This window comes from Carcharhinus amblyrhynchos, chromosome 5, assembly GCF_965287045.1.
Source record: "Carcharhinus amblyrhynchos chromosome 5, sCarAmb.v2.hapA, whole genome shotgun sequence".
NCBI classification, from domain to species: domain Eukaryota; kingdom Metazoa; phylum Chordata; class Chondrichthyes; order Carcharhiniformes; family Carcharhinidae; genus Carcharhinus; species Carcharhinus amblyrhynchos.
This window is the reverse complement of record NC_137328.1, coordinates 122587293-122731471: the sequence shown is the minus strand read 5'-3', so window position 1 is coordinate 122731471 and position 144179 is coordinate 122587293. Positions and strand designations below refer to the sequence as shown.

The window sequence follows — 144179 nt, the reverse complement described above, 5'->3', positions numbered from 1 at the left end:
CCAGTTTCCTCCCACACTCCAAAGACATGCAAGTTAGATAGATTGGCCTTGCTAAATTGCCCCTTAGTGTCTAAAGATGTGTAGATTAGGTGGATTAGCTATGTTAAATGTGAATGGTTACAGGGACTGGGGAGGGGGGGTGGGTTTGGGCCTGGATAAGATGCTCTTCGGAGAGTTGGTGCAGACACAGTGAACCGAAAGGCCTTTTTTGGTACTGTAGGGATTCTATGGTTCATCACAACTTAATAATGAATGAAAGCTTTTGTACCATTTAAATTAACTTCAGTTTGGAAATAGTACTGAACATCAAAATGCAGCTTCATTGTCTAATGAAAGACTACTTCAAGCCTTCAGCCACTAACTTATTATGCTGCCTACATCAATCCCTCCAGCAGAGAGAATTTACTGTCATTCTAGTAAACTAGCAATGCTTCAACTCCGGTACATTACATCTTCAAACTACTTTGCATACTTATGATTGCCTAGAGGGCTGACATTTGGAAATAGGAGATAAATAGAAAATATTCCATGGACAAAACACCATATACCCATTTCAATTTTATTGTCATAACTCTTTTTGGTTTAAAGCCATTAAATCCATAACCAAACACTTACTATTGCAATCTGTACTGTGAATGCCCTTCACTGTGCATCAGAGAGGAATGAATGAAACTAATCCTTGATCATGGAGGAATAAGCCATGAGGAATTGCTTTATAAATCAGAGCTTTTGAGCCTCAAAAAGAAATGCATCGGGAGAGGCCTTGCTGAGATTTTTTTATCTATTCTTTCATGGGATGTGGGCATCACTGACAGTATTCATCCTTAATTATGCTTTAAGGGCAGTCAAGAGTCAAACGAATTACTCTGGATCTGGAGTCAGATGTGGGCAGGGCTGCCAACACTCTGAGGATGGCTGGGAGTTTCCTGGCTAACTGGCATCAACCTCATGGTGGCTATCAAAAGCAATCCAGGAGACTTTTAACATTATTTTAAGGAAATAAGTTATAGAATCATAGAATCCTACAGTGCAGAAGGAGACCATTCAGCCCATCTAGCCTGCACTGACCATAATCCCAACCAGGCCCTATCCCCATAACCCTATGTATTTCCCCTGGCTAGTACTCCTGATACTAAGGGGCAATTTAGCATGGTCAATCCACTTAGTCCAAGTTTATATCAGAAGTTACAGGGAATGTAATGGCATCAACATCGCTCTCTTTGCTCTTTGTCGACACCTGGCTGTCAAACACTGGTACCTCAGAGGCAAGCTTGCCAGCTTCTTCCACTTTGGACTGTGGGAGAAAACCCACACAGATATGGGGAGAAAGTGCAAACTCCACACTGACAGTGACCGAAGCCGGGAATTGAACCTGGGTCTCTGGCGTTGTGAGACAGCAATGCTAATCACTGTGCCACCGTGCTGCCCAAGTTACATCTTGCCCCCTCATCCAACCTGTCTGAATTGTCTCTTTCCAGTCCCTCTGCAATCTCCCTCAACTTCCTTGGTAAATATGTACAATAATATACCGAGGCTCATATTTTATTGTAGAAGAGGTCTGATGGCGTACTTGGCAGCATGATGTTAACAATCCATCTCTTATAGAATCATAGAATTCCTACAGTGCAGAAGAGGCCATTCGGTGTTTTGAGTGTGCAACAAATCTCTGACAGAGTAACTTATCCAGGCTGACTCCCCCACTTTACCTCCATAACCCAATTAATTTCCCACTGATAATCCATCTAACCTACACAACTTTGGACACTCAGGGACAATTTAGCATGGCCAATCCACCTAAACTGCACATCTTTGGTCTCTCCAAGAACTATAATTGTTTTCAAAAGTTGGAAGGACATTGGAATATCAGGACACTTCCTTGGGAATTAAGAGCAATTTTTGTTTTAAGAAAACGATCATCTTGGACTGTGAGGAGGTTTTTTTTCTAAGAAATCACATGGCTTCAGTTAAATAACAAGGATGGCATCCGGGCAACAGAAACTATTTATATTTGAACTTTAATTGCTGATAGGGGGGACAAGATGCTGTTTCCAGGCTGTAGGTCTCACTGATAGGCTGAAAAACAACTCACCTGGGAGGAATTCTGTCTGAACATGTTTTTTTTAATTTAGTGTGTGCCTTTGGAGCAACTAAGAAGGAAGATTGTTTCACTCTTCCTCTCCTTTCCTTTATTGCTTGGAGTTTAAAGTAGGTATTCACCTTCAGCCACAAAATTCTCACCTAAGCGTATTTGAAAGCCTGTGAAGCTGTGGCAAGCGTGGATTCCCAAACGGGTTTCACGAAAGACCCTTAGGAAAGGACAATTACTGTGGCCAGTGAGCCATTTTCGCACATAGGACCACCAGATTGGCAGCATCAAATCTCTTCAAACTTTATCATTTTGCATAAAATGTCCCCACTGGGAGAAAGTGGCTGTAATTCTCAGGCACTGTTAGCCACGGGTGTAAATCCTGTTAACTCTCAAGAGAAGCCAAAAACAGGATTTGCGCCAGAGCGATTTCGTATGGAGATGGGTCTGGGTGAGAATGTGGTCGGTGTAGACTCAATGGGCTAAATGGTCTCCTTCTGCACTGTAAAATTCTATGATATCACAGTGTTCCTGGGCCCTTCCTGGTGAAACAATTAGATTCACGTCCAGAAAGGGCAAAAATCTGATTTGAATGAATTTGGTTGCATTTAAATGTCTTTGGCGAGGTTAAAGTCAAATCTTCAAACCTCACTGAATGTTCCCATCCACCAGCGTGATGTGATACAGGTGCGAATTACTACTGCCTTTTCAAAGGCAGGAGCCTGTTACCATGGTATCTGAGCAGGAGGAAGAAAATGAGCGCTCCTCTCCACCTTTGACCAGGCTATGCAAGGGGACAGGGATCTCTGGCCAGCTGTAGAGAGGTTGAGGCTCAATGAAGTTAGGGGTGGGAGCATTGGGAGTGAGAAGGGGTGGTCAAGGGCCTCATCTGACATGGGGGTTGCAGGTGGTTTATGTCATCCTGAAGCCTTCAACCTGTCTGTCTTAAAAAGCCCAGAGATATTCTACAGTGTGTCTCTCTTAAAAAACCAAAATGCCAGAACGAATGTAAAGAGTTTCACAGCTGCTCACTGCTCTGGGTTAATGCACAGAAAGGCTTTCAACTTTTAAACATTTTTCACGGCCATGAATGATACTTCTGCCTGTGTGTCAAAGCAGTCAGAATAAGCACGCAGTTTGAAGCTGTCATTGGCCTGGGATATGGGACATCTAAGAGACCAGGGCTAGTGAGATAGGGGCAGGAAATGATGACACCGAGGGAGGCCAGCCTAAGGGACTGGCTGGAACCTGTGAAACATCAAACTTATCCATTGTCCAGCACTCATTCACATATCAGCTGCTCATCACACTTCCCCGAGGAAGAAGGCTGGTCTGCAATAAGGGGCTGAAGGACGATCAGCTTTTATAGAAAATGCAGTAGCTGCCCAGGAGTATTAAGTGTAAAGACATGACAGTGATTTGATGTTGGGGTTACAAAGGCTGAGCATGAACAGAGATTGTGTTACCTGTCTCAGCTTCAGAATGATTCCAGGAAGTTCAGCTCATATAACTAATTGGTCATCATGAATTAAGCTTTAACAATGTCAGTTGCTCCAGTCAAAGAGGGGAATGAAAACTCATGTGGTCAAGGATTAAAGGTGCACGCAGGGCATCAGAAGGGAAGGTCTATGGCCTCGCAGTTGCAACACACTATTTGCCTGAAGAGTATTCAAAGGCCTTCAAATGTTGACATTAAGGAAGGGACCACAGGGCAGGAGGCCATGGGCGACTCTGAAGCGGCAAGGGCATTGACAGGGACCGCTCAAACAATGAAGTGTGATGAGCAGCTGATATGTGAATGAGTGCTGGACAATGGATAAGATTGATGTTTCACAGGTTCCAGGACCAGCAGACAAGGGATGCTGGGAGGGTGTGAAGATAACAAGGTGGAACACCAACATTACTGTCTACAGGCGAGATGTTCTGGCCAAGTTCACCCCGAAATCAGAAAATCCTGTCTGAAGTCAACGGGCCTTTCTATGGTTCGCCCCTCGCCCATTCCAATTCCTATGACAGATGGGACGATAAAATTCGCCCCTACATCTCTGTCTCTCATCCCTCACAGAGTTCTGAGGTGGAGCCATTAGTTTAGCAATTATTCTACTCACCACACTGCAGGAGCACAGACTCCAGCGATCAAGAGAGGACGCCCATGGAGACTCAGTGCCAGGAGGCCGCTGAGCAGGCTCCAAGGTCAGTCACCCATCAGGCCGAAGAGGGGGTTGAAAGGCTTATATGAAAAAGATGGAGGGGTTATAGGCCCCAGGTGTCTCTCATGAAGCTGTCATCTGCCACTGGAGACACTGCCTCACATGGGAGATAGTGCAGCGTTTGTGTGACATTCTTTTGAACCTTGCCCTTCGTGGAGGAGGTGGGCATCCACTCTCTGTGGTTGTGAAGATCACGACAGCCCTGAACTTTTATGCAACCAGATGGTTCTAAGGGTCAATAGGTGAACTTAACAGGATCCCAAACGTCTTCCACACATAAATGCTTTCATGAGGTGACAGATATTCTCTATGACCAGGCCTCAGATGTCATAAATTTCAATCTTGACTAAGCTCATCAGGACAAGAGCGCTGCAGGATTTGTGTCCATCGCTGGAAGGCCACAGATCCAGGGTGCCATCAATGGGACCCATGTGGCTCTTAGCATCCTGTCTCATCAAGGAGTCCTGTTTATCAACAGAAATGGGTACCACTGTCTAAATGTGCAGCTAGTGTGGACCACCACATGAACATCATGCAGGTCTGTGCTGCTTTCCAGGGAGCGTGCATGACAGTTTTGTTCTTGGGCACTCACAAATCCCAGGTACTTTCAAAGGTCACCCCAGGCTACTGAGATGGCTGATAGGGGACAAGGGATATGCCGAGGTCTTGACTGATGACACCTGTGCAGAGGCCTGACCCCATGGCGGATTCCCAATACAAAGAGGCTCACAGTGCCACCTGGGGCACTTACCAATTCAGATTATAGTTCTTCATTTTTTTTTACAATCTTGAACACCGTCCTCTTCATAAGGCTACTGGCACTGACTCCGGTTGCCACCGCCTTCCAGGCAAGATTGGTCACATTGTGAATGTCCTCCTGCCAATCCTTAAATAAATTGTGGCCCGCCTCTCCTCCACTGCATCCAGTATTCGACTTAGGGAACGCTCTGAAAACCTGGCAGCTGGTTGTCTTGCAGTCAGCCTCCTGGCTTGCATGGACAAGAATGTTGTGGGCCATTTAAATGCTTGACTGAAGTGCTCAGGTGACCCCCCTCGATAGGTGAATCAGACGCTTTGCACCTCAGGCATGGCATTTTTCACATGAGGATAAAACGTTTTCTAAGAGACTCTAGATCGAGTTCCAGATGGTGCTGCCAGTGGGAATCACATTGGTTTTCTTACTGGAAATGATACTTTGTTACTTTGCTGGAAAATTCCACAGGGTGTTTTTTCCCATTACACCAACTCTGTGTGTGTGGGTATGGCTTTAGAAAATAATTTTTGTTTCATAATAAATCAATCACTCTGAGTTTATTGAAAGAAGCCTGATTAAAGTTTCTATTATTCTGGGTAAGCAGCAGCGAAGGTCAACAACTGGCCATTTCGGTGAGTGAATTAAACATTTACATGTATAGTGTAATTCGATTTGACTTGATTTATTATTGTCGTATGTATTAACATACAGTGAAAAATATTCTTTCTTGCACGCTATACAGACAAAGCATACCTGTTGTGGGAAAACGCCACTCGGAGTCAGACTTAAAGGTTCAACATGCAGTTTAGTGGACAAAGCTTTGGGAGAGGTGCTTGGCGCTCCACAGTGCTCGCAGTCAATTTTTCAATTTGGAGCGGCAACTAGCCATTTTTGAAACACTTTAATCATAAAGACATCTGCTTTTATCTCGTCATTAACTTTGGGTGGTTACATGCATTGGCTAATTATGCCCCTAGCAACAACTGACCTTCAATCACATTCCTTCAAAAGCATTAGTTAACAAAATTTATTGTTTTGGTTCCACTTTATCTCTTTTCTTAAGCTAAGTTGATTATCTGGACATCAAAGTCTAGTTTTTTTGTCTGTTTTGTAGTTTCTTATACACTACCAGGATGTTTTTTATTAACCACAGGATAAATGCTGTGAGCACTTAGTTCTGCACATATTAACTCTTAAAGGTCACTGTTCCAATTTTTACTCCAACAATACCATTCATAGGGAAGGAAACGAGAGAGTGCAGAATGTAGTGTTACAGCCATAGTTAGGGTGTAGAGAAAGATCAACTTAATGCATGGTAAATCCATTCAAAAGACTGACAGCAGCAAGGAACAAGCTGTTCTTGAGTCGGTTAGTACATGACCTCTGACTTTTGTTTCTTTTTCCTGACGGAAGAAAGTGGAAGAGAGAATATCCAGGGTACGTGAGGTCCTTTGTTATGCTGGCTGCTTTGCCGAGGCAGCGGGAAGTGTAGACAGAGTCAATGGTTGAGAGGCTGGATTGCGTGATGGATTGGGCTACATTCACCATCTTTTGTCGTTCCTTGTAGTCTTGGACAGGGCAGGAGCCATACCAAGTTGTGGTACAACCAGAAAGAATGCTTTCTATGATTCATCTGTAAAAAATGGTGAGAGTCATAGCTGACATGCCAAATTTCCTTAGCTTTCTGAGAAAGTAGAGGCATATGTGGACTTTCTTAACTATAGTGACGGCATGGGGGTACCAGGACAGGTTGTTGGTGATCTGGACACCTAAAAACTTGATCCTCTCAACCCCTTCTACATCATCCCCATTGATGTGGACAGGGGCACGTTGTCCTTTACGCTTCCTGAAGTCAATGATAATCTCCTTCATTTTGTTGACATTGTTGCCACACCAGTTCATCAGATTCTCTCTCATTTTTGTACTGTGTCGTCATTGTTTGAGATCCGACCCACTATGGTGATGACATCAGCAAACTTGAAAATCAAATTGGAGGGGAATTTGGCCACACAGTCATAGGTGCAAAAGCAGTATAGTAGGGGGCTGAGAACGCAGTCTTGTGGGGCACCAGTGTTGAGAATGATTGTGGAGGAGGTGTTGTTGTCTATCCTTATTGATTGTGGTCTGTAAGTTAGGAAGTTCAGGATTCAGTTGCAGAAGGAAGTGCCAAAGTCCAGGCCACAGAATTTGGAGATAAGTTTCGTGGGAATAATGGTGTTGAAAGCTGAGCTGCAGTCAATAAATAGGAGTCTAACATAGGGGTTCTTGTTATCTAGGTCTTCCAGGTTTGAGTGCAGAGCCAGTGAAATAGCATCTCCTGTGGACCACACTACAGTTTGTTACAAACTGTAATGGATCCCAGATAGTCTGGGAGGCTGGAATTGATTTGTGGCATGACCAACCTTTCGAAGCACATCATAATAACAGATGTCAGAGCCACCAACCGATAGTCATTAAGGCACATTGCTTGGTTTTTCTCATTTACTGGGGTGATGGTCATCTTCTTGAAGAAGATAGGGACCTCAGGTTTTTGGTACAAGTGGTTGAAGATGTCTATGAATACCCCCGCCAGCTGATCCATGCAGGATCCAAGTGCTAGTCTGGGTACCCCATCTGGGCTAGTCACTTTCTGTGGGTAAAGTGAGTAGCTGACCTGTGGAGTACTGGGGCTGGAGAAATTGCACACTTCTCCCATTCCAGTGATAACAATGATACATGAAATACTGATGTGGGTCACACATGCATGCTATGTTCATTAACATTTTTTTATCACTCAGTTTGTCAGTCAGAGAAAGCTCTTCTTTGCTGCCTTGTGCCCAGTAAATGTTCCAGTACAAACTGTAAACCATCTCGATCCCGGAATCTCATGCCAGGCATGGTGAATGAGCTGCAGCAAGAGCAACTGCAGGAGTAACTACACGTAACAGAATGGTAACCATCGAGTTTCTGGCTGTATGTTTGCTCGGTAGGAGGCTCATCAGCTGCTCCTGGGGTGAGCGCAGTGTGAGTGGGGAGGAGAATCAGCACTTCTGCAGGAAGCAGGCATGGGCCATGTTCCAGAAATGGAGAACATGCAGACGGCTCATTCCCTGCATTATACAAGGTCTGGGGATACCAGGAGGGAACCAGAAGCACTTCTTCCCAGTTCCAGCAGCACCAACAATAGGTTGTTGAGTAGCATGGAGAAAACAGGTTCCATGACACTGGGTGTTCGTGGTCCCAGCTCATCCCTTCCCGAATGAGTCCTGCTCCACTTCAATGACTGGGAGCCACTGCCCCATCATCACCAAGGAGAGGGAAGCAGGTGTCACACACTGGCTCCAGCTCAGTGAGTGGCACTGAATCATTTGGCAATTAAACTAAACAAGGCAAAATCCTATACCCACGATGATCTGCAAAATTCTTTACTTTTTTTTCATAATTCTTACTTTAAAATAATCCCAATTTCACTGAGAGATCCTTCAGCAAATCTCAAACAAACCACATGAGGCAGTTGAGTTACTTGTCTCTCTGTTTAATGGCTCCATTCTTAGGAAAAATATCTCCCAGCACATAACCAGAGTTGACAACTTTAACTGTAGGCCAGACCAGATAAGGATGGCAGATTTCCTTCCCTAAAGGATGTTAATGAATCAGATGGGATTTTTACAACAATCAGTGATAGCTTCATGGTCACATTATTGATATTAGCTTTCAACTAATTAACATATTCTTTGAATGTAAACTCCATTAACTGCCATGATGGAATTTGTACCCGAGACTCCAAAGTCTCATCTCCTCTAAAGAGGACAGAGAAATTACACACAAAACAACAAGTTCAGGCATGTCAAAGCAGCTTGACATAAGGACAAAGTTTGGGGATGCGAAGTTCTCAAGTTTCAAGTGGGTAAAAGGGGCATTCCACACTGTTTGAAGTGGATTGCCAGAAATAACAGTTCATGTCAGGACATTGTTGAGGAGCAGCCAGAAACTATGATAAGAAAACATAACATTAATATTCTGGAAGGATGAACTCAAACAGGCCAAAAAACCTTTCTCAGCCAAACTAATCTCATGATCTAATACAGCTGCATTTTTGTGACAATGCCTCCAATTTTATTAATATTACTGCTGACAGGTATGCTCAGCTAATCACATCTTATTCACAACTCACATTTTTATTCCTCTTATAATGTTCAATAGGCAACACTGTCAGGCTTCTTCGACACAGCAAAGAGAACAAAATACTGGTTCAATCTCAAAACAGCAGCAAGACAAAAATGTACACTGATCAGAGCTAAAACACACAGACCTCTCTAGGGAACAGTTAACAACGTATTTGATCCTTTGGAATGCAAATCAGTTGAAATAGTCAGTTAGGTTAATAGGGCCATAAAGAAAAGCAAACAAAGCATTAAGCTCACGTTTCTAGATGAAACTTTTATGGTCTCTCCATCGGCATATTCACAAGCTAGAGGGCATGTTAAATAAAAAGCGGGGCTAACCACTGCCTTCCCACCCTTGGCTTAGCTGGCCAATTTATGCTAGAAAAGGGCCTCGTTTTACCTGTTACAATAACAGATGCACTGGGGAAGGCAGAATTAGAAGTCCAGCTAGCTACTTTTGCAACTTGGGCTGACAGGCAAGAAGGGACAAAAGCACCGCATCAAGATCGCACCCCTCTCTTGAATTAGAAATTGGGCTTGGAATGGGTATCTCTCCCATAGATGAAAGATGCTCTCTGTTGTTTACTGGCTGTGCATCCTTTGAGAGAATGACACAGACAATAGGTTGATTAACATGTTCAGTCACTATCGGAGTATTCCAAACTATTACCTGTACAGTTGTTTCCTCACAAAGAGTTGTTCAACCCTTTACAATTTTCAGTAGCTTATAGAATTGTCACTCATAGGTTTTCTTAACAAATCCAAGCAAAATGCAAATATATTATTCAAATCATTACAAAATATAAAAGTTACAATGTACGTAAAGTATTTATAACACAAACAACCATTCAGTCCAACAATTCCATGCTGATTTATGTTCCAAATGGACATCTCCTCATTGACCTCTGAAGTCCGAGCCCAGTGTCCCTAATTTTCCAAACTAAAACTCCAGACATAGCTGTAAATCCCATATCCATGGATCTTCTTCTTGAGGACTGCTTGTGGTGCTCTTGGGACTACTCAGCTACTGGCCTACCAGATTGGCTTGTAGTTATCCAGAGCAGGGCCGGGGTACCACCCTCAGCTTGTTCAACCCACCCCCAGTGTATCATTGACTTTGAAGTCGGCGGGCATAAGTCAATTTTCGACTGAGCAGAGTGGGCAATGTGCAACCAGTAGCACCATCCCCTCAACTTTAAAATTAACCTCGTGCAATTGGAGACGTGGCCTGAAAGAGAATTTTAAGATTACGAAACAGCTTAACAGGGTAGGCGTAGAGAAGATATTTCTGCTTAAAGGTGAGACCAGAACTAGGGGTTATAACTATAAGATAGTCACTAATAAATGCAATAGGAATTCATGAGCAACATTGTCACTAAGAGAAGGTCAGAATGTGCATGTGTATGTGTAATTGAAGAGAATAGCATAAATGTGTTTAAAGGGAAGCTAGATGAGCAGAAGAGGGAAAAAAGAATAGAAGGATGTGTTGACAGGTTTCGAAGAAGAAAGATAACTTGGAAAACTGGTAATGTCATGTCAATCCCTCAGGGGGCTAGATCGCCATGCATTGCAGGGCTCACGATTGGCCACGGACCCTGCGATTGCAGGGGATGGTGGGGAGTGCTGATTGAGGCTCTCTACAGTAGCAGGAGCTGACAGTTCTTGCTCTCTGTCTGTTAGGCTCCTGCAATTGCTATTCAGCATGTGTAGAATCAGAAGTCTGCACATGCGTAGTTGCTCTCTCTACAGGCTGACTGGCTAATTAAGCCCAGCCCATTTCCTGCAGCAACTCGAAACGGTTTAGATCATTTTTTCAGTGACTAAGTGCATAAGATTGGCTGTAAAAACTAACCCAAATAACAGATCAAGAACTCTCCCATTTTCATGCTAGCTGGATGCTTAGCATACCAATCTCTTAAAATTCTGCCCTATATCTCTGCATACTAGCCCCACAATAGTTAGTAGCAATTGGTGCAGCCAAATCACAGCAATTTATGACAGTTCTAAAATTTTAGTTTGATGCATTTATCTAAAGAACACCTGTTACCCTTCAGATATGACATTTTAAAGTGACAAAAGCATAAAGAAAGTTAATAATTTCACACTGAGGTCAATTACACGTGAATTGATTTTGGTGGAGGTGTTTGAATATTGACCTAGAACTGGGCATCTATACAAACTTGGTGACTGGCAATCTTCCTTCATCCACTAGAATCAACTTACTACTGACTTGAAGATGTCTGTAACAAAAAAGACTTTGTGGCCTTAAAGAGAGGATTTAGGAACTTGTTACCAAAGTGGCAAAAACTTGTCCACCAGACTGCATCTTGCAAAACCTTACAATGAGGCAGAACAACAGCACAGAAGGGAAAAAAAGGACAAAGATTCTGCACTCTGGATTCCACTACCTCCTGAGACATTCTGCCATGTGTGTCCAAAAATCTGCGGGTTGAGAATTAGACTGAAGACCTGTGGCAGAAATTCACAACCACGAATAGATGTCATCCTCAAATCAAGGAGCAACAGACAATGAGAATGATAATTTTTAATTCATAAGCTTTTTATTAGAAACAGTGGTGAAAGAAGGGCCTATGATATATGTTTATAAAAGAAAGATTAATATCAAAAAAGAAAAGGTTATGAGAAAAGGGCAAGGGGCTAGAATTGGGTGGATAGCTTTTTTACTTATTCACTCACAAGACATGAATGTCGTTGGCAAGGAAGGCATTGTCCATTCCTAATTGCTCATGAGAAGATTGTGGTGATCTGTGTTTTTGGACCACTGCAGACCACCTGGTGAAGAGCAGTTAGGTAGAGCGGTTAGATAGAGTGTTAGCTTTGGCTACAGCTGAGTGGCTTCCTAGACCATTTCAAAGAACAGTTAAGAATCAACCACATTGCTGTGGCTCTGGAGTCACATTCATAAGCCAGAATGGATAAAGACAGCAAATTCCCTTCCCCAAAGGGCATTAGAGAACAGGGTGTTTTCTATGACAGCTTCGTGGTCAGCTTTACTGTACTTGCTTTTTATCCCACATTTATTTTACTAATTATTTAAGTTTAAATTGTTCAGCTTTCATATCATGATAAAGATTTGATTTTGTGTCTCTGGATCAGTAGTCTGGAGCTCTGAATTACTACTCCACTGTGCTACACTTTCAGACAGGGACTCTACACTAAATGCCCGCTTCTTATGACAATACCTGATATGCTGCTCCTGTTATACACCAACTTATCTAAGCAACAATACTGAAGATTTATTTGTGAAATATTAAGAAACAGCCCTTGTGTCTGTGACCTACCTTTGCCAGTACTGAACCATGCTGTTTAACTGGCGGCAATGCAATGTTAGACTTGTTAATTCATACTCATGCTCAAATGAAGTTCCATAAATACATGAGCAAGATGAGTGCAAGCTTAAATATAATACGGAATGACTTGCGTCCTTTGCAAATAGAACAGCTATGCCTACAAGCGGTGTCTGCATATCAATTCAGTCTGGTGCACCCGTAGTATTACTTATATACTACACCTAAAAAGTCTTTTGGCCATGAACGCTGTCAAACCAGATAGCTCATTATGCATGTTAAAAACTCATAAATGGCCAAAAATTATCATCAGATCCTGCTTGTAGCCACTTTTAATCACAGTTGCAGTGATGGATTCAGCCTTCGGCCTAGCACTCCATAGCAGCACTTTGTCAGGATTCTATAAATCACTGGAGTGCAACACCTACACTAAAAATTTCTGTTGTCATTTCAAAATATTCAACACGATGCTCCTGCTGCAATCTAAAATTAAAGATCGTACGCTCTATCTGATAATGTCAACACAGCAACTATCAACTTAGCATTTCCAAGAAAAGTTTACACCCACTCAGCAGCAATTGGAAGCAGCCAATTTGTTTCAAACACCAGTATTGTGTCACCAGTAAGTCAGATTTTCCAATATGCACCTAACAGATGCTGTGCATTAAATCAGCCAATTACTAGTGAGCAGATTCAGTACCAGTACAAGTATTCTCAACATTCTTATTGTTTCTAAATACGTTGAAGCTACAAAGCCAATATTGCAGCAAACTAAACCTGAATTTTGGCACAAGATGGCTGATATGTTTACCTGGATAGTTTGGAGAAGTTCTGGAAAATGTATGAGGAGAACTGGAAATTCACATCATTTATCTACAAGTACATTGTGAAAGACTATGAAAGACCACTTCACCCACCCATCTTGCTGCTTGGAGGTTCATACTCTAGAAATTAATCCCCAATGGACTGCTTTTAATTCCACTGTTTCTAGGTATTCATCAGCACGGTGAGGCAAGTGGCATTGGTTCTGTGCCTTACCCAAAAAGTCTGCATCTGATTAGAAACTCACTACTATTGAGAGAGAGCATATGTGCACAAGGCATTACTAAACCTCCACATATAACTGCTCACACTGTTAGAAAGCAAATAAAATGAGAGTAGGAGAAAATAAAAATCCACATGAGCCTGTAGGGCCAAATTGCCTGCTTCTGCACTGTAAACACTTAATAATTTTATGGTGCCTACAGGAACAGAAATATCTAGCTAATTTTCTAACCCCACTACTGAATAAATCCATATAAAAAGTTTACAGAATCCATTTATTAGTAGACACAGCTAACAATTAAGGACTTGGCATTTACCCAGCTGTGCAATTTCCTCTCCTGCTGAAAGAATACAAGAAAAGAATAAACAAGATCAAGATTGGGTACACACCTGCTGGCACCTGACGCGTGACCACTTGTAGGCTTTGAACTGCACAGTCATGTAGTTGATACAAGCTGTCAAAGCTATCTATGTAACTTGTCTCTGTCTTTTTCCCACTGTGAAGCATGTTAATGTTCTCCCTCGTCATATCACAAGGCTGGAATTGAACACAATTCACACCATCCCTGAAAAACACAACACTGCCTAATTGCAACTTTTTTGTCAGAAAGGTATTGTGAAAAATTCTAAATTTGCAGGAATAACTTTTAACACATATTTAATACTGTTCAGAGTATATTGTTATCACAGACCCTGCAAACATTTCAATATTTTTATAAACACAATAAAATAAGTGCAGTGTCGATTTTAACCTGATATATATCTGGGGATGGCAGGGCGCAGAGCAGGTGGAAAGCCTCCACCCCAAGGATTTCTCAGTTGTTTCAAAGCTCAGGCCTCATTACTTTTCTGTGCATTGAACCAGTGGGAACGACACAAGAGCTAGCAGGCAGGATATCAGCATTGCCGTGGACCCAAGGGTTTGAAACTGGTGAGCTGGGTTAAAATCAAAACTTCGTAAGAAGTCTCACAACACCAGGTTAAAGTCCAACAGGTTTATTTGGTAGCAAACAGCGTGTTGTGAGACTCCTTACTGTGTTTACCCCAGTCCAATGCCGGCATCTCCACATCGAAACTTCAGCAGACCACAGATTACTTACAATAGAGCAGGGGGCCATTTGGATTGTCTTATCCATGTCTGCTCTCTGCAAGAGAATTTAGCTCATCCTGCTCCCTCATCCTTTTTCCTATAGCCCTGCAAATCTGTGTGGCTGAGGATAGTGAAAATCTGAGCTGGAGCTGCAATTTCACATCTTAGATTCTGACCCAGGTCCCCAAGACATGCACTCTTGTGTATCTGTAATCTACTGGGTTGAAATTGCATGAGTCATGCTGGTAACAAATTAATAAACACAGTTATATCACAGAATTTTACAGAGCTGAAGGAGGTTGTTCAGCCCATTGTGCCTGTGTCAAGTTCTTTGAAGGATCTACCCAATGATGCCAACCTTCCTGCTCCGTCTTTGTCACATGCAGATTTTCCACTTCCAATTATATATGCCTTCTGAAATTTGTGATAGTATCTGCTTTCACCACCCTTTCAAACAGTGCATTTCAGACATAATTAATTAAAAGTTAACTATACACTACAACATTACATGTAGGCTTCCCTGAAGCTCCTCTGTTCATTATTTTAACAAATATCTTAACCCCATTTTATCACAATTGCAATGTTCGAAATGACATTCAGAAGAATTTGCTCCTAATTTGTTAGGAGCTCATTATCAGTCTTTCAAGGCCAGATTTCACCCAGATATAAAGCAGGGCACATGGGCTGGTGGGGTATATATACCCCAATGACCTCAAAATCATGAAAGAGGAAATAAAGTGAATTTTTTAAGATGCACAAAATCAGATGAATTTTGAGGATCTCTGTCAGATAACACACATTTGAAACCATCACCTCACAAGATGAAAGGTGGCAATATCAAAATTGCTGGGTTACATTAGGAGATGGACAGGATATAAATCAGAAAAGGTGATGTTGTTACTGTAAAGGTCAGTGGTTAGACCAGGCTCATTAAGGACATGTGCAGCTCCTAAACATGATTGATTGAATCTATTTTGATAGAAATTAAATGGTTTGTTTCATTTTTTAAAGTATTTGTTAATATTGCACTTGTAGGAAAGTATCATTCAGTTAACAATATTTTGTAAAAATCTTTAAAATGGTGAAATTACATTATTGGTATTTGCATAACAATCTTGTGGCATTTATGACAAAAACTAAGGTAAGGTATGCCATATTGCAAAAGTCAGTGGCAGGCTGGAAAATTGGGAAACTTTCAAACATAGAAAAGGGATACTAAAAAAGTAATAAAAAGAGCTCAGATAAATTAGGAAAGAAAACTAGCTCAAAATATCGAGAAGGATAGCAAAAGCTTCTATAGGTATAGAAAAGGGAAGGGAGACGCTTGGGTGAATGTTGGTCCCTGAAGATGAAACCAGAGAGTTAATAGTGGGGAACACTGAAATGGCAGAGATGCTAAATCAATACTTTGTTCCAGCTTTCACGAAGGAGAACAATAGTACAATTCCTATAGGAACGAGCAAGTTGGAGGTAATAGAAAGGGTAGAACTTAGAACAATAACATCAATAGGGAAAAGGTACACAGAAAACTACTGGGATTGAAAGCAGGTAAGTCTCGTGGGCCAGACAGCCTACATCCAAGGGTATTAAATGAAGTGGTGGCAGAGATAGTCCATTGGTTATAATATTCCAAAATTCCCTAGACACAGGAAAGGTTCCAATGGATTAAAAAAATGTTAATGTAATGCCTTTATTCAAAAAGGGAGGGAGGCAAAATGTGGGGAATTATAGTTAGTTAACATCTGTTGTTGGGAAAGTGTTAGAATCAACTATCAAGGAGGTAATATCAGGGCATTTTACTGATTGGTATATTCTCCAGGCCTCCAGTCCTGGAGACAGGAGGGGCTGCCTGATATTAGGGCAGTTGGCCTCCTGTTCAGGGGTTCAGTTCCTGCTCACATATGCCACATGCCTGCCATATATTACTGAGGCCTAGCTCTCTGAATGGATCAGGCCTCCACCAGCACTGCAAGACAATCTGATATTCAAAATCTCTCCCATCAATTCTACCTCTCCATAATACATCCACCCACCATTATCACCTCCCCCTATTCTCCTTCTCACATGTATCCAAAATCTACACAGCACAAGTCAAGAGTATGATGGAATAATCTTCACTGGTTTGAATGAATGTAACTCCAACAACACTCAAGAAGCTTGACACTATCCAAAATAAAGCAACCCATTTGATAGGCATTGCATCCAATTCCCCCAGCACCAATGCACAGTGACAGCAGTGTGTACTAGGTACAAGATGCACTGCAGCAACTCACCAAGGCTCCTTTGACAGCACTTTCTAAATCCATAACTTCTACCATCCATAAGGAAGGACAAAGACAGCAGCCACATGGGAACACCACCACCCACAAGTTCCCCTCCAAGCCACAATTCATTCTGACTTGGAATTATAACAGCATTCCTTCACTACCGCTGGGTCAAAATTAAAGAACGTCCTCCCTAACAGCACTGTGGGTGTACCTACACCAGATGGACAGCAGCGATTTCAGAAGGCAGCTCACCACTACCTTTTCCAAGGCAATTAGGGATGGGCAATAAATGCTGACCCTGCCAGCGACCCTCGCAACCCATGAACAATTAAAAATATCTTCCTCATTAGTTTGATCTTCCTGATTTCCACTGCTCCCCATTCCATTTATGCTCCACACAAGCCTCCTGCTGCCCTTCTTAAATTTACCATACCTTGTAGTCTTTTCTCCCTAATATTAGTAGACAGTTTTCCTTTGAATACACTCTGGTAAGATGTGTAATTAATGTTGATTTTATGTTGTGGCCTGTGTATACTGGGAATTAGGCTGAGCTTTCTCAAACAAATTTCATGAGGGATTCAGACAGTCAGAAAACCAAGGAAACTTTTGTTTTCATTTTAATAGTCCTCAATTCAAACTCAAATTCCAGGGCATCACCAGGCTCCCTTTTGCATAAAGTGACTGTAATTTATCTGCTCACAGGAAACGGGCAACACGCCAAGGCCATTCCTAATTGAGTCGAGAACGTGGTGTTCAACCACCTTCTCGACTACAACCAAGTGGATTGCTAGGCCACTTCAGAGGACAGTAAAAAACCAGCCTCATTTCTGTGGATCTGGAGTCATATGTAGGCCAGACCAGGTAAGGATGGCAGATTTCCTTCCCTAAAGGATAAATCAGGTGGGTTTTTATTAACGATCTGCTGGCATTGTGATTACCATAACTAATGCTAACTTTTTAATTCTGGATTAGTTTCATTAATTAATTTAATTTAAACTCCCTTTCTGTCATGGTGGAATTTGAATACACGCGTTTGTATTTCATATAGGTCGGGGGTACATATTGCTCACCCCCTCATTGCACAAGTTGGCCGGCAGCCTTCCTGCAGCCATAGTGAGCAGCCAGTGAATTAAACAAGCAGAGTGAGTCTTCTGCTGCTCAGTGGGCAAAAAAGCTGCTGGTCAATCAGAGAACTCCCAGCAGCACCAGAACCCAGTGGCAGGTGCTGCTGGGCCTGCAAGGAATCCAACTGATAAAGAGGACATGGATTCTGGTGAGAGGTGTTGGACAGGTGGGATTTGAAATGCCCAGGGAGAAGGTTGGGAGGGTGGGTGAGTTTTGGATGCCAAGCAGGGTGGAGGAAAATGGGGGTGAGGCAATAGGTGAGGGTTGCCTCAATGTTCACAGGACAGCCCCTGAAGAACATATCCTTTCTTTGCACCTTTTAAGCAGTCTCCTTAAAAAGATACTGCCTGCCCAATCCCACCTTTTAACAGTACAGGCAGTGTATTACTCCAGTTAATTGGCTTGGTAATAAGCTCAACTGAATGTTAATTATTTGTTTAAGAGTGGCAGGCTGACTGCTGATTTTGTTGCGCACCGTGTTTTAAGGATCAGTATGGGGGTGGGTGGGAAGGTGGTGGGTTTTATGTGTCCCCTACCTGCCTCCACCAAAAACACACTTGGTGGGGAATGCGTAAATTTCAGCCTCATGATAATCCTGTGTAAGGGGGACTACAAAAAAGGTCTTAACAGTTGAGTTCACTGTTAATAATCTTACACCAGATCTCTAAATGCTAATCCAAAGCATAACCACTGCATTGGAAGATGATAGCAACCTCTGATTTGTTGGAATCAACCTTGGAGCTCGTGCAAAACAAAGTGAATGCTAAACTCCACCTAAGACTAAATAAGGTCATTTTGAGATATAGTTCTTTAGCCATGTCAAAAACCAACAGAATGTTTTACTTCCTAACAAACATAACACTTTCTTAAATTCTTTGCAGTTAAAAAGCAGATAAAATGTCAATGTAACCAAAAGAGAAATTGCTGGAAAATCTCAGCAGGTCTGGCAGCATCTATAAGGAGAAAAAAGAGCTGATATTTTGAGTCCAGATGACCCTTTGTTAAAGAATCATCTGGACTCGAAACATCACCTCTTTTCTCTCCTTAAGATGCTGCCAGACATGCTGAGATTTTCCAGCATTTTCTCTTTTGGTTTCACATTCCAGCATCCACAGTAATTTGCTTTTATAAAATGTCAATGTACCTTTGCTGATTATGTAAATATTCTCCTTTCTGAGGCTCGGTGTCTGTTCGGGTCTTCCTCTTGTTATTTCCAGCAATAGCTTTCTCTTCGATTTCATTGCTCCACTGAACTGAAACAAAACCTTTACAGTCACATTCAACCAGTATTAAACTAACATGCTGCTTAAATACACAATGTACTCATAGATATCTATAGCTTCAATAATCCTGAAATACAAAACCAGATCAACTACATGAGGCACACACTTTACCAAGTGAAGCAACAGCATTCTGTCAAATTTTTTTGAAGGTAGTAAAGGAATAAGTGAAAAGCCAACAATATATTTTAAAGCTGAGAAGGAAGTGACTGATTACATAAGAACATAAGAACATAAGAAATAGGAGCAGGAGTAGGCCATCTAGCCCTTCGAGCCTGCCCCGCCATTCAATAAGATCATGGCTGATCTGTCGTGGCTCAGTTCCACCTTCCCGCCCTCTCCCCATAACCCTTAATCCCCTCTCTTATCAAAAACCCATCAACCCGCGTCTTAAAAATATTTAGCGAGGCAGCCTCCACCACTTCAACGGGCAGAGAATTCCAGAGATTCACCACCCTTTGAGTGAAGAAGTTCCTCCTCAACTCCGTTCTAAACCGCCCCCCCTTTATCTTGAGGCTGTGCCCCCTAGTCCTACTGTCTTTTTGAGCGGGAAGAGTCTCTCCACCTCTATCCTATCCATCCCATTCATCATCTTATACGTCTCAATGAGAACAAACCATTCATATTCTTAAAATGAGATCTATATTAGTCAATCAAGAACATAAGAAGCAACTGTGAAGAACTTGCCAGACTCATAATAGTCAACTGGCCCTTGTCTCTGAGCTGGTCATGTTCCATTCCAGGAGTTTAGCAAAAAATGTGAGCTGCCACTTCACTGATGTGATGAGAGATTGTTGAAGTTGTTGATGCCTTTTAGATAAAACAGTAAGAAGTCTCACAACACCAGGTTAAAATCCAACAGGTTTATTTGGAATCACGAGCTTTCAGAGTGCTGCTTGTTCATCAGGTGAGTGAACAGTTGGATTCACAAACAGGGCATATATAGACACTGACTCAATTACAAGATAATGGTTGGAATGCGAGTCTTAACAGGTAATCAAGTCTTTACAGGTACAGACAATGCAAGTGGAGAGAGGATTAAAGAGGTGTATATTGTCTCAAGCCAGGACAGTTAGTAAGATTTTGCAAGCCCAGGCAAGTCATGGGGGTTACAGATAGTGTGACATGGACCCAAGATCCCGATTGAAGCCATCCTCATGTGCGTAGAAATTGGCTATCAGTTTCTGCTCCGCAATTCTGCGTTGTCATATGTCTTGAAGGCCGCCTTGGAGAACACTTACCTGAAGATCAGAAGCTGAATGCCCTTGACTGCTGAAGTGTTCCCCGACAGGAAGGAAACATTCCTGGCTAGTGATTGTCAAGCGGTGTCTATTCATCCATTGTCGTAGCGTCTGCATGGTCTCGTTGATGTATCATGCCTCTGGGCATCCTTTCTTGCAGCATATCAAGTAGACAATGTTGGCCAAGTCACATGAGTAATTTTAGATAAAAGACATTAAACTGAGGTCTACCTGCTCCGAGTGCTTCAAATGAGTGTTAAAGGTCCTACATCAATAAAAAAGAGAAAAACTTGCACTTATATTCCCATCAGATATCCCAAAGTGTTTTCCAACCAATGAAGTACTTTCAAAATGTAATCACTGTTGAAATATTAAATATTCAAAGAGCTCGAAGCTGTTTTGGGGATCCTAGCCAACAGTCCTTTCTCAACCAAAATCAGCTTAGTCAGCTATTTATTTCTTTGTTTTTTGAAGTGCTAAGTGCAAAATAGTTACCAAGTCTGCCACCATGCCGTACTTCGAAATAAATTACTGTGTGTGGAAAAGCTTTGAGATTTGACAAGGTTCTGTGTAAATGCAAGTCTTTCCTTTTTGTTAACTTTATTGCTTTAACTGAATTACAGAGTCCACAACACAGAAACAAGCCATTCTGTACAACTAATTTAAGCTGGTGTTTAAGCTCCACAGGGCTCTACCACCATATTTCATCTAACCATATTAACATATCCATCTATTCCTCTCTGTCATGTTTATTTACCTTGCCCATACTATTCACCACAACTGCTGCTGTGGAAGCGAGTTCCACATTCTCACCACTTCCTGAGTGAAGAAGTTTTTCTGAGTTCCTTATTCGATTTACTAGTAACAACATTGTAATTATTACCTTAGTTTTGGACTCCCTCACAAGCAGAAACATGTTCTCTACATCTACCATATCAAACCCTTTCATTATTTTAAAGGCTTCTCTATCAGATCACCTCCCATTCTTCTCTTTTCTTGAGAAAACAGCTTCCACCTGTGTGGCCTTTCCTGATAGCATACCCTCTTAGTGTTAATTGGAAATTAATTTTGCTTAACTGTGCCAGAACTGGTGGCACTCTTTCCTCCGAATCAGCAGATTTTCGATTGAAGTCCTACTCCAGGGTTTCAACTCAAAAATCATTAGTGACACTCCAGTGTTGCACTGATCAATGATCTGTAAAGCCAATGCACTGTCAGTCCTCTTAGGTGAACATACAATGGCACTATTTTGAAGAGCAGTAGATTATTGGTCTTCATCAATCGAGAGATTGAGTTTAGGAGTCAGGAGATAATGTTGGAGCTTTATAAGACCCTAGTCAGATCTCTCTTGGAAAACTGTGCTCAGTTCTGGTCGCCTCATTATAGGAAGGATGTGGAAGCTATTGAAAGGGTGCAGAGGAGATTTACAAGGATATTGCATGGATTGGGTGGCATGCCTTATGAAGATAGGTTGAGGGAGCTCGGTCTTTTCTCCTTAAACGAAGGATGAGAGGTGACCTAATAGAAGTATATAAGATGTTGAGAGGTATAGATCGGGTGGATTCCCAGAGGCTTTTTCCAAGGACTGGAATGGTTGCTACGAGAGGACACAGGTTTAAGGTGCTGGGGAGTAGGTACAGAGGAGATATCAGGAGTAAGTTTTTCACTCAGAGAGTGGTGGGTGAGTAGAATCGGCTGCCGTCAGTGGTAGTGGAGGCAAATTCGATAGGGTCTTTCAAGAGATTTCTGGATGAGTACATGGAACTTAATAGAATTGAGGGTTATAGGTAAGCCTAGTAGGTATGGATATCATTGGCGCAACTTGTGGGCTGAAGGGCCTGTTTGTGCTGTAGTTTTTCTATGTTCTATTATCTTTGATTCCCTAGCCAATATTTGTTCCTCAATCAACTTTACAAAAACAGATTATCTGGTCATCAACACACTGCTGATTGTGGGGACTTTCTGTGTGCATATTGACTGCCACATTTCTTACAAGAGTAATGAATTGACTGTAAAGTGCTTCGAGACATCCAGAGATCATAAAAAGTGCAAGTCTTCCTTTTTTAGTTATATTCAGGTCGTCAGCATTCACTGTGGATTCCCAGCCCTGAAAATGAATAAGGCTTACATTCTTCTTGTAATATGGAGACCAGAGCTGTGCAAAGTACTCCAAGAGTGGCCTAACTAATGTCCTAATAAGTTTAGCATAACCTCTTCACCTTTGAATTCTGCTCCTGTAGAAATGGACTCCTGTGCTGCATTTGCACTTTATATGACCTTGTTAATCTGCGATATTGCTTTTAATAATTTAACCTAAATGAAAGCTTCCTCCTCAAAGCCTCCATGAACAAGACATGTGCAATATCTAGTTTTAAATCAGTCTTCAAACATTTTAGTGTCAAACCAATATGTAAAAATGTTAAGTCTGCAAATCCTGAATTTCTATATTGGCTATTCTGTAATCAGGAAGCACAGAAATTTCAGGATTCTCTTTTGTACTGTCCCATCATTGTATCCACATCATGCTATAATAAAAAAAGGCACTATTTTGAAGAGCAGTGGAAGAGCAGTGGTGTAATAAAAAAATGACCACAGGAATCAGAAGGCTTTAAAAGGTCAACTGATCCTCTACTTAAATGGTTCCCAACCTTTCATATGTCATGATGTGGAGATGCTGGCCTTGGGCTGGGGTGGGCACAGTAAGAAGTCTCATAACACCGGTTAAAGTCCAACACGTTTATTTGGAATCACAAGCTTTTGAAGTGCTGGTCCTTCTCCAATCACCTGATGAAGGAGCAGTGCTCTGAAATCTCGTGATTCCAAATAAACCTGTTGGATTTTAATATGTCACAACACACCTCTATACTATGAAAATAATTGTGGCATATTTCCTATTGTCTCTGAATTGCCCTCTAGCAATTTGGGGCAATGAGAGAAGAGAAATGATGTGCAGGACAGAAGTCTTTGCATAATGCTAATTTCATAAACATTACTATAGATACAAGTTATTGCCATGATTTCAATATTGTAATTTTCAGACAGCATTTGCCATTTTTTACCTCTGTCTCTCTCACTTTTTCCAGGATTTCTGCATCCCTTTTGAGAATTGGCTTTTTGTGTAGGCACATGGAGCATTTGTCTTCAGCTCCAGGTCCCATTGGTCATGTGCATGTGCCTGACAAACATAAAAAATATAAACCGGGCCTGTGCGGTTCTTTCCCAGCTGGCACATACACACTGGTTGGGAACTATTGCTCTACTGAATTGTTTAAATACATACCCAAAAAAGCAGAAAAAGGAACTTCGGTTGCATGAGATACAAAATAAAATACAGAATAAAATTTATTAAAGCAGGTTGTTGAGCCCAATATCCACAGTGGTCTTTATCCAGTTTATTGCTGAGTTGCATTTTCCCCAATTGGTTCTGTAATTCTTCAGGTTCTCAGGTGCATTTGTTTTTTGCTGCTATTTTATTATCTTAAGCCTTTACTACTGACTGCTCTTCTTCTTACTTTAGATCTCTGGAGTCCAACAAAAATCATCATTTATCATTCCTTTGCCAATACATATTAATTGGTTCACCCATTCCATTTGCTTGTCCACTCTAAGATCCGAAATCTTCCATTTCTGCTCACTACATTATTAATTCCTCTGGTGGTGCAAACAACATTTTTTAGCATAGGTTAATTGATAAGATAGCATGTTTATCAATCCTGGTCAAGTTGACAAATTCATACCTAAAATTCACTTGGCATTTTTGGTATCACTACACTATGGTTTCCCTTTGTACTAGCAACATCTTTCTTTTTTGGATCATTGATACGTTATGTAAGTGGGCAAAATTGTTATAAGTGGAGTTCAAAGTGAGGAAGTGCAAGATTATCCACTTTGGACTTGACAAAGACAGATGGGAATAATTTATAAATGGTATGAAATGTGGAGGAGCAGAGAGATTTAGGGTCCATTTCAAAAAATCACTAAAACCTAGTAGGCAGATGCAAAAATTATAACAGCTTTTATCTCAAGAGAGCAGAATACAAAGGGTGGACATTACACCACACATGCATAAAATTTTGGTTAGGCCCCATATGGATTAACTGCATTCAGTTCTGGGCACCACACCTCAGTAAACATATATTAGCCTTGACATGGCTACAGTCCAGTTTCACCAGAAAGGTAAAAGGGTTAGTTTATGAGAGCAGGTTGTGTAAATTAGGCTTGCATTTCCTTTGCAGAAGATTTAGTGGTTATCTAATTGAAGTGCTTAAGATGATTAAAGGATTTGATATGATAGCTAGAGATAAACTATTTCCTTTTGTGAGGAATAAAGGGACACAAGTTTAAACTTAAAGCTAGATCATTCAGGGGTGATATCAGGAAGAACTCCTTTACATAAATGCTGGTGAGAAACTGGAACTCTTAACCCTAAAAATTTATATAGGCTACTGAGTCAATTGAAACATTCGAAACCAAGATAGAGAGATATCTGTTAGATAATGAAACTAAGGAATGTAAAGCATAGGCAAGTAAATTAAATGGCATAGCTGAATCAAGGGGCTGAAAGCATTATCCAACTGTGACTGTAGCCACAGAGCAAGGCAAGGCCAGAACTGTCAGTAGCCATTAAAGTCACCATGACCTTGAATTTCTGTGCCAGCAGATTATGCTAGGTTGGAGTTACTGACATTAACCATCAACTCACTGTGCATTACTCCATCAGGGAAGTCATCAAGCAAGGAGAGAGGTGGACGGCTCCATTGTCTTCAGCAGTAAGTACCCAGGGATTGGATTCCAATAGTTCAAGGAACACCAACTGCACACATGAGGCTCTGAGGATGCCACAACATGTGAAGATGTACTACGAGGTATGTGATTGCCTAGTCATAGTCAGAAAGTCATAGAGGTTTACAGCATGGAACAGACCCTTCCGCCCAACTTGTCCATGCCACCTTTTTTTTTAAAGCCCCTAAACTAATCCCAATTGCCCACATTCATCCCATATCCTTCTATACCCATCATACCCATGTAACTATCTAAGTGCTTTTTAAAAGATAAAATTGTATCAGCCTCTATTACTACCTCTGGCAGTTTATTCCAGACACTCCAGGCAGTTTTGGTCACCGCACTTGCAGAAGGATATATTGGCCTTGGAGGGAGTGCAAAGAAGATTCACTAGGCTGATACCGAAGATGAGGGGGTTGGACTATGAAGAGAGGCTAAATAGACTAGGTCTGTACTCGTTGGAGTTTAGAAGGATGAGGAGGGATCTAATAGAGACGTATAAGATAATGAAGGGGATGGATAGGGTAGAGGTAGCGAGATTCTTCCCGCTTAGAAAGGACAGCAGGACTGGAGGGCACAGCCTCAAGATAAAGGGGGGGTGCAGTTTAGATCAGAGTTGAGGAGGAACTTCTTCACTCAAAGGGAGGTAAATCTCTGGAATTCTCTGCCCGTTGAAGTGGTGGAGGCTACCTCGCTAAGTCACAGGTAGATAGGTTTTTGATAGACAGGGGAATTAAGGGTTATGGAGAGAAAGCGGGAAAGTGGAACTGATCCACTTCAGATCAGCCATGAGCTTCTTGAATGATGGGGCAGACTCGAAGGGCTAGATGGCCTACTCCTGTTCATATTTCTTATGTTCTTATGTCCTTACACTCACCACCCGCTGTGTGAAAAAAATTGCCCCTCTGGATACTTTTGTATCTCTCCCCTCTCACCTTAAACCTATGCCCTCTAGTTTTAGTCTCCCCTATCTTTGGGAAAAAATATTGACTATCTACCTTGTCTCTGCCCCTCATTATTTTATAGACCTCTATAAGATCACCCATCAGCCTCCTACGCTCCAGAGAAAAAAAGTCCCAGTCTATTCAGCCTCTCCTTCTAACTCAATCCATCAAGTCCTGGTAGCATCCTCGTAAATCTTTTCTGCATTATTTCTAGTTTAATAATATTCTTTCTATAATGGGGTGACCAGAATTGCACACAGTATTCCAAGTGTGGCCTTACCAATGTCTTGTACAACTTCAACAAGATGTCCCAATTCCTGTATTCAATGTTCTGACCGATGAAACCAAGCATGCGGAATGCCTTCTTCACCATTCTATCTGCCTGTGACTCCACTTTCAAGGAGCTATGAACCTGTATCCCTAGATCTCTTTGTTCTGTAACTCTCCCCAATGCCCTACCATTAACTGAGTAAGTCCTGCCCTGGTTCAATCTACCAAAATGCATCACCTCACATTTGTCTAAATTAAACTCCATCTGCCATTGTGGTATTATCACTAGACTATTAATCCAGAACCTCAGCTAATGTTTAAACTAATGGTTTGAATACCACCACAGCAGCTGATGGAATTTGAATTCAATAAAAAATATCTGGAATTAAGAATCTACTGATGACATGATTGTCGATTGTCAGAAACACCCATCTGGTTCACTAATGTCCTTTAGGGAAGGAAATCTGCCATCCTTATCCAACCTGGCCTATATATGATTCCAGAGCCACATCAATATTGGTGACTCTCAATTGTCCTCCACGGGCACCTAGAAATGGGCAATAAATGCTGGCCAGCTAATGATGCCACGTCCCACAAATGAATAAAAACAATGTAAAGTCAATGAACACACAGTTGGTGTGTCACAACACACAGACCATCTTTTTCTTTTATTTGTTGGGAGTGCTTGCAAGGTCTGCATTTATTGCCCATCCCTAGTTACCCTTGAGAAGATGGTGGTGAGCTGCTTTCTTGAATCACTGCATCCAATGTGTAGGTACATCTACAGTGAAGTAAGGAAAAGTGTTCCAAGATCTGATGCCACAGCAGTGAAGAAACGGTGATATATTTCCAAGTGTAGATGGTGAATGACTTGGAAGGGAACTTGCAAGTGCTATTGTCCCATGCATCTACTATCCTTGTCCTTCTAGGTGCTAGAGGTTAGGATTTAGAAGATGTTGTTGAAGGAACCTCAATGAGTTGCTACAGTACATCTTGCAGATGATGTACATTTTTGCCACAAAACAGCAGTGGTGGAGGTAATGAATGTTTAAGATGGTGGTTCTTGTACCAATCAAGCAGACTGCTATGTCCTGGATGGTATTGAGCTTCTTGAGTGTTGTCTGGAGTTGCACTCATCCGCACATGGGGTGGTATTTGATGGAGTTGATAGAAGTCTTGCCCTCTCGTTGGAGAATTAGCTGGAGCCTTCTGTCACTTTCTCTCAGGAAGACCCACTCAATTGAATGCCGCAGGTCTTCCCCAGGATAAAGGACCTCAGAAGTTGAAATAACACCCCAAGAACAACCGGCTAATCTGAATCCAGAAGTGGTCATTGCGGGCAGCACCATTTGGGAAATCCATGATAGTTGCCAGCAATCCTGAGGCCCAACATCACAGAGGGACCCAGGTCCATGGACTAGCGGTGGCAGTGGTTCTGGGATGGGGATAACATGGGAGAAAGGAGTCACCAGTAAGGACAGGGCATGGCTCTCAGTGGCTCACCCTTCCTGATGTCAGGTCCATCATAGAGTCATAGAGACTTGCAGCATGGAAACAGGCCTTCTGGCCCAACTTGTCCATGCAGTCCAGTTTTTAAAACCCTAAGCTCGTCCCAATTGCCTGCATTTGACCCATATCACTCTATACCCATCTTATCCATGTAACTGTCTGAATGTTTTTTAAAAGACAAAATTGTGCTACTACCTCTAGCAGCTTGTTCCAGACACTCACCACTCTGTGTGTGAAAAAAATGCCCCCTAGATCCTTTTGTATTTCACCCATCTCACCTTAAACCTATTCCCTCTAGTTTTAGACTCCCTTACCTTTGGGAAGATATTGACTATCTAGCTGATCAATGCCCCTCATTATTTTACAGACACATCAATGTGATGATTCTGTGCTATTTCGATATATTTTATGTGTAAGAGACAGTCTTTTGTTACAAGAGTTGATTTGTCTGGTAAGCATGCAGCAGATGCTAAGAATGCAGGCTAATAACTGATTTCAGCTAAGAAGTGTGTTATTTGTAGAGTTAATGGACCTTTTATTTATTTAAGTTCTCCTGGGATTTTAGACTACATTGATTATAAATGGGAGGAACTAAGCTTGCAGGAAAGCCAGTTTCATGTTCATTTTTAAAATACAAGCAGTTGCTGCCTGGACTGCAAGAAAGCATTGTCTCTCTCGCTCTCTCTCTCTCTCCCCCCAAAGGCTTTCTGAAAGCTCTAAGCCTAGTAACCTAACTGAAAACAAGTATGTCTATGTTATGCTTTATAATTTTAAACAGGGGTTTAAGTCTACAAGATAAATATTGCTTGATTGGAACTCAGTGATATATTAGCAGTTAAGGCCTGTAACTTCTTATGTTTAAGTTTGTTCAATTGTTAAGAGTTAAGCTAATTCATTTGTTATAGTTCAACTGTATTGTTAAATAAAGATTGTTTTGATAAAAGTTTTCCAGTTTGTCAGTAGAATCGCGCTTGGCGTGAAACATTAATGCCAAAATAAAAAATTTGGCATTTTAACTAGTTTGACTTCTAATATTCTTCGGGATTTCTGATTGGTCTTCTAACATACAGACACTGAGTGCCTGTGGAAGAAGAATCCCCTCTGGCAACCCACTTGCAACTCAAAAAAGTTTTCTTTTCGGGCTCTTCACACAACAAGTCTCCTACCTGCTGTAGGTTCAAAAGCAGCAGCAGTAGGATGAGGCCCTTGAGTGTGCATTAGTTGTCCATTAAAGGGCCTTGATTGATGGCAGAGCAGGAAGTCCACCACATTTCTGCCTGATGAAATGCCTCCCATCACCAAACTCAATTCAGGGAAGGACAATAAATGGAGTCTATTCTATCACACTCCTGACTTGTGGCATGGTAGCACACTGGGCAGCACAATGGCACATTGGTTAGTGCTGCTGCCTCACAGCACCAGGGACCCAAGTTTAATTCTGCCTCAGGTAACTGTGTGCAGTTCTCCCCTTGTCTATATGGGTTTCTCAAGATGCTCCGGTTTCCTCCCACACTCCAAAGATGTGCGTGTTAAGTTGATTGGTCATGCTAAATTGATACCTTAGTGTAAGGGGGATTAGCGTGGGATAATGAGGATAGGGCCTGGGTGAGATTGTTATTGGTGCAGGCTCTATGGGCCGAATGGCCTCCATCTGCACTGTAGAGATTCTATGATTCTTCTTCTATGGTCTATGACTAATGCCTTATAGATGGTGGATAGTCTGTAGGGAGTCAGATGAGTTACTTTTGATTTGATTTGATTTATTATTGCCACATGTATTATCATACAGTGAAAGTATTGTTTCTTGTGTGTTTTACAGTCAAAACATACCATTCATAGAGAAGGAAATGAGAGAGTGCAGAATTTAATGTTATAGTCATAGCTAGGGTGTAGAGAAAAATCAACTTAATGCAAGTAAGTGCATTCAAAAGTCTGACAGCAGCAGAGAAGAAGCTTTTCTCAGGTCGGTTGGTATGTGACCTCAGACTTCTGTATCTTTTTCCCAAACAAAAAAGATAGAAGAGAGAATGTCCGGAGTGCATGGGGTCTTTAATTACACTGGTTGATTTAGTGGGGCAGCGAGAAGTGTAGATAGAGTCAATGGAAGGGAGGCTGATTTGCGTGCTGGATTGGACTACATTACGACCTTCTGTAGTTCCTTGCGGTCTTCGGCAGAGCAGGAGCCATACCAAGCTGTGATAGACAATAAAGAATGCTTTTTATGGTGCATTTGTAAAAGTTGATGAGAGTCGTAACTGTCATGCCAAATTTCCTTCATCTTCTCAGAAAGTAGAGGTATTGGAGAGCTTTCTTAACTATGGTGTCCACATGGGTGGACAAGGACGTGTTGTTGGTGATCTGGACACTTTAAATTTGAAGCTCTTGACCCTTTCTACTACGTTCCCATCGATGTAGACAGTGGCATGTTTTCCTTTACGCTTCCTGAAGTCAATGATAATATCATTTTTCTTGTTGACAATGTCACAGACTTGCTACAGAATTCCCAACCTCTGACCCGCTCATGTAGCCTTGGTATTTATATAACTGGACACCTCACGGGATCCAGGGTGAGGTGTCTAAATTGGCTTCTTGATAGAAGCCAGAGGGTGGTTGTAGAGAGTTGTTTTTCAAACTGGAGGCCTGTGACTAGCAGTGTGCCTCATGGATCAGTGCTGGGTCCACTATTATTTGTCATTCATATTAATGATTTGGATGGGAATATAGGAGGCATAGAACATAGAACATAGAACATAGAACACTACAGCACAAACAGGCCCTTTGGCCCACGAGTTGCGCCAATCACATCAACACCTACCAACCTACAGACCTATCTATAACCCTCAATCTCATTAAACCCCATATACTCATCCAGAAGTCTTTTAAAAGACCCCAGCGAGTTCGCCTCCACCACCACTGACGGAAGCCAATTCCATTCACTCACCACCCTCTGAGTGAAAAACTTACCCCTAACATCACTTCTGAACTTCCCTCCCTGCACTTTAAATCTGTGTCCTCTCGTAGCAACCATTTCAACCCGGGGAAATAGCCTCTGAGAGTCCACCCTATCTATTCCTCTCAACATTTTGTAAACTTCTATCAGGTCGCCTCTCAACCTTCGTCTCTCCAGGGAAAAGAGTCCCAGCTCCCTCAACCTAACTTCATAAGGCATGCCTCCCAGTCCAGGCAACATCCTTGTAAATCTCCTCTGTACCCTCTCAATAGCTTCTACATCTTTCCTATAGTGAGGCGACCAGAACTGCGCACAATACTCTAAATGAGGCCTGACAAGGGTCTTATAAAGTTGCAGCATTACCTCCCGACTCCTAAACTCAATCCCTCGATTAATGAAGGCCAGTACACCATACGCCTTCTTGACCACCTCCTCCACCTGCGAGGCCGATTTAAGAGTGGTTAGTAAGTTTGCAGATGATACCAAGATTGCTGGCATAGTGGACATGAAGAAAGTTATCTCCAATTGCAACGGCATTTTGATCAATTGGGCCAGTGGGCTGACGAATGGCAGATGAAGTTTAATTTAGACAAATGCAAGGTGATGCATTTTGGTAGACTGAACCAGGGCAGGACTTATTCAGTTAATGGTAGGGCGTTGGAGAGAGTTACAGAAGAGATCTAGGGGTACATGTTCATAGCTCCTTGAAAGTAGAGTAGACAGGGTGATGAAGAAGCCATTCGGCGTGCTTGGTTTCATGGGTCAGAACATTGAATACAGCAATTGAGACATTGTGTCGAAGTTGTACAAGACATTGGTAAGGCCACACTTGGAATACTGTGTGCAATTCTAGTCACCCTATTATAGAAAGGATATTATTAAATAGAAACAGTGCAGAAAAGATTTACTAGGATGCTACCAGGACGTGATGGACTGAGTTATGAGGAGAGGCTGTATAGACTGGGACTTCTTTGCTCTGGAGTGTAGGAGGCTGATAGGTGATCTTATAGGTGATCTTATAGGTGAGGCCGCAGCTGGAGTACTGTGTGCAGTTTTGGGCGCCGCACCTGCGCAAGGATATTTTGGCCCTGGAGGGAGTGCAGAGGAGGTTTACTAGGCTGATACCGGAGTTGAGGGGATTGAGCTATGAGGAGAGGCTGAATAAACTAGGCTTGTACTCGTTAGAGTTTAGAAGAATGAGGGGAGATCTCATTGAGACGTATAAGATGATGAATGGGATGGATAGGATAGAGGTGGAGAGACTCTTCCCGCTCAAAAAAGACAGTAGGACTAGGGGGCACAGCCTCAAGATAAAGGGGAGGCGGTTTAGAACGGAGTTGAGGAGGAACTTCTTCACTCAAAGGGTGGTGAATCTCTGGAATTCTCTGCCCGTTGAAGTGGTGGAGGCTGCCTCGCTAAATATTTTTAAGAAGCGGGTTGATGGGTTCTTGATAAGAGAGGGGATTAAGGGTTATGGGGAGAGGGCGGGAAAGTGGAACTGAGCCACGACAGATCAGCCATGATCTTATTGAATGGCAGGGCAGGCTCGAAGGGCTAGATGGCCTACTCCTGCTCCTATTTCTTATGTTCTTATGTTCTTATATAGGTCTATAAAATAATGAGGGGCATAGACAAGGTAAATTGTCAATATCTTTCCCCAAAGGTAGGGGAGTCTAAAACTAGAGGGCATAGGTTTAAGGTGAAAGGGGAAATATACAACAGTGTCCAGAGGGGCAATTTTTTCACACAGAGGGTGGTGAGTGTCTGGAACAAGCTGCCAGAGGTAGTAGTAGAAGCAGGTATAATTTTGTCTTTTAAAAAGCATTTAGATAGTTACATGGGTACAATAGGTACAGAGGGATATAGGCCAAATCCAGGCAATTGGGATTAGCCTAGGTGTTTTAAAAAAAAGGCAGCATGGACAAGTTGGGCCGAATGGCCTGTTTCCACATTGTAAACCTCAATGACTCTATATCCCTCTATTCCCATCCTATTCATGTATTTGCCAAGATGCCCTCAGAAGTTACTACCATATCCACTTCCACTACCTCCCCCAGCAATGAGTTCCAGGCACCCACTACTCTATGTGTAAAAAATGTGCCCTGTATATCTCCTTTAAACCTTGCCCCTCGCACCTTAAACCTTTGCCCCCTAGTAATTGACTCTTCCACCCTGGGGAAAAAGCTTCTGACTATCCACTTTGTCCGTGTTTCTCATAATCTTGTAGACTTCTATAGGTCACCCCTCAACCAAGTTTCTCCAACCTCTCCTATAGCTAATGCCCTCCATACCAGGCAACATCCTGGTAAATCTTTTCTCTACCCACTACAAAGTCTCCACATCCTTCCGATAGTGTGGCGACCAGAATTGAACATTATATTCCAAGTGCAGCTTAACTAAGATTCTATAAAGCTGCAACATGACATGCCAATTTTTAAAATCAATGCCCCAGACAATGAAGGCAAGCATTGTGTATGCCTCCTTGACTATCTTCTCCATCTGCATTGCCACTTTCAATCACCTGTGTACCTGTACACCCAGATCCCTTTGCCTATCAATACTCTTAAGGGTGCTGCCATTTACTGTACATTTCCTATCTGTATTAGACCTTCCAAAATGCATTACCTCACATTTGTCCTGATTAAACTCCATCCCCCATCTCTCCGCCCAAGTCTCCAACTGACTTATATCCGGCTGTATTCTCTGATGGTCCTCATCACTATCTGCAAACCCACCAACCTTTGTGTCGTCCACAAACTTACTAATCAAACCGGTTACATTTTTCTTCAAATCATTTATATATATTACAAAGGTCCCAGCACTGATCCCTGAGGAATGCCACTTGTTACAACCCTCCATTCAGAAACACACTCTTCCACTGCTACCCTCTGTCTTCTTTGACCAAGTATGAAGTCTCACAACACCAGGTTAAAGTCCAACAGGTTTATTTCATAGCAAAGGCGCTTTCGGAGCACTGCTCCTTCGACAGGTGAGTGGGAGATCTGTTCACAAACAGGGCATATAAAAGCACAAATTCAATTTACTGAATAATGATTGGAATGCTAGTCTTTACAGCTAATCAAGTCTTAAAGGTACAGACAACGTGAGTGGAGAGAGCATTAAGCACACATTGAAGAGATTTGTATCGTCTTCAGACAGGAAAGTTAGTGAGATTTTGCAAGCTCAGGCAAGTTATGGGGGTTACAGATAGTGTGACGTGAACCCGGTTGACGCCGTCCTCATGTGTGCGGAACTTGGCTATCAGGCTCTACTCAGCAACTTTGCGCTGTCGTACGTCGTGAAGGCCACCTTGGAGAACACTTACTCGAAGATCAAAGGCCGAATACCCGTGACCGCTGAAGTATTCCCCGACAGGAAGAGAACAGTCTTGCCTGGTGATTATTGAGCAGTGTTCATTCATCCGTTGCCAGTCTTTTAACAAGTCAGTTTTGTATCCATCTTGTCAGCTCACCTCTGAGCCCATGCAACTTCATCTTCTGCACCAGTCTATCATGAGGGATCTTGTCAAAGCCTTATTGAAGTCCATGTATACAACATCTACTGCCCTACCCTCATCAATCATCGTCGTCACTTCCTCGAAAAACCCAATCAAGTTTGTGAGACACAACCTCCCCTTCACAAAACCATGTTGCCTCTCACTAATACGTCCACTTATTTCCACGTGGGAATAAATCCTGTCTTGAAGAATCCTCTACAATGATTTCCCTACCATTGATGTAAGGCTCACCGGCCTGTAATTACCTGATTATTCTTGCTACCCTTCTTAAACAAAGGAACAACATTGGCTATTCTCCAATCCTCTGGGACCTCCCCTGTAGCCAGTAAGGATACAAAGGTTTCTCTCAAGGCCCCAGCAATTTCCTCCCTTGCCTCTCTCAGTATTCTGGGGTATATCCCATCAGGCCCTGGGGACTTGTCTACCTTAATGTTTCCCCAGTACCTCTTTCTTTTTGATCTCAACATGGCTCAAACTAACTACACATCCTTTCTCAGACTCATCATCCACCAAGTCCTTCTCTTTGGTGAATACAGATGCAAAGTACTCATTTAATACCGCACCCATTTCCTCTGGCTCCATGCATAGATTCCCTCCCTTGTCCTTGGATGGGCCAACCCTCTTCCTGGCTCTTTACATATGTATAAAAAGCTTTGGGATTTTGCTTAATCCTGCTGGCTATTGCTTTTTCATGACCCCTTTTAGCCGACCTTACTCCTTGCTTAAGTTTCTTTCTACTTTCCTTGTATTCCAAACTTGCTTCGTGTGTTCCCAACCTCTTAGCTTTGACAAATGCTTCCTTTTTCTCTTTCACTAGGCTCACAATATCTCTTTTGATTCAAGGTTCCCAAAACTTGCCATACTTATCCTTCATTCTTACAGAAATGTGCAAGCCCCGAATCCCTATCAACTTACACTTGAAAGCCTTCCGCATGCCAGATGTTGATTTGCCCTCAAACATCTGCCACAAATCTACATTCTTCAGTTCCTGCCTAATATTCTTGTAATTAGCCTTCCCTTAGCACCTGAATCAGCACCTTAAAGCTTACTGAATTGTGGGCACTGTTCCCAAACTGCTCCCTTGCTGAAACATCGACTACCTGGCTGGGTGGTTGATATTTCAATCCCTTCTTCCAAATTATTAATATATAATGTGGACAATTGGAGTCCTAGCCAGATCCCTGCAAACCCCACTAGTCACTGACTGCCAATCAGATAAAGACCCATTAATACCAACTCTGCTTCTTATCTGCTTACCAGCTTTCTATCCACCTCAATACATTACTAGCAAACCAATGTGCTTTAACTTTACACAGTAGTCTGTAACGTGAGACCTTGTCAAAAGCCTTCTGAAAGTCTAAATAAAGCACATCCACTGGTTGTCCTCGGTCAACTCATTGGTGTGGGAGGAATGGGTTTGAATTTATGGGGCATTGGCACCAGTATTGGGGTAGGTGGGACCTGTTCGGGCGGGATGGGGTTGGTCTGAACCGTGCTGGGACCAGAGTGCTGGTGAATCGTGTAAAGAGGACTGTAGACAGGGCTTTAAACTAATTGGGGGGGGGAGGGTGTGAGGGTAGGTGACATTATGGTGTCTACAGTTAAGGAGACGGTACAGGTAAGGATAGAGGGAGTAAGGGGCGTGAGTATGGTTGGTGGCGTTCCGGCAAATAAGGTCCAGGTGAAGGCTGGGATGAAGGCGCTTTATCTGAATGTGCGAAGCATTAGGAATAAAGTGGATGAGTTGGTGGCGCAGATCGACACAAATGGATATGATCTGGTGGCCATTACAGAGACGTGGCTGCAAGGTGACAGGGACTGGGAGCTGAATGTCCAGGGGTATCAAGTGTTTAGGAAGGATAGGCGGGAGGGAAAATGGGGGGGTGTAGCTCTGCTGATTAAGGATAGCATCAGGTTGGTAACAAGAGATGATATTGGAGCCAAGGAGCAGAATGTGGAATCGTTGCGGGTAGAGATTAGGAACAGCAAAGGGAGGAAGACGCTGGTGGGTGTCGTCTATAGGCCCCCGAATATTGATCTGGAGGTGGGGCGGGCTGTTAACGTGCAAATAAGTGCGGCGTGCAGGAATGGGACGGCCATAGTTATGGGGGATTTCAATCTGCACATTGATTGGTCGACCCATGTTGGACGCGGTGGGCTCGAGGAGGAGTTCTTGGAATGCTGCCGGGATAGTTTCCTCGAACAGTGTGTGTTGGAGCCGACGAGGGAGCGAGCTATCTTGGATCTGGTGCTATGTAATGAGGCGGGTAGAATTAGGGAACTTGCGGTGAAGGATCCTCTTGGGGAGAGTGATCATTGTATGGTGGGGTTTCTGGTGCAGATGGAGGAGGAGAAAGTGGGTTCCCGGACACGCGTCCTTTGTTTGAACAGAGGGGAGTATGGTAGGATGAGAGAAGAATTGGCGAATGTGGACTGGGGGAGCGCGTTGGAAGGTAGGTCTGCTGAGGAGCTGTGGAGGATCTTTAAGGAGATCTTTCTTGGTGCTCAGCAGAAATTTATTCCGATGGTCAAAAAGGACCGTAGGAGGAGAGGTAATAAGCCGTGGATAACGAAGGAGGTGAAGGAATGTGTTAAATTAAAAGCGGAGGCGTTTAGAGTAGCTAAGAGTAGTGGGCGAGAAGAGGATTGGGAGAGGTTTAAATGTTAACAAAGATTGACAAAGAAGTTGATAAAGAAGGGTAGGAGAAACTATGAAGCTGGGCTAGCGCTTAATATAAAAAAGGATAGCAAGAGTTTTTATAAATATATAAAAAGGAAGAGGCTGGCTAGGGTGAATGTTGGTCCCTTAGAGGATGAGAAGGGGGACTTAGCGGTAGAGGATGGGGAAATGGCTGAGGTTTTGAATAACTTTTTTGTTTCCGTCTTCACGGAGGAGGACGTGAATAATTTGCCGGGTGTTAGAGATGGGAAGGTGGTAGGACTGGAGGGTCTCGATGACATCACTGTTACTAGAGAGGTGGTGCTCGGCAGACTGGAGGGGCTGATTGTGGACAAGTCCCCAGGACCGGATGGCATGCATCCGAGGGTCCTGAAAGAAATGGCGGAGGTGATAGTGGATGCCTTGGTGGTTATTTTCCAGACGTCGCTGGATTCCGGGGAAGTGCCGGAAGATTGGAAAATGGCTAATGTTACGCCGTTGTTTAAGAAGGGTGCCATGCAAAAGGCGGGGAATTATAGGCCTGTTAGTTTAACATCTGTTGTAGGTAAAATGTTAGAATCCGTCATCAAGGAGGAAATAGCGAGGCATCTTGAGGGGAACTGCTTGATAGAGCAGACGCAGCACGGTTTCGTTAAAGGGAAGTCGTGTCTGACAAATTTACTGGAGTTCTATGAGGATGTGTCTAGGGCGGTGGATAGAGGAGAGCCGGTGGATGTGGTCTTTCTTGATTTTCAGAAGGCGTTTGACAAGATACCTCACAAGCGGTTATTGCAGAAGGTAAGGGGGCATGGAGTTGGGGGTAGGGTGTTAGCGTGGATAGAGGATTGGTTGTCAAATAGGAGGCAGAGAGTGGGGGTCAATGGGTGCTATTCGGATTGGTGGATGGTGACTAGTGGAGTGCCCCAGGGGTCGGTGCTGGGGCCTCGGCTATTTACCATTTATATAGATGATCTGGAGGAGGGAACCGAGTGTAGGGTGTCGAAATTTGCTGATGACACCAAAATTGGTGGAAAGGCAAATTGTGCAGAGGGTGGCGAGAGTCTACAGAAGGATCTAGATAGGCTGGGCGAATGGACCAGGAAATGGCAGATGGAATTTAATGTTGGCAAGTGCGAGGTGGTCCACATTGGTAGGAATAATGGTAGGAAGGATTATTACTTACGTGGAGAAAAACTGCAGCAGGCGACGGTGCAGAGGGACCTCGGGGTCCTTGTGCATGAGTCGCAAAAACCCAGCCTGCAGGTGCAGCAGGTGGTCAGGAAGGCAAATGGGATGCTGGCCTTCATTGCGAGGGGGATTGAATATAAAAGTAGGAAGGTCTTGCTGCGCCTGTATAGGGCATTGGTGAAGCTGCAGCTGGAGTACTGTGTGCAGTTTTGGGCGCCGTACTTACGCAAGGATATTTTGGCCTTGGAGGGAGTGCAGAGGAGGTTTACTAGGCTGATGCCGGAGTTGAGGGGGTTGAGCTATGAGGAGAGGCTGAATAAATTAGGCTTATACTCGTTAGAGTTTAGAAGAATGAGGGGAGATCTCATTGAGACGTATAAGATGATGAATGGGATGGATAGGATAGAGGTGGAGAGACTCTTCCCGCTCAGAAAGGATAGTAGGACTAGGAGGCACAGCCTCAAGATAAAGGGGGGGCGGTTTAGAACGGAGTTGAGGAGGAACTTCTTCACTCAAAGGGTGGTGAATCTCTGGAATTCTCTGCCCGTTGAAGTGGTGGAGGCTACCTCGCTAAATATTTTTAAGACGCGGGTTGATGGGTTTTTGATAAGAGAGGGGATTAAGGGTTATGGGGAGAGGGCGGGAATGTGGAACTGAGCCAAGACAGATCAGCCATGATCTTATTGAATGGCGGGGCAGGCTCGAAGGGCTAGCTGGCCTACTCCTGCTCCTATTTCTTATGTTCTTATGTTTGTCAAGCATGATTTCCCTTTTGTAAATCTATGCTGACTTTGTCTGATTATATCACTGCCTTCCAAATGTTGAATTATGAAATCCTTGATAATGAACTCCAGCAACTTCCCCAGCACCAAGATCAGGCTCACTGCTCTATTGTTTCTGTTTTCTCTCTACCTCCCTTTTTGAATAGCAGACTTACACTAACCAGACTCCAATCTGTAGGAATCAAACCAGAGTCCAAAGAATTTTGGAAAATAACCACCAATGGATCTACTATTGCTAGGTCCATTTCCTTAAGTACTCTGGGCTAAAGATAATCAGGACCTGGAGATTTATCTACCTTTAATCCCATCGATTTCCCAAAACCATTACTCTACTAACACTGATTTCCTTCAGCTACTCACTAAAACTTGTTTGTCTCCAAACTTACAGTACATTATTCATGTCTTCATTTGTGAAGACTGAAGCAAAGTATGAATTTAAGTTCTCAGCCATATCTTTATTCCCTGTTATGAATTCTCCCATTTCTGACTGTAAGGGGACTATATTCGTTTATTAGTTTATCAGTTTGATTAGTAAGTTTGTGGAAGACACAAAGATTGGTGGATTTGTGGATAGCCATGAGGTCCATCAGAGGATACAGCAGAATATAGTTCAGTTGGAGACTTGGACAGAGATCGCGATGGAGTTTAATCCAGACAAATGTGAGGTAATGCATTGAATACAAATGGGACATATACAGTAAATGGCAGAATCCTTAAGAATATTTATAGGCAAAGGGATCTAGGTGTGCAGGTACACAGGTCACTGAAAGTGGCAATGCAGATGGAGAAGGTAGTCAAGAAGGCATATGGCATGCTTGCCTTCATTGGCCGGGCACTGAGTTTAAAAATTGGCAAGTAATACTGCAGCTTTATAGAACCTTAGTCAGGCCGCACTTGGAATATAGTGTTCAATTCTGGTGGCCACACTACCAGAAGGATGTGGAGGCTTTGGAGAGGGTACAGAAAAGATTTACCAGAATGTTGTCTGGTATGGAGGGCATTAGCTATGAGGAGAGGTTGGAGAAACTTGGTTTGTTCTCACTGGAACAACGGAGGTTGAGGGGGTGACCTGATAGAAGTCTACAAGCTTATGACAGGCATGGACAGAGTGGATAGTCAGAAGCTTTTTCTCAGGATGGAACAGTCAATTACTAGGGGGCACAGGTTTAAGGTGTGAGGGGCAAGGTTTAAAGGAGACGTACGAGGCAGATTTTTTACACATAAGAGTAGTGCGTGCCTGGAACTCATTGCCGGGGCAGGTAGTGGAAGCAGATACGATAGTGACTTTAAAGGGGCGTCATGGCAAATACATAAATAGGATGGGAATAGAGGCATATGGTCCCCGGAAGGGTAGGGAGTTTTAGTTCAGGCAGGCTTTGGGGGGCTGAAGGGCCAACTCCTGTGCTGTAATTTCCTTTGTTCTCTTTGTACTATCTTCAAATTTGCAGATGATACAGAGTTGGGTGGGAGGGTGACCTGTGAGGAAGATGGAAAGATGCTTCAGCATGATTTGGGCAGGCTGAGTGTGTGGGCATGTGCATGGCAGATGCAGTATAATGTGCATAAATGTGAGGTTATCCACTTCGGTAGCAATAATAGGAAGACAGATTATTGCTTGAATGGGCATAAATTGAGAGAGGTGTATACTCAGCGAGACTTTTGTGTTCTTCTGCATCAGTTGCTGAAAGTAAGCATGCAGGTACAGCAGGCAATAAAGAAGGCAAATGGTATGTTGGCCTTCATAGTGAAAGGATTTGAGTATAGGGATATGGGAAGTTTTGCTGCAATTGTACAGGACGTTGGTGAGGCCACACCTGAAGTATTATGTTCAGTTTTGGTCTCCTTATCTGAGGAAGGATGTCCTTGCTGTAGGGGGGAAGGTTGACCAGGCTGATTCCTGGGGAGGCAGGTCTATCATATGAGGAGAGACTGAGTCAGTTATGCTTATATTCACTGGAGTTTAGAAGAATGAGAGATTAGCAAGGGGGATTGAATATAAAAGTAGGGAGGTCTTGCTGCAGCTGTATAGGGCATTGGTGAGGCCGCAGCTGGAGTACTGTGTGCAGTTTTGGGCGCCGCACCTGCGCAAAGATATTTTGGCCTTGGAGGGAGTGCAGAGGAGGTTTACTAGGCTGATACCAGAGTTGAGGGGGTTGAGCTATGAGGAGAGGCTGAATAAACTAGGCTTGTACTCGTTAGAGTTTAGAAGAATGAGGGGAGATCTCATTGAGACGTATAAGATGATGAATGGGATGGATAGGATAGAGGTGGAGAGACTCTTCCCGCTCAAAAAAGACAGTAGGACTAGGGGGCACAGCCTCAAGATAAAGGGGGGGCGGTTTAGAACGGAGTTGAGGAGGAACTTCTTCACTCAAAGGGTGGTGAATCTCTGGAATTCTCTGCCCGTTGAAGTGGTGGAGGCTGCCTTGCTAAATATTTTTAAGACGCGGGTTGATGGGTTTTTGATAAGAGAGGGGATTAAGGGTTATGGGGAGAGGGCGGGAAAGTGGAACTGAGCCACGACAGATCAGCCATGATCTTATTGAATGGCGGGGCAGGCTCGAAGGGCTAGATGGCCTACTCCTGCTCCTATTTCTTATGTTCTTATGTTTAAATGTGTAGGGATATGGCAGTAGGGCCTGGGTGAGATTGTGGTCAGTGCAGGCTCGATGGGCCAGATGGCCTCTTTCTGCACTGTAGGGCTTCTATGATTCTATTTCTATGTCCAACTTTCCTCACAAGACAATCCATCCTTTCCAGGTATTAGTCTAATAAAGTTTCTCTGAACTACTTCTAATGCATTTACATCTTTCATTAAATAAGGAGGTGAATACTATACACATAACTCCAGATGTGGTCTCACCAATATCTTTTGTGCCTAAAGCACAAGCTCCCTATTTTTGTACTCAATTCCCCTCACAATAAACATACTATTAGGCTTCCTAATTATATACATACTAGCCTTTTATGAATCATGCATGAGGACATCCAGATTCCTCTGAAGCTCAGAGATCTGCAATTGCCCAACATTTAGATAATATGTCTCTTGAAAATGGACAATCTCGCATTTTCCAACATTGATTACCACTCACTTATCGATATCCTTTTGTGGCTTCGACATGTCCTCTTCACAACTATCTTTCCTGCCCATCTTTGTCTCATCAGGAAATTTAGCAACCGTACCTTTGGCTCCTTCAACCAAGTAATTTATATAAATTGTAAAAATTGAGGCCCCAGCACTGATCCATATGGCACACCATTCATCATATCTTGCCAAACTGAAAATGACCCATTTATGCCTACCTCTGTTTCTTGTTTGAAGAATTGTAGGACTAAAGGATGTTACATTCAGAAACTTCCACAGAGCTTCTTGTACTCCACAGCAGAAGCTCTGATTGAAGTTAGTTTTATGCTGATACAGATGTGAGTCTGAACAATGTACAACTAATTTGATTTGATTTATTATTGTCACATGTATTAACATACAGTGAAAAGTATTGTTTCTTGTGTGCTATACAGACAAAACATACCATTCATAGAGAAGGAACCAAAAGAGTTCAGAATGTAGTGTTACAGTCATAGCTAAGGTGTAGAGAAAGATCAACTTAATGCAAGGCAAGTCCATTCAAAAGTCTGACAGCAGTGGGGAAGAAGCTGTTCTTCGTCATTTGGTACATGACCTCAGATTTTTGTATCTTTCTCCCGATGGAAGAAGGCAAAGGAGAGAATGTCCAGAGTGCATGGGGTCCTTAATTATGCTGGCTGCTTTGCCGAGGCAGCAGATGGGAGACTGGATTTCATGATGGACTGGGCTACATTCACGACCTTTTGTAGTTCTTTGCGGTCTTTGGCAGAGCAGGAGCCATACTAAGCTGTGGTACAAACAGAAAGAATGCTTTCTTGGTGCATTTGTAAAAGTTGGTGAGAGTCGTAGCTGACATGCCAAATTTCCTTAGTCTTCTGAGAAAGTAGGGGCGTTGGTGGGCTTTCTTAACTATAGTGTCAGCATGGGGGGATCAGAACAGGTTGTTGGTAATCTGGACACCTAAAAACTTGAAGCTATCAATCCTTTCTACTTTGTCCCCGTTGACGTAGGCAGGGGCATGTTCTCCTTTACGCTTCCTGAAATCGATGACAATTTCCTTTGTTTTGTTGGCATTGAGGGAGACATTATTGTTACCACACCAGTTCACCAGATTCTCTATCTCATTCCGGTACTCTGTCTCATTGTTATTTGAGATCCGACCCACTACGGGTGGTGTCGTCAACAAACTTGAAAATCGAATTGGAGGGGAATTTGGCCACACAGTCGGAGATATATAAGGAGTATATAAGGGGGCTGAGAACACAGCCTTGTGGGGTACAAGTGTTGAGGATGATTGTGGAGGAGGTGTTGTTGCCTATTCTTACTGATTGTGGTCTGAGAGTTAGGAAGTTCAGGATCCAATCGCAGAGGGAGGTCCGAGGCCCAGGCCACAGAGTTTGGAGATGAGTTTCATGGAAATAATGTTGTTGAAGGCTGAGCTGTAGTCAATAAATAAGAGTCTGACATAGGTGTCCTTGTTATCTAGATGTTCCAGAATTAAGTGCAGGGCCAGGGAAATGGCATCTGCTGTGGACCTGCTGCGGATATAGACAAACTGTCGTGGGTCCAGGTAATCCAGGAGGCTGGAATTGATTCGTGCCATCACTAGCCGTTCAAAGCACTTCATAATGATGGATGTCAGAGCCACCGGCCGATAGTCATTAAGGTACACTGCTTGGTTTTTTTTAGGTACTGGGATGATGGTCATCTTCTTGAAGCAGATAGGGACCTGAGATTGTTGTAAAGAGAGGCTGAAGATGTTTGCGAATATTTGCACCAGCTGATCTGCACAGGATCTGCGTGCTCATCCGGGTATCCCATCCTGGCCAGTCGCTTTCCATGGGTTGACCTTTGAGAAAGCTGCTCTGACATCAGCAATGGCAACCCCAGATACAGGTTCATCCAGGGCTTTCAGGTTGGAGGACATGCTCTCACTGACCTCTTGTGTAGAATACTCATTGAGCTCATCGGGGAGGGGTGCATTGTACATGCCTCCATCTTGTAGCCTGTTATGTCTTGCAGACATCTTGCCATAGTCGGCGGGGGTCAGTGTGGCTAGCCTGGGACTCTAGATTGGGCTGGTACTGTCTTTTGGCTTCTTTGATGGATCTCCTTAGATTATGTCTGGCTTTCTTGCATCGATCAATGTCACCAGAGGGCACAACCTCAGGCTGAAGGGACGATTCTTTAAAACAGAGATGAGGAGGAATTTCTTCAGCCAGAGAATGGTGAATCTATGGAACCCTTTACCGCAGAAGGCTGTGGAGGCCAGGTCATTAAGACAGATAGGTTCTTGATGATGGGGAAAAGGCAGGAGAATGGGGATGAGAAAAATGTCAGCCATTGAATGGCGGAGCAGACTCAATGGACCAAGTGGCCTAATTCTGCTCCTGTGTTATGGTCTTATGGCCTGACTCGAACGCCTCAAGACCTGGACTTCAACAAGCAGCGAACATCCCTATTCATCCATGTTTCCGGTTGGGCAACACACAGATTTGCTTCTTTGGAATCTTGTACAGTTATAACCTATCAAACACCATTGCTCCCCTCTGTATCCTGGCACCCTGGATGAAATAAATAAGTTTGCCAGCAACACAAGACTTAATGATCTTCCTTTACTGGATTAAAAGTCAGATGAGGTGGCTAAGTGTTAAATGTTGTTGCTACAAGCAGCTGAACAGCATATAGTTGATTCAGACACTGAGCTTTTAAACATTTTAGAATGTGAGATTGTTCTAAACAAACTTGCATTTGTATTGTGCCCTTTAAGTAATAAAACATGCCAAAATACTTCATACTGGATAAAAGGCCAAACTGTCTTCAATTAAGTAGGAGAGTTAACCAAATGCACAGATGAGGAGAGGATTGCGTGTCTGATTTACACTTGCTAGAAGCAGAAATTCATAGAATCCGTTCTCTGTGAAGGATAGCACGGTGACATTGCTGCTTCACAATGCCAGGGACCTGGGTTCGATTTCCGGCTTCGGTCACTGTCTGTGTGGAGTTTGCACATTCTCCCCATGTCTGCATGGGTTTCCTCCAGGTACTCGAGTTTCCTCCGACAGTCCAAAATGTGTAGGTTAGGTGGATTGGCCACGCTAAATTGCCCTTTAGAATCAGGGGGACTAGCTATGTAAATGCATTGGGTTATGGGGATGGGGCCTGGGTGAGATTGTGGTCAGTGCAGACCCGATGGGCCAAGTGGCCTCCTTCTGCGCTGTAGGATTCTAGGCAAAGGAATATATTCAAATTTTTTGGGAAATCGAACCCAGGTCCCTGGCATTGTGAAGCAGCAATGTCACCGTGCTATCCTTCACAGAGAACGGATTCTATGAATTTCTGCTTCTAGCAAGTGTAAATCAGACACGCAATCCTCTCCTCATCTGTGCATTTGGTTAACTCTCCTACTTAATTGAAGACAGTTTGGCCTTTTATCCAGTATGAAGTATTTTGGCATGTTTTATTATTTAAAGGACATGTTAGAGAGCCTATGCTTCCCGTTGCTTACTTAATGGCTTCAAGTCAGCAAGTATCCTTTACTCCTGTCACAAAAATTGTTGTGTTTGTTTGATATTCTTATTTTTATCCTGATAAGTGCAAGACAAAAGCTTGGGCAGCATGTCTCTCTTTTCAGCAATACTCAAATCTGCTTAATTTTGTGGGGTGGTAGTTCGGCAGGGAATGAAGGGGAACAGGAAGAAGTAGATTACAGGTGAGATGCTTCCCAATCTGCTCAGGATAACTTAACATGCAAATATCTTGATGGTTAGAGTAGGTCTGTCTGATTAATCAGCAATAAATTTATTAGTGCAGGTAAACTACAGCTTTGGCTAGTTTCATGCTGAGGCACATGGGCACAGTCGTGGTTCTCGTCAGCCTGTGCCTAGGTTTTCCCTAGGTTGTCCCTATCAGACAATGCTCACTCCACTCCACGTTAGTTCTCAAATTTCTCAGTTAAGCAATAATCATCAGCATTGGGTTTGCCCTTTTCAAGGAGAAGTATGTTATGTAAGAATGGTATTAAATTATTTTGGAGGAATATTGATATTCTATAAAGAAGACCCTCTGTATAAATTATTTAATTAAGTTAGGGAAAGATTAATGGAGACCATTTGTTCAGAAGAGTTGAGGGTTGAAAGGAGTGAGGGTGCTAAATGCATGTATTTGTATAAATAAACTTTAGAAATTTGGAAGAGACGGGTTTAGTTTTTCTCAGCTGTTACAAAGTGGAGTAAAAGGCTTTTAAAAGTTAGCAGATATTTCATAGTAAACAAACTGTTATTAAATTTTTTTTGATCCCAAAAGTGGGGCAATAGGAAAGACATGAAAACTTCAGTTCAAGTAAGTGCTGAGAACAATGGAATCAAAGATGAAAAGGAAAATAGATAAGCAAGGAGAGATGTTGATGGATCTGCTGTCAGCTGTGTGGAAGATCTCCTGGAAACCATTCTGATGTTTAGCCATCCAGTCAAGCCAGAAAGTCTTGTCCTGCAAAAAGCAATCTGGTCTGAAGGTTCTTGGATTTCCATAGCAGAACGTAAGCAAATTTGAGAGCTCATGTGGTGTGGCTTTATTAACATAACAGCAGCTTTGCCATGGAAAAGATTAATAGATTTTTATAGTTGAACTACTGCATGGAAGTGTTTAATTGTGAGTCAGACTAGTAGGGATTCTTGAGGGAAAGTTTTGTAAAATTATTGGGGGCGATTCTCCCAGCCCGCTGGCCGGGAGATTCTAGTGGAGACCGTTTCGCAGGCTCCCCGCTGGGCGCCACAGCCTCCATGCATCTCTGGCAGCCAGAATAAATTATGTACAGGCTAATTTGAATGCACGTTAAGTGCCATTAATGGGCCTAGGACTGAAATCTTCAGGCCTATGGGTGCCTATCTTGGCAGCGTCAGCAAGGGCCCCCAGCACACTCAGCGCTGACAGATTGGCGCAGTTGGAATAGACTCCACCTACTTATTGTTAGAGTGATTCACCCTAGTGCACTCTGCAGTGCTCAGAGAGTGGGAGATTCATTTTGTAACTCCCACTGAAGAAACCTGTGTGATTTACTCCAGTTTTTATGCAAATTCAACACTTAGAATTTTTTGGGAGAATCGCCCCATTAAGTCATGCAACTGTAACCCCATACATTATTATTTTCTCATTATTAAAATTTTACTCTAATATTTTAAATTTCGAAAGTGTTACCAGCTCAAATATGGGCAAGGAAATTAATTATTATCATCCTTCAAGAGCTTCATATTTTTAGGTGTCCAGATCACAAACAACATGTCCTGATCGCCCCCCCATGCCGACACTATAGTTAAGAAAGCCCACCTACTTTCTCGGAAGACTAAGGAAATTTGGTATGTCAACTATGACTGTCACCAACCTTTACAAATACATCAGAATGTGATGTTTTTAGATTTCTAAAAGGCATTTGATAAGGTGCCTCACAAAAGGTTGCTACAGAAGGTTAGGATGCACGGATTTGGGGGTAAGGTGTTAGCGTGGATAGAGGATTGATCTAATAGGAAGCAGAGAATTGGTATCAATGGGTGCTATTCTGGTTGGCAGCTGGTGACTAGTGGAGTGCCGCAAGGATCGGTGCTGGGGCCTCAACTGTTTACCAAGTATAGAGATGATCTGGAGGAGGGGGCTGAGTGTAGGGTGACGAAATTTGCTGATGACACAAAGATGAGTGGAAAAGCAAATTGCGTGGAGGGTGTGGAAAGTCTGCAGAGAGATCTGGATAGGCTGAGTGAGTAGGCAAGGACCTGGCAGATGGAGTATAATGTTAGCAAGTGTGAGGTTATCCACTTTGGCAGAAATAATAGGAGGAGGGATTATTATTTAAAAGGCAAAAAGCTGCAGCATGTTATGGTGCAGAGGGACCTGGGGGTCCTTGTGCACGAATTGCAAAAACCCAGTCTGCAGGTGCAGCAGGTGATCAAGAAGGCAAATGAAATGTTGGCCTTTATAGCGAGGGGGATAGAATATAAAAGTAGGGAGGTCTTGCTGCAACTGTACAAGGCACTGGTGAGGCCACAGCTGGAGTACTGTGTGCAGTTTTGGTCGCCGCACTTGCACAAGCCTTGGAGGGAATGCAGAGAAGGTTCACTAGGCTGATACCGGAGATGAGGGTGTTGGCCTATGAAGAGAGACTAAATAGACTGGGTCTGTACTCGTTGAAGTTTAGAAGGATGAGGGAGGATCTTATAGAGACATATAAGATAATGAAGGGGATGGATAGGGTAGAGGTAGAGAGATTCTTCCCACTTAGAAAGGATAGCAGGACTAGAGGACACAGCCTCAAGATAAGAAAAGTTTAGATCAGAGTTGAGGAGGAACTTTTTCACTCAAAGGGTGGTGAATCTCTGGAATTCTCTGCCCATTGAAGTGGTGGAGGCTACCTCGCTAAATAAATTTAAGTTACGGGTAGATAGGTTTCTGATAGACAGAGGAATTAGAGGTTGTGGGGAGAAAGCGGGAAAGTGGAACTGATCCACTTCAGATCAGCCATGATCTTATTGAATGGCGAGGCAGGCTCGAAGGGCTAGATGGCCTATTCCTGCTCCTATTTCTTATGTTCTTATGTAGAAAGCATTACTTCTGGTTGCATCACAGCTTGGTATGGCTCCTGCTCTGCCCAAGGCCGCAAGGAACTACAAAAGGTTGTGAATGTAGCCCAATCCATCACACAAACCATCCATTGACTCTATCTACACTTCCCACTATCTCAGCGGAGCAACCAGCCCTAATAAAGATAACACACGCCCTGAACATCCTCTCTTCCACCAACTTCTGTCGGGAAAAAGATACAAAAGTCTGAGGTCACGTACCAACCAGCTCAAGAACAGCTTCTCCCCGGTTGCCATCAGACTTTTGAATGGACTTACCTTGCATTAAGTTGATCTTTCTCTACACCCTAGCTATGACTGTAACACTACATTCTACAATCTCTCATTTCCTTCTCAATGAACGGTATGCTTTGTCTGTATAGCATGGAAAAAATAATACTTTTCACTGTACGTTAATACATGTGACAATAATAAATCAAATCAAATCCTTCCTCTGCTGATGAATCAATATTCCTCCATGCTGAACACCAGTTGGAGGAAGCAGTCAGGGTGACATGGGCAAAGAATGTACTCTGCCTGGGGACTTCAAATGTCCATCACAGATTGGTAGTATCCGGCCAGCTCAAACTGCCTGCCAGAGATGCATCGATCCATGTCCAGGAAGTGGGCGATATCCTTAAATGAATACATTGTATCAGTACTCGCCATGGAGAAGGACATGACAGATGTTGAGGTCAAGGATAGGTGTGCGAACGCTCTCGAGAATATCAATACATCGAAGGAGGAAGTGTTGGGCATTCTAAATTGCATTAAGGTAGACAAGTCGCTAGGGCCAGAAGGGATCTATCCCAGGTAACTGTAGGAGGCAAGGGGAAAGATAATTGAGGTCTTAACAGATATCTTCACATTCTCTTTGAGCACAGGTGAGGTTCCAGAGGACTGGAGAATAGCCAATGTTTTAGAAAGAAAATAGGGATAATCCAACAAATTATAGGCCAGTGAGCCTGATGTCAGTGGTGGAGAAGCTTTTGGAGAAGAAATTGAAGGACTGGATACATGCACATTTAAAAGAAAATGGACTTAGTGACAGGCAGCATAGTTTTGTACAGGGAAGGTCACGTCTCACTAACTTGATTGAATTTTTTGAAGAGGTGACAAAGATAATTGATGAAGGAAAGGCTATGGATGTAGTTTATGTGGACTTTAGGAAAATGTTTCACAACTTTCTACTTGGCAGACTAGTACAAGAATTAAAATCTCATGGGTTATGGGGTGAGCTGGCAAGATGGATACAGAACTGGTAATAGAAAACAGTAGCAATGGAAAGATGCTTTTCAGAATGGAGATCTGTAATTAGGGATCAATGCTGGGACCTCTGTTGTTTGTAGTTTATGTAAATGATCTGGAGGAAAATGTGAGTGGTCTGATTAGTAAGTTTGCAGGTGACATGAAGATTGGTGGAGTTGCTGATAATACAAAAGGATATGGATTGGAGACTTGGGAATAGAAATGGCAGATGGATTTTAATCTGGACAAACATGAGTTGATGCATTTTGAAGGATTAAATTTCGGTGTGAATTATGCTAGAAATAGCAGAACCCCTAGGGAATAAACATACAGAGGGAACTGGGCATGCAAGTCCACAATTTCCCAAAAGTGGCAACTTAGGTGACCAAGGTGATTAAGAAGGCATATGGCATGCTTGCCTTCATCAGCAGGGGCACTGAATACAAGAGTTGGGAAATCATGTTGCAGCTATAGAAAACCTTGGTTAGGCCGCATTTGGAGTATTGCATGCAGTTCTGGTCACCACACTACCAGAAGGATGTGGAAGCTTTGGACAGAGAGCAAAGAAGGTTCATCAGGATGTTGCCTGGTCTCAAGGATGTTGACTATGAGCAAAGATTGAATAAACTAGTTTGTTTTGATGAACTGGATTGATGAATAAACTAGAATAAGGGTTATTGGGAGCAGATGGGTATGTGGAACTGAATCACTACCAGATCAGCCATGATCTTATTGAATGGCAGGGCAGGCTCAAGGGGCTAGATGGCCTACTACTGCTCCTATTTCTTATGTTTTCACTGGAAAGACAGCAAGGGGAGACCTGATAAAGGTCCACAAAATTATGAGGCATAGACAAGGTGGATAGTCAGAGGCTTTTTCCAAGGGTGGAAGTGTCAATTACAATGGGGCACGGGTGAGTTTAAGGGATATGTGCGGGAGAAGTTTTTCATGCAGAGAGCGGTGGGTGCCTGGAACGCACTGCCAGAGAAGGTGGCGGAAGAGGCATTTTAGCAACATTTAAGCGGCATCTAGATGGGTAACTGAATAGGGAGGGAATAAAGGAATATGGACTGAGTAAGGGGAGAGTTTAGTTAGGGCATCACAATCGTCACAGGCTTGGAGGGCTGAAGGGCCTGTTCCTGTGCTGTACTCTTCTTTGTTCTTTTATGACAGTATTAGTAGGAGTGACTACCAGATAGTCCTTGTCGAGAGGAAATCCCATCTTCACATTGAAGATACCCTCCATAGTGTTGTGCGGCACCCACACCATGCTAAATGGGTTATACTTTGAACAGATCTAGCCACTCAGGATGGCATCTATGAGGCACTGTGGACCCAAGCACGGTCTGCAACCTCAAGGCCCGGCGTATCCCCTACTCTACTGTTACCATCAAGCCAGGGAATCATAAGAACATAAGAACATAAGAAATAGGAGCAGGAGTAGGCCAACTAGCCCTTCGAGCCTGCCCCGCCATTCAATAAGATCATGGCTGATCTGTCTTGGCTCAGTTCCACATTCCCGCTTTCTCCCCATAACCCTTAATCCCCTCTCTTATCAAAAACCCATCAACCCGCGTCTTAAAAATATTTAGCAAGGTAGCCTCCACCACTTCAACGGGCAGAGAATTCCAGAGATTCACCACCCTTTGAGTGAAGAAGTTCCTCCTGAACTCCGTTCTAAACCGCCCCCCCCTTTATCTTGAGGCTGTGCCCCCTAGTCCTACTATCCTTTCTGAGCGGGAAGAGTCTCTCCACCTCAGCCCTAGTTCAAATCTGGAGTACAGGAGGGCACACCAAGAGCAACACCAGGCATATCTAAAAATGAGGCTTCAACCTGGTGAAGCTATAGTGTGGGGTTATTGCATACCAAACAACATAAACAGGAATAGACAGTGTTAAATGAGCAATATTTGCCCCCAGGAAGGACCTAAAGAGAAAGCTAAGAAGAGCCAGAGGGGACATGAGAAGTCTTTGGCAGGTAGGATCAAGGAAAACCCTAAAGCTTTCTATAGGTATATCAGGAATAAAACAATGACTAGGGTAAGATTAGGGCCAGTCAAGGACAGTAGAGAGGTGCTAAATGAATGTTTTTCATCAGTATTCACACAGGAAAAATACAATGTTGTCAAGGAGAATACTGAGATACAGGCTATTAGACTAGACAGGACTGGGGTTCATAAGGAGGAGGTGTTAGCAATTCTGGAAAGTATGAAAATATATAAGTCCCATGGGCCGGATGGGATTTACCCTGGGATTCTCTGGGAGGCTAGGGAGGAGATTGCAGGCCTTTGGCTTTGATCTTTAGGTTGTCATTGTCTACAGGAATAGTGCCAGAAGACTGGAGGATAACAAATGTTCCCTTGTTCAAGAAGGGGAGTAAAGACAACCCTGATAATTATAGACCTGTGAGCCTTACTTCTGTTGTGGGCAAAGTTTTGAAAAGGATTATAAGAGATAGGATTTATAATCATCTAGAAAGGAATCATTTGATTAGGGATAGTCAACACAGTTTTATGAAGGGCAGGTCGGGCCACACAAACCTTATTGAGTTCTTTGAGAAGGTGACCAAAGAGGTGGATGAGGGTAAAGCAGTTGATGTGATGTATGTGGATCTCAGTAAAGCGTTTGATAAGGTTCCCCTCGATAAGCTATTGCAGAAGATTGCCAGGCAAAAGGCGGGGAATTATAGGCCGGTTAGTTTAACGTCTGTGGTAGGTAAAATGTTAGAATCCGTCATTAAGGAGGAAATTGCGAGGCATCTTGAAGGGAATTGCTTGATAGGGCGGACGCAACACGGTTTCATTAAAGGGAAGTCGTGTCTGACAAATTTACTGGAGTTCTATGAGGATGTGTCTAGGGCAGTGGATAGAGGAGAGCCGGTGGATGTGGTCTTTCTGGATTTTCAGAAGGCGTTTGACAAGGTACCTCACAAGAGGTTATTGCAGAAGGTCAGGGGACATGGAGTTGGGGGTAGGGTGTTAGCGTGGCTAGAGGATTGGTTGTCAAATAGGAGGCAGAGAGTGGGGGTCAATGGGTGCTATTCGGATTGGCGGTTGGTGACTAGTGGGGTGCCCCAGGGGTCGGTGCTGGGGCCTCAGCTTTTTACCATTTATATAGATGATCTGGAGGAGGGAACCGAGTGCAGGGTGTCGAAATTTGCTGATGACACCAAGATTGGGGGAAAGGCAAATTGTGCGGAGGGTGTGGAGAGTCTGCAGAAGGATCTAGATAGGCTGGGCGAATGGGCCAGGAAATGGCAAATGGAATTTAATGTTGGCAAGTGTGAGGTGGTCCACTTTGGTAGGAAGAATGGTAGGAAGGACTATTACTTACGTGGCGAAAAACTGCAGCAGGCGACGGTGCAGAGGGACCTCGGGGTCCTTGTGCATGAGTCGCAAAAACCCAGCTTGCAGGTGCAGCAGGTGGTCAGGAAGGCGAATGGGATGCTGGCCTTCATAGCGAGGGGGATTGAATATAAAAGTAGGGAGGTCTTGCTGCAGCTGTATAGGGCATTGGTGAGGCCGCAGCTGGAGTACTGTGTGCAGTTTTGGGCGCCACACCTGCGCAAGGATATTTTGGCCTTGGAGGGAGTGCAGAGGAGGTTTACTAGGCTGATACCGGAGTTGAGGGGATTGAGCTATGAGGAGAGGCTGAATAAACTAGGCTTGTACTCGTTAGAGTTTAGAAGAATGAGGGGAGATCTCATTGAGACGTATAAGATGATGAATGGGATGGATAGGATAGAGGTGGAGAGACTCTTCCCGCTCAAAAAAGACAGTAGGACTAGGGGGCACAGCCTCAAGATAAAGGGGAGGCGGTTTAGAACGGAGTTGAGGAGGAACTTCTTCACTCAAAGGGTGGTGAATCTCTGGAATTCTCTGCCCATTGAAGTGGTGGAGGCTGCCTCGCTAAATATTTTTAAGAAGCGGGTTGATGGGTTCTTGATAAGAGAGGGGATTAAGGGTTATGGGGAGAGGGCGGGAAAGTGGAACTGAGCTACAACAGATCAGCCATGATCTTATTGAATGGCGGGGCAGGCTCGAAGGGCTAGATGGCCTACTCCTGCTCCTATTTCTTATGTTCTTAAGATACAGAGGCATGGGATTGAGGGTGATTTAGCGGTTTGGATCAGAAATTGGCTAGCTGTAAGAAGACAGAGGGTGGTGGTTGATGGGAAATGTTCATCCTGGAGTTCAGTTACTAGTGGTGTACCGCAAGGATCTGTTTTGGGGCCACTGCTGTTTGTCATTTTTATAAATGACCTGGATGAGGGCGTAGAAGGATGGGTTAGTAAATTTGCGGATGACACTAAAGTCGGTCGAGTTGTGGCCAATAAGGATGTTGCAGGTTACAGAGGGACATAGATAAGCTGCAGAGCTGGGCTGAGAGGTGGCAAATGGAATTTAATGAGGAAGTGTGAAGTGATTCACTTTGGAAGGAGTAACAAGAACACAGAGTACTGGGCTAATGGTAAGTTACTTGGTACTATGGATGAGCAGAGATATCTCGGTATCCATGTGCATAGATCCCTGAAAGTTGGCACCCAGGTTGATAGGGTTGTTAAGAAGGTGTACGGTATGTTAGCTTTTTATTGGTAGAGGGATTGAGTTTCAGAGCCATGAGGTCATGTTGCAGCTGTACAAAACTCTGTGATGTGGCTGCACTTGGAGTATTGTGTACAGTTCTGGTCACCGCATTATAGGAAGGATGTGGAAGCATTGGAAGGGGTGCAGAGATTTACCAGGATATTGCCTGGCATGGTGGGAAGCTCTTATGAGGAAATGCTGAAGGACTTGAGGCTGTTTTCGTTAGAGAGAAGAAGGTTAAGAGGTGACTTAATAGAAGCATATAAGATGATCATTGGATTAGATAGGGTGGACAGTGATGGCCTTGTTCCTCGGATGGAAATGGCTAGCACGAGGGGACACAGCTTTAAATTGAGGAGTGATAGATATAGGACAGATGTCAGAGGTAGGTTCTTTACTCAGAGTAGTAAGGGCGTGGAATGCCCTGCCCACAACAGTAGTTCATAGATAGATAGATACCCTACAGTGTAGAAAGAGGCCCTTCGGCTCATCAAGTCTGCACCAACCACAATCGCATCCAAGCTCCATCCCCATATCTCTATATATTTTACCCACTAATCCCTCTAACCTACACATCTCAGGACACTAAGGGGCAATTTTAGCATGGCCAATCAACCTAACCTGCACATCTTTGGACTCTGGGAGACCAGAGCACCCAGAGGAATCCCACGCAGACATGAGGAGAATGTGCAAACTCCACACCGACAGTGACCCAAGACGGGAATCGAACCCAGGTCCCTAGAGCTGTGAAGCAGCAGTGTTAACCACTGTGCTACCGTACCTCCCACTCATCAACATTAAGGGCATTTAAATGGTCATTGGATAAACATATGGATGATATTGGAATAGTGTAGGTTAGATGGGCTTTAGATTGGTTTCACAGGTCAGCGCAACATCGAGGGCCGAAGGACCTGTACTGCGCTGTAATGTTCTATGTTAAAGGTGATGCTGCCAGTGTGCTTAACGTTCTTTTGCTATTTCCCGTCAAATCAAGGAGTGATTCCTTCAGGGCTTTGATGAGAGCAGAAGCTGACTACCTCAATCTGCACCTGTCGGTTCCAATCCCACAATGAACAAATCAGATCCAAGCTCTGCAGTCCTACCAAATCCAGTCATGGTGGAGGACAATTAAACTGCTCACTGGAGAATACTACAAATATCCCCATCTTCAATGATGGAGGAGCCCAGCACATCAATGCAAAAGATAAGGCTGAAGCATTTGCAACAAATCTTCAGCCTCAGCTGCTAAGTGGATCATCCATCTCAGACTCCTCCAGGCATTCAGATCCCCAGCATCCCAGGTGTCAGTCTTCAGCCAATTCGATTCACTCCATGTGATATCATGAAACATTTGAAGGCACTGGATACTGCAAAGTCTATGATCGCTGACAATATTCCAGTAATAGTGCTGAAGACTTATGCTCCAGAATTTGCCACGCCCCTAGCCAAGGTGTTTCAGTACTGTTACAACACTGATATCTAGCTGGCAACGTAGACATATGTCCTGTATACAAAATACAGGACAAATCCAACCCAGCCAATTACCATCCCATCAGTCTAATTTTAAATCATCATTGAAGTGTTCAACAGTGATATTAAGCAGCATTTATAAGCAATAATCTGCACATGGATGCTCAATTTGGGCGCTGCCAGGGTCACTCTGCTGCTGACCTCATTACAGCCTTGGTTCAAGCATGTACAAAAAGAATGAATGCCAGATGTGATGAGAGGGATCACCCTGGAAATCAAGGCATATGACAGAATATGACATTATATATTTAACTGACTACATGATTGCTTAAAAAGCCAGTCACATGATTTCATGGTGATGTCACTGGGTTGTTTCACAGGCTCCTCTTTAGTATCAGTTTCTACTTTGTACAGGCAACAGCTCGTCAATAAACCTTGTTGTTATTTTGAATCAGCGAGTGCAAACCTTATATTTTTCTTTTTGCTCGAAATCCACAACCCCTAACATAATTAGGGTATTACATATGGCATCAAGGAGCCTTAGCAAAATTGGAGTCAATGGAAATCGGGGAAATCCTCTAGGTGGAGTGATACCTGGCGCAAAGGTAGTGATGGTTGGAGGTCAATCATCTTAGCATTATTGCAGGAGTTCCTTAGGGTAGTATCCTAGGACCAACCATCTTCAGCTGCTTCATCAACGACCTTTTTGTCATAAGTCTGAAACTGGATATTCACCGATCACAGCATAATATTCAGCACCATTCGCAACTCCTCAGATACTGAAACAGTCCATGTCCAAATGCAACAAGACTTGGACAATATCCAGGCTTTAGGCTGACAAGTGGCAAATAACATTCACACCACACATGTACCAGGAAATGATCATCTTCAACAAGAGAGGATCTTGATAATGGTATTACCATCGTTGAATCCCCCACTATCAGCCTGGGGGTTACCATTAACCAGAAACTGGACTAGCCATATAAACATGGTGGCTACCACAGCAAGTCAAAGGCTAGGAGGCCTGCAGTGAGAACTCACCTCCTAATTTTCCAAGGCTTGTCCATCATATCTACAAGGCACAAGTCAGGAAATGTGATGGAATGCACTCCACTTGTTGGATGAGTGCAGCTCCAATAACACTCAAGAAGCTCAATAGCATCCAGGATCCATTTGATTGCAATCCCTCCACCATCAACGAACAGTGGCTGCCATGTGGACCATCTGCAAGAATGACCTGCAAGTTCCTCTCCAAAACACTCACTATCCTACCTTGGAAATATATCACAGTTCCTTCAATGTCACTGGGTTAAAATCCCTCCCTAGCAGCATTGTGGGTATACCTACATTTCAGGCACTACAGCAGTTCAAGAAGGCAGCTCACCACCACAGTCTAATGGGCAACTAGATCTGGACAATAAATGCTGGTCTAGCAGCATCATCCACATCTCTTGTATCAATAAAAAGTTACTACTTCAGTTTCACAACATCAATAATACATTAAATTGGGCCACAATTCAAAGGTTGAAAGGAAATTAACCTGAGATGGCTGTTTTGACTGTCATTGCATTGAACCAGGCAGAAAAGATTTGCATTCATATAGCGTCATTGCACATCCCTGAGAGACATCGCACAGCACTATGAAGTGCAACACCTGACAGTGTGAAAATTTGCTGTGTGCAAATTGTGACAATCGACAATGAAATGGTTGATGACTTTTGGGGTGATAATGAGGAATATTGGCCCCATAATAAAAGATTTCTTGATTTTGCTTCAAACTGCATCACAAAATCTTTAGTACATATCTAAAAGTAGGCTTCAGCTCATCTTAAATGATGCCATATTGGCAAGACAGTATAGATAGTGTGTTCAAATTCTCTGACTCAGCTGGACAAAATGGTCTTTTCAAAGCTTGGACAACGAACAGGCCCTAAAGCAATGCAAAAGCAAAATACTACATATGGATGATGGAAATTTGAAATATTCAGCAGGTCTGGCAGCACCTTTGGAGAGAGAAAGAGTTAACATTTCACAAACCAAAAATGTTAACTCAAGTTTCCCAGAACCAATGCATGTGCAGTCCTCATGAAATAAAACATGTACATGCAAAAATGCTTTTGGTTATTCTGTAACATGTTCAAATATTTAACTGTAAACCAGATTTAATAAATAGAAGGATATCTTATGCTGTGTATCAGTGGCTGTATAAATCTAATTTAGCTCACTAAGATGACCCCCCCCATTGACACTCACAGCATTTGTTGTTTTGCATTCTTCTAATATGGTCATATCGAATGGCTTTGATAATCTGCTGAGCCTGTGTAGATAATTGTTTGTGGTAAAGATCCAATCCAGCACACCAGTTATGAGACACACTGTTTTCCATCTTATTGCCTGGATGCTAACCAAACAGAAAGAGATCATAAATCCTTAACTGTTCTCAGATTCTTAAAATGTCTTCCTAATTGAAGTATTGACTTCTGACCAGAGCTTTAAATTTCAACCAAAAATAATTTTCATACCTTATGAACAAATGGAAAGTGGCATTAATACTCAACATCATCCATCTTCACGATATGTTTGATCATATAACAAACATTAACTGTTTGAACTGTTTTCATTTGTAATTCAAACAATTATTCCTGATATTTATTTACTGTACTAAAAAGTATTTAATAATTTGAATTAACCAATTTAACTAAAACAGCAAAGTGCTAATAAAAAGCTGAATCAACAGATTGGAATTAAGACAATTCTTAACTAAGAATACCTTTTATATACTACAAAATTTTATACAGTTGTAAATATAGTTAAGTAAATAAAGTTTGAAAAATGCAAGAATTGACTAGATAAATCAGAGACTTAAGTGATTTATTTCTGAACTTCTTTACAAGGCAGTTTAGAGTCATTAAGTATTTACAATTGGTGTACAACGCTGAAGTGCATTTAGGTGGGAATATTCTAGATTAGGGCTATATTAATCAGCTGTACTGTATACTATTTCTACCCTCAATAGAAAAATGTACAACATGGGCCTAAAATCATTAATAGATTTACCTGTTAATCATTAATTTTTTTCAGACTTTTATGATTAGTACCTTGTATATTTGGCTGGTTTCTTGTGCCTTATAAAATACAGATATCGGAACCAATTCAAAGGATGGAAAGTATCTTCTGGCCTATAAACTATGTTTCTTAAGGGTATATCTCAGAGGACCGCTCAAGTACCTTTTGCAATGCTTCAAAAGTAATCAGAGTCACCAAGATTAAGTTTGGGATGTGGTTCATGGACTTTCTTTTGCTGGCAATGTCTACAGTACAGCTTTATTTCACAAAGTGCAGGGAAGGTTGCACCTGAATGTATAGGGACCTACAAGCTGCAACATACCAAAGAGAAATTCCATCCCCACCCCCTCATTCTTTGTATATTATTTTAATTCTTTCCATTTAGCACTGTATTTGTTATTGTCAAAAAAAAAGCACTGTGACTCAGTGCCAGAGACCCAGGTTGGGTCAATGTCTGTGTGGAGTCTGCACATTCTCCCCATGTCTGCATGGGTTTTTCCAGGTGCTCCAGTTTCCTCCCACAGTCCGAAAGACATGCTGGTTAGGTGCATTGGCCAAACTAAATTCTCCCTCAGTGCACCCAAACAGGTGCCAGAGTGTGGCGTCTTTCACAATAACTTAATTGCAGTGTTAAGGTAAGCCAACTTGTCACACTAACAAAAATCAAAAAATACATCGTATGATGAGTAATATGGTCCTCAACCAAGAAGCTGTAACATCATTTGATGATAGTTGACCATGAACAACAACATGATAAAGATACAAGTGTGGGTCCGGACATTTAGTTCTTTAGTTTGGGTCCTTTATGTGTAATTTAGCAGAGGGGGAGTGAAATTCAAAGCCAAATGAGGGAAAAGGATTACTAATTTCACAGAAACTGTGTCAAGGTGATAAAAGGTTATGATGGGAAAAAACTATTCCCTTCGGCAAGCAAGTGAGTCAATAACCAGAGGTTATAAACAGAGAAATAATTGGTTGGCTTATGAAAAAAATCATGGCGGCAGGTGCAAAATTGCGCTGACAAATGAAACAACTATAATTCATGGCAGATGGAATACAATGTTGGCAAGCGTGAGGTAACCCACATTGGTAGGAATAATGGTAGGAAGGACTACTACTTACAGGGCGAAAAGCTGCAGCATGCTACGGTGAAGAGGGACCTGAGGGTCCTTGTGCATGAGTCACAAAAACCCAGCCTACAGGTGCAGCAGGTGGTCAGGAAGGCAAATGGAATGCTGGCCTTCATAGAGAGGGGGATTGAATATAAAAGTAGGCAGGTCTTGCTGCAACTGTACAGGGCACTGGTGAGGCCGCAGCTGGAGTACTGTGTGCAGTTTTGGTCGCCGCACCTGCGCAAGGATATTTTGGCCTTGGAGGGAGTGCAGAGGAGGTTCACTAGGCTGATACCGGAGTTGAGGGGGTTGAGCTATGAGGAGAGGCTGAATAGACTGGGCTTGTACTGGTTAGAGTTTAGAAGGATGAGGGGAGATCTCATTGAGACGTATAAGATGATGAAAGGGATGGATAGGGTAGAGGTGGAGAGGTTCTTCCCGCTCAGAAAGGACAGCAGGACTAGAGGGCACAGCCTCAAGATAAGAGGGGGGGTGGCAGTTTAGAACAGAGTTGAGGAGGAACTTCTTCACTCAAAGGGTGGTGAATCTCTGGAATTCTCTGCCCGTTGAAGTGGTTGAGGCTGCCTCACTAAATATATTTAAGATGCGGGTAGATAGGTTTTTGGTAGGCAAGGGGATTAAGGGTTATGGGGAGAAAGCGGGAAAGTGGAACTGAGCCACTTCAGATCAGCCATGATCTTGTTGAATGGCGGGGCAGGCTCGAAGGGCTAGATGGCCTACTCCTGTTCCTATTTCTTGTTATGTTCATCAGTAAATAATGTACAAAATAATAATAACAACTATGAACTCCTTAATTTACAGAATAGAAATAAAAGGTCTACTGCACTCTGCATTGAAGTTCATAGATCATACATTATCAGGTTGAGTTCATTAAATTCTCATCAGTACCTAATCTGTTGGTTCTGTAACTTATTTGCAGAATGTTGTTTCCCCTTATCGCACATTGACTTTCTTGTGGCTGTGGCATGCCAGTGTTGACAGTTAACTTGCGCTGCTGCTTCAACTCGACCATCTTTCACTGCTTCATGTACATTCTTTTATAATCAATCTTCAACTTACAATCAAAAGCTTTGGTGGTCTCATACTCAAGAATACTGTGGCATAACCTTGAAGCAACTCCTGACTCACTGACACGCAGGAGTTTCAATTCAAGTATGCATCTGCCAATGTGCATTGGCCCTTCAACTTATAATACTAGACTACATATCAGCCTGTAAAACCACACCAAATACAAAGGAATAGATCTGAACTGGATTGTAAACCCTCAACTCCTGTAATGAAGGACTGAATCATACAGTGCAGGAGTCTTATTAGCCCACAGGTTTAAGGTGAGAGGGGAGAAATACAAAAGTGTCCAGAGGGGCAGTTTTTCCACAGAGGGTGGTGAGTGTCTGGAACAAGTTGCCAGAGGTAGTAGTAGAGGCAGGTACAATTTTATCTTTTAAAAAGCATTTAGATAGTTACATGGATACGACGGTTATAGAGGGATATGGGCCAAATGTGGGCAATTGGGATTAGTTTAGGGGTTTTAAAAACAAAAGGGCAGCATGGACAAGTTGGGCTGAAGGGCCTGTTTCCATTTTGTAAACCTCTATGACCTGTAAACAAATCATTCCGTGAAAATGGTTTATACACAAGCCTCCTCCAAGCCTACTAACTCTATAACATATCCTTGTATTACACTCATACTTATCCAACTTCCCCTTCAACGCATCTGAAGTATTTGCCTCAACCACACCATGTGGTAGTGAATGCCACATTGTCACTATTCTCTAAATAATTCAGCAGAAATGTATGCACTAGAATTATTAGTGACTCAAATATTTAGCTTAAGTATCCTTTAGTGGAAATATCTTTAAAGTAAGAAAAAGAGCAGCAAGGCAGTGTTAATAGGAGACTCCATAGTGAGGGAATCAGACAGGCGTTTTTGTGGATGCAGACAGTGGTTTGCGTCCCTGGAGCTGGGATCCGGGGTGTCTCTGGACGCGTCCCAGACATCCTGAAAGGGAAGGGTGAGGAGCCGGAGATTGTGGTTCATATAGGTACCGCTGACATAGGCAGGAAGAGGGAAGCGATCATGAGAAGGGATTATAGGGAATTAGGTAGACAGCTGAGAAAGTAGGTAATCTCAGGATTGCTGCCTACGCTGCAGGAGAGTGAGAGCAGAAATGGAATGAGGTGGAGGGTGAATGCGTGGCTGAGGGACTGGAGCAGAGGGCAGGGATTCCGGTTCCTGGATCATTGGGACCTCTTTAGGGGCAGGTGTGACCTGTTCAGTAAAGACAGGTGGCACTTGAATCCCAGGGGGACCAATATCTTGGCGGGGAGATTGGCTAGGGCTACTGGGGGGGCGGTTTTAAACTAGAAAGTTTGGGGGGAGGGAATAGAGATGAGGAGACTGAGAGCGAGGAGGTTAGCTCCCAGGTAGAGGACCGTAGACAGTATGAGAGGGAGGTTAGACGGGTAATGGAGAAGGGAAGTGCCCAGACCGAGGGTATGAGGTGTGTCTATTTTAACGCCAGGAGTGTAGTGAACAAAGTAGATGAGCTTAGGGCATGGATTGCTGCTTGGGAATTTGATGTGGTGTCCATTACACAGACTTGGATGTCTCAGGGACAGGACTGGGTACTTCAGGTGCCAGGATTCAGATGCTTCAGGAGGGACAGGGAGGGGGGCAAAAGAGGTGGCAGAGTGGCACTCTTGATCAGGGACAGTGTCATGGCTGCAGAGAAGGAGGATGCCGTGGAGGGACTGTCTACGGAGTCTCTGTGGGTGGAAGTTAGGAACAGCAAAGGGTCGATAACTTTGCTGGGTGTTTTCTATAGGTCGCCCAATAGTGACAGGGAAGTTGAAGTGCAAATAGAGAAACAGATCCTAGAGAGATGTAGTAATAACAGAGTTGTCGTGATGGAAGACTTTAATTTCCCAAACATCGACTGGAATATCCTTAGGGTAAGGGGTTTGGATGGGGAGGAGTTTGTTAGGTGTGTTCAGTAGGGTTTCCAACACAGCACGTGGATAAGCTAAGAGAGGAGAAGCTGTACTTGACCTGGTGCTGGCTAATGAACCAGGACAGGTGACAGATCTCTTGGTGGGAGAGCATCTCGGGGATGGAGATCATAATTCTATCTCTTTCACGATAGCATTGGAAAGAGTTAGGATCAGGCAGGCTAGGAAGGTGTTTGTCTGGAGTAAGTGGAAATATGATGACAGCAGGCAGACAATTGGACAAGTAAACTGGAAGGGGGTGTTCTTGGGAAAAGTACTGAAGGAACGTGGTGGATTTTCAAGGAATGTTTGACTGGAGCTCTGCACGACAACATTCCGATGAGACAAGGAGGTTTTGGTAGGTCGCGGGAGCCGTGGTGCACGAAGGTTGTGGTGAACCTGGTCAGGCAGAAAAGAAAGGCGTATAAAAGGTTCAGAGAGCTAAGAGATGTGAAGGATCTACAGGAGTATCAGGCTTGTAGAAAAGAGCTTAAAAAGGAAATTAGGAGAGCCAGAAGGGGACATGAGAAGGCCTTGATGGGTAAGATCAAGGAGAATCCCAAGGCGTTCTACAAATACGTGAAGAGTAAAAGGATGAGAAGAGAAGGGATAGGACCTATAAAAGGTGAAGGGGAAAAAGTCTGTGTGGAACAGGAAGAAATGGCAGAGGTGCTTAATGAGTACTTTGCCTCAGTATTCACAGTGGAAACTGATCTGGGAGGTTGTACTACAGGTTTGCAGCAGACTGAAAAGATTGAGTATGTGGATATTAAGAAAGAGGATGTGTTGGAACTTTTAAATTCTATCAAGATAGATAAGTCGCCGGGACCGGATGGGATGTACCCCAGGTTACTGTGGGAGGTGAGGGAAATGATTGCAGAGCCCCGGCGATGATCTTTGCATCGTCAATGGAGACGTGAGAGGTTCCGGAGGATTGCGGACGTGGTTCCTATTTTCAAGAAACGGAACAGGGATAGCTTGGAAAATTACCGACCGGTGAGTCTGACCTCAGTGGTTGGTAAGTTGATAGAGAGGATTCTGAGGGACAAGATTTATGAGCATTTAGAGAAGTTTAGAATGATCAGGAATAGTCAGCACGGCATTGTCAAGGGCAGGTCGTGCCTTACGAGCCTAGTTGAGTTCTTTGAAAATGTGACTGAACACATTGGCAAAGGAAGAGCGGTGGACGTGGTTTACATGGACTTCAGCAAGGCGTTTGATAAGGTCCCCCATGCAAGACTTCTTGAGAAGATGAGAGGGCATGGGATCCAAGGGGCTTTGGCCTTGTGGATCCAGAACTGGCTTGCCTGCAGAAGGCAGAGAGTGGTTGTGGATGGGTCTTTTTCTGCCTGGAGGTCGGTCACCAGTGGAGTGCCCCAGGGATCTGTTCTAGGACCTTTGCTGTTTGTTATTTTCATAAATGACCTGGATGAGGAAGTGGAGGAATGGGTTAGTAAGTTCACCAACAATACAAAGGTTGGTGGTGTTGTGGATAGTCTGGAGGGATGTCAGAAGTTGCAGCATGACATAGATAGGATGCAAGACTGGGCGGAGAAGTGGATAAATGTGTCGTGGTCCATTTTGGCAGGAACAATGGGATGTGGGAGTACAATATCAAGGGTAGGAGTCTTAGCTGTGTTGAAGAGCAGAAGGATCTTGGGGTCCAGGTCCATAGGACTCTTAAATCGGCCTCGTAGGTGGAGGATGTGGTCAAGAAGGCGTATGGCCTTCATTAATCGAGGGATTGAGTTTAAGAGTCAGGAGGTAATGCTGTAACTTTATAAGACCCTCGTCAGACCTCACTTGGAGTACTGCGTGCAGTTCTGGTTGCCTCACTACAGGAAGGATGTGGAAGCTATTGAGAGGGTGCAGAGGAGATTTACAAGGATGTAAGGCATGCCTTATGAAGATAGGTTGAGGGAGCTAGGTCTCTTCTCCCTGGAGAGACAAAGGTTGAGAGGTAGCCTGATAGAGGTTTATAAAACGTTGAGAGGAATAGATAGGGCAGATTCTACGAGAGGACACATGTTTAAGGTGCTGGGAAGCAAGTACAGAGGAGATGTTAGGGTTAAGATTTTCACTCAGAGGGTGGTGAGTGAATGGAATTGGCTGCTGTCGGTCGTGGTAGAGGCGAACTTGCTGGGGTCTTTTAAAAGACTTCTGTATGAGTATATGGGATCTAATGGCATTGGGAGTTACAGATAGTTCAATGGCTGGGTAGGTATAGATGAGATCAGTGCAACTTGTGGGCGGAAGAGCCTGTTTGTGCTGTAGTGTTCTATGTTCTATACATTTCCTGATCAATCTAAGGTTAAAGCCCTTTATTTAGGTCAGCCTTTTCTTTTCTAAAGAAAAGAGCTCCAGGTTATTTATTCTTTCCTGCTCAGTACAACCGTGACAGATCTTGTATCACTGTGCCTATATCTTTCTTGTACTATGCACACCATTACAAAGGTAGTCTAACTAAAGTTCTATTCACATTTAACAGATTCATTTTAAGAATGAAAAGCAGAACTGTGCTGAGTCTGCAATGCTGCTGGCCTTTTGTAACTAACCTGTGTCATTACTTGGTAATGTGCATCTGCACCCTTAGTTTCCTTTCCTCCCACTTCTCAAATTGTACGAGGCCTCCTTTGCCCTTCCACCAAAAATGAGCGATAATTTAAATTGATATCTTCTCTCTTCAAGAACTTGGGCCTTTTTTTGAAAAACAAATTTTGTTTTCTGTTTGTTGGAGACACAGGCAAGACTGCATTGATTGCTGATGCTCAGTGGCAGAGGGCAATCAGAGTTAGTCATAAAATGTGGTACTGAAATCATAAGCCATGCCAGCCTAGTAGTACTGATATTATCAACTCCAGACCAACAAAATAGCCCAAAAGTAATCCTTATTGCAGAGGCATCTGCTGGCAGGAACTATTAGAACAAAATAAGATTGAAGATCCCACTGAAGACTTAAGAGCTGTGGATCTTGGACATCCTTATTGCAGAATAACAATTTTCCTTACAAACATCGAAGCTGCCTCAAAGTATTTTGAGAAAGGGATTTCCAGGAGAAATCCCAGAGACAGATAGTCATCTAGACAGGTTTCAACCTCTTCCTTACCTGTGAGAAGAAATGGAGGGAAAGTTTAAAAAAAATCTCACATCTCAATTTTAACTGAAAGCTAGGTCTTAAATTCTACATAATGTATACAATGATAAAATTAAGCAAAATGTATCTAAAGAGACAGAGGGGCAATAATCAACTGGTAATTAAGACATTGCCATTTATAGTGAAGATGTTCACAATTAAATAAAATGGCTCATGATGGCACTCATAGATTCAAAAGTTCAAGCCTCACACTTTAAAAATTGGAATGATGGAACTCCTCATTGTCAGAGCTATCATCTTTCAAAGAAGTCATTAAACCAGGGCCTGCTTGCTTACAATGAGCATAATCCCATAGTACTATACACAACAGCAACAGAGGTTTTCCATTATACTGTCTGACATGGAACTCTAAACCTACACCAAAATGGATTAAATGCTCATTTATATGTAATTTGTGTACAAATTAACTGTGATATTTGCCTACAAACAGCAAATACTTCAGTAATTCATTGGTTATGAAATGTTTTCAGATGTCTTGAGATGCAAATCTGTGGTATCACAACAACATTCAAACGAAAATGGAATGAGAAGACAGGAGCCTCAAATATTTGATTGTTAACCCATGAAAAGTAAATATCTCTGATAAATGTAATGCGAGAGATATGCATACCTCCAAATCACCACAGAAAATAAGTCTATCGCTGCATTTTAATTGAACCAAATTAAAAACAGAGTATAGGTCTCTTGGTGGAAAGAGCCTGGAAAATTTTATACATACAAAACAATGTAAAATACTGCTAAATGAATATTTTAAGAATACATTATTCATATTTCTCCTCCATCATAAATCTAGGATTTTATTTCTCCAGTTTGAATGTTACTATACAATTATCCACAGCTGTTAATGTTAGAGAAGTTGTTTTTCAGAAGCATTTAACCATGTTTCACCAGTGAGGCTTCCTGCTGACACGCAGGGTACACATCAGCTCTCCGATCCAATATTCTGTGCCTTAACTTTCCTCTCCAGTTTCTCCACAATCTCCTTCAATTTGTCTGGATCTTGGAAGAAATAAACATAAAGAACTCTCTCGCCTTGACGATTCAAGTTGCTTGCCAAAATTTGCCGTTTGGACTTTATGTCATCAGCTATACTCCCAATGATTTGCGGCAGTCTCTGTAATTGGCATTCCAATTTTTGAAGCGATTCAGATAGTTCCTTCGAAATAAACAAATAAATTATTAAAATTTAGATCAGCCCCAGTAAACACTAGTTAAATCACCAAAGGTACTCAAAGCATACACTTAAAGCAGTGATGCGAATCGTTAGCCCTACAACATTGTGGTCCATTTATGTGCTCCCTTTTCAGAACTGAGGAAAGATAGAAATGTGTTGGCATTTATGTTTTTAAAAAGAATGGACGGTTAGGTAGAAAAGGAATAGGTTAGAGGATAATTTCAAAGATATCATGAAACAGATGGATAATAGTCCAGAATGGGTGTTAACAATAGAATAAGGTACTTTAAACCAATGCTTTCTTTTCATTGCTAAGCAGCATAACACGTCCAACATGCTTCTGCAGCTCCATTTCAGAAAAACAGCCATATCGGACTAAAACATTAACTGCTTTTCCCTCCCACAGATGCGGTAATCCAGATATATTCTGTAATCCAGAAATAGGCAAGAAATTGGAATTAGTTCTCTCTGGAGTCAAAAAGCCATTTGATGGGTCAACATTATTCAAGGAACGAACAGCATTTCCTTGAAATTTGTCAGTTATAACTTCAGCATCTAGCAAAATTAAACAGTTTGGTTTAGGATTCAAGCTTCAAGCATTATAATTATTCCCTCCCCATGTCTGTTTGTACAGTGCCATGACCACATTGGAAGGTTATCATCTTCGCCTGGAGAATCAAACTTGATGTATTCTTGCAATCCACCTGGCAGTTATGAAACTTAGTGACTCCTCATTATTAACAAAAAAGTTTTTGAATAATAATTTGTATCAAATAAATTATCCCCACTATTTTGCCACACTTCAGCCAATTTCATAACCTCACCTACTTTACCCATGCCAATCAAAACACAGACTTAGTACAGTATTATTGATTACATGCAAAATTACCTCAGCATGAAGCAGAAGTTTCCCGGACCCAGAATACATAACACTCCGAAGTCTCTCAATATCAGATTCTAGTGCTGACCAGAGACAAGAATGCTCATGCCGCGTTGCTCCCAATTGGTCCTTTAATGAAATAATCTCCTGCTGTAGATTTCTGGTTTCCTCTTCCAGACTATTATAAGTTCTGAACAGTTGTTGTTTGTCACCTACATCAAAAATCTGACAGAGTCTGAAACAAATCAAAAAGTTATTACATTTAGATGAAGCAGAAAAATGAAACCACTTATTAATGCTGCAGGTTTTTTGTAAGATAACACAAAGTACAATAAATTTAATTCATTTCCACACACATTCCTCTCCTCCATCCCTACATAAGTGAATATGGCCAACTTGTTCAGACTATGAGAAACCAATGTACTATTTATAATTTCCTCAAAACATTTCTATAATTTTTGTGATCAATATCTTGTACATTTGCATTCCAGTAATGAAACAAACAATCAGGCAATACACCATGAATAGATTTATGACTCATTGGCAATAATTGGATAGAAATTATAGAATTATAGAAACCCTACAGTGCAGGAGGCCATTCAGCCCATCGAGTCTGCGCTGACCATAAACCCACCCAGGCCCTACCCCCGTATCCCCACACATTTATCCGCTAATCTCTCTGATCTACGCATCTCACGACTATAAGAGGCAATTTTTAGCATGACCGACCAACCTAACTCGCACATCTTTGGACTGTGGGAGGAAACCGGAGCACCCAGAGGAAACCCATGCTAACTCAAGGAGAACGTGCAAACTCCACACAGACAGTGACCTAAGCCAGGAATCAAACCCAGGTCCCTAGAGCTGTGAAGCAGCAGTGCTAACCACCGCGCTACTGCGCCGCCCAAAAGAAAGCTAGAAAGCTAACCCTATACTCAGCATACCTAAAAGTATGCAGCATTGACATCTGCACCAGTTGCAGTCTATTTTTAATGACTTTAACTCATGGCCACAAAGCCACAACAGATGCCCTTTACATGGGCCTACAAGAGGCTAGATACCAAGTATTTTTAAAAACAAAGTAACTAGAGCAGGAATGGGCCATTTGATCCTTCAAGCCTGATCCTGCCATTCATTTTGATCATTGAATTCAATATCCTGATCCCTTCTGCCCCTAGAGCTATATCTAATTTCTTTTTCAAATCAGACAATTTTTTTGACCTCAACTACATTCTGTGACAATGAATGCCATATATTCACCACCCTCTGGGTGAAGAAATTTCTCCTCACATTATTCCTAAAAGGTTTACCCCTTATCCTGAAACTATGGCCCCTAGTTCTGGACTCCACCATTGGGAACATTCTTTCTGAATCTCCTGTTTAACCCTGTAGAATTTTTATCAGTTTCTATGAGATCTACTCTTATTCTTCTAAATTCCAGTATCTATAATCCTAACAGATTTAGTCTCTCCTCATACGACAGACCTGTCATCCCAGGAATCAGCCTCATTCTCTCTTCCATCAGGAAAAAGATACAAAAGTCTGAGGTCATGACTCAAAAACAGGTTCTTCCCTGATGCCATCAGGCTTTTGAATGGATCTACCTTGCGTTAAGTTGACCTTTCTCTGCACTCTATGACAGTAACACTGCATTCTGCACTCTCTCCTTTCCTTAGAACATAGAACACTACAGCACAAACAGGCCCTTCGGCCCACGAGTTGCACCGATCACATCAACACCTACCAATCCATAGACCTATCTATAACCCCCAATCCCACTAAATCCCATATACTCATCCACAAGTCTTTTAAAAGACCCCAGCGAGTTCGCCTCCACCACCACTGACGGCAGCCGATTCCATTCACTCACCACCCTCTGAGTGAAAAACTTACCCCTAACATCACTTCTGTACTTGCCTCCCCGCACCTTAAATCTGTGTCCTCTCGTAGCAACCATTTCAACCCGGGGAAATAGCCTGAGAATCCACCCTATCTATTCCTCTCAACATTTTATAAACCTATATCAGGTCGCCTCTCAACATTCGTCTCTCCAGGGAGAAGAGTCCCAGTTCCCTCAACCTATCTTCATAAGGCATGCCTCCCAATCCAGGCAACATCCTTGTAAATCTCCTCTGTACCCTTTCAATAGCTTCTACGTCCTTCCTATGGTGAGGCGACCAGAACTGCACACAGTACTCCAAGTGAGGCCTGACAAGGGTCTTATAAAGTTGCAGCATTATCTCCCGGCTCCTAAACTCAATCCCTCGATTAATGAAGGCCAGTACACCATACGCCTTCTTGACCACATCCTCCACCTGCGAGGCCGATTTAAGAGTCCTGTGGACCCGGACCCCAAGATCCTTCTGCTCTTCAACACTACTAAGACTCCTGCCCTTGATAGTGTACTCGTTCATCCCATTGGTTCTGCCAAAATGGACGACTACACATTTATCCGCGTTGAAGTCCATCTGCCACTTCTCCGCCCAGTCCTGCATCCTATTTATGTCCTGCTGCAACTTCTGACATCCTTCCAGACCATCCTTCTCAATGAATAGTATGCTTTGTCTGTATAGTGTGCAAGAAACAGTACTTTTCACTGCATGTTAATACATGTGGAAATAATAAATCAAAAGCAAGGACATCCTTCCTCAGGTATGGACACAAAAACTGCAAACAATACTTCATGTATAGCCCCACCAACACCCTATACAATGCAGCAAAACGTCCCTATATTCAAATCCTCTAGCTATGAAGGCCAACATTGTCCTCTTTACTTCCTACTGTACCTGCACATTTACTTTCAGCAATTGATGCACAAGGACAACAAGGTCTTGCTGAGTATTCATCCCCCTCAATTTACACCCATTAGAGGGTTAGCAAAAAACACTGACGAATTCTTGTTAATTTTTTATACATTTATTGCTGAATAGTATGTAGTGTAGCAAGTAGCTTATCCAGTAATGGATTCCAACACAAGTCAGACAGAATGATTGACCAAGGGTTTAGAGCATATAGAAAAAAAACTGCTTTCAGTTACTAAATTGCAAATGAGAAGAGCTAGAAGGTGGAAGTTAGAAGACATTCTGCCTCCTACTTATCTCGAACAAGGCACTTCAACAAAGTTAAAGTTTATTTATTAGTCATAAGTAAGGCTTACATTAACGCTGCAATGAAGTTACTGTGAAATTCCCCTAGTCGCCACACTCCAGACCTGTTCAGGTCAAAGCACCTAACTAGCTTGTCTTTCAGACTGTGGGAGGAAACCAGGACACCCAGAGGAAACCCACGCAGACACAGGGAGAGCATGCAAACTCCACACAGACAGTGGCTCAAGCCAGGAATCAAATCTGGATCCCTGGCACTGTGCAGCAGTGCTAACCACTGCGCCACCCAACGTAGTAATGTCTCAGTACTGCACCGAAGCTGCTACCTTTCAGATAAACATTTAACCAAGCCCACTTGCCTACTCAGAGGACACAGATTCCAATTAGTCCCAGAACACCAATAGATTGTAACACTAATAAAAGCGAGTTACTGCAGAATTGTACCCGCCATTTTTTGCTATAGTTAAATAGGGGAAATGTTTTCCACACAGGAGGTTAAATTCTGTAAATAAACAAACATTCTGGTGTAGAAGATAAGACATGCCATCTGTGAAACTGTCACTGACTCACCACTTGTCCCTGAAGTGTCCCTATGGACTTCCATCTTAATAAATCCCCTTGCAATAATTTGTTAAACGTTTTCCGAATATTCACGGGGTGACACAGTGGCAAGCACTGCTGCCTCACAGCACCAAACAGTGAAAAGTATTGTTTCTTGCACGCTAAATGTATTACTCATAGAGAAGGAAAAGAAACAGTGCAGAATGTAATGTTACAGTCATAGCTAAGGTGTAGAGAAAGATCAACTTAACGTAAGTTAAATTCAAAAGTCTGAGGGCAGCAAAGTAGAAGCTGTTCAAGTTGGTTGGTAGGTGACCTCACAGCACTAGGGACCCAGGTTCAATTCCAGCCTCGTGTAACTGCCTGTGTAGAGTCTACATATTCTCCCCATGTCTGCATGGGTTTCCTCCCACAGTCCAAAGATCTGCAGGTTAGATTGATTGGCTACACTAAATTAACGTCAGAGGATTAGCAGGGTAAATATGAAGGGTTCTGGGAATAGGGCCTGGGTGAGATTGTGGTCAGTGTAGGTTTGATGGGCCAAACGGCCTTCTTCTGCACTGTAGGGACTCTATGATTCTACACCTTGATTAACTCCTCTGTTGCCTTAAAGAATTCTACCAAATCATTTGGACACAATTTGCTTTTAACAAATCCATGCCAGCTCCCCTTGATTAACATATGCCTTTCCAAATCAAAACGAGGCTTTCTTTTGTCCTTGATAGTGGTTTCTAACAACCTCCCCTCACTGATGCTAGGCTGGCTATTTCATGGTTTAGCTCCCTCCCATTTGCGATATAACATTGGCAGAATGCAAATTCAGAGCAGCCAAGAGTGCAACAAGCCCCTAGATTACCAGCACTACTGGCAGAGCTAAGAAGATATTCAGAAACAGCGTTCCCAAATAATGGATCCTTTATTGCCCTCATCGATGAGGAGGAGAATAGAGAATTCCTACAACTTCTTTCGTCTGCTCAATTGTGTCCAGTTATAGGGCATTTACAACTTCTAGTAAATATAATCATTTCTAGTCTCACACACACACACACACACACACACAGGTAAATTATTTACTTATGATACAAAGAGATAGGCCCGAGACAATAGCTGTTTAATCGTGTCACATCAGTAACATCATAATTTTTAGTGAGAGACAGGTGGAATGTCCATTCAGGCAATGGTCACTTAATCATATCTTAATTACAGTTTTGCTGCTGTTAGCAAAGACATTCAGCTGTGTCCTGTTGATTGATATAGCGAAACATCCACCTTTTGTCTGCGCTATTTCATGTATATGCACAAACAGCCAGTCTACAGTGAGGGTTGATAATTTTCCTGGCCCCAAGGCCGACCCCCTGCTGAGCTCAATTCTCCTCCCCCACACTACCAATATGCTGCCAGGCCTGTTGGGAGAATTGAAACATGCAAGTCAAACATGTAGAGGTGGCATGTCTTATCAAAAAGTGCAATGATCATCCAGCTAGGTGTTACAGTAACTTACATGATGACTTCACTGGTGCACAACCAAAAACATTTTTTAAAATCCATTTCACAATTTGCCACTTAAGGTTTGAGCTCCTATGTTTGTCAAGATTCCTCTGGACAAAATCATCTCATCAACATTCTTTACAGAGCAAAGCATCTTCCAACCCAAAATTCCCCAACTGATTCCTAGGAGGATAATCTTTGCAATTAGTTTTAATAATTATTCTAGGGAGACCGGCAAAGGCAGAACCACATTTAAAGCCTGAGATGTCCTGGGTCACTATGTTAACTGGGAGGTAAAGGAGGTCCCAGATGACCATAGGCTCTGCTCTCCCTTTTTTTTTAGGAGGGGGAAGACCTTCATAGATAACGTCAGTCAGTACAGAAAGTGAACTCATGTGGTGTCACTCTGCAGCAGAAATCAGCAGTCCAGCCAACTATGGTACAGGAAGCAGGGTCTCCTCAAGGAACATGAATGAACAGCTTAAGCATTTTCAAAAGGGGAGAAAAAAAATCAGGGAACATCAAGAAAGCAAATTTTTTCTAGCCTGCTAACCCACACATTAAATTTGCTGAATTCAATTCTACAATCTGCAATGGTAGGATTTGAACTGAACTCTGGGTTGCCACTCCAGATACATGGCAAGATGGTTAGATATGGGTAGGAAATTGAATACATAAATAATCTTGCAGCTGTATATGAACCTTATTTTTTTTTACCTGATATTAGAGGTATCGTTTGAATCAATTATGTTTCGTTGTTTACTGCTTGGTTGGAGAGATTTATCAGACAGCACTTCTAAACGTTGCAGAAACTCTCCCCTGTTTTGTTCAAGTTCTGCAGTCAGGTTCTCAAGCTGTCGATGGACATCTCTGTGCTTACATAATTCCATTTCATATGCTAGGTGAAGTAGTTCAAATCGAGCTTTCTGTTTGAGTAGCTGGCTTGCTACCATGTCCTGCTTGGAGGTGTAATAGTCTTGGCGAGCCATCTGCAGATCAAAATTTCCCTTCACTATAGGCATATTCAAGAGTTGCGCATTCTCCACAACCAAGTCAGGAATCTCCTTGTTAATTAAATGTTCTATTTGGGCATTTATTGGAATCAGTTCTTTAGTTAAGCTGCTCTTCTTGGCTTTTGCACCATTCAAGTCCATCAACTATGGAAAGAACAGAGTTTAGTCAGTCACTTTTGGTAGTACAGAACTTGAATATTGCTAAAAAGCAGCATGAAATTTTTTTGTCTTGTCTTCAATCAAAATATATGCAAGAATGGCACATTTCAAACAATCACAGTAATTTATATCACAGGGAAAAAAATGCTGATTGGTTGGTAAGTGTACTCTGATTGGCAGAGGCAGTGTGCGCTCTATTTCTTCATCAAGCTTGCAAGGTGAGCAAATGGGCAGTGCCCTATCTACAAGATTGTTGATATGGCCAATCTTATAGTGCATGGAGCTCTACGAATCCTGATATATTTTGACTGAAGAAGGTAGACAGCAGTTGATTATAATGGGTTTAAAGCTACCCTATAGGACAAGGACTATCCTAATCAAATCATTGTGCGATGTGCAGCAAACAAACTAAATGGGCCAAAGGCTGTGACTTTCAAATCTGAAAACTGCCTCGTCTACCCAAATTACCCAGGAAAGGAAAAGAATATCAAATTCGAATAGGTTAAGAAAGCCTGATACTATGAGAGAGAAATCTTCCACAAACAGTTGATGTCGCCAAACCAAAAAGTCATTTAACCTACACAACCGGACAACATTGCGTATGAATGTCACTGCCAGTGCAATACCAGGTACTTAAGCTGTGCAGATCAGTAATTTGCTGATCGAATCAAACTGTAGAATCCTTCAATTGTTCATAATAGGCCAAGTATAGATTGTACTTAACCAGCCTGAGCTTGCAAAACTCAAACCAAAATGCATTTTAGATGACTGTGTGATTGGACAGCAATTGCTGAATAATCTTGGGTGTGCAAATAGCCACATTAACAACCGACTTAAGATAATCAGTCAAGTTCTTAACGTGGCTTATGTTTGCTGAAAGTAACATACATTCAGACAGAGATCCACTCTCTCCGCAAACAGAAGGAATATGTTTAAGCCTTGTGCATTTTCTGAATTATCCAGGAGCTTACAGTTCTCTGCTACTGCACTTATGGCAAGTTCTTAGTCAGAATCAACTTGCCAATCAATCAGCACCTATTTCACCCATTATCTCACACCTGTGAAATGTCATATTTAATTCCTCATTCTCTTTTTTCTATACAATATCAAACAACATGCTATGTTTCAGCCAAACAGATTTTTTTAAAAATTGTTCGTAGAATCCCTGCAGTGCAAGAGGAGATCATTCAACCCACTGACAACAATCCCACCTAGATCCTTTTCCTGTAACTCCACGTCTTTATCCTTCTAATCCACCTGACGCTCAGGGCAATTTAGCATGGCCAATTAACCTAGTCCACACTTCTTTGGAGTGTGGAAGGAAACTAGGGCACCCAGAGGAAACCCACGCAGACACGGGCAGAACATGCAAACTTCACAGTCACCCAAGGTCGGAATTGAACACAGGTCTCTGGCGCTGTGAAGCAGCAGTGCGAACCACTGTGTTGCCATTAAAAACAATATTCTATTGGAGTAGTCCTGGGTGATCTAACACTGGTGGCCATTTGGCCTGTGCACACTTCAGAATTACATGGAATATTTATAGCCCAGAAACAAGCCATTTGATCTACTCTGTCTATGCCATCATTTATGCCTCACACAAGTCTCCTCCCATCCTTCACAGATAACTAATTTAACTCTCCATTCCTTTGATCCACAGCTTTTTTAAAAAAAATCCTCTACATGGCAGTGAGCTCCATGTTCTCACCACTTGCCGGCTGCATTGCATCCAAATTCATAAGCCTTAGCAATTTTATCACTACAATGCAGAAAGAGGCCATTCAGGCCATCGAGTCTGAAACGACTCTCCAACAGAATATCTTACCCAGGCCCAACCATCCACATAACCCCATGCATTTATCCCATTAATCCCACTAGCCTACACATCTTGAGACACCGAACGGCAATTTAGCATGGCCAAACCACCTAACCTGCATGTCTTCGGACTTAAAGACCTCCACTAAGTCACCACTTAGCCTCTGCTATTTAAAAAAGCCCTCACCTATTCATCTTTAACCAATAGCATGCCAGTACAGTATTAAAATTAACCTTGAATGGGGAAAGAGAAAGGGAGAAAGATAAAAGAAAGACATTTCCCTTGCTCACGTTCCTGCAGGCTAATATGAACAAAATAGGAGAAGTAGGCCATTCATCCCCTTCAACCTCCTCCACCAGTTTCTAATTCTACATTCTCATCAACACCAAAATCTTTCAACTCTTTTGCCTAACAAGAATCCATCTACCTCTGCCTTAATAATTAACGACTCAAAAAAACCTTGCACCAAATATTTCACAATTTGGGTAAGGAAATCCCATCTAAAGCCTGCACTAATAATCCAGAGAATGTGAATTCCAACCCCAACATGGCAGTTAAAAAACACTGGTAAAAGTAATCATGAAGTTACCAGATTGTTTTAAACCTTTTGTAATTTGTTCATAGATACCCTTTTGGAAAGGAAATCTGCTGCGCTTACCTGGCCTGGTGGCCTTATGAAGCAGTTACATTTTGTTTTAACTGTTTGAACATTATAGCTCTTCAGAAAGGAGACAAAATGTAACAATTTGATTGTCAACATTCAAAAATACTCTTACCTTTCTGTTTCGCATGGAGGAGATTCGCTGCTCCATAAGCTGAAGTTTAGCCTTGGTGCTCTGTTCTTTTGCTTTTGCCAAAATTAACTGTCGCTGGCCACTGTTATATGCTGCTTGGATTCTAGCCATTTGTTGCCGATATTCCTGACAAACCTCATTACATTCTCCCTGTATGGACTGAGAGGTTATGTCCACTAGCTGAAATTTTTTTACGTCTGAGCTCTCAACAAGACCTGTTATGCCTTTAAAAAGTTGTTTCTTCGTATATTCAGTGAGAGCAGCTGTGCATTGTTCTTCTTGCTGCAGATAGCTGTCCAATACAAGCTGTGACAGAAAAATAGTCTGCTGTCCTGGCCTCTTTTCTGACACAACACTTGAAAAAATTGCAGACAGTTGCTGAACTTCGCCAAGTACCTTTGACAGAGTGACATTTAATTTGGCATTTTCAGCCAACAACTGTTCTCTTGTCTCTCTTAACAATTTGGTACATTCTTCCTCCTCATCCCTTAGTCTCATTGGCATATGACATATTCCCGAAGTCATCAATTGCTGCTTATTCCGTCGCTGGATTTTAACATTTCGAACCAGCTGTAGTGCCTTAACCTCCTCTTCCAGTTCCTCAATTGTCATCTCTGGAAGATTGCCATATTTTGATTCTGTATCCTTAGGACACGTTGCCAAGACTTTGTCCAAGTCTTTCTGGCCCAAGCAATTTGCCTCTCCAAAACTCTTCAACTCAGTTAGCTCTTCTGTAGTCAATACATTTTGTTCATTTATACTATTACAAAACCATTTGACAAACTCCTTTTCTTCTCCAATGTCAAACCACCAATCAAAATTCTCCCCATTCAGTTGATTGGATTTAGGATAAGCAATTTTCCTTAATGTCTCTACAAATATTTTCCCACCACTCATAGCGGTTAGTGCATTATAATTGTTCTGGGGTCTGAATGAACGGAGTTTTAAAATATCCAACTGCAACAAAATGGGATGCTGGATGTCTGTGTTAATCCCAAGCAGAAAGAATAAATTAACAAAAGCACAAAAAGCCAGCAAGCATTTCTAAAATCGAAACAAAACCACAAATCAAAAGGGACCAGCTTTCAGAGAATTTCACTCACTATGTGCACAACAGTAATATTTCCATTAGTGCAAAGAACCAGTACCTACTTTCCTCAGTATTTAAAATAACAGCTAAATCAATTGGCCCAAACAATATATTTTATTCCTGAGGTTCTAATTAGAGGTAGAGGTATTATCAAATTTCCCACCACTGATCACTGAAGCGCTATTGAAAAGAGAAGTAGCTCACCAGCCAGGGGAGGGGAGACAGATAAAAACCAGAGCAAGAAATTGCAATGTACTGTATTAAAAGTCAGAGGGCATGAATAGCAGAAAGTGGGCATGCAGGTGCAGCATATACCAAGTACAACAAATGGAATCTTGGCATTTATTGCAAAGAATTGGATTTTAAAAGTAAAGAAGTGCTGTTACAATTGTATATGGCGTTGGTGAGACCACACCTGAAGTACTGTCCAGTTTTGGTCTCCTTGGTTGAGGAAGGATGCAGTGGCACTGGAAGCCAGAGGAGCTGTTGAATAGCTTGGGTTTATTCTCGCTGGAGTTCAGGAGAATATTGGGGGGGGGAGGAGAAGAAGAGAGAGAGAGAGAGAGAGAGAGAGAAGAAGAAGAGAAGAATTCGATTGAGCTATATAAAATGTTAAAGGGGATTGATAAGGTTGATGTTGAACAGATACTGCCCCTTGTAGGACAGTCTAGAACAAGAGATCATAGATATGGAATGAAAAGAGGTAGGTTCGAAACAGAGATAAGGAGAAACTACTTCTTTCAGGCAGTTGAGGATCCGTGGAATTCACTGACCCAGAGTGCAGTGGAGGCAGAATCAAACAGATTTAAGAGATAGATACGTTTCTGATGAAAAGCGGATAAAGGGGTATGGGGAGCAGGCAGGACTGTAGAGTTGAGACCAGGATAAGATCACCCAAGGTCATGTTAAATTCCAGAGTCGGCTCGAAGGGCTGAATTTCCTACTCCCACTTCTAATTTCAATGTTCCTAAAGTCTAAATTAGGTTCATGGCATATAAGTGCACAAAACATGATAAGTGAGGCTGGTGAGCTGCAGGAGCAGATAAACATTGTACTATGATGCTGTAATGATGAGACATGGTTCAAAAAAAAGGACAGAAGTTGAATACAATGTGTTCAGGAAAAATAGGGAAATAAAGGAGGAGGGGTTGCAGTATTGATTAAGGAGAACACTACAGCACTGGATAGGATGTCCTAGAAGTGACAAGGCCAAGATCTGTTTAGTTAGCATTAAACAGTGGAGGGAGCATTATACGACTGGATGTTTTCTGTCACCAACTAGTTGAAATATAAAAGGAGCAAATTGGCAAGGAAATTGCAGGAGGCACAAAAGCTAAATAGAGTAGTGATAATGGGGCATTTATATCTTGCAAGGTAAATTTCAGTAGTGTATGGGCAAAGAGGGTAAGAGTTTTTGTTAGAGTATTCAGGAGAATTTTCCTGATCATTACTTTACCATTCCATTGCTAGATCTGGCTCTCATGAATGAGGTGCATCAAATGTCATGAGAAGAACATTTTGGGAAGTGATAATATCACATGGCTTAAGTTTAAGTTTGTGAGGGAAAAAGACAAGAAGCAATATAGAGTAAAAATTCTTAATTGGACAGCCAAGTTCAGTAGGGTGAAAACAGATCTGACATAGGTAAACTGGAATGAAAACACTAGCAGGCAAAGCTGCAACACAAGAGAATGTTCTATTTCAAGGGGGAGTAGTTTGATACAGTCAAGTTGCATCACAAAGAGAAACTGTGGGCAAGCAAGGGCTGAGCTCTCTACATAAAAGATTGAGAGCCACATGATGCAGAAAAAAGGGTGCATATAATAGATGCTAACAAGATAATACAAATGAGAACAATGCTGAAAATTAAAAGAACAGAGTGGAAATAAAAATGGAACAATGAAGAGCAAAGAGAGTGTATGGGAAGAGGCTAGCATCTAACATAAAATGGAATTCAAATTAGGCATTAATAGCAGAAAGATAGCATGAGGAAAGATGGAGCTGATTAGGGATCAAATAGGGACCCAAGCATGGGCTGACGATTTGCATTACACCATCTTCAGCAGGAAAGATGCTACTGAGATCACAGTGAACAAGGAAGTTGTTGAGAGACTGAATTGCCTAAAAATTGATAAAGGTGAGGAAGTATCATTGACCAGAAATGGGTGAGATGCAACAGAGGACAAACACAGAAAATAGCGGTTGGAGTATGCCGCTCAATATCATCCAACTCAAGAGCCTCATCTCACTTTCCCCCATTCGCCCCAAGAGCTAAATCCAACTCCTTCAGTTTGGCCTCAACTGCTTTCTGTGCTAGCGAATTCCACAGGCTCACAACTCTCTGCATGAAGAATGGTCTCCTCATCTCAGTTCTAAATTGTTTACCCCCATATCCTAAAAATATAATTCTGGTCAACCATTCTTCCTGCATCTAACACGTCTTGTCTAATTTTATAGGTTTCTAGGAGACAACCCTCATTCCTCCATTCCAGTGAATATAATCCTAACCGACTCAATCTCTTCTCATACATTCCACCATTCCAGGAATCAGTCTTGAAAACTTTTGTTGCAGTCCCACTACAATAAGAACATCCATCCGCAGATGAGGACAGACTGCACACAATATTCCGGGTGTGGCCCTGTATAATTGCAGCAAGACATCCCTGCCCTTATGAAGCTCGGGAGAAAATTGCAGAGGAACAAAGAAAATTACAGCACAGGAACAGGCCCTTTGGCCCACCAAGCCTGCACCAACCATGCTGTCTGACTGAACTAAAATCCCCTCCGCTTCCGGGGACCATATCCCTCTACTCCCATCTCATTCATGTACTTGTCAAGACACCCCTTAAAGTTCACTACCGCATCTGCTTCCACTACGTCCCCTGGCAACAAGTTCCAGGCACCCACCACTCCGTGTAAAAAATCTGCCTCGTACATCTCTTTTAAAACTTGCCCCTCACACCTTAAGCCTATGCCCCCTAGTAATTGACTCTTCCACCCTGGGAAAAAGCTTCTGATTATCCACTCTGCCCATGCCTCAATCTTGTAGACTTCTATCAGGTCTCCCCTCAACCTCCATCGCTCCAGTGAGAGCAAACCAAATTTTTCCAACCTCTCCTCATAGCTAACGTCCTCCATACCAGGCAACATCCTGGTAAATCTTTTCTCTATTCTCTCCAAAGCCTCCACATACTTCTGGTAGTGTGGCAACCAGAATCAAACACTATATTCCAAGCACAGCCTCATTAAGGCTCTATTAAGCGTCAACATGACTTGCCAACTTTTAAATTAAATACCCCGGCCGATGAAGGCAAGCATTCCGTATGCTTTCTTGACTATCTTCTCCACCTGCATTGCCACTTTCAGTGACCTGTGTACTTGTACACCCAGATCCCTTTGCTTAGTAATACTCCTAAGGAGATGGCAATAATCTTCCAATCTTACTCGTGTGAGTAGGTGGTACTAGTGGACTGAAGAATAAGAACATAAGAAATAGGAGCAGGAGTAAGCCATCTCGCCCTTCGAGCCTGCCCTGCCATTCAATAAGATCATGGCTGATCTGAAGTGGATCAGTTCTACTTTCCCGCTTTCTCCCCATAACCCTTAATTCCCTTGTCTATCAAAAACCTATCTACCCATGACTTAAATATATTTAGCGAGGTAGCCTCCACCACTTCAACGGGCAGAGAATTCCAGAGATTCACCACCCTTTGACTGAAGAAGTTCCTCCTCAACTCTGATCTAAACTGCCCCCCCCCCCTTATCTTGAGGCTGTGCCCTCTAGTCCTGCTATCCTTTCTAAGCGGGAAGAATCTCTCTACCTCTACCCTATCTAGCCCCTTCATTATCTTATACGTCTCTATAAGATCCCCCCTCATCCTTCTAAACTCCAATGAGTACAGACCCAGTCTATTTAGTCTCCCGTCATAGTCCAACCCCTCATCTCTGGTATCAGCCTAGTGAATTGCCTCTGCACTCCCTCCAAGGCCAAAATATCTTTCCGCAAGTGCGGCGACCAAAACTGCACACAGTACTCCAGCTGCGGCCTCACCAGTACACTGTGCAGTTGCAGCAAGACCTCCCTACTTTTATATTCTATCCCCCTTGCTATAAAGACCAACATTCCATTTGTCTTCTTGATCACCTGCAGACTGGGTTTCTGCGACTCATGCACAAGGACCCCCAGGTCCCTCTGCACCGCAGCACACTGCAGCTTTTTGCCTTTTAAATAATAATCCCTCCTCCTATTATTTCTGCCAAAGTGGATAACCTCACACTTGCTAACGTTATACTCCATCTGCCAGGTCCTCGCCCATTCGCTTAGCCTATCCAGATGTCTCTGCAGACTTTCCACACCCTCCACGCAATTTGCTTTTCCACTCATCTTTGTATCATTAGCAAATTTCGTCACCCTACACTCAGCCCCCTCCTCCAGATCATCTATATAAATGGTAAATAGCTGAGGCCCCAGCACCGATCCCTGCGGCACTCCACTAGTCACCAACCGCCAATCAGAATAGCACCCATTGATACCAAATTGCAAATGTTATACTCTTTCAGGAAAAAATGGGTATATGGATCACCCCCACAATCACAGACCAGTCAGTTTAATCCAAGTGAGGTGATGGGAAAGCTTTCAGAAACTATGATCCAAAGACAAAATTAACTGACATTTGGACAGGTGTAGAATAATTAAGGACAATTAACACAGACTTGCTAAAAGCAAATCGTGTTTAATTAACATGAATCTCTCTGATTAGGCTTAATCAAAGTGGGACATCCAAATAGGATTTTATAAAGTGTCACATCAGGTTTGCCAGCAAAGCTGAAGTCCATGGAATAAAGGGACAGTGGCAGTTTGGATACAAGGTTGGTTGGTCACAGAAACAGTCTGTGGTAAAGGGCTGATTTTCAGATTGGGGGTGGGTATGCAGCAGATCACAGATTTCCTTGACGTCGCTTAATGATCGAGACTTGAGTACAGTTTCAAAGTTTGCAGATGATATAAAACTCAAGATTCTGTGAACCCGGAAGACAACAGCAATAGCCTTCAAGGAGATGTAGATAAGTTGGTAAAACGAGGAGATATGTGGGAAATTAAACTTAATGCAGAGAATTGTGAAATGATATAGTTAGATGAGGACAGAAAAAAAAAGGACAGTTCCAAAGTGGGAGCAGGGATGATTTGTTACAGGTGATTTGGAAAATTGAGAAAGTGGCTAAGAAGGGAATCCTAGGGTTTACAACTAGAGGCACAAGAGTAGGAAGGAAGGTATGTGAAATATTGCAAGAGGAATTGAATATAAAAGTAGAGAAGTTTCAAATAGCTATACAGGGTCTTGAAACCATATCTGAAGCATTTGTTCTCATTTTTTAAACAATTCAGTTGTTTAGAAGCAGTTCAGAGAATATCATTTCAACTCATTTCTGGCACAAAGGGGTTACCTTACAAGGAATGGTTGAGCAAGTTGCACCGAGACCATTGATGTTTAGAAGAATGAGAGGTGATTTTATTGAAACAAAGATCCTGCGGGGACTTGATAAGAGTGGATATCTGGAGGATGTTTCCTTTTGTGGGGGAGACAATAACTAGGGAACAAACTAATAGGTCTCCCTTTTGAGAAACTTCTTTTTCAAAAGGATGTTGGTATTCACAATTTCATTGCTCAGAAAGTAGCGAAGGCTGGGTTACTTAAAAATCTAATCCTGCCTTGAATAAATTATTAGGCAAGGGAGTCAAGATGGGGAGGAGGAGGAGAAACAGGACAGAAAAGAAAATGCAATTGAAACCACAATCAGATCAGTCATGATCTTATTGAATGATGGGGCAGGCTCAAACAGCCTAACTCCTGTTTTTCTAAGAGTACAAAAGTAAAGAGATTAGAATGAATCTTTATAATAAATACTGATTCAACCTGAACTGAAGCACTGCCTCAAATTCTGGGCATCACACACAGAATTAGAATTGTCAGTGGAGAGTGAGGCCATTCAGCTATCATGTCCAGTCTCTCACCTTCTCACCATAACGCTGCTCAAGGGGAGGTGCTGGTACCGTCACTGTTCTAGTAATCCAAAGACCCAGGGCGATACAGATAAGTAACATACAGAGATATATCTAATACAAACAGAAAATACACAGTAAATGGCAGAACCCTTAAGAGCATTGATCAGCAAAGGGATCTGGGTGTACAGGTACACAGGTCATTGAAAATGCCAATGCAAGTAGAGAAGGTAATCAAGAAGGCATACGATATGCTTGCCTTCATCGGCCGGGGCATTGAGTTTAAAAATTGGCAAATCATGTTGCAGCTTTACAGAACTTTAGTTAGGCCACACTTGGAACAGTGTTCAATTCATGTCGCCACACTACCAGAAGGATGTGGAGACTCGAGAGGGTTAGAGAAAGATTTACCAGGATGTTGCCTGGTATGGAGGGCATTAGCTATGAGGAGAGGTTGGAGAAATTTGATTTGTTCTCACTGGAACGACAGAGGTTGAGGTCTACAAGGTTATGCGAGGCATGGACAGAGTGGATAGTCAGAAGCTTTTTCCCAGGGTGGAAGAGTCAATTACTAGGGGGCACAGGTTTGAGGTGTGAGGGGCAAGATTTAAACAAGATGTATGAGGCAGATTTTTTTTTTTTAAACAGTGGTGGGTGCCTGGACTCGTTGCCAGGGGAGGTAGTGGAAGTGGATACGGTAGTGGCTTTTAAGGGAGACCCTGACAAATACATGAATAGAATGGGAATAGAGGGATATGGTCCACAGAAGGGTAGGGGGTTTTAGTTCAGTCGGGCAGCATGATTGGTGCAGGCTTGGAGGGCCGAAGGGCCTGTTCCTGCGCTGTAATTTTCTTTGTTATTTGATTTGCTGGGGACCCAAGTTCAAATTGCACCACTGCAGATGGTGAAATTTGAATTAAATAGAAATTTAGAATTAAAAATCTAATGATGACTATGAAGTATGAAGTGTTTTTTTGTAAAAACACATCTGGTTCACAAATGCCCATTAAAGGAAATCTGCCATTCTTAGCTGGTCTGTTCAACATGTGACTCCTGAGCCACAGTAAGGTGGTTCACTTTCAAATGCCACCTCAAGGGCATTAAAGAATGGGCAATAAATGCCAGCCCAGCCAGCAACACATGGATAAACAAAAAAAAAATTCCACTTTAAGAGGGCACAAAGATTTATAAGAACAGTTCCTGGAATGATGCACCACAGTTACATCAACAAATTGGAGCAACTTGGTCTATTTACTTTGGAACAGAGTTGGAGAAGAGATTTGATATGGGTGGTTAGAATCAAGGGGTTTAGACAAGGTAAATAGGGAGAAACTGTTCCCACCGGTGTACACACAAGCCACAATCAAATTAGTCATTGAACATAGGGGACCATTTGACCCATCAAACCTGTTCTACTATTCAATTAGATTACAACTGATTATCTACCACACAAAGCACTTTGACACCCTATTGCAAAATCCTTCCATGTCATTAGGGACCACAAATTTATTGATTTCTGTCTTGAATGTGCTCACTGACTGAGCCTCCACAGCCCATTGCAGCAGAGAATTGCAAAGATTCAGCACCTTCAGTGAAGAAATTCCTCCTTATCTCAATCCTTAACAGCCTGTCCTACATTCTGAAGCTTTGTACTCTGGTTCCAGACTCACCAGCCAGGGGAAACATCCTATCCGTATCTCTCCTGTCAGGATCTATAAAAGTCTGTCAGCTCTGATGAAAAGTCATTCAGACTCTAAACATTAACTCAGTTCTCCCTCGGTTGTCAGACCTGCTAAAGTTTTCCAGTATTTGCAGTAATTTACTTTCACCTGAAAATAGTGAGATCTTCACTACAATGAGGCTTCAATGAGATCACCTCTAATTCTTCAAAAACTTCAGTGAACACAAAGGCTGAGTTTCATAGAATCACAGTGCAGAAGAGGTCTTTTGCCTCACCGAGTCTGCATTGACACATGAGAAACACCTGAACTCCCACCTAAGTTTGTTTATTAGTCACAAGTAGGCTGACATTATTAACACTGCAATGAAGTTGCCACACTCCAGCACTTGTTCAGGTATAGAGGATACCGAGGAAGGTATCAAAGTCGCAGGAGTGTACAGGCAGACAGGATGGTGGGTTGAATACAAGGAGCATCCGGAATAAGGTAGGTGAACTAGGAGGGGGAATGATACCTGGGACTATGATGTTGTGGCCATTACAGAGACATGGTTAGAACAGGAACAGGAATGGCGGTTGGCAGTTCTGGGGTATAGATGTTTCAGTAAGAGTAGGGAAGGCGGTAGAAGAGGTGGAGGAGTAGCAATGTTAATCAAGGATAGTTTAACGGCTATTGAAAGGCATTGAGAGCGATCTGCCTACTGAGGTCATATGGGCTGAAGTTAGAAATAGAAAAGGATCGATCACGTTGTTAGGAGTTTCCTATAGGCCCCCAAATAGTAATAGGGATGCGGAGGAGGAAATGGCAAAGCAGATTATGGATAGATGTGGAGGTCACAGTGTAGTTATCATGGGTGACTTTCCAAATATTGATTGGAACCTTTATAGGTCGAATAGTTCGGATGGGACACTTTTTGTACATTGTGTGTAGGAAAGTTTCCTGACACAATATGTGGATAAGCCAACAAGAGGTGGGGCCACATTGGACTGGATACTGGGTAATGAACTATGTCATTAAAAACAAGGTTAGAATTGTTTGCGGGAGAGTACTTTGGAAATAGTGACCACAATTCAGTGTCCTTCATTATTGCAATGGAGAGGGGTAGAGTCACATGGCAGGGCAAGGTTTATAATTGGGGAAGGGGTAATTATGATGTGATCAGGCAAGAATTAGGGAGCATTAGATGGGAACAGAAACTGTCAGCTATGGGCACAAACGAAAAGTGGAGCTTGTTCAAGGAACAAATACTGCGTGTCCTTGATAGGTATGCCCCTGGCAGGCCAGGAGGAAATGGCCGAGTGAGAGAACCGTGGTTCACAAAGGGAGTTGAATGTCTTGTCAAGAGGAAAAAGGAAGCATATGTAAGGATGAAAAATCAAGGTTCAGTTGGGTCGCTTGAGGGTTACATGGTACCTAAGAATGAGTTAAAGAAAGGGCTTAGGAGAGTTAGGAAGGGGCACGAGAAGTCCTTGGCAGGTCAGATAAAGGAAAACACCAAGGCTTTTTACTCTTACGTGAGAAATAAAAGAATGATCAGGGTGGGGTTAGGGCCAGTCAAGGATAGTAGTGGGAACTTGTGCATGGAGTCAGAAGAGATAGGTGAGGCATTGAATTAATACTTTTCTTCAGTGTTCACTAAGGAGAGGGGCCATGTTTTTGAGGATGAGAGTGTAATACAGGCTGGTAGGATGGAGGAGGTAGATGTTCTGAGGGAAGATGTATTAGCCATTTTGAAAAACCTGAGGGTCAATAAGTCCCTTGGACCAGATGGGATACAGTCTAGGATACTTTGGGAGGTAAGGGATGAGATTGCAGAGCCTTTAGCTTTGATCTTTGGGTGCTCACTGTCCATGGGGATTGTGCCAGAGGACTGGACAGTGGCGAATGTTCCTTCCTCGCTTCAAGAAAGGAAATAGGAATGACCTTGGTCATTATAGGCCAGTTAGTCTTACTTCGCGGTCGGTAAGTTAATGGAAAGGGTCCTGAGGGATAGGATTTATGACCATTTGGAAAGATGCAGCTTAATCTGGGATAGTCAGCACAGTTTCATGAGGGGTAAGTTCTGCCTCAAATTTGATTGATTCTTTGAGGAGGCAATTAAGTGTGTAGACAAAGGTAGAGCAGTTGATGCGTATACATGGATTTTAGTAAGGCATTTGATAAGGTTCCCCATGGTAGGCTCATGAAGAAGCTAAGGAGGTGTGGGATAGAAGGAAATGTGGCCGATTGGATAAGTAACTGGCTATCTCGTAAAAGACAGAGGGTGGTGGTGGAGGGAAGATTTTCAGACTGGAGGCCAGTTACCAGCAGTGTACCACAAGGATCAGTGCTGATTCCTCTACTATGTGATTTTTATCAATGACTTAGAAGAGGGGGCTGAAGGGTGGGTTAGTAAATTTGCTGATGACACCAAGATTGATGGAGTAGTGGATGAGGTGGAGGGCTCTTGTAGGTTGCAAAGAGACATTGATAGGATGCAGAACTGGGCAGAAAAATGGCAGTTGGAGTTTAACCCTGATAAGTGCGGGATGATTCATTTTGGTAGGACAAACTTGAATGTGGATTACAGGGTCAACGGCAGGGTTCTGAAGAATGTGGAGCAGAGAGATCTTGGGGTTCATATCCACAGATCTCTGAAGGTTGCCACTCAAGTGGATAGAGCCATTAAAAAGGCTTATAGTATGTTAGCGTTTAACGGGGGGTTTGAGTTTAAGAGCCGTGGGGTTATACTGCAACTATACAGGACGTTGGTGAGACCACATTTGGAATATTGTGTCCAGTTCTGGTCACCTCACTGTAAGAAGGATGTGGAAGCATTTGAGAGAGTGCAAAGGAGATTTACCAGGATGCTGCCTTGTTTGGAGGGTAGGTCTTATGAGGAATGTTTGAGGGAGCTGGAGCTTCTCTCTTTAGAGCAGAGGAGGATGAGAGGCAACTTGAGGTTTATAAGATGATGAGGGGGATAGATAGTCTCTGCACATCCACTCTATTTCCTCAGGTGGATGTAGCTATTACTAGGGGGCATAACTATCAGGTTCATGGTGGGAGATACAGAAGGGATGTCTGAGGTAGATTCTTTATACAGAGTCGTTGAAAATGTGGAATGCACTGCCTGCTGTGATAGTGGAGTTGGACACTTTAGAACTTTCAATCAGTTATTGGATAGGCACATGGAGCACACCAGAATGATAGGGAGTGGGATAGCTTAATCTTGGGTTCGGACATAGCTCAGCACAACATCGAGGGCCGAAGGGCCTGTACTGTGCTGTACTGTTCTACGTTCTGGAGGGAGAATTTAGCATGGCCAATGCACCTGACCAGCACATCTTTTGGACTGTGGGAGAATACCCACGCAGACACCAGCGATCCAAGCCAGGAATTGAATCCAGGCTCCTGGTCCTGTGAGGCATCATACCTAATTCCATTTACAAGCACTTGGCCCATAGCTTTGAAATGTTATGGCACGCCAAATACGCATCCAGGTACTTTTTAAAGATGTGAGGCATCCCCTCCGTCACCCTCCCAGGGAGTGCATTCCAGACCATCACCACCCTCTGCGTAAAAGTTTTTCCTCAAATCCACCACCCCCCCCCCCCGAACCTCCCACCCCTCGCTTTTAACTTGTGTCCCCTTGTGACTGACCCTTCAGCCGCTCCCTATCCGCTCTGTCCGTGTCTCTCATCATTTTGTACACCTCTTCGATGACACAACAGGCTCGAGGGGCCGAATGGCTTATTCCTGTTTTCCTTTGGTCTCAGGCAGGCAGAGGAAGAGAAAATGGTGCGAACATAGAGGGGTGGACGGGAGAACGGAAAGCCGGTGGCGACCAGAGGCGGACAGCCGACTGAGGGACAGTCACCGGCTCTTCCCCAGTGTCGGAGCCCGGCGGCGCGGGATGGAAGGGTAGGCCTCAGGCTTCACTGAGGGAAAGGGGAAAACAGAGGCGCGGGTCTTACCTCACTATCACGGCGGTGTCCAGTTACCGTTCAGAGGCTCTCGGCGGTGACTGCGGCTGACGGTGTCCGTTACCAGTCAGAGGCTCCCTCCCTCAGGCGCTGCGGACTCAGCCGGACTTTATTCAAGATTCCCGCCCCGCGCTCGAGCACCGTCTTCACCAACCGCCCGCCGATTTCCGTTAGCGCGCAAGCGCACTTCAGCCCAGTGAACAGCGGCGAATTCACCAGAGAGGCAAGAGGTGAAACTTCTCCCTGCTCCCCCCCCGTCCCCCCGTCCCCCCATCCGCGGACAGCGCCACTGGGAGGATCCGGCACCAATGCGTCATTTGGAGGACCGAGCAGTGACTGGGAGGACAGAGCACCAGCTCCACCAGCTGGCGGGAGGTCGTTGCTAGAGGAGGACGGCGTGGAGTGGGCTGGACTTCCTCCGCTGGCCGGGGATGGAGAACGAAGTGCGGCGTGCGGAATAACGGCCGGCGGGGAACCGCACATGGGGGGAGAGGCCACCACTTCAAACCGGCCAGAAGAGCTTGGAGAGGAGGGGAAGAGAGCTGCAGGTTATCGCCGGAGAGAGAAGCCGGGGCTGGCCATGCTGTAGGTGAGTGTGTCAGGGGCTCTCTCTCTGTGTGAGTGAGGCCTGTTGCAGAGGCTGTGGATCCAGGAGGTCAAACTGACTCCTGTGGGCACCAACTCTGCTCTCAGTCAGAATACTCCTTAACTGAACCGTTGTCTCCATAAACATGTTCTGCCCTCGGTCAAAACCGGTTATAAAGGTAGCCCCAGCGACTAGAGACCACTCAGGTGGAGAGAAAGCTTCCAGAAACAATTATTCAGCATTTAATTAGTAGTCACATGGAAAAGTGTGGGTCAGTTATGAAGAGTCAGCATGGATTTCTGAAGGGGAAATCGTATTTAACTACCTTGCTAGAGTTTTTCGAAGAGGAAACAAAGTGTCAATGAGGGTAAAGTTTTTAAAAGCTCCAAAATTTAACGTTTATTTGTTAGTCACGAGTGGGCTTATATTAACACTGCAATGAAGTTACTATGAAAATCTAAAAGACAAAATGCTGGAAAATCTCAGAAGGCTTGGCAGCATCTGTAAGGAGAGTCCAGATGACCCTTTGTCAAAGCCAGCTTTCTGCAGCCAGATTCCAGCATCTTCAGTAATTTGCTTTTATACTGTGAAAATCCCCTAGTCGCCACACTCTGACCCCTGTTCGGATACACTGAGGGAGAATTTAGCACGGCCGATGCACTGAACCGGCACGTCTTTCAGACTAGGAGAAAACCCAAGCAGCGCAGTGTTGCGAGGGGGAGGCTGATCTCTCTGAGAACTAATGCTCAACCGCTCAAAGAGAAGCACCTCTCTTCATAATCTGTTAAAATGTGTGTGAGAAGGGGGATTATCTGCACTTCCAACAACTTTTAGTGGTCAAATCACTGCTAAGAAAGAACAAAGAAAATTACAGTACAGGACCAGGCCCTGTGGCCCATCCAAGCCTGCACCAACATGCTGCCCGACTGAACTAAAACCCTTCTGGGGACCATATTCCTCCATTTCCATCCTATTCGTGTATTTGTTAAGATGTCGCTTAGAAGGGACTATTGTATCTGCTTCCACTACCACCTCCAGCAACAAGTTCCAGGCACCCACAGCCTCTGTATGAAAAACTTGCCTCATACATCTCCTTTAAACTACCCCCCTCCCCCGCGTCTGGCAACTTAAACCTATGCCCCCTAGTAATTGACTTCTGACTATCCACTCTGTCCATGCCCCTCATAATCTTGTCTCCCCTCAACCTCCGCCATTCCAGTGAGAACAAACCAAGTTTGAGCTATGAGGAGAGGCTGACTAAACTAGGCTTGTACTCGTTAGAGTTTAGAAGAATGAGGGGAGATCTCATTGAGACGTATAAGATGATGAATGGGATGGATAGGATAGAGGTGGAGAGACTCTTCCCGCTCAAAAAAGACAGTAGGACTAGGGGGCACAGCCTCAAGATAAAGGGGAGGCGGTTTAGAACGGAGTTGAGGAGGAACTTCTTCACTCAAAGGGTGGTGAATCCCTGGAATTCTCTGCCCGTTGAAGTGGTGGAGGCTGCCTCGCTAAATATTTTTAAGAAGCGGGTTGATGGGTTCTTGATAAGAGAGGGGATTAAGGGTTATGGGGAGAGGGCAGGAAAGTGGAACTGAGCCACAACAGATCAGCCATGATCTTATTGAATGGCGGGGCAGGCTCGAAGGGCTAGATGGCCTACTCCTGCTCCTATTTCTTATGTTCTTATGTTCTCCAATCTCTTCTCATAGCTAATGCCCTCCATACCAGACAACATCCTGATAAATCTTTTCTCTACTCTCTCCAAAGCCTCCACGTCCTTCTGGTAGTGCGGTGACCAGATGTCTGTCATCTTTATCTTCTGTTTTCGCAATCTTCTGTTGGTACTTTTACAATTGAGATGAGGCTTTCTTTTAAGACATAAATGTGGCTGTTATGCTGTCAGAGACAGCTGCTGTCTTGTGTGTCTCTCAAACTGTGGCACTGGCTGTCCGGCAGTTCTCTGGAGCTGGGAACTGATGACATACCAAAAATCCCCACAATGGCATTGGTTTACAGATTACCAAAACATCAAATTCAAATCTGATAGGCTGCTGCTATTCAAATGCCTAGTTTAAACTGGTTAAAATTCAAAAATAACCTGTCAGCTTGGTAGCACTGCCTAGGATCACAGCACATTGTTCAGAAGCATGCATCTGCTTCTGAAAAAAGCTACTTTTTTTTATCCAGGCTATGCAATACTTTGGGCTTTTTGCGTTTTTACCGTTGTTTTATAATTTTATAAACACTAACTTCACAGTAACAGTGAGACCATACAGACCCTGCACACAGAATGATCCAAGCCTGGAATCGAACCTGGGTCCCTGACACTGTGAGGTATCAGTGCTAACCACTGTGCCACCGTGCTGTGGTAGTGCCGTTGATGTGATGTACAAGGACTTTCAGAATGTATTCAATACTGTGCCACACAACAAACTGCTGAGTAAAGTTAAAGCTCATGGAATAAAAGGGATATTGGCAATGTGGATAAAAAATTGGCTGAATTATAGGAAGTAAAGATAGTCAATGGATATTATTCAGGCTGGAAGAAAGTTCGTAGCGGTGTTCCCCAGGAGTCGTAGAATCTCTACAGTGCAGAAGGAGGTCATGCGACCTATTGAGACTACATCGACAGTCTAGCAGAACACCTTACTTAGGCTGTATCCCCGTAGCCCCACATATTTACCCCATTAATCCCTCTTTGAACACTAAGGGGCAATTTAGCATGGCCAATCCATGTAACCTGAACATCTTTGGACTATGGGAGGAAACTGGAGCACCTGGAGGAACCCCATGCAGACATGGGGAAAATGTGCAAGCCCCACACAGTGGCTCAAGGCTGGAACCTGACGTTGTGAGGCAGCTGTACTGTTCCATTGTGCCATCCTGGTCGATATTGGGACCCTTACTTTACTGATAAATACTAATGATCTAAATCTTGGTGTACGTAGGACAGTTTCAAAGTTTGGAGATGACACAAAACTTGGGGGGGATGGTTAGATTCTTTCTCTTGTTGGAAATGGTCATTGTGCAGCGCATGTGTGACATAAATCATAGAATCCCTATGGTGTACTGATGACAATCCCACCCAGGTCCTATCCCTGTAACCCGACATATTCATCCCACTAACCCCTCTAACCTAAGCATCCTAGAACATTAAGGGGTAATTTAGCATGACCAATCAACCTAACTTGCATATCTTTGGACTGTGGGAGGAAACCCAAGCAGACACGGGGAGAACATGCAAATCCCGCACAGACAGTGACTGAAGCTGGGAGTTGAGCCCAGGCCCCAAGAGCTGTGAGGCAGCTGTGCTAATCACCTTCAAATCATGCAGGCTCAATGAGCCAAATGATCTATTCCTGTTTCTTACGACATTATGAATTCCCCCAGCTGACTGAGTGAGATTTGGACACTGGACAGACCTCTGGAATACCGGTCCCCCAATGTTACCACTCCTGCATATGTTATCACCACAAAGTACACACTACTGGATGTTAAGTGCTTTGGAATGTAATGAGGGCACGAAAGGCATGGTATTAATGCAAATCTTCCTTCCTTTTTTGAAAGTTACTTGAATCCACTTCTGCTCTCTTTTTCAGGAAATGCATTTCAGAACATAAAGCTCAGTGTGTTGAAGAAAATCTCCCTTCTCTTTGGGTCTTTGCCAAATATTTAATCCTTGTCCCCTGATTACTGCCCCGACTGCCAATGGATATGGGTCTCTCCTTATTTGCTATCAAAATCCAAATCATCTTAAAACATTCTTCATTAAATCTTCCCTCCCTTTTGATAGTGGGAACAATCCCACAATGGAAATGATTGTATTTTTCAGCATGGCCTGCAGCTCCTTTGACGAGAGATCAGCTGCCTGTATCCTGACACACCATCCTGTTCACTCACTGCCCCAGTATTTGCTGACCTACAGTGGCTTCATAAAAACAATCTGCTTCCAATTTTCAATCCCTCCATACCCCCTGCCCCCTCCTTCCCTCTGTATCCTCCTCCAGCTCTACAGTCCACCAAGATCTCTTTGCTCCTCCAAAATTAAGAGAATAAGAACCTCCCTGAAAGGCTTGTTTTCAAACTGTGTTGGATAATGCACCTCTGAAGCGTCTTGGGACTATTTATGATATTAAAGGTGCTATATCAATGCAAATTGTTGTGAAGCCGCTTATACTCCTGCAGCAAGCTTGCTGCGCACACCCTGCATGTCCCTAAATCTGAGCTCATATGTCCGTATTCTTTAACTTTGGGTGTGCACACTGTGTCACATGAGGAAGAGTGTAAGTAGTCTACATCAAGCAAGTAAAAGATGCGTGCATTTCCCAGACATTTAAACGTGGCTTTCGACCTGTGTTGGTAACCTGAATAACTGAGACAAACTTGCTCTCTGCGTGACATCGGCATTTCAGTTAATTTTTCCACTGCTACAGTTCCAAATATTCTACTTTGGCCTGTTTAACAGGACATAATGTAGTTCAGTCAGGGGCTGAGGGGTCAGGGACTGTGGTTCAGTCAGGGGCTGAGGGGTCAGGGACTGTGGTTCAGTCAGGGGCTGAGGGGTCAGGGACTGTGGTTCAGGCAGGGGCTGAGGGGTCAGGGACTGTGGTTCAGTCAGGGGCTGAGGGGTCAGGGACTGTGGTTCAATCAGGGGTTTATTAGATTCATAGAAGTTTATAGCATGGAAACAGGCTATTTAGCCCAACTTGTCCATACTGCCTGTTTTTTAAACCCTAAAGTTGGTTCTGGTTGCCCGCATTTGACTCATGTCACTTTATTCCCATCTTACCCATGTAACTGTTTAAATGCTTTTTAAAAGACAAAATTGTACCTACCACTACTACTACCTCTGGCAGCTTCTTCCCAACACTCACCACACTCACTGTGAAAAAATTGCCCCTCTGGTTACTTTCATATCTCTCCCCTCTCACCTTAAACCAATACCCTCTAATTTTAGATTCCCCTACCTTTGGGAAAAGATATTGATTATCTAGCTGATCTATGCTCCTCATTATTTTGTAGACCTCTATAAGATCCCACCTGTGGATGGAGACAAATGGGGCTCTGGAGACCAGATCCGAGATGGCAGGTGTAGAATAGGCTCAGGTCACAATTTGTTTGAACTCCAAATCCAAATGGACACTCGGTGCTAAATAAACCCATTCCTGCTATTGGCTCTCACCATCTCAGCGATCCATCATCCCCTTGCTGTGTGGAAAGTGAGATGTACTTACTGTGTGGGGAGGATTGGTGTGAAGTATGAGATTCATCCAATCCAATTATCTACAACATCAACAGAAAGTGTCAGATATGAATCTTGCCATTTCACTGCTAGGAGAACACATACATACACATCCACAGACTGATATACATAGAATATATACTCACAAAAAAAGATGACTCAGCCCAGCCAATTGTGTTACTGTTGATGCTCCATCTATTCTTATCTATCTGTAGCAGCATAATCCTCTGCTTCCTTCTCCTTTCTGTACTTATCTAGCTTCCCCTTAAACCCCTCTATACTACTTATGTTAATAACTCACTCTGCTAATGTGTTCCTGCTATCTTGTCACTGCCCTCTGGGTAAATAACTTATCTTCTGAATTGTTTGTTGCTGACAATCTTACACTGATGGTCTGTATATTAAGCCTTCACCATGTCTCTCTACCAAAACCTTGTGTAATTTTAATGACATCTATTAGGGGTCATGGAGGGATTTGTAAATGAGGACGAAGTAAAAGGGTCGAGAGCTTCAAGGTTTTAGATGTCCAGATCACCAACAACATGTCCTGAACCCCCCCATGCCGACACTACAGTTAAGAAAGCCCACCAATGCCTCTGCTTTCTCAGAAGAATAAGGAAATTTGGCATGTCAGCGACAATTCTCACCAACTTTTACAGATGCACCATAGAAAGCATTCTTTCTGGCTGTATCACAGCTTGGTGTGGCTCCTGCTTTGCCTGCAAGAAACTAAAAAAGATGGTGAATGTAGCCCAATCCATCACGCAAACCAGCCTCCCATCCATTGACTCTGTCTACACTTCCCACTGCCTCGGCAAAGCAGCCAGCATAATTAAAGACCCCAAGCACCCCGGACATTCTCTTTTCCACCTTCTTCCATTGGGAAAAAGATACAAAAGTCTGAGGTCACATACCAACCAACTCAAGAGCAGCTTCTTCCCTGCTGCCATCAGACTTTTGAATGGACTTCCTTCGTATTAAGTTGATGCTTTTGGTACATTGGTCTTTATAAATCGGAGTATCGAGTATAAAAGTTGGAGTGTCATGGTGAGGTTATATAAGGCATTGGTGAGGCTGAATTTAGAGTATTGTGTACAGTTTGGTCGCCTAGTTACAGGAAGGATGTAAATAAGGTTGAAAGAGTGCAGAGAAGATTCACGAGGATGTTGCCAGGACTTGAGAAGCTGAGTTACAGCGAGAGATTGAATAGGTTAGGACTTTATTCCCTGGAGCGTAGAAGAATGAGGGGAGATTTGATAGAGGTGTATAAGATTTTGATGGGTATAGATAGTGAATGCAAGCAGGCTTTTTCCACTGAGGCTAGGGGAGGAAAAAACCAGAAGGCATGGGTTAAGGGTGAAAGGAGAAAAGTCTAAAGGGAATATTATGGGGGGGCTTCTTCACGTAGAGAGTGGTGGGAGTGTGGAATGAGCTGCCGGATAAAGTGGTAAATGGTTAACATTTAAGAAAAACTTGGACGGGTACATGGATGATCGATGGAATTTTCTGATCGATAAGGGAATTAAGGGTTATGGGGAACAGGCGGGTAAGTGGAACTGATCCACTTCAGATCAGCCATGATCTTATTGAATGGCGGGGCAGGCTCAAAGGGCTAGATGGCCTACTCCTGCTCCTATTTCTTATGCTCTTATGAGAGGGGTGTGGAAGGATATGGTCCAAGTGCACGTCAGTGGGACTAGGAAAAAAATGGTTCAGCACAGACAAAAAGGGCCAAAAGGCCTGTTTCTGAGCTGTAATTTTCTCTGGTTCTCTACAACCTAGCTAGGACTGTAACACTACATTCTGCACTCTCTTGTTTTCTTCTCTATGAACATATAATTCCTTAAATTTGCACACCTTTATTGTGGAGTCCAAGAGGCGTAGACAAAAGTCGTAGGTAGAAGGAGGATTGGAATGAGGCACTCTGTTAAAATGGGCGGTGCGGGCTTGTAGGGCCAAAGGGCCTGTTTCCTGTGCTGTGTTGTTCTTTGTTCTCTTTTCACTATATGTTCATACGTGTGTCAATAATAAATCAAGTCAAATCAAAATATAATTTTAAAATCGAGTAGTTGTTTGAAGCAAAGCCAGTCTCGATCATGGGGTGATGGGAGAAGGGGTCTTAGTGCTCTTAGGACAAGGGCAATAGAATTTTGGATGATCTCAAGTTTACAGAGAGTAGAATGTGGGAGACCACATTGGAGTGGTGTCAGTGATGGTGTGGATACAAGATCAGAAGCTCAATTTAGGGTTAAATCTACAAAGGTTGCAAACAGCCTGGCGTTCTGATAAAATGATGGACAGCTTGAGGGACAGTAGCAGAACGTATGACTCTGACACCTGAAGATGCAGTGTTGTGTCGAAGCCAAGGTAATGAAATATGCACAAAGGGAAGAAATTAGATTCCTTTAAAATGTGGTCACTTGCTGTATTGTAGAAATTGCAGCAACCAGTTTGCACACAACAAACTCCCATAGAGATTGTGACAAAAACCAAATAATCTGTCTCTGTGATTTTAGCTGAGAGGTAAATATTGGCCAGGACACTCTGAAAAATTCCCCTGCTCCTCTTTGAATAGAGCTTTGGGATCATTTACATTCTCCTGAGAGGCATGCATGGCTTGATTCAACATCTCATCCAATAGACTGCTCCTACGACAGTACAGTACTCCCTCAGCACTAATAGAGGTTTGCAAGATTATGACAGGCTTAGATTGAGTGGATAGTCAGAGCCTTTTTCTTCGAAGGAACAGCCAGTTCTGAAAGCTAGTGGCGTTTGCTGCAAATAAAGCTGTTGGACTTCAACCTGGTATTGTGAGACTTCTTACTGTAGATACATGACTAGGCAGAGAATAGAAGGATATGGACCTTGTAGAGACAAGAAAATATTGGATTAGAAAGGCATCTGTGTTGGCACAGACTTGGTGGGCCGAAGGGCCTGTTCCTGCGCTGTACAGTTCCTTGTTCTTTGATTGGGTTAAATTACTATGCTTAGGTGGATATCCAAACAGCCTGCCTATCTTGATCATGCAAGAATTTGTTGCAGAATTTGTTCAAGAATGTCCAGTAGCCTTAATGTTACTCACTTTGCAAAATTCTTCAACGATGGTGATGTGCTGCAATTCGCTCAGGGAGTCAGCGTTGCTGTGGCAGTGCACACTTTTACATACATGTTGTGGTCTGAATTTATGGATAGTGATGGTACAGACTCCAATTTCCTTTCCATCACGTGGCTGATCAGGAATCTCTCCCTCTCTTACTGCCTGTCATTGGCGTGTTGGAAGGATTTTCAGGTTGATGCTCAACTTTTTTGGCCATGTTGTGAACGCACCTTCCACAACCAACAAGCCCTGGAATGGAACTCGAACCCGAAGTTTCTGGCTGAGGGGCAAGGGTGCTACCCACTGCACGACAAGCTCCAGGTGGCACGTAGCATAGATCAACTTAATGATTGAGAGCAAATATAAAATTGCTAATTTCCAAATACATTGATCAGACAAACATCGCTGTAAGGCAGACCGCAGGGTGCAAAGCATTGAAACAGCGGTGAAGGTAGCATCCTATACATAGAGCAGTTAGGTTAAAGGCTTTCCCAGAAATGATTCAAAACTGCAATACTGATGCAATTCCTGTAGCAAGTGACGTCAATCTGTAAGTTGTTGCGCTGAATCACTTCCTGAGCTTCAGCTGATCACACTATATTAGTCACTGTGGTTTAAATTAGTTTATAGCCCAAACTAGTACACCCAACCCTAACACTTAATAGTCACCCAGTAGAGATGATGTTGCCATCAAACTTAATGGAATGCGATTGAGAAAATTTACAGGTGGTGGCGGTGGCGGTGGCGGTGCATCAGTTGTCCACATTTGATCAGCGTGGGACAGTTTATACATTTGAAATAGCAAAGCTATGTCAGCATGAGTGCAGAATCCAGGCTGACACTTCAATGTAGTATTGAGGGGACGCTGTTTTCTGGATGAGACATTAAACCGAATGGATGTTAAAGATTCAATGGCATTATTTGAAAAAGAGCTATCTGGCCATGTTCATTCCACAACAACAGCATTTTAAAATAAAAATACAATTATCTAGGCGTAATCCTATTCCTGTTTTTGGGAGTATGTTCTGCACAAGTTAATTCCCCCATTTCCTACACTGCAACAGTTACTATACTTAACAAATAAATCATTGGACCTTCTGAGGCAGAGAAACCAACTGTTTGCAATCTTGGTGTGATATTTGTCCCTGAAATGAGTTGCTGACCACATATCCGCGCCACCTCTCACAGCACCTCCTTCCGCCTCAGTACTGTTGTTTGACTCCACCTCTACCTCGGCTCACCTGCTGTTGAAATCCTCATTCATTTGTTACCTCTAAATTTGACTTTTCAGCACATACCTGGTGACCGCCCATGTTCTACTCTCTGTAGATTTCACATAATGCAAACAGTGCTGAACATGTCCTAACTCGCACCGAGTTCCTTTCCGCTATCAGTGCAATGTTCGTGGATCTACGCTCCTAGCTAAACCAAGTTTCACCTTTTGAGGAACTTGTGTTTGACTCATTGTAGAATTGAACTGTACAGAGCGAGAAGCTTCCTGGTATGATCCTGTGTCTGCTAATGTAAAAATTGGCCAGAATTCCCTTGGCTGAACACAATCTGAAAATATTGAAATTCAGCTTAATGTCATTTTAAATATGTATAAATGGGAATAATAAAGAGGAGTTCAGCCTGTCTACTTGACCTTTTGTTTAGTGCTGAGTAAGATGTTATCCATCTCAGCCTCACCACTAAAAAGTGGTTATCTGTATCTCTCAATGCTACTGAGTCTGCATTCTTGGTGATTACATTAACTTCCGAAAAACAGTGACATTGTGAGACTGCAGAGGAAGTCATGCTGCACCTGTGCAACTTTTCACATAAGTTTTTTTTGTTCCCTTTTCCTACCTCACCTTCACCCTGCCAAATCTTCTGTTTCATCCCATGGAGCTTCTCCTTTGTACATGAGACATTGTTTCACAGATGTGTCTGTGTCATTGAGTTTCATTCTGTGGCCCGTGTTGTGAAACTCCTTTTGTGTTTTGCCCCAGTCGTCTCAAGGCCAGTTCAAATCTGAAAGGTCAAATAGCGGGGGGAAAATGCATGATTCAGGAAGTCTCACTGGGATGTTAGCAGTCAACAAATGTTCTTCCATTCTATTAGTCCTCAAAGCAGCAGCAATCTTTTATATATAACCCCAACACTTATTGTTCAAGCCATGAGGAGCCTCTGCTCATTAAGCAAGGGAGTGGCTTGGCAATTGTATCTACTGACTGGGGAAATAATATATTAAAAAAGCTCCAGTACACCATTGTACAGCAGTCTGTGGCTTTGTTACAGGATCACTAATCCAGAGACACAAAGTTCAAATCCCACCAGCGCAGTTGGGAAATTTCAATTGAAGTAATTAAAAGAAAGCTGTAATTAAAAGGTTGTATCTATAATGGAGACCATGGATCTACTGATTGCCATAAAAATCCATCTGGTTCACTAATATTCTTTAGGGAAGGAAACCTGACAATCTTACCTGATCTGACCTACATGTGACACTGGATCAGCAGCAATGTGGGCTGACTCTTGACTGCCTTCTAAAACAACCTAGAATGCTACTGGGTTGTTTTCCAGAGCTTACCCCACCCTATTCATGGTGATTCTGGCTGGCTTTGTCAGCCAACTTCACATCCCATGAATGAATTTTAAAAAACATTGGAACACACAAGGTGAAGGAGATCAAATCCAGGTATTCAAAATAATTGGCAAATTACTGCAGATGCTGAAATCTGAAAATGGAATTCAAAATGATAAGCTGTTTTGTGAAAGTAAATCAGGTTATTGTTTAGCGAGACCTTAAATTTGGGATCATCATCAGAAAGATGCTAGATTATTTTTCAATGTAGTAGGGAGCAGAAACAATGGTTAGAGCAGGATCCGTGGTAATTTTGAAAATAAAGGTAGGTTAATATTTAGTCAGAAAATGTTGAACAGGTGTGAGGAATGGAAATAAATTTATGGCTCTTGCACAGATAGAAATCAAGGTAGTTATGTACAAGCACTGTGGGCCACATGGCCACTTCCTCTGCTGTAACATTCCAGAATTATTGGGATTGTAGGGATGTTCAATAAAACATCTTGCATTTGCAAGAAACCCTGTTTCATTAATCAGAATTGGACTTTGGCAATCCACAAAGAAAGATCTGAATGGTGGCCATCCTCTGTTTTTGTGCACTTGTTAAACACCTTGATTTTGGACCATTCTTTGAAGTTGAGACTTGTACATTTCCAGCTTCCGGTAGTTGGCCCATAGCCCTGAATATTATGATGGGTCGAGTGCTCATCAGATACCTATTAAAGAATGTGAGGCATGCCGCCTTCACCACTCTCTCAGGCAGCACATTCCAGACCGTCACCACCTTCTGGGTAAAAAGGTTTTTCCTCAGATTCCCCCCAAAACCTCCTGCCCCGCACCTTGAATCTATGTTCTCTCATGACTAATCCTTCAACTAAGGGGAACAGCTGCTCCTTATCCACTTTGTCCATATCTCTCATAATCTTGTATACCCCAATCAAGTCACCCATCAGTCTTCCCAGCTCCAACAGAAATAACCCAAGCTTAGCCAACCTTCAAAACTTAAATATTCCATCCAGGCAGCATCCTGGTGAATCTCCTCTGCACACCCTCCAGAGCAATCATATCCTTCCAATAATATGGCGACCAGAACTGCATACAGTGCTCTGGCTGTGACCTCACCAAAGTTCTATACAACTCATTTAGTGCTAAGGACGTGGACGGGGCAGAGTTTGTAAGGAGCATCCAGGAGAGCTTTTTGAAATAGTATATAGATAGTCCAACTAGGGAAGGGGCCGTACTGGACCTGGTATTGGGAAATGAGCCCGGCCAGGTAGTCGACGTTTCACTGGGGGAGCAGTTTGGGACCAATGACTACAGTTCAGAAGCTTTAAGATACTATGGATAACGATAAGTGCAGTCCTCAAGTGAAGGTGCTAAATTGGGGGAAGGCTAATTACAAAATTTTAGGCAACAGCTGAAGAATGTAGATTGGGGGCAGATGTTTGAGGGCAAATCAACATCTGGCACATGGGAGGCTTTCAAGTGTAAGTTGATAGGGATTCAGTACCGGCACGTTCCTGTAAGGATGCAAGTTTTGGGAACCTTGGATAACAAGACATATGAGCCCAATTAAAGAAAAAAATAAAGCATTTGTCAAGGTTAGAAGGCTGGGAACACACAAAGCAAGTGTGGGATACAAGGAAAGTAGAAAAAAACTTAAGCAAGGAGTAAAGAGGGCTAAAAGAGGTCATGAAAAGTCATTGGCCAGCAGGATTAAGAAAAATCCCAAGGCTTTTTATACATATATAAAGAGCAAGAGGGTAGCCAGGGAGAGGGTTGGCCCACTCGAGGACAAGGGAGGGAATCTATGTGCGGAGCCAGAGGAAATGGTGAGGTATTAAATGAATACTTTGCATCAGTATTCACTAAAGAGAAGGACTTGGTGGATGATGAGTCTGGGAAAGGGTGTGTAGATAGTTTGAGTCATGTTGAGATCAAAAACGAGGAGATATTACAGTTCTTGAGAAACATTAAGGTAGACAAGCCCCCAGGGCCTGATGGGATATACCCCAGAATACTGAGAGAGGCAAGGGAGGAAATTGCCGGGGCCTTGAGGGAAATCTTTATATCCTCATTGGATACAGAGGAGGTCCCAGAGAATTGGCAAATAGTCAGTGTTGTTCCTTTGTTTAAGAAGGGTAGCAAGAATAATCCGGGTAATTACAGGCCAGTGAGCCCTAGTTCAGTGGTAGGGAAATTATTGGAGAGGATTCTTCAAGACAGGGTTTACTTTGGAAATAAGTAGATGTATTAGCGAGAGGCAACATGGTTTTGTGAAGGGGAGGTTGTGTTTCACTAACTTGATCAAGTTTTTCGAGGAAGTGATGAAGATGATTGAGGGTAGGGCAGTGGATGTTGTCTATATGGACTTCAGTAAGGCCTTTGACAATGTCCCTCATAGCAGACTGGTGCAGAAGGTGAAGTTGCATGGGATCAGAGATGAGCTGGCAAGGTGCATACAGAACTGGTTCGGTTATAGAAGACAGAGGGTAACAGTGGAAGAACACGTTTCTGAATGGAGGGCTGTGACAAGTGGCGTTCCTCAAAGATCAGTGCCGGGACCTTTGCTGTTTGTAATATAAATAAATGATTTGGAGGAAAATGTAATTGGTTTGATTAGTAAATTTGCAGATGACACAAAGGTTGGTGGATTTGCAGATAGCGATGAGGACCATCAGAGGGTACAGCAGGATGTAGATCGGTTGGAGACTTTTGTAGAGCATGTCTGTTTTGTGCCAAACCTGGATGGGCGAATGCGGTGGTAAAGGGGGGAAGTGCCAGTAGGGTTTGGCATGCAGCCAATTGAGTCAATTTAAATGCATGAAACGGGTGCAGTCCCTATTACAGCCATTTTCGGGCCTTGGTCAAGGGGGAACCAGTGCGTAGGCAGGCGTAGATCACGCTACTTGCCTCATGCCTGACTTTTCACACCCAAAAACGGGCACAACACAATGGTAAAATCGGGTCCTATGGCTCGATTGATAAAGGCAAGTGTCCGATATACCTTTTTCACCACCCTATTAACATGACTTTCTGCTTTCGGAGATCTGTGGACAAACATGCCAAGGTCCCTTTGCTCCACCGAACATCCTAGTGTCCTACCATTCATTGAGTACTTTCTTTGTCAAATTATTCCTTCCAAAGTGTGTCACCTTTTTCAGGGTTAAAGTCCCTCTACCTGTTTGACCATTCCGTCGATATCTTATTGTAGCCCAAGACACACTGCCTCACTGTTAACCACCCATCCAATCTTTGTCATCCACAAACTTACTAATCCTATCCCCCACATAGTCATCACTGTTATTTATATGAATAACAAATAATACGGGGCCCAACACAGCCACTGGACATTAGCTTCCAGTCACTAACGCAACATTCTGTCATCACCCTCTGTCTCCTGACAACTGAACCAATTTTGAATCCACTGTATCCCATATAATTTATCTCCTTTACAATCTCCCCTGTGGGACCTTATCAAAGGCTTTGCTGAAATCCATATAAACTACATCGACTGCACTACCCTCATCTACACACCTGGTCACCACCTCAAAAAATTCAATCTAATTTGTTAGACATGATCTCCCTCTGTTGAAGCCATGCTGTCTATCCCTGATCAAGCTTTGCCTTTCCAAGTGGAGATAGATGTTCTTGTTCAGAAGTTTCTTTAATAGTTTCCCTACCACTGATGTGAGACTCACTGGTCTGTCATTCCCTGGTTTATCTCTTCAACCTTTCTAAAACAGCAGAACTACATTAGCTGTTCCCCAGTTGTCTGGCACCTCCCTTGGCCAGAGAGGAATTGTAAATATGGGTTAGAGACCCTGCAATTCCTCCCTTGCCTCCCACAGCAGCCTAGGGCACAATTCATCTAGACTTGGACATTTATCCACTCTTAAGGCTGCCAATACCTTATCCTTTCCTCTGTCAATTTGCTCAAAAACCTCAGTCTCCCCCTGAATCCCATACCATCATCCTCATTCTCTTGGCTGAAGACGGATGTGAAGTATTCATTCAATACTCTTCTGATGTCCTCTGGCTCCACCCACAGATTGCCCCCTTGCTCCCTCAAGGGTACTATTTCCCTGGTTATCCTCTTCCCATTGATATACTTACAGAATATCTTAGGATTTTCCCTACTTTTACCAGCCAGACTTTTCTCATATTCCCTCTTTGCATTCCTAATTGCTTTCTTAAGCTCCACCTTGCACGTTCTATACCTCACTAATGCCTCCACTGATTTGCTCCCCTTGTATTTTCTTTTCCTTCTCATTGTATCCTGAATGTCTCTGGTCATCCATGGTTCTCCAGGCTTGTTATTCCTACCTATTATCCTAGAGGGCTTGCACCCTTCCCATTTCCTTTTTGAGTGCCTCCCACTGTAGGTTTTCCCATTAAACTGTTCCCAATCTACTTTGGCCAGATCTTGTGCTATTTTACTAAAATCCGCTCTCCCATGATGCAAGACTTTTTTTTTTGCAGCTTGTCTATTTCCTTGTCCATAACAAGCTTAAATTGTTATAACCACTGTCACTAAAATGTTCCCTTACCACCATCTCAACCACCTGTCTGGCTTCATTCCCCAGAATCAGTCCAGCACAGGTCCCTCCCTTGTTGGACCCTTCATATATTGATTTAAAAAGTTCTCCTGTGTCCATTTCAAGAAATTACTCTATCCAAACCTTTAACACTATGTATATCCCATTTAATATTGGGAAAGTTGAAATCACCTAATGTCTTGAAATCACCCTATTATTGTTTTTACAAACCTCCACAAACCAAGCACATATTTGCTCCTCAATATCCCTCTGACTATCTTGGGGGTCTGTAATAAACACTTAACAATGTGGCTGCCCCTTTTTTATTCCTAAACTCTACCCACAAAGTTTCATTTGATGTCCCCTCCAAGACAATCATCTCTCCTTACTGCAGTAACTGACTGCTTAATTAATAATGCAATGCCTCCTCCTCTTTTACCTCCTCCGCGGTCTCACCTGAAGATTCTGTATCTTGAAATGTTGACTTGCCAATTGTGTCCTTCAACCTCTGTGATGGCTACTATATCACATTTCCACGTGTCAATCATTGTCCTCAACTCATCCGTTTTACCTGGCACTAAAGTAGAGGCCATCCAGCCTGGCCTTACTCCCTTGAAACTACAGCTGCACTTTTTCTGACTTGTTTGTTTTGCTATATGATTCCATACCCTTAGTCCGCTAATAGCCTGTGTCCGCTTCTCCTGCCAAATTAGTTTAAACTTCTCCCATAGCACTAGTAAAACAACTTGCAAGGATGTTAGTCCCGTTGTGGTTCAGATGTAGACCATCCCACATGTACAGGTCCCAGTGGTCCGATCATGGCAAGACAGCTTTACTCCTGTACTCTTATCCCCCTGCAATGAAGATCAACATATCATTTGCCATCCTAATTGATTGCTGCACCTGCAAGCTAGTTTTGAGTGACTCAAAACAAGGATACCCAGATCCCATTGGACATTTACACTCCCAAATCTCTTATTATTTAAGAAAAGCTCTGCTGTCTTTTTTTTCCTACCAAAGTGTATAACTTCACACTTATTCAAGTTATATTCCTTCTGCTACATTCTTACCCATTCGCTTTAGCCTGTCCAAGTCTCCTTGAAGTTTCTTTGCATCCTGTTCACAACTTAAATTAACATAGTTGTGTGTCATCTGCAAATTTGAAAATAGCACTTTTGGTCCCCACATACAAATAATTTATACAGATTGTGAACAGCTATGGTCTGACTACTAATCCCTGCAGTATCTCACTACTAACACCCTGCCATCCTAAGAATGACCCGTTTATTCCTACTCTGTTTTCTGTCTGTTAACCAATTCTCAATCCAAAACTAGTAGATTATCTCCAATCCCATGGGCCCTAATTTTGTTTACTAACTTCCTGTATGGGACCTTATCAAAAGCCTTCTGAAAATTTAAATACACCATATCCAATGGTTCTCCTTTATCAATGCTACAAATAATATTCTCAAAAAACGCCAACGTGTTTGTCAACCGTGACTTTCCTTCCATATATCCATATTGATTCTGCCCAATCAATAATTATTTTCTAAATGTCTAGTTATCACGTAGTTCATTTTCCCTGCTGGCATCAAACTAATTGGTCTGTAGCATTGCTATAGAAAGTGACACTTTTTGAGAAGCTTTTAAGCTTGTACTTATCAGGACAATTCACAAGAATTCCAAATATAATGGGAACAACAATTTATACTTGGAGAAGGAGAAGAGATCACTTGGCAAGTAGACTCTGATTGGTAGAAGTGTTGCCATGGGGGTGCACCAGTTGATGGTGACTGACAGTTAACCACCAAGCATTGTTTGAAATTGAAACCTTACAGCTTGACTGTTATTGTCAAGACATTGCCCTGAGGAATGAACCAGCAAATGGCTGTCACCTATTTTGTTTAGCTGAAACGGACACCTTGTGTGCACATGTTCTTTTTGTCTGTAAAGAACAGGGCCCTGTGAATTAATACAACCAGCTGCCAGTAAACGCAAATGCACCACACTGTGAATCTGACTGCCAATCTTAAATTGATTTGCAGTGTAATTCTTGGCACACTGAGGATTATTTAGCAAATATTGTCCAATCACGGAATCACATCTCATGTAGGACATTGTGTTTTGAATTTTGCAAGCACAGGCTGGTTAGGTACAGTCTGTACCTTACCTGTTGCGAACAGCAGAAGGGACATGCTGTTTGATATGACCCACAAGTGTTTGGAACGTGTGACCTATACAGCTAGTATCTCACTAGCATTGAAATTCATACACTGCATTACTTGTTTGTCTGATAAACAGAACATCTTTCTGGCTTGACGTTATCATCCTGTTGGTGGCAAATACCCCTCGTGTTGTTACTGTGTAGTAGCAGCATGAACAGTTAGCCTCACCTGTTGCTAAAATCTTTTGGATACTTTGCTTTTCCAGGGTAATCGGAGGTAGATTGGGCACTTTTCAGGACCGAATGTGATGGCCTGAAATTCATGCATGCATTTGTGTGATGTACAGATTGAAATGATCTGATCAGGGTGGGCATTCGCCCGCAGAATGCCTTTGATGTAGTCCTTTTTCTGCATTAAGCTTGCATGGTGAACAGATGGCTGCTTTATTATAAGCAGGATAAGTGGATAACGTATCAGTTAAACACAAATCAACTTGTTCCTCTGTACCAAAGTAAGAACCTGGTAAAGGAGCATCTCCTTCCTCTCTTCGCTGAGCTCCCTCACTCACCAAACCCCCAGCTGCTCACTCCGTGCACAATCCCAGCAATAATGCATAAGAGAGGAGGTGTCTAGACAGTTCCTTGTCTGAGTGAAGATTAAGGCCAGCTGGCTCTGAGGTTCTCTCATCTGGAGGCAAAATTGACAATTTGGTTCATCAAGTCCAGTGTTGTGACCAATATCCTCAATTGTTGACTCTGCCCAGTTTCTCTTTAATTTTAAATGGCAAGTGAGCAAAATACTTATGTATTTTTCTATCCTCACTGTCCGATGTTACCCATTGTCCTGCAGTGGCAGAGCTGCTACCCATGCCGCAGCAGCGTGTTAGGGTGGATCTCTGCCTTCACCACCTGAGTGGAACATCTTGTGGGGAGGATTGCATTCTGATAATGGAATGAGGTGAATCCCCTTCCAATTAAATCACCAGAAGGGATATCTGTCAGATTCCATAGGGGATTCCATAGGGAATTCCATCTCCCTGCACTCCGCCCAGATGGTGCACAACACTGAGATGGTGAAGGTGGCTGTGAATTCAATGGCATCATCCTAAGGAGGAAGAAGCAGCAATCGTGGTACTAGATAGCAGAAATGTGAGAATGGAAGAATAATTTCAAACCCCACTCAGTCACCTGTATCTACTTCATTAGCTTTAGTAATAAAGGCATGTGTTACTTTAAACAATGAATTGTTACATACATATCTTTTTTTGTTTCCACTTATACTGAGTAAATATTTGCTACTTCTTGTCATTACCTTTACATACATCTACATCAAAATTCTATCTGGAAACCCTGTTTCATCTCCAAGCTATTTGTCACTTGGCCATATAGTTTGATCTGTGAGGAATTATAGATCATTCACTGAAGGTTGGCAGTCCAATGATACTGTTATCAGCAAAGGTAATGAAATATTCTGGGTATCCCTCAAATGGATTTGCTGTCATCAGCAAATTTGACGATATGCAAAAGGCCCTCTGACAAATTGTTGATGGATCAGGCTAATTTAAGGATGAATGGCCTCCAAGCTTTCTCTCTCCCATCCCCACTGACAAATCTTTTTCCATTATTTATAGCTTCTGTTGCTGAGCTAACCTTTCCAACACAACTGGCCTAATTGTTATTCGTTCCATGAGGATGGGGATCAGTTAGCTGGGTGGTTGGTTTGTGATGCAGAGTGACTCTAACAGCACGGCTTCAATCCCTGTACTAACTGAGGTTATTCATGAAGGCCCTGCCTTCTCAACCTTGCCCCTCACCTGAGGCGTGGTGACCCTCAGGTTAAATCACCACCAGTCCCCTCAAAGGGGAGAGCAACCTATGATCGTCTGGGACTATGGCGACTTTATCTTTAACTTACCAAGAGCCTTAGAAACTTTCTGAAAATCTAAGTCAAGTTTGTGCATTTAGCCAACTTTTCATCCACTAATTTAAGTTACCTCCTAAACCTGTTTCAGTAGCTGCTCTTTTAACTGTACATCAGTGTGGAGTACAACACCCAAACTTCAACCCACATGCAATCTGGTGCTCAAAGCCCAGGCGTTTCCATTCTGATTGCACTCGGTTTCTTGCTCGCTCGCTCACCTTGTTTTGTGATCCTGGAAATTTGGAAATTCTGTGCCATTTAACAAAGCAAAATATCCCACAGTGCTTCACAAGAGCATTGCCAGACAAAAATCGACATAACCAAAGGAAGAAATATTGGGACTGGTACTTGGTTCTGAGAGAGAAGTTTTAAGGACATTTTTGAAGGAGGAGAGGTCAGGAGGCAGAGATTCAATGTGATTCAAGAGTTCATGGAGGCACAGTGGTGAGCACTGCTACCTCACAGGGACCTGGGTTCAATTCCGCCCTTAGGTCATTGTCTGTGTGAAGTTTGCACATGCTCCCTGTGTCTGCGTGGGTTACTTTTGGGTGCTCTGGTTACTCACACAGTCCAAAGATGTGCAGGTTAGTCGGATTGACCATGCTAAATTATCCCATTAGTGTCCCAAAATGTGTAAGTTAGATGGATTAGCCATGGGAAATGTGTGGGGTTATGGGGAAAGGGCAGGGGGGGGAAGGCCTGGATAAGATACTCTGACTGAGAATTGGTATAGTCTTGATGGGCCAAATGGCCTCTTCAGCACTATGGAAATGCTGTGATTCAAGCTGTGGAAGTTTGAAGGCCTGACCACTGCAGGTGAGGTGAGTAAATGGAGGAAGCACAAGAGGTCAGTAGGAGAGGGCACTGAATTCTTTGTATGATGTGTTGGAGGTTTGAGATAGGAATGGCTAAGGCCATGGATAAATACAAATGAATGGAAATCCAGCTTCAAATCTTAGGCCTTTTGAAGTTCCATGGCTTTTGCAGTTCATAGTGACAAGGAGCATAGGGGTTTCTGACACACAGCACCTGAGGCCGGTGAAAGGGGCAAGGTAATACACTGGTTAGCACTGTTGCCTCACAGCGCCAAAAAGCAGGTTTCATTCCTGGCTTGGGTAACTGTCTGTGCATAGTCTTTACGTTCTCCCCATGTCTGTGTGGGTTTTCTCCAGGAGTTCCACTTTCCTCCCACAGTCCAAAAGTCGTGCTGGTTAGGTGAATTGGCCATGCTAAATTCTCCCTCAGGCGCCGGAATGTGGCGATGAGGGGATTTTCACAGAACTTCATTGCCGTGTTAATGTAAGCCTACTTGTGACACTAATAAACAAACTTTAAACTGTCTTACAAAGGAGGTGAATTTAATAGAGTGTGCATCATTAGATTTATATTCCCTGGAATGTAGAAGATTAAGGAATTCTCCAATTGAACTGCCCAATATGATTAAATGATTTTTAAGTGATTTGATAGGGCAGATAGAGAGGAGCTATTTCCTCTGATGAGAATCCAGAGCAAGGAGGCCTAAGTTAGGCCTCCCTGACAGCACTTCCACCATGGGAGCCTAGAACTGTTTCTCTGAAAAGCTGCTGAGCCTCAGAGATCTATCGAAAATTTAAAAATTGGGATTGATGGATGGGGTTACAGAAGTGGTTAAGAAGGCAATCAAGTCGTCTTCACTGCAAGACAACTTGAGAGCAAGGATGGCTTACTGCAGCTGGTAGCCATGATGTGGAGATGCCGGCATTGGACTGGGGTAAGCACAGTAAGAAGTCTCACAACCTGGTGTTGTAAAACTTCTTAGTGTACTTACTGCAGCTGTTCAGATTCTTGCTGAGACCACACCTAGAACATAGAACATAGAACATTACAGCGCAGAACAGGCCCTTCGGCCCACGATGTTGCGACGACCAGTTACAAAAACAATGACCCACTAGCCTATACCAATCCCTTTTCGTCCATAAACCTATCCAGAGATCTCTTAAACGCCCCCAAACTAGACGCATTTACAACTGCAGCAGGCAGGGCATTCCAATCCCTCACCACCCGCTGGGTAAAGAACCTACCCCTGACATCCGTCCTGTAGCTACCCCCCCTTAATTTAAAGCCATGCCCCCTCGTGCTAGCTTTCTCCATCCGAGGAAAAAGGCTATCACTATCCACCCTATCTAAACCTCTAATCATCTTATATGTTTCAATAAGATCCCCTCTTAGCCGCCTTCTTTCCAACGAAAACAACCCTAAATCCCTCAGTCTCTCCTCATAGGACCTCCCCACCATACCAGGCAACATCCTAGTAAACCTCCTCTGCACCCTCTCCAACGCCTCCACATCCTTCTTGTAATGCGGGGACCAGAACTGCACACAGTACTCCAAGTGCGGCCGCACTAGAGCAGTGTACAGTTGCAACATTACACTGCGACTCCTAAATTCAATCCCCCTACCAATAAACGCCAAGACACCGTACGCCTTCTTGACAACCTTATCTACTTGATTCCCAACTTTCAGGGATCTATGTACACACACACCGAGATCCCTCTGTTCATCCACACTATTCAAAGTCCTCCCGTTAGCCCTATACTCGACACATCTGTTGCTCCTACCAAAGTGAATTACCTCACACTTCTCCGCATTAAATTCCATCCGCCACCTCTCGGCCCAGCTCTGCAACCTATCTAAGTCTCCCTGCAGACTATGACACCCTTCCTCACAATCTACCACACCTCCAACTTTGGTGTCATCAGCAAATTTACTAATCCACCCAACTATACCCTCATCCAGATCATTAATAAAAATTACAAACAACAGTGGCCCCAAAACAGATCCCTGAGGCACACCACTCGTAACTGCACTCCATGATGAATATTTACCATCCACCACCACCCTCTGTCTCCTATCTGATAGCCAATTCCTGATCCAACTTCCTAGATTACCCACAATCCCATACATCTGCATTTTCTGCAGAAGCCTACCATGGTGAACCTTATCGAACGCCTTACTAAAATCCATGTATACCACGTCAACTGCCTTACCCCCATCCACCTCTTTGGTCACCTTCTCAAAAAACTCAATAAGGTTAGTAAGGCACGACCTACCCGCTACAAAACCATGCTGACTATTTCTAATCAATTCATTACACTCCAAATAACTATAAATCCTATCCCTAATAATTTTTTCTAAAACCTTGCCCACAACAGAAGTAAGACTCACCGGTCTATAATTCCCGGCAAAGTCTCTGTTCCCCTTCTTAAACAATGGGACAACATTCGCTATCCTCCAATCCTCCGGGACTACACCAGAGACCAATGACGACCTGAAGATCTGAGCCAGAGGCTCTGCAATCACCTCTCTAGCCTCCCAGAGAATCCTAGGGTAGATCCCATCCGGACCAGGGGACTTATCTATTTTCAGCCCCTCAAGAATTTCCAGCACATCCTCTTTATCAACCGTAATACTGTCTATTTTACACCCCTGCAACCCAATGTCCTCCTCAGCTATATTCATGTCCCCTTGCGTGAACACCGAAGAGAAATATTGGTTCAATACTTCTCCAATCTCCTCCGGTTCCACACACAACTTCCCCCTGCTGTCTGTAACTGGCCCTAATCTTGCCCTGACCAACCTTCTGTTCTTGACATACCTATAGAACGCCTTAGGATTCTCCTTAATCCTATCAGCCAAAGTCTTCTCATGTCCTCTTTTAGCCCTTCTCAACTCACTCTTCAACTCCCTCCTAGCCAATCTAAAGCTTTCTAGTGCACTATCTGAGCCCTCCAATCTCATCCGAACATAAGCCTCCTTTTTCTTTTTAACCATCGACTCAACTCTTTTAGTGCACCACGGTTCCCTAGATCTACCAAATCCACCATGCCTGACAGGGACATACCTATCAAGGACTCGCAGTAGTTGCTCCTTGAAAAAACTCCACATTTCAGACGTTCCCAGTCCCTGTAATCCCCTAATCCAATCCATGCTTCCTAATTCACTCCTGATAGCCTCATAATCGCCCTTACCCCAGCTAAAATTGCTGACCCGAGGTTCATGCCTATCTCTTCCCATCACTAAGGTGAACACCTGTAGTAATATGTGCAGTTTTGGTCTCCTTATCTTGGAAAGGATGTACTTGCCACGGAGAGAGTGCAGTGAAGGTTTGCCAGACTGATTCCTGGAGTGGCAGGATTATTGTAAGAGGACAAACAGGGTCGACTGCGCCTGTATTCACTGGAGCTTAGAAGAATGAGAGGGATCTAACTGAAACATAAAATTCTGACTGGGCTGGACAGACTGGGTGGAGGGATGTTGTTTCCACCGGCTGGGGATGTGTGGGGTGGGGAGGGGGAGGGGGGGAACTAGAACAAGGGATTACAATCTCCAGATATGGGGTAGGCCATTTAGGACTGAGATGAGGAGAAACTTATTCACAGAGGGTGGTAAACCTATTGAATTCTCTACCACAGAAAGCTATGAAGGCAGTCAATATATTTAAGAAGGAAACAGATTACTAGACTCTGAAGGTGTCAAGGCTTGTGGGTAAGAACTGGTAGGCATTGAGATAAAGGATCAACCAGATCATGAATGGCAGAGCAGGCTTAAAGGGCTGAATGGCCTATTTCTTCTATTTTCTGTGTTTCTAAATTGTGATGAGATATTTATCAACTATGATCTAATTGAATGGCATGAGGGGCTGAATCCTGTCGCTATGTTTTAACTGAATTTGCCCTTCCTATCCAGTGGAGAAAGAGCCAGGTTGCTGGTTGGGTCTCTGACTTCCTCTTTTTATTCTACAGGTGATTCTATAATTCCAGTTTGTACGTGCAGCCTGAACAACCGCAGGCAGCAATCATGGTAAAGCACTTCTTTGACTTATCTACTCTCAAGAGCACTTGGGACCAAGTTGCCTCTGCATTTTGGCAACGATACCCAAACCCCTTCAGGTAGGCCTCTGACTTGCACTTTTGTGATGGCCGTTTCTATGGGGCACTAAATAACCTGCAGCTTTTGGGGAAAAGGGCGACTTCTATCAGCATTGCTGACCTAAAACATTTCAAATTGAGTTATCAACAAACAGTACATATTAATTGTCTCTTCCCCCTCACATATCCACACTCATTAATGAAACTGGTTAACCTAAACTCTTATTTTGGAAAAAAGCTTATGCACAGTATTCCTGAACTTTGGAGCACACCTGAGTGGTCTTACGTTTGTCTCATTCTGGCCTCCTTCCCTCCACCATCCCTCCCCAGTCCAGGTAGTTCCTTTCTGCTCCTTCAGTGAAGATATTGACTGGAATTTTACAGCCCCTCCCAAGGCAGAGGCAGCTTGTCATTGGCCACTGGCATGATTTTCCGGTTCCGCTGAAGCCTGCGGTGTTTTGCATGACTCACCTATACCGCCACCAGGGAACCAGCAACGGGGATCAGATTCAGCGGACTGGAAGATTTGACTAGCGGGAAGGGCTGGAAAATCCTGCCTATTGAGTAGCCAGCTGTACTGAGACCAATCTGTTCTGAGGAAACACTTGCTCTTGTTCTGTATCACCACTATTTTTAAAGACCCAACAACCTACCCTTTTACCATGTTTACAGATAGGGTAGCCCAATCAGTCACGTCAAAATGGAATTGAATAAATATTTGAAAGAGGGAAAATCTTTCACAAATACCTGGAAAAAGCAGGAGAGTGGGACTAACTGGATTGCTCTTCAGGACAGCCAGAGCAGATTTGGTGAGCCAAAAGCCGCCTGTACTGTTCTACACTAAGATTCCAAACGCCAGTTAGAATTTTTTTTATTCATTTGTTGGACATGGGCGTCGCTGGCTGGCCAGCATTTATTGCCCATCCCAAAATGCCCAAGGGCAGTTGAGAGTCAACCACATTGCTGTGGCTCTGGAGTCGCATGTAAGCTAGATCGGGTAAGGACAGCTGATTTCCTTCTCTGAAGGACATTAGTGAGCCAGATGGGTTTTTCCAACAATCTTCAATGACTTCATGGTCATCAGTAGATTCTTAATTCTGGATATTTTTTATTGAATTCAGATTCCACCATGTGCCATGGCGGGATTCAAACCCTGGTCCCCAGAACGTTAGCTGAGTTTCTGGATTAATAGTCTAGCGATAATACCACGAGGCCATCACTTCCCCTAATCATGGAGTCATATAGTGCAGAACAGGCCTTTTAGCCCATTGAGTCTGCACTGACTCATTAGAAACACCTGAACTCCAACGAAATCCCATCTACCAGCTCCTTGGCCCATTTAGTTGCTGTTCCATTCTGCATATGTTGGTGTGCCTTTGTAATTTTCAATGAGATGGTGGCTGCAAATCAGGCCCCTTATACACATTTAAAGGACTGTGTTGATATCAAATGAATCTTTGCACTCTCTTGCCTTTTTGCTATTTGCATTGTGATTGAACAATGTATTATTTGTAACACAACCAAACCATGCCATTTTTGTGTAGTGACTGAGTGATGTATTGTGACTAATTACACTCCTAACATCAATCTAAACTCCGTTTTAAAAAAGTTAGAAAAAACACTTCATAAATGTGTTCTATTCCGTTCAACTGTGGACATACACACAGCATTGTAATGTTAAATCCGATTACAATTTCAAAAGGTACACTTTTCTCCATTCCAGCAAACATGTATTAACCGAAGATGTCATTTACCGTGAGGTAACCTCTGACAATAAGCTGCTTTCCAGAAGACTGTTTACAAAGACTAACCGCCTGCCTCGCTGGGGAGGGTTGGTTTTCCCTGCTAACCTGGCACAGTCTGTCTTTGTTATCGAAGATTCAGTGGTCGATCTTCAAAACCGAACATTCACCACTTTAACATGGAATATTAACCACACCCGGATTATGGTAAGTGCTGCTTCTCTTTCGTGCACTAATCGCTCACTGGTTGAGATCACAATTGCTGTTTTCTAAGTGGCACAGTGGTTAGCACTGCTGCCTCACAGCACCAGGACCCGTTTCAATTCCCGGCTTGGCTCTGCACGTTCTCCCCGTGTCAGCGTCGGCTTCCTCCAGGTGCTCCGGTTTCCTCTTACAGCCTGAAAGGTGTGCTGGTTAGATGCATTGGCCATGCTAAATTCTCCCTTGGTGTATCCAAATAGGTGCCTGAGTGTGGGGACTAGAAGATTTTCACAGTAACTTCATTGCAGTGTTAATGTAAGCCTAGTTGTGACACTGATAAATAAGCTTTTTTTAAAAATTGTGTGTTTTATTTTATAAATAAAACAAACCTTTGCGATGAAACCAGAATGGATGGTAAGATCTGGGAAGACACAGCAAGCGGTTATGCAAAGAATTTCCCATATTAAGGTCTACGTGGGGAGATATTTCACTGCAGGCACACCCAAACTATAGGAACTTAATTTTTTCCAGCCTCCAGGGCGAGAGGTTTGGGAAGGACTGTTTTTTGGACTTTTGACTCGTGGATGAATCCTACATCAGCACACCAGTTTAAAGTTTTTTAAAATAAAATCCTCTAGTCACCACACTCCTCCTGTTCAGGTACACTGAGGGAGAATTTACCATGGCCAGTGCACCTGATAAACATGTCTTTCAGGCTGTGGGAGGAAACCAGTGCACCCAGAAGAAACTCTCACAGACACAGGGAGACTGCAGACTCTGCACAGTGACCCAAGCCAAGAATTGAACCCAGGTCCCTTGTGCTGTGAGGCAGCAGTGCTAACCACTGTGCCACCAGTGCAACATCACTGACTGATACAGTGTAGGTTCGCTGTCCCACCCATATCTTAACATTCTTCCTATCAGCACTACAGTATCTATTAGACATGATGTGTAGTGTGAAAAGTAAGATTGAGAAAATTTGTTCTTGAAAGGATCTGTGTTAAAACTTGTCATAAATGTGTTTATTTCATCCTAGTTGGCCATCACAAAGTAAATGTTCCAACAAATTCATGCTTTTAAAACTGCACTTTTCATTAATTTCAGCAGGTGGAGGAAAAATGTATATATCGTCCAAATCCAGAAAACATGATGTGGACACAGGTCCAACGTGAGGCCTGCGTTACTTCAAATGTATTTGGTTTTTCACGAGCAATTCAGGTAATGGTCCAGCAGTGTTTAGCTGCGTGTGTGATCTTGTAGCTTTTTCTGCTGTTCGGCTGGATAGACTGGAGTCGCAGCATGTGAAAATAGCAAAAGGGTTCTAGATGGAATAGGTAAAGAGAAACGGCTTTCGTTGGTGGAAGGATTGAGAGTTGGAAAACACTGGGTGTTCCCACGACACAGGAACTGTGTAAGGTAATTGGTAAAATAACCAATTTGGCGTTACTGTAAGGGGATTGGAGTACAAGTATAAAGAAGTCTTGCTATAGTTGTACCACATCTAGAATAGCATGTACGGTTTTGGTGTCCGCATTTAAGAACGGATAGACTTACAATGGAAGCACTAGAGCCGTGGTTCACTAGATTGGTCCCTGGGATGAGGGGATTTGCCAGTGATGAGCGCCTGAATAAATTGGGTTTGTATTCTCTGGAGCTGAGAAGAATGAGAGCCAATCTCATTGAAACCTTCAAAAATTCTAACGGGGTATGATAGGGTGGATAGTGGGAGATTGTTGTGGATGCTTCCATCATTAAATACATTTCAGGCTGGGATCGATTTTTGGTCTCATGGGGAATTAAGGGATATGGGAAGTGTGCAGGAATATGGAGTTGAAACCCGACATCAACCATGATTGTATTGAAAGGTAGAGTAGGCTCAGTGGGCCATGTCGCCTACCCCTGCTCCTATTTCCTTTGTTCTTATTCAACAGCAACATGGGGTGGCAAGGTAGCACAGTGGTTAGCACTGCTTCACAGCTCCAGGATCCTGGGTTTGATGCCCGGCTCGGGTCACTGTCTGTGTGGAGTTTGGACATTCTCCTCCTGTCTGCATGGGTTTCCTCTGGGTACTCCAGTCTCCTCCCACAGTCCAAAGATGTGCGGGTTAGGTTGATTGGCCATGCTAAGAAATTGCCCCTTAGTATCCAGGGATGCGTAGGTTAGAGGGATTAGTGGGTATAATATGTAGGGTTATGGGGGTAGGGCCTGGGTGGGATTGTGTTCGGTGCGGACTCAATGGGCTGAAGGGCCTCTTTCTGCACTGTAGGATTCTATGATCTATGAAAATAATCTTTTTACATAGTGAGTGGTCAGGTTCTAAATTACCCTGCCTGAGTTATTCTGCCTCCACAGGCAAATTCAATCGTAGCTTTCAAAAAAACGTGGATAAGCACCTGAAAAGAGACATTTTTCCAGGGCAAGGAAAGGGTGGGAGAATGGGACTAGCTAATTTGCTCTTGCGAAGAGCTGGCATAGACACAACAGGGCTGAATGGCCCCGCTTTAGTCTTTAAACATTCTATGATTCTCAAGGCTATTAGAAACAGTTAATAATCATTTGCTAGCAATTCCCACATCATGTCAACAAATTTTAGCATTGTTAAATATGGTTCTGCAATTAAACAGCATCTGCTGAACAATCCCAAGTGTGCCAAGAATCATACGAACAACCAAGTTAAGATTATCATTTGCTTTTGCAATGTAGACTTTCACATTTAGACTTGCGAGAAGTTACATATATTCATATGTAGGGACCTGTCCTCTGCAGGCAAAACGAGTGTGTTGAGGAATTACCTATTTTTCAATTAAAAGGGTAAGGGACAATAATTTCCTGGGACATTCTTCATGGCAACACTTTGACCAACCAAAGTCGACTTGCCAACCATTCAGCCCCCTATTCTCATGCATTGTAAATTGTTGCACCCTTTGAAATTTGGTATTCTAAAACTGTCCTGATGAATGCAAGATGAAAAGTTGAGAGCATGTCACTTTCTTAAACAAAAGTATTGTACAAAGTGCCTGGAATCATTCATCATTGGTTTAAATTGGCATGATGAGAAGCTAGCTGGTAGTGATACCTCATCAGTTTTTCCAATGTTGTCCTTTGAAACTAATTTGGTGTGTAAAGTAAGCAGTTTTCTCCTCCTCCTCAGTTCCCTGCCCACAAGCAGGACTGATCCATAGCACTGTGATCTCCACCATAGGTAGAGCAAGGAGACAGATCCCATATCCAGCCCAGCCAGAACAGGAATTGATCCCTGTGCTATTGGCGTCAGTTTGATTCCAGTCAGCCTCCAAGGTGTCAGTGCTGTGACTGTATAGATCTCTGTATGCATGTTGTCGTGCAGAGCTATGGGTTGTGATGTGGAGGTGCCAATTTCTTTCCATCACATGGCTGACCAGAGATCTCTTCTGCTGTTGCCACCTACCATTGGTGTACATTGGAAGGATTTATAAGTTGATAATCAACCTGTTTGGCCATGTTATAAATGCACCTTTCTTGATCATCCTGGAGTGGGACTTGAACCCCAGTCTTCTGGCGCAGAGGCAGGGACACTACCCATTATGTCACAAGACCTTCTAAGCAGCTTCCTAAAGGTCTCTATAGTGGAGACTTAAGAAAGTTCCCCTCCAAGCCCCACACATCATCATTGACTTGGAAACATTATATCACTGTTCCTTCAGTCGCAGAGTCAAAATCCTGGAACCCCCTTCCCCTCTCCCAGTAGTACTGTGGGTGTGCCTACACCACATGGAACAGCAACTGTTCAAAAAGGTGGCTCACCACCAGCATCTCAAGGGCAAGTGGGGAGGGGGTATAAATACTGACCACATCCTATGAAATAATTTTAAAAATCCATTCTGTCTTCATGGATATTCACCTTTGTATAAACATCTTTCAACAGATTGGCACATTGAAAAGTGAACTTAATGACTCATCAGTAAAGTGAAGCTTTAATAAAGCAGAATTTTTGTGTTATAGGAATTCGGACTTGCCAGATTTAGAAGAAATCAGCTAAAAGCAACAGAAGGATTTGAATATATACTTTCCCATTTGCAAGGTATGTAAATGATTAATAACGTTCTTTACGTATCCTATCCCTGTCTTTGTACACTTGTTTTTCACGTATCCTGAGCAGTGGACATCGGTCATTGTTTCAGGATCTAAATGCCTTTCACAGAAACAAAACACACACCTAAAATGAAGGAAGCATAAAATGTCAATTTTTCAAGTCCCTTTTTTGTATGTGTAAAATTACTGTTTTGTAAGAGTTAAATGGGTTAGAATTGTGCACTTTAATGTATCACATGGTTTGGGACTAAAGGCACATTTGTGCGATGTGGTTAGATGCACCTTAAAGTTTTTTATTCATTAGTCACAAGTAAGGCTTACATTAACACTGCAGTGAAGTTACTGTGAAATTCCTGTAGTCACCACAGTCCTATGCCTGTTCGGACCAATGCACCCTAACCAGCACGTCCTTCAGAATGCCAGAGGAAACCCACGCAGACACGGGGAGAATGTGCAAACTCCACACAGACAGTGACCCAACCCAGGAATCGAACCTGGGTCCCTGGTGCTGTGAGGCTAACCCCTGTGCCACCGTGCTGCCCGGCCCTTTGTCACTTTTCCACAGTAGCACATTAAAAACATCACATACTGTAAAATAGGATTTATACTCTAGTGAGAGTATAGGAGATTCACCAGGCTGATACCGGAGATGAGGGGGTTGGCCTATGAAGAGAGACTAAATAGACTGGGTCTGTACTCGTTGGAGTTTAGAAGGCTGAGGGGGATCTTATAGAGACGTATAAGATAATGAAGGGGTTGGATAGGGTAGAGGTAGATAGATTCTTCCCACTTAGAAAGGATAGCAGAACTAGAGGGCACAGCCTCAAGATAAGAGGAGGGGGGGGCAGTTTAGATTGGAGTTGAGGAGGAACTTCTTCACTCAAAGGGTAGTGAGTCTCCGGAATTCTCTGCCCATTGAAGTGGTGGAGGCTACCTCGCTAAATAAACTTAAGTCATGGGTAGATAGGTTTCTGATATTCAGGGGAATTAAGGGTTATGGGGAGAAAGCAGAAAAGTGGAACTGATCCACTTCAGATCAGCCATGATCTTGTTGAATGGCGGGGCAGGCTCGAAGGGCTAGATGGCCTACTCGTGCTCCTATTTCTTATGTTCTTATGAGAGCTGCTCTTCTGCTTTAACTCTCCACTCCTACAAAGGTTGAGAGTCGGACAACTCTTATCGCAGCAACAAACAGATGCCAAAAGTCACATACTGCGGATGCTGGAAACAAGTAACAGGCCAGGTTACATCTGTCGAGAGAGAAACTGAGTTAATGTTCCAGTCTGATTCAGATTTCACTGAAAGTCATTGACCCAAAACATTAACTCTGTTTCCCTCTCCACAGATGCTGCCTGATCTGCTGAGGTTTTTCTTTCCCCATCACTTCCTGTTTTTATTTTAAGTTCTTGCCCTGGCAAATGTTATCTTTCAATAAACTTCCCATGCAAGTTATCTGGTCGTTATCACATTACTGTTTGTGGGATTTTGCGTTCTTACCATGACTAAACTTCAGAAGTCCTTCATTGGCTGTAACTTGCTTTGGGACATCTTTGTGCCATGAGAGGTGCTATAGAAATGCAGTTGTTTGTTGTTTTCTTTCTTTTCGATTCCAAACCTGCAAAATGTGTTTGGGTCTCCCCTACTGGTGTCTGCAAACTCTGTTACCTCTAGCTGACTTTCTACCAGAATAATTAATCTGTTGTTGAGAAAGTCTGTTGTCTTAAAATATTGACTGTGTAACAGCAGGAGGAACAAAACCTCTGACTTTAAGACATGGCCCTTGTTGCTGAAGGAGGTGAATAACTAATGACAACTTGTCAGCTATTCTGTGTACCAAAGCAAGGAGCTGGTTACTATTGGAGATACTAATTAACACAGAGTCTGTGATTTTTTTTTTACAGTTGAACAATGGAATGACTTGAGTTGGTTGTATTGTGAATATGGATCTGAAATTGTAACTGCATTGCAAGATCGTTGTTTTTATAAAATTTAATCTTTATTAACCCCATTATTTAAATTTAGCGCAGGACTGCACCTATTTAATGCCTGGTGGGTAAGTATAAATAAACCTGGAACAGGTGCAATTAGAGATGCTATATGCATTTTAAAACCCAACTTGCCTAGATACTGACTCCCACCCACCCCACTCCAATATAGCACTTTGTAATATTCTCTCATTAGTCCCTAGGGAGCATCTCAAAATGTCTTTTTTTTGGCCTGAATTCTTAGGTGTCTGGAGAATAGGGTCAAGATGTTAAAATGATTCTGGTAAATCTGAAAACAGGGATCAATATAGTTTAGACAGATTATTGAGCTTTGATACTCTGGATGGGAATTACACTGTGCAGTTTTATTTTTGATGATCACTTTTATATGTTGATCTACAATATTTCTTGTCCTTCATGTCAAAGAGATAACCCTGTTTAGGAAGAACTTCAGACTAACATTAATCACTACTCTCTAACCTGGTCAGGTTTAACATGTAGCTATTTCTGCTCATTCAAGAACTTGTCTTTCTAATGTACCCTTATCAACAACAACATTCTTTTATTACATTTAAGGCATAGATATATCATTCCACAGTACTTCACAAGAGCTTTATCAAACTAAATATGACATTGAGTCGTATAAGGTGATACTAGGCCAGGCATGGCCAAAAAAGTAAGTTTTAAGGAATGCCTTAAAGGGGGATAGCAAGTTGTAGAGGAGGAGAGGTGTAAGGGGGAAATCCAGAGCTTGGGGCCCAGTTAACTGAAGATACCACCACCAGTGTTGGAACAATTAAACTCAGGAATGCTCAAGAGATCAGATATCTGTGATGGTTGTAGGGCTGGAGGAGATGACTGTGATGGGGAAATGAGAAGCCAGGAATGAATTTGAAAACAAGGATGAGGATTTTAATAATCAGCAATGTAGCAAAACATCCCTTGGCACCTGTTGGGAGAGTGATCAGACAAATTTTGGCAACAGACCATGAGATATTAGGACAGGGAATAGAAGTCCTAGTCAAAGAGAGAGGTTATAAGGTTTTAACAGCACCTTAGACTTGGAGAGAGGATTGGTAAAGTTTAGGGAAAGGATTCCACAGCTTGACAGAGAAGCGCAGCGATACACACAACCAGATTTAGACAAGAGACATGTTAGTTTTGGCAGTTTGTTCCTTTGTGTGTGGAGCACCTAAAATCTCAACTTTGGAGAAAGAACTGCCATCCATATACCTGTCTAATTTATGTACAACTGCAGCTTCATGCCAAAGATGGTTGATTCTTCTGAAGTGACTGAACGATTGCTCAGTTATATCAAAACCCTGCAAAGGAGGAGGTACAGTAAAACCTTCTCAAGGGAAGCTAGAGATGGTCAATAAACGCCAGCCTTGCGGTTGTGTCCACATCCTGAGAATGATATTAAAAAGAAACACACACAAGCCACAGTGAGACTTCATGCAGTTATTTGCCGGTGATTTGAGTTGCTCACGTGTATACTTTTGCTCTATGGGCATCTATAAAGAACAGTGCAATTTAATTCGAAACATGGAAACTCCCTCTCTCCCTTTCTCTCTCTTGCTCCCCCTTGCTCTCGCCCTCTTGAATTCCCTTTCCTGATTTTTGTTTCTGGGCGTTTGACACACATTCCGATCTCCCAACTCAAGTTCCTTCCAATCGTTCCAGAGTTAACACTGACTATTTTTTTGCAGGTGTTGCAGCACTCACTTCTGGTTTTTGCTGGTGCACAGAAGCAGGTTTAAAAGGAGCTCCCAGCTGCTGCAATAGCCCTGCTGCTGTGATCGCTTGCTTTCTATATTAACGTGTAAAGTAACAGTCTCCTTTTTTAAATAATTAAGGGAAGTCAGTTACACTAATCTTCAGAGTAGGCAGAACTGAAACTCTTGGTCTAAATTAATCCCAGCATTTTCTGAAGGAGTCAAAGTTTGAGGACTAGCCCAGTGAAAAGAGAATGATTCAGATGGAGTCCCTATCCGGGACCATGTGAAATAAGAGCAGGATGAGGCCATTCAGCCTTTGAACTTGCTGCACCATTCAGTATGATCATGGCAGATCTGTAACAACTACCACCCCATCCCATTTTCTTTAATTCCCTTAGTGTCCAAAATTCTATAGACTTCAGTCTTGAATATACTCTGAGAATCCACAGCCCTCTGGGGTAGAGCAATCCATTGTCCTTTGAGTGATGAGATCTTTCTTCACCTCCATTTCAAACAGCCCATCGCTTATTTTGAGACCGGGGTTGAAATTGATTTTGATTTATTATTGTCACGTGTATTAGCATACAGTGAAAAGTATTGTTTCTTCCATGCTATACAGACAAAGCATACTGTACATGAGTGCAGAATGTAATGTCACAGTCATAGCTGGGGTGTAGACAAAGATCAATTTAATACGAGGTAGGTCCATTCAAAAGTCTGATGGCAGCAGGGAAGAAGCCCTTCTTGAGTCAGTTGGTATGTGACCTCACTTTTGTAAATTGGGCTTGGTGATGTTCTGTGTTTGTCCGTTCTGGGTGCTGTTCAGGGATGTTAGTGGGATCATGGACTTTTCTGCCATGAATCGTGCCAGAGACATCTTGACAAAGGTGCTAACTCACCCAGCTAATATAGGCTGATGTATGCAGGGCACGCTGCTCCTGACATCAGTCATCCTGCAGTACTGATTTGGGTCTAGCCCTTGCTATTTTAGACCTCTACACTCCAATCAATGTCCTCTAATAAACTTGCATTAAGCAACATAATGCCTCCCTCCCCCCACCAGCTATTTAAAGGAATGAATAGCTTCTCACTTTAGCTGTTGCTACAGTCTTACGAAGTGTCTGGTGCTTTCCATTGTTATTTCAAGTTGTGAAATTCTGTAAAGTGAAGTGCTCGTGCTGAAGGAGGTTTTGCTGACTTCAGGGCTTCTGCATAAGCCAGTTGCTTCAGACATGGGTGCAATAATTAGCCTTCCCCATGGAATAGAGCGTGATTAGGAGATTGGGCAGAGGCCATGCAGATCAGGACATGCAACTAGAAGTGGGAGGAGGAGGAGAAGAGGGACTCGCAGTTGGACTTCAAAGCCACCCAGGGGTTCAAGGAGAAATTTTTCCATCTGAACCTCAGTGAGGGAAAATATGAGAGTCATAGAGGTTTATAGTGTGGAAACAGGCCCTTCGGCCCAACTTGTCCATGCTGCCCTTTTTATTTTTAACGACTAAGCTAGTCCCAATTGCCCCACGTTTGGCCCATATCTCTTGATAGCCATCTTATTCATGTAACTGTTTAAATGCTTTTAAAAGACAAAATTGTACCCACCTCTATTACTACCTCTGGGAACTTGTTCCAGATACTAATCACTCTGTGTGAAAAAAAATTGTCCCTCAGGACCCTTTTGTATCTCTTCCCTCTCACCTTAAACCTGTGCCCTCTAGTTTTAGACTCCCCTATCTTTGGAAAAAGATATTGACTGTCAAGCTGATCTATGCCCCTCATTATTTTATAGACTTCTATAAGATCACCTCTAAGCCTCCTGTGCTCCAGAGAAAAAAGTCCTAGTCTATCTAATCTCTCCTTATAACTCAAACCATCAAATCCTGGTAACATCCTAGTAAATCTTTTCTGCACCCTTTCTAGTTTAATAATATCCTTTTTATAATATGATGATCAGAACTGTACACAGTATTCCAAGTGTGGCCTTACTGATGTCTTGTACAACTTCAACAAGATGTCCCAATTCCTGTATTCAATGTTCTGACCAATGAAACCAAGCATGCCAAATGCTGTTTTCCCCACCCTGTCCATCTGTGACTCCACTTTCAGGGAGCAATGAACCTGTACTCTTAGATCTCTTTGTTCTATAACTCTCCCCCATTAATTGAGTAAGTCTTGCCCTGGTTTGATCTACCAAAATGCATCACCTTGCGTTTATCTAAATGAAACCCCATTTGCCATTCATCAGCCCACTGTCCCAGTCGATCAAGGATCCCATTGCAATCCCAGCTAACCTTCACTGTCCATTATGTCACCAATCTTGGTGTCATCTGCATGTCAGTGAGAACATCTTCATTCAAACCAGCTGCAACCATAACCCAGAGCAGGGCAAGGTGGCATTGTCAGTGAAGATGACCCTGGCCATTAACTTTTGCTCCTTCCTGCCTGGATCTTAGCATCATCCTACAGTTTGTCATCCACTGTTTCATAGGGCAGGTCTCTGAGGCTGCTTATTCAGACAGAGAGAACTACATTTCATTTTCTCTTGCCAGAGACTAGCAGATGAAGCATGGATAAGCATCTGCTGGAATAGTTGCCTTTCCCATGGTGCAGTGTACCATTAACTGCACACACATTGCTTTGTGGGAACCACGCATTAACACTGGTATGTACTGCAAGTGAAAGGGATTCCTCTCCCTCAGCATCCAGCTGAAGTTGTGATCTTGGGCAGAGAATCATGTAGGTTGATGGTAGCAGTCTTGATGCCTTCATTCTGTGGTAATGCACTGCGTCAGCTGCATTTCAGCCACCAGGACACACTAAAGTGTGGTTTCTGAATAACCAGAACAGAACCTGCTTTGCCAACCTATCATCATAATTGAAGTTTCTCATTCAGGAACCATTCTCATGGAGCCTTTCTGCATCCTCGCTAAAACTTCACACCTTTCCTGAAGTGTGGTGCCCAGAACTGGCCATTCCTGTTGAGGCCAATACAATATTTTAGAAAGGTTCACTATAATTTCTTGCACTCTGTGCCGACCCTGTATGCTCTCAACCTGTCTTGCCACCTTAAATGCTTACCCCCAGGTCACTCTGCTCCCACATAGAGTCATAGAGGTTTACAGCATAGAAACAGGCCCTTCGGCCCAACCTTGTCCATGCTGCCCTTTTTTTTAAATCCCTAAGCTAATTCCAGTTGTCCGCATTGGCCCATATCCCTCTATACCATCATACTCATGTAACTGTCTAAATACTTTTTAAAAGATAACATTGTACCCACCCCTACTACTACCTCTGGCAGCTTATTCCAGACACTCACCACCCTCTGTGTGAAAAAATTGCCCTTCTGGACACTTTCGTATTTCTCCCCTCTCACCTTAAACCTATACCCTCTAGCTTTAGACTCCTCTACCTTTGGGAAAAGATATTGACTATCTACTTTGTTTATGCCCCTCATTATTTTATAGACCTCTATAAAGTCACCCCTCAGCCTCCTACGCTCCGGAGAGAAATGTTTCAGTCTATTTAGCCTCTCCTTATAACTCAATCCATCAAATCCCAATGGCATCCTAGTAAATCTTTTCTGCACCTCCCTTCAGAATTGTACTAATTATTTTTTATTGTGTCTCTGTGTTCTTCCTACTAAAATTAATCACCTTGTATTTCTCCGTGTTGAACTTCATCAGCCATTTGTCTATTCATTCCACCAGCCTGTCTGTACCCTCTTGCTAGATTACTACTGTAGATGAAGAAAATCAGTTGTTCTGATACTGACCCCTGAGGACCCGACACTGTACTTCTCTCCAGCCCGAAAACACAACTGTTCTTCACCACTCTCTAGGAGATGTGCAGGAGAAGTTTTTCACGCAAAGAGTGGTGGGTGCCTGGGATGTGCTGCCAGAAGAGATGGTGGATGCAGGCACATTAACAACATTTAAGAGGCATCTGGATGGCTACATAAATAGGAAGGGAATAGAGGGATACAGACCAAGTAAGGACAGAAGGTTTTCTTTAGTTTAGTTAGGGCACCATGATCGGCACAGGCTTGGAGGGCCGAAGGGCCTGTTCCTGTGCTGTACTTTTGTTTGTTCTTTGTTTCCTTTCACTCAGTTGAGTAGATATTCATGCTGTCACTGTTTATTTTTATTCCATTGGCAGTGAGAGCATATAAGGAATAGAGCAGACCATTGGCAGGCTGGAACCATGATTCCACTGCTTGCTGCGCTCTGGAGAAGTCCAGCAGTATCTAATTGAGTGGATCTTGAGATTTGTAGTGGTCTGCTGCAGGCGAAAACAACCTCGCCGAAATGAGGAAACAGCACAAGGGAGAGCCCAGGCAACCTCTTTCTGCCAGGTGACACCATTCTCTGCAACTGGCCTCTTGGCCACATGTGTAAAACTAAAATCCACTGTGAAATCATAGCACCTCACAAGGATTAGTGCCCGTCTTGCATTGCCTTTGCCTGCTCAGCTGCTCCTACCTATTGGTGTCCCACTAGCTACAGCACGGCTGCTGACTGCCAGTGCAGACAGTTAGAGCAGCAGCACTCTGGGCTGGCTGACCCACAACGGCAAGGGCACTGGCGGAGAAACAGTGATGCGTGAATAAATACTGTCATTCTGAGCGAAAAGAGCAGGTTTCACTGAGTTGTCAAGGTGCAGACGGAAGTTGTTCGGCCCATTGCGTCTTCACCAGCTCTCCAAACGAGTATCTAGGTCAGCATAGGTCAGTGTACAGCTGCGACACCTTGACAAATCCTTTTGCATGCTGCAGCCCATAGAAACAAGCAGACTGAGTATATATGAGAACATAGATTCCAGTGCCACACTCAGAATCATAGAATCATACAACGCACAAGAGACCCTGCAACCCATCAGGTCCACCCACCAACAGAGAAACACCTGAACTCCCACCTAATCCCATCTGCCAGTACTTGGTCTGTATCCCTGAATATTATGAATAGAATCGCTCAGAGACCTTTTATTCATGCATGGGAAATGGGAGTGGCTGGCTGACCAGCATTTGTTGCCCATCCCTAATTGAGAAGGTGGTGACGAGCTAGCAATTGATACAACTGTGTGTCTCGCTCGGCTATTTCAGAGGGTAGTTGAGAGTCAACCACATTGCTGTGGCTCCTGAGTCACATGTAGGGCAGACCAGGTAAGGACGGCAGATTTCCTTCCCTAAAGGACATTGGTGAACCAAATGGACTTGTCCAACAATTGACAATGGTTTCATGGTCATCAGTGGATTCTTAATTCCAGATATATTTTATTGAATTCAAAATTCAGCAGCTGCTGTGATGAGATTCGAACGCGGGTCCCCAAAACATTAGCTGAGTTTCTGGATTACGAGTGATAATTCCACTCGGCCATCGCCTCCTTAGTCATTAGATTCTGAATCTTGATTTGGTCCACAAGTGTGTTCGTGGAGTTAGTTATCACTTGTTGGAAAGTGCAGCCACCAAGCACTGAACATGCTGTTTGACATTGCGCGCAAGCTCTCTGGCAGGCTCCCCAATGCACAAAGTATTTAGTTGTGAATTGTCCATCATCCTTCTTCTGTAGCCAGCCGTATTGAGCCGTCATCTGAGTTCACTGCATCAAAATTCATAGGCAACCTCACTCTCCAATGAGCGGACACCAGGACTGACCTTTCCCTCTGCCTTGGCTTCAGTGAGCACTTGTCTTGTGTTTTATCATGTGCAGATCCCACTTCTAATCTCTCTGCTAAGATGCATGCAGTGTTAGCATCTAAACCGATGGCTGCAAGTGTGAAATCAAGTGACAGTGTGTCTTCATTATAATCTCCTCTTGTTCTCTCTCCACTCTCTGGCCTGGCGGGAATCCACTGTCACTTGCAAACCAGAAAAGGTTACAAATGAATGTGTTTGAATGATGTGGTCATCATGATTCAGTAGCTGGCAGTATGTGAAAAGATGTGGGTGTGAGGTTTGCAGAAGTGCTAAGTGTGTAAGGGTGAGTTATGGTGCAAGTCCTGATGCAAATGTTGTGATTTCTTTAATCTATTCTTTCATGAAATCTGGGTATGTCTGGCTGTGCCAGCATTTGTTGTCCATCCCTAATTGCCCCTGACCTGAGTGGCTTGCTGGGCCATTTCAGAATCAACCACATTGCTGGGGTCTGGAGTCATATGCAGGCTAGACCAGGTGGAATTCTGCCATCCTTTTTCCCCTAAAGGACATCAGTGGATCAGTTGGGTTTTTACAACAATCAGTGACAGTTTCTGGGCCATCATTACCGATCCTTGCTTTTCCATTCCATATTTAATAATGGATTTCAGATTTCACTGGCTTTTGAGGTGGGCTTGGAACTCATGTCTCCATACTATTAGCATGGGCCTTTGGCTTTCTAGTCCAGTGACATTGTTACCACTAGGCAAACATATCCCCCTGTTGAATGTGATGGAACGGTGCCGTCGGTAACGCATACCATTTGAAGATACATTCATTGACCTTGATCACTTGTAAGGTCTTTGAACTTCTTGTGCTTCCTATGAGTGCAGAAGAGCTCTCCTCCTTTCCGTCTCCTCTGCTAAGACCTCTGGTACAGTGTCTGAAAACTTTAATGCTCATTCTCTGAGACGCTGTACTATTCTTTCCTTTCCCAGGCCAGAATCACTTCCTGCATGACTCCCAGCACCTGCTCCAGTCACAGTGCACTTCCCTTTACCAAGTGCAGGCTAGCTTTATGTGTTAGGAAGTTCTATTTTGGGGACCCTGCTGCTTTGAAAACATTGTGGCTAACAGAGATTGAACACAGCAATTGTTCTCATAAGCAAACAGCAGGTCGATGGTGTGCAGCCTTCATTACAGTCAAGAGGTGAGTTTTATCTCTATTACTCTTCCCGTGCCATTTCCAGAAGATATCTGATTGAGACCCCCAAGGACCCTTGTTCTTGAGCCAGTTGTAACAGGCTGTAGGTATCTACCCTTCAGTATTTTATACATTTTAAAAGATCACCTTTCGCTCCTTTGAATTCCAGAGGACATAGATTAATTGTACTCAATCTCCTCATAGGAATCAACCAGTCACTGTTCCTTTTCGCTATCCAGGGACTATTCCTGGAAGGTAATTTCTCTCCTCTTCACCTACCGTTTCAGTCAGAAGAGTGAACTTTTACCTTTATACAGAGTAACACGTTCTGAACTTGTGTCAAAGAACTTTAAAGTGTTTTATGTGATCATGGATGGGAGCGTCACTGGCAAGGCTGGTATTTATTGCACCACCCTGCCGCTTTCTTGCCGCCCTTGTGGTGTAGGTGCACTCATAGTACTGTTAGGGTGTTCCAGGATTCTGAGCCAGCGACAGAGAAGGAAAGGCGATATATTTCCAAGTCAGGGTGGTGCGTGGCAGACTTGAACTTGCAGGTGGTGGTGCTTTCATGCATTTGCTGCTGTTGCCCTTCCAGTTGGTAGAGGTCTTGAGTTTAGGGCGCTGCTGTCGAAGGAGCACAGCAGACAGTAACTTGAAACTGGTGTGGTTTAGACGAATGTGGCTGTCAACTTATACATAGCAAGATCCCACAGTGGCCAGTTATTCAGTTCCTGATGGAAGGAATTGAGTGAGAAATGTTGATTAGGAGATCTCTTAAAACACCCACTTAAATATACAAACATTGAGTTAGGCCATTCAGCCCCTTGAGCCTGCTCCTCCATCTGATAACATCATGGCTGATCTGATTGTGGCCCTTGCTCTACTTTCCTGCCTATCCCCTATAACTTAGATTGCCTTGCTGTTCAAAAATCTATTTAACACAGCCTTAAAAATATTCAGTGAACCTGTCTTTCTGCTCTCTGTGGGGAGAATTCCATATGCTGGTGACCCTCTGAGAGAAAAATAATTCTCATCTCTGCCCTCAACGCTGTCCCTTAGTTCTGGTCTCTCCCAAAAGGGGAAACTCTGTCATGTCTTCTCAGGATCTTTACGTATTTCAGTTAAGATCACTCTTACTCTTCTGACCTCCAATGGCTGTAGCCCCACCTGTCCAACCTTTCCTCGTGAGACATCCAACCCCTTCAACCCAGGTATCAGCGGACCTGGATTTAACAATTCATTTAAACTGTGGCTGCAGCGTTGAAAGTTTTTTTTTTCACTACAGACGTACTGTGTTGGAAATATGAACTAAAGACGAATGCTGGAAATGCTAAGCAGGTCGAGCTGTAACTATGGAGTTGAGACGTGGAGATGTCGGTGTTGGATGGGCACAGTAAGAAGTCTCACAGCAACAGGTTAAAGTCCTGACTCGCCTGACAAAGGGGCAGCGCTCCAAAAGCTCGTGATTCCAAATAAATCTGTTGGACTTTAACCTGGTGTTGTGAGACTTCTTATTGTGGAGCTGAGGTTTCAGGTGAATCGTCCTTTGTCCAAAAAAAACGTTTTATTTTTGAGATGTTACCTTGTGGCTAGGAACCTTTAGATTTTTAATAAATTAGTCATGAGTCAACCCTTCTTAGATATGTTAGACAGTTCAGTTGTCACCCTGCTTACTTTGTTGAATTTATTTTCCTGTCACTCTTTTTCAGGCGAGTTGCCGCCCAAAACTTTAAAGGAAACTGCAAAAGAGGCTACTGAGAAGGCAAAGGAGACAGCATTGGCAGCCACAGAAAAAGCAAAGGACTTGGCGTCCAAAGCAGCACCACAAAAGACGAAACAGTTTGTCTGATCCAGGAAGAAATCTTGATGGCAAATTGCAACTTACGGCCTTCTTGAGAAAAGACATTTTTTTCCTAATTGTTTCCTGCGCTGACACCAAATGTTCCACATTTCTCAGAGTGGTGTTTACTTGTATGCACTGAATGTTTACAGCGTTAATTATTTTGTCACTTTTACTTTTACTATGTCCCTGGATAGAAACGCTCAGTTTACTGGAAATCTTAGTATTCCCCAATGGATTAAAGGAATACACGTACGGCCAGGTTGCTAGGCCTTTTAAACAACTTCCAGGGGCAGTGTGATCTTTTTCATCTTTTCCAAATAGCGCTTAATTCGATCAAGCAATTTATTCATTTTTAAATTTAAATATTATTTTAAGCAAATGAGTTCAGCCCATGTCAGTGAAATGACTTGCAGCCAGCAGAATTATTAAATTATTGAAAAAGAACATTCCGTTAGTAAGAATTGGTGGGAGTTCCTTTCATGGGCATTCATTTTTGTTTCCTGGTCATTCTGGATTAATTAATGAGCACCGGGTTTTAACAATGAAATTAATGTGGGGCTCCTTTGTCTGATCTGTACCTAATCAGATCTGAATTATTTATTTTTATTTTTTTTTTCTGCTTAACTTCAAGAAATTCTCGTCAGTTGTTCGTCAGATGTAAGGTACCGAGCTTTGATCCTTAGTGTTATACTGTATTTCTAAAATTAATTTTAATACTGTTTTAAGTTTTAGCCAGGAAAGTAAATCTTCAGAATTAGACAATCCAGCTCCCAAACTAAATCCTGGTTGTAGACAGCTGCTTGCTCAAGTGTTTGAAAATATGTCGACATTTTGGATGTTACCTCATCCGTCTTGATCAGTCGTTTGATTATTTATTTCAATCCATGATCTGACTGAGTATGGCAGAACATTGCAGAGGGGCTAAATGGCCTTCTCCTGTTTGTAGGTCCACCGACCTGGAAGATAATTGGAGTCCTTTTACAGAACTGAATAATATGGAGGGAAGGAACGAGACAGGACATTTCATTTTCTTTGCACGTGTTTGTCCATCCACCGTTTAGTTCTGTTTAGCCCTCCACCTTGCAGCTTTGCAATTGTAAGTTCTGCTGAAGTGTCCCGTCCACCAGTTTATTTTCTTCCTGCTTCTCCAGATGCTGCTGCATATTTCCAACAAGTTTTCTCTGCTCAGGTAACTGAAACTGTTCAGCTTTCTTCTTTCCCTGGCAATCCTGCATTTACATTTCATACTTTGTAAGATGAAAAGGGCGACTGGAGTGCTGGCAAGTTTCCTCAAGATGACAAAAAGTAACTTTTCGTACGAACTCTTGCTGCTGAAACCTTGTAGCCATTAATGTGCTATTATCATCTAACCAGACAGGTAAAGTTTACTGATTTATTCTGTATTTTTAGGAAAGTAATTTCTAAAGATTTAATAGTCTGTCAGACCTTTGGAACCACCTTTCTTAATGTATAATAAATGTCAACTCAGACAAAACCAGTGAAATGTTGATTTTTCAGCAACAGTGGAGCTTGTCCAGATAAGCATCCCCGGTGTGCCATACTGTTCATGTTCTGAACTCAGTTAGTATCTCCAGAGAAAAGAATCTGTTGTTAGCATAAAGCCTGAATGACTGTGACGATTCAGCCTAAACTTGGGAATGGGGAAAGAAGACTTGCACTTACATAGTGCCTTTACAACAGAATCACAGAATCCCTACATTACAGAAGGAGGCCATTTGGCCCATTGAATCTGCACCAACCATAATCCCACTCAGGTCCTATTCCCGTAACCTGTCATATTTACCCTGCTAACTCCCCGACACTAGGGTTGACAATGGGACATCCGAAAGTACTTTTGTTTAGAAATACGGTGTAATGTAGGAATTGCAAACTTATGCATAGCAAGGTCTCACAAACAGTGATGTGGTGATGATAGTAGAGAATAGTCCATTTTGTTGAAATTGGAATCTCTATAGTGCAGAAGAAAGCCATTTGGCCCATCAGGTCTGCACCAACCACAATCTCACCCAGGCCCTATCCCCATAATCCCACGTTTTTACTCTGCCAAACCCCCTGACACTAAGAGGCAATCTACCATTGCCAATGCACCTAACCCGCACATCCCTGGAATGTGGGAGGAAACCAAAGCACCTGCAGACGCGGGGAGAACATGCAAACACAGACAGTGACACGAGCCTGGAATTGAACCCGGGTCCCTGGTGCTGTGAGACAACAGTGCTACCTGAAGTAGGGGGGAATGTACTGGGTCAGGTTCTTCAGCTGTACCATGACCTGTGTGGGTTCAGCTTTAAATAGGTAATTGCTGACCTGACTCTACATTTCTACTTGGTTTCGTATCAACAGCAAATTTGACCCAATTGCATTGAGCTTTTGCATCAATGTTGTTCATGTAAATTAAAACAGCAGCAATCTCAGGAAGTACCTCACTTAGTATAAGCTTTTCCCAATTCATTTTGTCTACAAAGGGACTCTTATGTGGTAATTATGCAATGATATAAATGCTATAGACTTAATCTGGTATTAATCTGCATATGTATAATTATGAAAGGTATGCTTACAACAGGTAATAATTGACTTTCATAGTGAAGGAGATGCTTGTGCACCCTCAGGATTAGTGTTCCCTTTATTCTTGGCCACCTCATGCAAGTGGTAACTCTACCAAGTTTCCTTTGAGTAGCTCACCCTCCCCTCTGAGAGTTGCCTGTTGATCGTTAACTTCTTCACTCAAAGGGTGGTGAATCTCTGGAATTCTCTGCCCGTTGAAGTGGTGGAGGCTGCCTCGCTAAATATTTTTAAGAAGCGGGTTGATGGGTTTTTGATAAGAGAAGGGATTAAGGGTTATGGGGAGAGGGCGGGAAAGTGGAACTGAGCCACGACAGATCAGCCATGATCTTATTGAATGGCGGGGCAGGCTCGAAGGGCTAGATGGCCTACTCCTGCTCCTGCTCCTATTTCTTATGTTCTTATGTTCTTATCGTGTGCCAGTCTGGATGCTGACTGGCAGATGGTGCCTGGTCCATTTTGGGAGTCAGGAGATTATTGTTGAGTTTGGTCCTTTGGAGCTGGACTCTGACCAGTTATCAGACACCCTAGCTTGCTGGGCACAATTTGGCTGCAGTTGTGATTTTCAAATAACTAGTTTGATTGGATTAGACACCTATGACTTTGTGGCCAAATTTCCTTCCAACTCGATTTTCAAGTTTGCTGATGACACCATCGTCATGGATCTCAAACAATGATGAGCTGGAGTGCAGGGATGAGATAGAGAATCTGATGAACTGGTGTAGCAACAATAATCTCTCCCTCAATGTCAACAAAACAAAGGAGATAGTCATCGACTTCAGGAAGCGTAAAGAACACGCCCCTGACTACATCAATGGGGATGAAGTAGAAAAGGCCGAGAGTTTCAAGTTCTTAGGTGTCCAGATCACCAACAACCTGCCCCGATCCCTCCCTGCCAACACTATAGTTAAGAAAGCTCACCAACACCTACTTTCTCAGAAGACTAAGGAAATTTGGCATGTCCATTACAACTCTCACCAACTTTTACAGATGCACCATAGAAAGCATTCTTTCCAGTTGTATTGCAGCTTGGTATGGCTCCTGCTCTGCCCAAAACTGCAAGAAACTACAAAGGGTTGTGAATGAAGCCCAGTCCACCACACAAACCAGCCTCCCATCTACTGACTCTGTCTGTGCTTCCCGTTGCCCGAGCAAAGCAGCCAGCATAATTAAGGACCCCACGCACCTCAGACATAGTCTCTTTCATTTTCTTCCATTGGCAAAAATATACAGAAGGCCACACACTAACCGAGTCAAACAGTTTCTTCCCTGCTGCCAGGGAAGCAGCCCTGCTTCCCTGGGTTTTAAATGAACCTGCCTCACACTAAGTTGATCTTTCTCTACACCCTAGCAATGACTGTAACACTAAATTCTGCACTCTCTCCTCTGAATGGGATGCTTGTATAGCATGCAAAAAACAATACTTTTCACTGTATATTAATACATATGACAAAATCAAAATATAACAAGGTAAACTAGAAGCACTTAAAATACATTGGATGAGACTTGGGGAGAGGTGTAGTAAAAGGGTCTGGCACATATAGGGTTAAAGTGGAACCTTGTACGATATGGCCCACACTGATGTAAGAGACATATGACTTGCACCAAGGGTTAGTCTAGTGGTGGACAGAACAGTGTGTACCAGCAAACATAGAAACAGCTCCGAGCTTGTCTCCATTACTGTATATTTGTAAATAGATCTAAGAATCACTAAGACATACCTTCTTCAAATCTACTAAACAACATCCAACATCCTACAACAATTATGTTCCACATTTATTCATTGAATTCCATTTCCACTAGTGGCCATGGTGGGATTTGAACCCATGCCCCCAGAGGTTGGGCCGCAAGCTTACTAATCCAGTGACATTAGCACTATGCCACCATCTCCCCTGAACTTAGCACACTTTCAACTATTTGCTGCCTCCTCTCCTCACACTGGAGCTTGGCCTGCTCACCAAGGCTTGAGGAGGCTTCTTTAGCTAATATTCACCAGAGTTTTGATGGTTGCATGAATTACATTACTCTGACTGTGGGTTCTACACCTGCCTCAATCTCATCGACCAACTGTGTTGTATCTTACGATTGTTGCCTCCTCTTTCATCAGCATCACTACAGCTACAAAGGGCACACCACCTTCACTTCCTCTCTTTTTATTAATTCATGGACATGGGAGTCGCTGCTGGCCAGCATTTATTGCCCATCCCTAGTTGCCCAAGGGCGTCAACCACAGTGCTGAGGCTCTGGAGTCACAAGTAGACTGGAGCAGGTAAGGGTAGCAGATTTCCTTAAAAGATATTAGTGAATGAGATGGGTTTTTCTGACAATGAATATGGTTTCATCAGTAGATTCTTAATTCCAGGTAATTTTTATTGAATTCAAATTCCACCAGCTGCAATAGCGGGATTCAAACAGGAGTCCGCAGATCATAGCTGAGTTTCTGGATTAATGGCCTACAATAATGCCACAAGGCCATCGCCTCCCCTCTTCTCTGCTCCTTGTCTTGTCAGTGAGCCCCTTCTGTAAACACAGACATATACAGTGCCCCAGCTTCAGCTTGCCCTACTTTCCACGTCCGATATCACACTACTGGGCTACCTGCAGAAAGCAGCAATTCAGTTTGTCAATGCAGCCATCCCCTTGGACCAATCACAGGTTTCTGCTGTCTCTCAGGATGCTGATCCTTGCTCATGCCTGAAGCAGTGGGTCATCCACTTGCTTCAGATCTCACAGGCACCATTTAGGACGTGCAAGTCTACAAGCTTGTGATTGTAAATGCCCCCATGCCTTGCTGAACCATGAAATATCTGCGGCACCGCACCACATTTCATTACCACCAAGGATATTTTGGCCTTGGAGGGAGTGCAGAGGAGGTTTACTAGGCTGATAACGGAGTTGAGGGGGTTGAGCTATGAGGAGAGGCTGAATAAACTAGGCTTGTACTCGTTAGAGTTTAGAAGAATGAGGGGAGATCGCATTGAGACGTATAAGATGATGAATGGGATGGATAGGATAGAGGTGGAGAGACTCTTCCCGCTCAGAAAGGATAGTAGGACTAGGGGGCACAGCCTCAAGATAAAGGGGGTGCGGTTTAGAACGGAGTTGAGGAGGAACTTCTTCACTCAAAGGGTGGTGAATCTCTGGAATTCTCTGCCCGTTGAAGTGGTGGAGGCTGCCTCGCTAAATATTTTTAAGACGTGGGTTGATGGGTTTTTGATAAGAGAGGGGATTAAAGGTTATGGGGAGAGGGCAGGAATGTGGAACTGAGCCACAACAGATCAGCCATGATCTTATTGAATGGCGGGGCAGGCTCGAAGGGCTAGATGGCCTACTCCTGCTCCTATTTCTTATGTTCTTATAGCTGCTGAACAAGGCTGCCTCCAGCTCTGCCTTCATCCCGAGGCTTGCTGGCAGCCGCCTCCTCCTCCTCCGCCTCCTCCTCCTCCGCCTCCCCGTATCCATTTCCTGGCCACTTGCATAAGCACCCCAAGGAGAGGTGTCACTGAACCATGGAGCCAGCCATCCTCTGAGCCCAGCCATTTCTACACAGCCCACTTGCTGTGCACCATTTCTAATGCCCTCACTGTGCGTAACCTGTATGAAGACTGCAGTCTTTTAAATATGGAGCCATCCAGTGACCTGCCAGAACTTCAACGCCAGTGTCTGGACTTCCTCACGTTTGGGCAAAATCCAACCCAAACTGTCTAACATTGCAGACTGGTTCCTTAGTAAACCTTGCCTTATATCAGTGCTGGCTAGTTGGGGCCGTACTGTCACCATTTTACTAAGATACTAATCTTAGGTGAAAACACTTAACATGCTTCACACAATACAGTCAATGGACTTCCACGTGTGCATATTTGCTGGATAGTAACCACCATTCGGTAATTAATCAAACAAAGCCGTCGCTACAGGCTGTGGAACAACAGTAACCTGACTGAGAACAGCAAAGTACAACTCTACCAAACATGTCCTCAATGCTCTCCATGTGTGATGTCTCTCTCCATGTCTCTCAGTGCTATGACCTGTGCTGATTAGAAACCAAGCTGACCACAACGTATAATAGACAGGAGAAAAGGCTGAAAAGTATCCACCTTTGCTGTCTCAGATGTACCCTTGGCATCTCTTGTCAGGACAAGGTCACAAACTCCAGAAATTATGGAATTTGCTAATTCCATTAACACAAGCAACATTTTCGTCTTCACTCATAGGACATGGGTTGCTGGCTGGCCATTTATTGCCCATCCCTAGTTCCCTAAGGGAGATTAGGAGTCACCACATTGTTGTGGCTATGGAGTCATGTGTAAGACAAACCAAGTAAGGTTAGTAGATTTCCTTCCCTAAAGGACATTAGTAAACCAGATGGATCTCCACCACACTCACAGGAGCGGCACAATAGCACAGTGGTTAGCATTGCTGCTTCATAGCGCCAGGGACCTGGATTTGATTCCCAGCTTGGGTCACTTTCTGTGCTGAGTTTCTACATTCTCCCTGTGCCTGCATGGGTTTCTTCCGGGTGTTCCAGTTTCCTCCCACGTTCTGAAAGATGTGCTGGTTAGGCGCATTGACCCGAACAGGCACCAGACTGTGGCGACTAGAGGAATTTCACAGTGACTTCATTGCAGTGTTAACATAAGCTTTACTTGTGACTAATAGTATAAACTTTGAAAAATTTGAACTCTTAGACAGTGCATTCCAGATCCTAACCACTCGACGTGTGAATCTGTCTCCACCACACTCTCAGACAGTGCATTCCAGATCCTAACCACTCATTGGGTAAAAAAAGTTTCTCCTCGTGTCACCATTGCTTCTTTTTCCAATTACCTTTGAATTAATTTGATGTTTTTCATTGATATAGAATTCATATTCTGAAAAGGAGTAAGGGGAGAAAGCTGGGCCTGACTCTTGATGGATTTAACATTCAGAGCTGGCTAAGTGGGCCCTTTCTGTGCTGAAAGAATTGAATGATTCTGAGATGTCAATGCATTAATCCAGGTTCTACTTTCACTTTTGACAGAGATTATTGAGGGATTGACTTTGAACTCATGACAATTGACATTGACTGATAACGAACTCAAGGGTTACTCGACACCTGATGGCAGCTTTTCCCATGCATTACCTTTCTGATAAATAAGTTTACTGAGCATTTATGGATCTTACGCTGCAATGTATGGCACGTAGCACACAATGGCTGTTATCTTGGGTAATTTTGTAACTGCACCATTAACTTTAATTGCTCCCCATGTCTTCACTTCCCTGAGTATTGTTCCACCTCCCTCACCTGATCAGGGGCCGGCAATGGTGGAATGAACCTTGTTATGAGCCCTGACTCAATGGTAAATGCACTTACAATTGATTCGGTAGTTTGTGGGTTCAAGATCCAGTCCAAGACTTAGGCACAAAGTCAAAGTTGACAATCCAGTGTCGTACTGAGAGGGTGCTGCTCTGTTGGAGGTTCCATCTCTCAGGGATAACGTTATCCCTGAGAAATTGAGGCGCTATTTATCCTTTTGGGTGGAAGGTCTTAGCCACTGATTTGAAGACGAGCAGGGCGGTCTCTTCATTATCTTCACCAATATTTATTCCTCAAAATAAACCAATCAAATTATATTTGGAATCCAGATTGTGTTCATGTTCACCTGGTGGAATGTAACTTTTTTTTTATTCATTAGTGTCGCTGGCTGGCCGGCATTTATTGCCCATGCCTGGTTGCCCTTGAGAAGGTGGTGGCCTTCTTCAAACGCTGATACAGCTGAGTGGCTTGCTCAGCCATTTCAGACAGCAATTGAGAGTCAACCACATATCTGTGACTCTGGAGTCACATGTAGGCCAGAGCAGGTAAGGACAGCAGATTAGGTTTTCTCACTATCGACAATGGATTCATGGCCATTAGTAGATTCTTAAACCAGATATTTTTTATTGAATTCAAATTCCACTACTTGCCGTGGCGGGATTTGAATCTGGGTCCCCAGAATTTAGCTGAGTTTCTGGATTAATAATCTAGTGATAATACTACCAGGCCATCACTTCCCCTGCAGCAGAAAATGTATCAGATGAGGTACAAGATATGAATAATAAAACAAAATTGTTCAACTCTAATAATTATCACCTTGAGTTTCAGAAGTACACAGCATTGAGTTTTTATTATTCTTTCAGGGGCCCTGGGCATCGATGGCAAGGTCAGCACTTTATTGTCTGCCTATTCCCTAACTGTCCCTGAACCAAATGGCTTTCTAGGGCATTTCAGAGAACATTAAGAGTCATTCACATTGCTGTCAGTCCGGAGTCACATGTAGGCCAGATCAAGTAAGGACAGCACATTAGGTTTTCTCACAATCAACAATGGATTCATGGCCATCAGTAGATTCTTAAACCAGATATTTTTTATTCAATTCCCTAAAGGACTTTTTTAAAATTTATTCACGGGTTGTGGGAGTCGCTGGATCAGCATTTATTGTCCATTCCTAATTGCTCTTGAAAGGCGGTGGTAAGTTGCCTTCTTGAACCTCTTCAGTCCATGTAGTGTAGGTACACTCACAGTGCTGTTAGAAAGTGAGTTCCAGGATTTTGATCCAGTGATAGCAAAGGAACAGCAATATACTTCCAAGTCAGGAAGGTGAGTGCTTACTCATGGTGGTGACCTCCTCATGCAGGTGATCTCCTCATGCATTTGCTGTCCTTGCCCTTCTAGATGGTAGTGGTTGTGGGTTTAGAAAATGCTGTCCCAGGAGGTTGATGAGGACAAGATGGATTTTTGTTAAAAATAATCAGAGGCCCTGCAATGCAGAAGAAGCTCATTCAGCCCATCAAGTCTGCACCAATAATGTGATGAGCATCTCACCCAAATCCATTCCAAACCCAACATATTTACCCCACTAACCCTTCTAACTCACACATCTTGGGACACTAAGGGGCAATTTAGTATGGCCAATCCACCTAACCTACGCATCTTTGGAGTGTGGGAGGAAATTGGAGCACCTGGAGATACAAATGTGGGGAGAAGGTGCAAACTACCCACAGACAGTCACTCAAGGCTGGAACTGTCTCTGGTGCTACAAGGCAGCAGTGCTAACCACCGTGTCACCCCTAAAATGATGATGGTTTCTTATTCACCATTACTGAGACTAGTTTTAAATTCTTGATTTTTATGGATTGAGGTTAAATTCCATCAGCTGCCATGGTGGGATTTGAACTTGTGCACCCAAAGACCTTTAAATTACAAATCCAGTGAGAATACTACTACACCACTGTCTCCCTTTTCATCAGGTCTGTTCTTGAAGTGTCAATGTTGGTCTCGAAGCATTAACTCTTAGTCTTTGTCTCCACACAAATGCTGCCAGACCAGATGAGTTTTTCCAGCAGCTTCCCTTTTGTAAAAATGACTTGTGGGTTGTAGGGATTAATCTTACAATGCTTGAACTGTCACAGAGTCTCAATTAAAAGCTTTACCCCACCCCAAAGTACCAGCTGCCAACCCCCTGTCTTGTTAATAGTACCCACACAAGAAATACTTCTCTCCCCACCCTCAAAATAAAGTGTGGGGCAGCACAATGGCACAGTGGTTAGCAATGATGCCTCACAGTGCCAGGGACCCAGGTTCGATTCCTGGCTTGGGTCACTGTCTGGAGTTTGCACATTCCCCCTGTGTCTGTGTGGATTTCCTCTGGGTGATCCAGTTTCCTCCCACACTCCAAAGATATGCAGGTTAGAGTGATTGGCCATGCTAAATTGCCCCTTAGTGTCAGGGTAGATAAGCAATGTTTTGGGGATAGGGCCTGGATGGGACTGTTGTCAGTGCAGACTCGATGGGCTGAATGGCCTCCTTTCTGCACTGTGGGATTCTATGGCTAAGTAAAAGGTCCAACTCCCTACCTTGTTTATATTACTTATACAATTAAAGTTTAAAATATAAAGTTAAGTACTTTTCTTCCCCCTTCTACATAAAAGAATTCCCCCCTCCCCCGGAGG

At 43.2% G+C, this 144179-nt stretch overlaps 2 protein-coding genes and 1 long non-coding RNA gene across 7 annotated transcripts; 2 read left to right on the top strand and 1 right to left on the bottom strand.

Annotated features, from left to right (window-relative positions):
• Window positions 1-24883: 24883 nt before the first annotated feature.
• On the top strand, window positions 24884-58326 carry LOC145343509 (uncharacterized). The gene is made up of 3 exons (XR_013886721.1): window positions 24884-24952; window positions 25271-25415; window positions 55673-58326. It is a non-coding gene; the product is annotated as an uncharacterized LOC145343509 (long non-coding RNA).
• Window positions 58327-67119: 8793 nt separating this feature from the next.
• haus3 (HAUS augmin-like complex, subunit 3) lies at window positions 67120-90377 on the bottom strand. 3 transcript variants are annotated; one of them, XM_080189513.1, is made up of 6 exons: window positions 90205-90377; window positions 84582-84683; window positions 77461-78461; window positions 74414-74853; window positions 68553-68778; window positions 67120-67645 (listed from the first exon to the last, which is right to left on the bottom strand). In XM_080189513.1, exons 3-6 carry the CDS (start codon window positions 78373-78375, stop codon window positions 67412-67414), a joined length of 1815 nt encoding a protein of 604 aa, XP_080045639.1. In that variant the 5' UTR covers window positions 78376-78461; window positions 84582-84683; window positions 90205-90377; the 3' UTR covers window positions 67120-67411. The 3 variants fall into 3 exon arrangements, with proteins under 3 accessions (XP_080045639.1, XP_080045638.1, XP_080045640.1); XM_080189512.1 differs by lacking the exon at window positions 84582-84683; XM_080189514.1 differs by lacking the exon at window positions 84582-84683 and having other exon boundaries at window positions 77461-78209.
• Window positions 90378-90626: 249 nt separating this feature from the next.
• LOC145343320 (PRELI domain-containing protein 1, mitochondrial-like) lies at window positions 90627-133796 on the top strand. Of its 3 annotated transcripts, none has more exons than XM_080189509.1 (7): window positions 90627-90802; window positions 115112-115258; window positions 116961-117186; window positions 118285-118398; window positions 121162-121240; window positions 123274-123304; window positions 133495-133796. In XM_080189509.1, the coding sequence occupies exons 2-7, from the start codon at window positions 115167-115169 to the stop codon at window positions 133541-133543; spliced, it is 591 nt and encodes a 196-aa protein (XP_080045635.1). In that variant the 5' UTR covers window positions 90627-90802; window positions 115112-115166; the 3' UTR covers window positions 133544-133796. The 3 variants fall into 3 exon arrangements, with proteins under 3 accessions (XP_080045635.1, XP_080045637.1, XP_080045634.1); XM_080189511.1 differs by having other exon boundaries at window positions 123279-123304; window positions 133495-133635; XM_080189508.1 differs by lacking the exon at window positions 123274-123304.
• Window positions 133797-144179: the final 10383 nt, after the last annotated feature.

Bases quoted from the DNA above. Each gene is read 5' to 3' on its own strand.
- haus3 (XM_080189513.1), bottom strand. From the start codon at position 78,375: ATGAGTGGTGGGAAAATATTTGTAGAGACATTAAGGAAAATTGCTTAT. The intron at 74,854-77,460 runs GTAAGAGTATTT...TTCTTTCCATAG, and splicing joins CCTCCATGCGAAACAGAAAG to TTGATGGACTTGAATGGTGC. The intron at 67,646-68,552 runs GTAATTTTGCAT...TTTATTTCGAAG, and splicing joins AACTTCTGCTTCATGCTGAG to GAACTATCTGAATCGCTTCA.
- LOC145343320 (XM_080189508.1), top strand. From the start codon at position 115,167: ATGGTAAAGCACTTCTTTGACTTATCTACTCTCAAGAGCACTTGGGAC. The intron at 118,399-121,161 runs GTAATGGTCCAG...TTTGTGTTATAG, and splicing joins GTTTTTCACGAGCAATTCAG to GAATTCGGACTTGCCAGATT. The intron at 121,241-133,494 runs GTATGTAAATGA...ACTCTTTTTCAG, and splicing joins TATACTTTCCCATTTGCAAG to GCGAGTTGCCGCCCAAAACT.